Source organism: Pteronotus mesoamericanus, unplaced genomic scaffold (genome assembly GCF_021234165.1).
Source record: "Pteronotus mesoamericanus isolate MK-2021 breed Mesoamerican mustached bat unplaced genomic scaffold, CSHL_Meso_final contig_27, whole genome shotgun sequence".
In the NCBI taxonomy this organism is placed as follows: Eukaryota; Metazoa; Chordata; class Mammalia; order Chiroptera; family Mormoopidae; genus Pteronotus; species Pteronotus mesoamericanus.
This window is the reverse complement of record NW_026555115.1, coordinates 19,398,264-19,542,442: the sequence shown is the minus strand read 5'-3', so window position 1 is coordinate 19,542,442 and position 144,179 is coordinate 19,398,264. Positions and strand designations below refer to the sequence as shown.

The 144,179-nt window shown below is 45.0% G+C and overlaps 1 protein-coding gene and 2 pseudogenes across 1 annotated transcript; 2 read left to right on the top strand and 1 right to left on the bottom strand.

Moving 5' to 3' along the window:
• Positions 1–23,552: 23,552 nt before the first annotated feature.
• On the bottom strand, positions 23,553–25,142 carry LOC129071688 (importin subunit alpha-1-like; annotated as a pseudogene).
• Positions 25,143–45,126: 19,984 nt separating this feature from the next.
• LOC129071687 (importin subunit alpha-1-like) lies at positions 45,127–46,731 on the top strand (annotated as a pseudogene).
• An 11,998-nt stretch (positions 46,732–58,729) lies between these two features.
• Positions 58,730–120,023, top strand: WNT7A (Wnt family member 7A). Its single transcript, XM_054574951.1, has 4 exons — positions 58,730–58,800; positions 64,219–64,445; positions 84,576–84,847; positions 119,544–120,023. The coding sequence occupies exons 1-4, from the start codon at positions 58,730–58,732 to the stop codon at positions 120,021–120,023; spliced, it is 1,050 nt and encodes a 349-aa protein (XP_054430926.1).
• The last annotated feature ends 24,156 nt before the right edge of the window (positions 120,024–144,179 follow it).

The following is a 144,179-nucleotide window of genomic DNA, read 5'->3' as shown; positions in this document are numbered from 1 at the left end:
GTCAGATGCTAGACATATCGGGGCTCCCTTATATGTTACTACCTCTTTCTGCCTTGCTTCCTTTAGGATTCTGTTTGTCTTTGATATTTGCCATTTTAATTATGATGTGTCTTACAGTGGGCCTCACTGAGTTCCTCTTGAATGGGACCCCCTGTGCTTCCTAGACTTATGTGACTTTTTCTCTCCTCAAATTAGGGAAGTTATTTCTGCTCTGATCTTTATTATTTCCTTCATTCTACTCATGTTGGGCTTTGTTTGTTGTTCTCTTCCAAGTTTCTTTGAGAGTAATATTAGATTGTTTGAGATTCTTCTTGTTTTTTTTGTTTGTTTCTTTTGAGATAGGCCTTTCCTTTTAGCATTGCTTTCCTTGTGTCCCACAGATTTTTGCATTGTGGTATCCTCATTTTCATTTGTTTTAAGGTATTTTTTGATTTCTTCCTTGATCTCATTGTTGAACCACTCATTTTTAAATAACATGTTACTTAGCTTTTATGTCTTTGTTTGTTTTTCAGTGTTCTTCTTGTGATTGATTTCCAGTTTCATAGCATTGTGGTCTGAGAAGATGCTTGATATGATTTCAGTCCTCTTAAATTTATTGAGGCTTGTTTTGTGTCCTAACATGTGGTCATTCCAAGAAAACCTTCCATGTGCCCTTGAAAACGGTGTGTATTCTGCTGCATTAGGCTATAAGGCTCTGAAGATATCAATAAAATCCATTTGATCTAGTGTGTCATTAAGGCAGCTGTCTCCTTGTTGATTTTCTGTCTGGGAGATTTTTCCATTGAAGTCAAAAAGGTGTTAAAATCCCTGACTATTACTGTATTTCTGTTGGTCACTCTCTTTATGTCCATCAATGTTTGCTTTACATAGTTAGGTGATCCTATGTTGGGTGTGTAAATGTTTACTAAGGTTATATCCTCTTGTTCGGTTGTTCCCTTTATCATTATGCAGTGTGCTTCCTTTTCTCTTGCTATAGCTTCGGTTTTAAAGTCCATTTTGTCTAGTATAAATACTGCTATCCCAACTTTTTTTTTCCCCCCTTTCCATCTGTATGAGACATCTTTTTCCAACACTTTACTAAGTCTGTGTGTATGTTTAGTTTAGAGGTGGGTCTCTTGGAGACAACATATAAATGGGTCTTGTTTTCTTATCCATTTAGCTACCCTATGTCTTTTGATTGGAGCATTTATGCCATTTTCATGTAAAGTGATTATCGACATATGTATTTCTTAACATGTTAAATTCATTAGTTTTCTCTGTTTTTTTCTTTTTCTTTTTCTTCCTCTTAAAGCAAGTCCTTTAATATTTCTTGCAATACTGATTTGGTGGTAACAAATTCCTTTTGTTGTTGTTGTTGTTCTGGAAAGCTTTTTATTTCTCCTTCAATTTTAAATGACAGTTTTGCTCAGTCAAGTGCCTTGGTTGTAGGTCCTTTCTTTTAAACACCTTGAATATTTCATGCTAGCCCCTTCTAATGTTTCTGTTAAAAAATCAGGCCTAAAATGTTTCTGTTGAAAAATCAGATGATAGTCTAATATGAGACACCTTGTAGGTAACTAACTGCTTTTCTCCTGTGGTTTTTAAGGTTCTCTCCTTGTCTTTAAGCTTTGCCATTTTAATTTTGCTGTGTCTTCGTGTGGGCCTCTTTGGGTTTATTTTGTTTGGGACTCTCTGCACTTCCTGGATTTTTGCGTCTTTTCCTTTCACCAGGTTAGGGAAGTTTTCAGTCATTATTTCTTCAAATAAGTTCTTGATCACATGCTCACTCTCTTTTCCTTCTGGTATTCCCGTGATGAGTATGTTGTTATGCTTCATGTTGTCCCAAATATTTTTTAAAGTCTCCTTATTTTTTAAAATTCTTTTTCTCTTTTAGCTGCTTTGCTTGTGTGTTTTTTTCTACTTTGTCTTCCAAATCACTGATTTGATCTTCTGCTTCATCTAAGCTACTGTCTCCTCCCCTCTCAGTGTATTAATTATTTCAGATATTGCATTCTCTATTTCTGACTGGTCTTTTTTTTATGGTTTCTATGTCTTTTTTTCATGCTGTTGCATATCCTTATAATCATTACTCTAAACACTATATCTGATAAATTGCTTGCCTCATTTCATTTAGTTATACTTCTGGAGAATTCTCTTATTCTTTTATTTGGGACTATTTCTTTGTCTTCTCATCTTAGCTGCCTCTTTGTGTTTGTTTCTATGTAATAGGTAGATGTGCAAAGATTCTGGTGCAGACCCACACCAGATGCTGACTGTGACTGGCCCTGGACAACCTGTTTGGACCTATCAGCAATCCATAGGTTGTGTTTTCCTCTGCTGAGCCTGGGTTTGTGCAGAAAGAGCCAAGTTGTGCACCAAAACTAGCTTTTACCAGCATTGGTCCCAGGTCCAGGTCAGCTAAAATCTCAGAGCTCCCTGAGCTCCACCTTCACCTTCAGGCTTTCAGTGATTAAGCTTAATCACTGAAATAGCCTCCTCCATCTGTATTATTCAGCAGCCCCACTTAAACTCCCCAGGGTGGGGTGACAGGGGGTACTCTGTGTGGGGCTATTGCCTCCCCTCAGGAAGATGCCACATGGAGGGAATGTTCTGCCCCAGAAAAATGGCTTCTGCAATACAGGGGATGACTGAGCATAGGGATTCTGGTGGCTGATAATTCATCCCTTTCTCCAGAGTCACCAACTCCAAACTCTCATGTGGCTCTAGTCCACTCTGCCCTCCTTCTGCCAGAGCCCAGGGTAAGTAGCTGCAAATACAATTTTGTTTTTGGCCCTTTAACAGTCTCTCTGCATCTCTAGCCATCTCTCCCTGGCAGACAGAAGCTCCTCTGCTTTTCACAGCTGGATGTTATGTGGGTACCTTTTTATGTTCTGGTGCTATAGGCTCAGGAGCCTGGTTTGATGTTCAGACCACATGCTTCTCAGGGGAAACACACCTGGCTGCTGAAAGATCCTTCTGGAACTTCAGCTGCTGCCCATGGGAACCCAGCTAGCTCTCTTGTGCCTCTGTGCTTCCTACTAGTCTCATTGTTCTGGTGTGGTTTCTTCTGTAAGTCCTTGGTGATAAGACTTCTCTACAGGCAGTTTTCAGTTGGTTATTCAGGATGATTTTTCTATATTTTAGTTGTGATTCCAATTTAGTCCTGGGAGAAGATAAGCGTAGCTTCTACATACTCTGTCACCGTCTTGGACCCTTAACCCGTTAAGCCTTTACCATTAATACATTTGGAATTCATTTTGGTGGTTGGTATATGGTGAAGATCACTTTTTTCCCCTAAAAAAAATAGTTAACCAGTTGTTTTGGTGTCATTTTTTTTGATGATCCTTCCTTTCCCTACCATTTTAGCAACCACCTGGGCCTGGGGTCCTCCAGAGACTGGCTACTGCTTTCAGACTGCCCACAAAACTGAGCCACTGAAAGAGCATTGGACAAGTGCAAGTTGGATGACTCATGTTCTCAGTGTGTCACCGGGAAGGGGCAAGAGATGTTCATCATATTAATACAGATTCAAACTCAACACCAGTGCTGGGTCTTAGGCCACTCAGTAAAAGTGCCAGGATACACCAAAGCTAGCTGCTACCCACCTGGGGTTTGCATACCTTTTTGGTGTGGAAGGGTGTCAGGGAGGCATCTGGGCAGAGCCAGTAGAGTTCATCAGACAAAATAGATTAAGATTTTGCTGTGCAGAGGTTGGGCTCTGTACAGGAATGGTGGTACCTATTAGGAATTTGGGTAATATTGGCTCTTGTCCTAAAGGCACACAAGTCAATCTCTCCTTGTGTGTCTTGGCACCCTCTGAGTTTCCCTGGATTTCCTCACAAGCTTTTCCAAGAAAGACTGCAAGGCAGCTCCAGGATGGCCGCTGCCAGATCTCTTTTCAGGTTGCAAGCTTTGCAGGGAAGGGCCTCAGGGAGTTGGCCCAGTGGAGCTAGTGCATCTCCCCAGGCCTTATGGATGGGAGTACTTGATCCAAGATGGATGGCAGCTGGGGCAATGTTGGAGAAGAACTTAACACAGGGATAGTAGTGGCTGTCCCTCTGGCCCTTTCCCCAGATATCACAATCCAGTCTCTCCCTGTATGATTCCAGTCCCCTCCAAGCTACTGGAGCCCAGGGTGAGTGTCTACAAATGATATTTTGTTTGCTGGCCCTTTAAGAAGGTGCCTAATTTCCAACAGATGGAATCTCCACTGATTTTCACAGCCAGATGTTTTGTGGGCTTCTCTTCCCAGCACTGGTGTTCAGGACTGAGAAGCCCAGTGTGAGGTTGAGACCCCTCACTCTTTAAGGGGGACCTTTGAATCTGAGATATCTCTCCAGATTCTTAACCACTGCACGTGGGTGTGGGGCCAGCCTTTTTATTGGGTCCGCTCTTTCCTACCAGTCTCAGTGTAGCTTCTTCTGTAAATCCTTGGTTATAAGACTTCTGTTCTGCTAGTCTTCACTTGATTACTCAGGTTCATTGCTCTATAATTTAGGTGTAGTTTTTATGTGGTCCTGGGAGGAGGTTAGTATACCTTCCACCTACTCTGCCACCATATTATAAACTAAGACTAATTTTTTTCCTCTTCAATTTCTAAAGAAACTGGGTTGTTGAATGTTCTATAATTTTAGATTTTTCACTCAGATAAAGCTGATCTTAATTCAGAGATTTTTTTTTTTTTTGAGAATGGATTTTCATTTGCTTCTTCTCACAGAAAAGAATATTTTATCTAATCCACACATCCTTCTTAAAGTTGCCCCTCAATGCCAACCTCCCACCAGCTGTTTCTGACCTGGAAAATATTAATGATCTGTGTTGTTATTAAATGCCTCAAGGGTAGCAGAGACTTTATAATTTGCTCAATATTCTGGTCCTAGATCATTCTTCATATTTGGACCCTTGGATTACATTTACCTTAACATACCACTAGGTATTTAAAAGAACGTTTATCTTCATTTATCCTGAAATTAGAGCACGGGCCCTTTGGATAGACTATCACATCACCTAGAGCAGCAATACCTACATCATACAAGCTAGAAAGGAGAGACTCTCATTACCATAATGGAGGAAGTGCATTGCAAGAAGAAGGTACTTTATGAGAAATCTGACTTTGTTATGTTAGTATTCTGTGTTATTTCTAGTACTGTGATATGACAACAATAATATTTTAATTATTTGATTATGTTTTTAAAAACCAAATAACACCAGAATTTGTACTGTCATTATATCACAAAAGAGGTACTTCAATGGTTAGAATTTTTAACTTTCTGGTTTCCAAGGCTAAATGTAAATGGAAGATTTCAATTCATGTCCTATTCTGCCATCTATCTAACTTTATTTTAAAATTTATATATAATTTATATTTATCCATAAGGGCTTTTAAATTTTGTAATTGTATAGATATTTTATACTTGTTAGCCTTTTGTTGTTTGCTTATGTTATTAAAATATATTTGGATTTTAAAAAGAGTGTAAGACTTTTATGGGATATGTAGAGATTTTCTCTGGCTTGTACATGGCCAAGCTGTAAACATTCCATTGTACAAAGTTACACATATTCTGTGCACACATATAGACACGCTCATATATACTCATATATAACTTTAATGAGTAAAGTGTTCTAATTGTGGTCCTAGGTTATACATCTCTATTTATTTTAAAAAATGTTTCTTCAAGTAAAACTGACACAAAAATATACAACTTAAGCATGGAAATTCATACATTTGACACATTAACACACATGACACTGTAACAACATTCAATCTAAAGGTTACCTGTGCCTCTTACATCTTTTGACCAATTATTATAAGCTTCCTGCCACTTCAAAATTTGATATTGAGTAAGAACTCCAGTTTTTAAAAGTCTGATTCAGAAATTTAACCATTTTGTTATCTCAGAATTATCCTTTATGTACTCACCAGCTGCATGTATGAAAGTAAATAGGTTTAACAGTAAAAAGCGTAACTCCATATATTTCAAATAATGCAGAATATTTTGTACTCCATGATTAAGCATTTTGAAGCCAGGGCATTTGTTCATTTTAAGAGAAGTTATCTATTACTGAATAACTAAATATTACTGCCCCTCCCCTACATGGATTTTAAAATCTTGATTATTTTTGTTTTGGTATTGATAGCACTGAAAGACTGAAGAGGCATAGCCATTGACAACAAGCATCTGGGCTCAGAAAATGGGTCATTGTTTTCACATTTCTAAAGAGAAGGAGGTGATACAGTCTAAAAAATAAATGTTCACAAAGGAGCTTGCGAGGAACAAAATTGTCTTGGTGGCCCTTTCATATGAGGATGATTTTGGGGAAAAGTTAATGCTATGAAGATGCTGGAGCTGCCTTTTATGCCTGTATGAGAAAATCACTACTTGAGAAAGCCATGAGACCTATATGGGAGAAATCCTAGAAGGTCATAAGTGTAGAAAACACACTGATGAAGTAACTCAGAGGTGAAAGTAAGCAGGATTCTGTGACAATCAGAAGATGGGTCTAGGTCACATTGGTAACACTGGAGACTATTAAGTGGCCACTAATGAACGTATTGAAGACCCATAGGGGAAAAAAAGGAATACAGGTTTTGAGGTGATCGTTTGTGTTTAAACTTTGCCAAACAAGTTTCTGAAGCTGAAGGTAATAGAGTGGAAGGCACTTAGTAGGCACATGATACAAATGGAGAGACCTCTTATCAACCTGCACACAGAGAGAATTGATTTACATCCAATATTATTCCAAAAAATCGTAAGACTCAAAAATGTTTGTAGTTATAAATCCATGGTTAGTAGCATCACCGTGTGGATTAGGGCCAAGTGGCTGAAGGTTAAGTCAGTGGAGTTTAGTCTGCCCTTGAGAAGGAATGTGAAAACATGGAAGACAAGAAGGATGATATTAGCTGCTATCCCAATGCCAGCTTCTAAGAAAAAGGCATCTCTTATGGTAATAAAATGATACAGTTTACTCTTTGTGTTCCTCTTTAACAGAGAAAGAAGGATGTAGTAAATGTCTGAGGAGACAAACAAGAAAAATTGTCTTTATCATCAACACCACCATCTTCATCAATCTCAACCAACACTACATATACTGTGTTTTCCACAGTATATATAATAATGTTTTAAAAACATTAAAAAATAATGATAATTTAAAATAAAAGTTCTAAAATTGACTTTCATATTATTTCTATAACATACAGACTTTGTTTTAATTCAGGTAATCTATTTTTTAAAAACTGAGCCTTACAAATGCGTAGTATTATCAACTGTTCTAGTTGCATGTTTTAATCATCTGTAAATCAAAGGCAGAAAACTACATTATTTTCTGTGTTGTATAGGAACTGCATTCCTGCAAACATAAATATTAAAGACAGAAGTGTACACATGTCATGAATTTATTACAAATTCAGGATATCATGGCTTATGTGGATTATTGCTTCAAAACTAGTAGGAAAAAAATCTTTGTTTAGGAGGAAACTTCCACATTATAAGCAGAGAAGTGGATCTCCTTTCTCAAAGTATTAACCAAGAAATGACAGAACTTGATGCATTCACAAGCACCTACTTATATTGCTCCCACAGAGTGCCAGGAAAGACAACAAAAATTATGACCTAATCATTCGGCTGTGGATCACACACTACTGTATCAGTGAAACACACAACTCACATACATGTTTCAAATTTGTATGGAAGTGTTATAAAGAAAGGCACATAGCTATTTCTGTACTAACACATATTTTTATTAGAAAACATTCTTGAGATATGAACATTTTATAAAGACAAGGTAAAAATAATTATCTTAGTGTCCATTTACACATATCTACCACAGCACACCACTGGATATCTGGGTGATAGAACATAAACTCTTTCCCATCAGCAGGATGATCTAAGTGGAGAGTCTTCAAATGAGGCTCTTAGGAGTGGTGGATGCTGAGATGATACCTAGTTCATCCAATATACCAAACCCCAAAATCTCATTTTACACATTGCAGAAAACAAGATGCTGACAGATTGACTTGAAGTTCTAAATATGGCATAAATCAAAGGGAAAATAACAGGGAAGATAATTCTGAAATAGGTCACAATTGTAGAGGCCACATTGTGAAAGAGGAAGGTTAGGGAAAAATAAACATACAAGTACCCTACAGAAATGAAGACAGGATCTTGAAGAGAGATGTGCACTCCCAGGTTCATTGCAGCATTATTTACAACAGGCAAGATATAAAAACAAGCTAAGTTTCCATTAGACATGAATGGATAAAGAAGATGTGTTGTGTATATGTATGTGTGTGTGTATATATATGTATATTCCATGAACAGTGGAATGTTATTCAGCTATAAAAAAGAAGAAAACCCTGCCATTTGCAACAACATAGATTAATCTGAAGGGCATGATGTTGAAAAAGTGAGAGAAGCCAGACAAAGAAAGAGAAATGCTGAATGGTATGTAGGTGGAACCTAAAACAGCCAAACTTGTAGAAACAGAGAATAGAAAGGTGGTCACCAGGGGTTAGAGGGTGAGAGAAACAGGCAATATTTGGTAAAAGTATATAAATTTTCAGCTGCAGATGAATAAGGTCTAAGAAACTAATGTATAACATGGTGACTATCATTCATAATATACTGTACCTTGGGTACCCTCAGGAGAAAGAGGCAGTTAACTTGACAGTTAACTTGACAGTTAAGATTCCCTTTAACATCTTGGTCATGGAAAGATTCACTTTAGACATTGTGTCATTCTGAAATAGCCACACATGAACAATCATATGATACACACTGTCATCAAATGGCCCATGAACTCGTAAAGACTGTTAAGGTCAATGCATTCACTCCAGTGATTAGGAGAGAAGTGAAGAATGTCATGGAAGAAGAAAACATCTTAATATACCCCAAAGTATGTTTGGGAGTTATGACCTTGTGCGGGTGGGTAGATTTCAAGGCAAAGGTAAGATAAGAAGAGTACATCTGTTTTCTCATCTGCAACACGAGCATAATCATATATATCTCTTAGAATGGAGATGATATATAAATAATGATTTTTGTTCAGCAAATAGCAATGTGCTTAGGTACATAAAAGGTCATATTATGGTATGTTCTTTGTCATCATCATCCTCTTCTATAAATTAAAATAAACAGGATAAAAAGAAGTCATGGAGGTGAGATTGACCATCACCATGTGAGTTAGTTATTTGGGGCTGTGAGTACACTGAGCAAAATGCTCCATCCTCTGGCATGATTCTATGTGGAGAACTAGGAAAAGAACTATGGAGAGACAGCTGCGACAGTCATCATGAAGTGATAGCAGTGCTGTAAACAGAGCATCTGTGAAATGTACAAACTACAGGAAAATTAAGAAAAACTTGAGGAATATTTGGTTAATGGATCACATCTATTCCCGCCCCACCTGACCCCCGTACTCACACATACAAATGTGTGTGAGTTCTGATAAGGGGTTAATATCCAAAAATTTTAAAGAACTTATAAAACTCAACACTAAAGAGACATAAACTCTAATTAAAAAATGGGCAAAGGACCTGAATAGGCACTTCCCCAAAGAAAACATAAAGATGGTCAATAGACATATGAAAATATGCTCAATGTCACTAATCATCAGAGAAATGAAAATGAAAACCACAATGGGATATTACCTCACATCTGTCAGAATGGCTATTTGTCATCAATAAGTCAGCAAACAACAAGTGTTGGTGAGGATGTGGAGAAAAGGGAATCCTTGTGTTCTGTTGGTGGGAATGCAGACTGGTGTAGCCACTGTGAAAAGCAGCATGGAGTTACCTTAAAAAATTAAAAATGGAACTGCCTTTTGACCCAGTGATCCCACTTCTGGTAATATATCTGTAGGAACACAAAACACTGATTTGAAAGAACATAAGCACCCCTATGCTCATTGCAGCATTATTTACAATCACCAAGATATGGAAGCAGCCCAAGCGTCCACCAGTAGATAAGTGGATAAAACAACTATGGGACATTTACACAATGGAATACTACTCAGCCATAAAAAAGAAGAAAATTTTACCCTTTGTGACAGCATGGATGGACTTGGAGAACATTATGCTAAGTGAAATAAGCCATTCAGAGAAAGATAAATATCATAATTTCACTCATATATGGAATCTAATGAACAGACTGAACTAATAAGCAAAAATAGAGATAGACTCATAGATAGAGAGCAGGCTGAGGGTTCTGGACTAGGGGGGAGTTGGTAGGGGATTGAGGAAAAAGGAAAAAGGACTCATGGACATAGACAACAGTGTGGTGACTGCAGGGGAAGGGGCTATAAGGGAGATAAATAGTAGTGGAAAGATACAATTTTAAAAAAGTGTATGAGAATTCTCCATTGTTTTTGAAAATTGAAAGGAATATAAAGTATATCTCAGGGTTCCCCTTTTCCCCTTGATTATTTATACGATCAAAACATTGAGATATCTTTAAAAAAACCAGAAGAATAAGAATAAATTCTAAAATAAAGAAACAGGAAAATCCGTAAGTTTCTTCATCACAAACATTGAGCTGTCATTACTGGGAAACCTATATAGTCATGTATGAAAATTTGTTTCCTGGGTCAGCGTAATAATGCAACAAGAGTAGTTCAGTCTTCTTGTTAAACAGCTTTCTCTTTTGTCATCATACTCTTTGTGTCTTAGTAATAATAAACGATGAGCTCACATTTATTTATCTTTTCATATTAAGTGCATGAAAAGATACAGTTTGTTAAAAATCTAAAACCCAAGTATAGCGAGCAGGGTCAGATAGGATTCAACTTGTCCTAAACTTTCCTCCTAACTAACTGGATTTGGTATATCCATTATCAGTGAAGAGGGGAGGAACACTTTTACAATAAATAATTTATGGGGAAAAGATAAATGTATTCATATAGTCTTTCTCCTCGCCAAGTTCTGAAAGATTATATTCTTATGTTTTCTGGAGCTTGGCAATGGAAGTAATCATTGTTATCATTTTGTTTTCTTGTCTTTAATGTAATTGCAGCTTTATTTCATTGTTCTCTAGTTAGAAATTTCCTAACAGCACTGCCTGAAGTGTTAATACTAGTAATTTTAAAATTTTGAATTAATATTAGTACAAGAAAAGTCTTCCTGAGAAAGGACTGGTAGATACTTTAAAAGAAGGTGAGTTTTAACTTTAACATTGTTTTGAACAAATAACTTCATTTCCTTCTAAAAATCTTAAATTGTTTTTAATGACCCAAATTACTAAATATCACTTACTATATAATATTTCTGATTGATTTATGAAGATGATAGAAGTAAAAATATTATATTTAATGAAAATCTAGGGTTAAAACTTATCCCTTCCTTATGACTATGAAGGCAAACTAGTAGTTTTACTGTGAAATGCCTAGGTAATATGTCAAGGTAATACCTTGACAACTGATATATCAAGTAAACGAAAGTTGTTTTATTCAAAGAATTTAATAGGAATCTAAAATTAATTATTCACACAAAAAGTACTAATTTTTATGAATCACCAACTTAAATAATAAGTGTACTAACAAATCTGAGTCCCCACTGCATTCTAGAGAAAACAATCTTCTGAGCTGTGGAGGATTGTCGAAGCCAGACAACTACTCTAAGGCTACTAAAAACCTCACCATTAGACCCATTTTTTGGACTTCTTACAAGTTCTGCTTAGGAGTCCATTCTCACTCACCGATCTGATTCTAAGTCTAGGGAATAAAGAGGCACTCACCCAGATGGATATATGGGGTGATTTGGGCATGTGAGAAGAATGTGCACAAATTAAAGGCAAGGATGCCATTGGCTCATCTCTCTGCAGGCCCATACTTTTAGTGTATGTAGAGAAGTGACAAGATCTTTTCATTAAAAATTAATCCATAAATTAATTTTCCCTCTCTTGGAAAATAAACTAGGAAGAGCTATGCTCAAAACTTTTCTATAAATTCCCTTGGCACATCTGCCTGGAAGAACAGGAGGATCACAGTCATGGTTGAAAACACCAGTTCTCTCATTTTAATTCTAATATCAAATAAGCAAAATCTCATTTCATACTATGTCATGCCACTATTCTGGGGTGAGAGAGTTTTGGCCCCTCTTGTGAGTTCACAATGGCTCTGAGCACCCTATGTCCACAATGTGTGATGGACTCCCTCATCCCTAGGTCACTTCTCAGCTGGAACATGTGGCTTCCAGGTATTCCTGGTTTCGTATTCCAAGATTTCCAAGCTCACAGGTTCAAGCTCTCTTTCAGGTTAAATAAGATATTAAAATATTCCCTTATAGCTATGGGTGAAGGCAGCAAAATTCCCTTTGGGATCATTTTTTAAACATTTCTCAGAAATTCCTAAAGTGACTCCAAATGTGATATAGATATGCATGTTGATGATCCCAAGATGGAATACAAATATCCACAAAGAGCTGGAAACCTTTTGCGTTCTCTGACTGAGGTACTGTTAAATCTAACCTTTAAAACTTCTAGGGCAACAAATAAAAACCACATCATGATGGACCAGTGTGGTGCTGGCCAACAGAATTTCTGGCAGCAGAGGAGCCTCAGGAGTCAAATGAGAATATTCCATCAAAGCAAAAATCTTTCACAATTTGACCTTCTGTAATTTTAATTTCTTTCAATTAAGTTTATTTTGAAGGAAACCAGAAGACAATAGTGTCTGCATGGTTAATAGGTTGAAAGAGAGGGTATAAGATGATCAGCAAAAGAAATAAAAATAAAATAAATAAAATAAAATAAACTATTGCATTTCTAACCTGGCTAAAGGCAGACCAAGGATACTATTGCCTTAATGAAAAGTGCCATAAACCATCTCATGTCTATTAGAAGTGTAGGATAACTCAGGACATGACAAGAGGGAGCCCCTGCCCAGGCCTGCTCCTGCTGCTCCTATCAAATATATGGAGACTTTATCTGCAGTTGCTAATAGACATACTGAACAACAAGTTGAAAGCTCTGTGGGTATGGTAACCACACATGCCTACAGCAAAGTTCTGTCTTCCAACAGAAACAGGTGGGCACAATCTCAGCAGCCAGCTACATCTGGCTTTTTCTCAATCAGAAATGTCTGAACGTGTAATTAAGCCTTTAATTCATCTAGTTATGCCTATATTTTCAAGTTTGAACAACTGTTTATTTCAGTCTCTGTTTTTGGTCAAAACGAGTAGGGAGGTATGTCTTGATCGTGTAAAAGATCTTACTTATTTTAAGATGACTAATTAAGGTTGTTGCCTAATCAAGCATCCTTGCAACTACCATCAAGGCAGAATATACACAAGAGCTAAGTGTATTCTACATAAGCAGAATTGTGATAATCAGTAATAATGAGTTATGAATACTGCCAACCTGTGGTCACTGGTGTATATTCAAAGCCAACAGAAATCCCTAATTGGTGGTGTGGTGAGGAAGAAAAATTTGTTCAGTGCAAATAGCTCAATTGTAGTGTAGTGTAGCAGTGAAAACAGCACAGCTGTGTATCAGCTCAGTAGTGTTACAGATCAGTTATTAAGCAGCACGTTTGTGGATGAGGATGCCCTGAGGTGAGGCCCTTCTCTGGCCATAGAGCTCTGCTCTGCAATACTTGCTCTGGTCCGGTCCATTCCCCTCTGCACTGTGCCAGTGTATTTTACTCTGCTCTGGCAAGACATTTTGATGTTTCACCTCCAGCTGGGAAATGCAGTCTACAACGGAAAGGAAAATTGTGCTCCCCAAGGCAAGGGGAGCTGGCGTATGTAGAGACTAGTCCCTGACCCTGGCCTCTGCAAATGAGGACTCCAAATCTACACAGTTGGATTGGTCCAAAGACACTTTCCTGATTGGTCAGAATGGAGCTACTCTGATTGGTCAGTGAAGATGATGATGGTGACATAGCTGCAACTCTGATTAGACAGGGAAAGTTTCAGTTCTATTGGTTGAAATACAATTCCAGGAACTTCTTTATAAGGGCAGGATCAAATGGCAGAAACACAGTACAGGCAGGAAGCAGAAATTTTAGTGCAGTCTTCTCAATGGCCCATAGATGCTCTCAATGCGTCAAGTGCTAAACTTCTATCTCCCTTTCCACTTTGCAGCCATCTCCTTGTGTGTGCTCTTGAGTACAGGGTCAAAAGCAAGCTCTTGAAGATCCTCAGAAAACAAATTATGGTCTCTGAGCAAGTGAGAGAGCCCATACTTGAGCTGTGTTGTCACCTTCTAAAAAGGAGAGAGGTTCTAAGAAGGCTGCAGGGTAGCTGGAAGCTCTGTTCACTTGCTCCAGCTCCAGATATAGTCTTGCAGCTAAACCACAGAGCAATCAATTTAAAAATCGAGCTGAGTGTGAGTGACAGCGTGTGTGCATGTGCATAGATGAGTGTTCAGGTGTGCGTGCGAGTGTGCGAGTGCTGTCTGTCTGCAAAGACACTCAGGGGCAGGTGGCCCAGGCTCTCCTGGTGGACCCACTGCTGCCACCACTGCCCAAGCCAGTGCTTCTGGCTACACAGATTTGGAGCAGGAGCCATTTGTGGAATTTGCAATATCATCAGGAAGAAGCCACCAGAGTGGACACACCTCAGTGCCTGGACTTGCCTCTGCACCTTCTATGCCAGGCTGGGCCATGCACCCCACTGCCACAGGGAGCCAGGTTCTGGGGACTGTGGTACTTGCAATGGAGGGGGCTGTTGTGTCCCTGGCCCTGGGTGCCACTGGAACCAAGAACAGGACAGAACCTGACTGAGGAGGCTGTGGATCAGCTGATGACCTGGGAGTGCCAGGGCAGAGAGAGGCAACTCGGGCAGTGCTGGCTGCAGGGAGTGTGGCAGTGGGAGCCTGAGGCTGAGATTCACTGTATGGTGCAGAGTGAGCACCCTGCCATTGTCCCATGTTATAGTTTTGCTGCTGGATTCCTCCCTTCCTTCGCCCACCCCATTAGGATGATATGAGACTTGAAAGAGGACAAAGAATAGAGGATATATTCTATTGATTTGGGAGAGAGGCGTCCGTGTGAGAGAGAAGTGTTGATAGGTGGCCTCCTGTACGTGCTCCACTGGGGATCCAACCCACACATAGAAGCCCTCTCAAGGCAGAGGTGGTTGTGGTAGGGGTTGAGCCCCTTAGTCAGACCGATGGGGGAAGTCCCCACCAATGAATGGGCCAATAAGAATCAGGACCCAAATTCAACAGGAGAGTCCGCATAACCCACACAAAGGACATCCCTAAAGCATCCAGGTCAGGAGATCAAGGAGTCTACACCACCGGGGCTCTCTGCTCTGGGGAAAGATGAAAACTGCTGGAGATAAACCCACCATCTTTTTGTTTTCTTTAAAGGGTCAAAACACAGATTTTGTGTTTGTGGCTACCACCTTGGACCTCAGTGAAGGGATGGTGACATGGAAGGGAGTCGTGCAAAGAGAGTCTGGAGGGGGAGGTACTAGATAGAGACACGGGGGACAGCTGTAGGATTTTCAGGGCCCTCATATAGCTGGGCTCCACAGCAGTCATCTTTCTTGAGAAGAGCTAGCCCCTCCAAGGGGAAAATCAATGACCTTACCCTGTGGGATACTTCTCCTCCCACCCTCTGAAAATCCCCATGCCACAACTGAAAACCTGTTTGTTCCACTCAACAACTTTTTTTGTTCTTTTTTTTGCTCCGTCTTGATGTTCTGTTTTCTTTGTTTATTTTCTTTTTCTTTTTTCCCATCCTGAATCATAACCCTTGCTGAAGAGACAGCAACATAAACAGACTCAGGGGTTATCAGAGAGTGGCTGTAGGGCACAGCCAAGCCATCAACTATCCTGGGAAATGGACTGGTGTTCCCCCTCATGGGAGAAATACAGAAACATCCTCCCAGCATCTGGCAGAATTAAAATCTGGGCTCTGGAAGCCTACTAGGGGGCCTGCCCTGCAAGGAAATAATCCTGGACAGATCTTGGATGTAGGTCCTGGTTTTCATTCCAATCCCTTCTGACCTGCAAAGTTTCTTTTGAGAAATCAGCTGAGAGTCTTATGGGAACTCCCCTTCAGGTAACTAACTGCTTTTTCTCTTGCTGCTTTTAATATTCCCTCTTTATCTTTAAACTTTGGCATTTTAATTATGATGTGTCTTGGAGTGGACCTCTTTGCATCCATCTTGTTTGGAACTCTCTGTGCTTCCTGGACTTGATGTTCATTTCCTTTACCAAATTAGGGAAGTTTTCTTTCATTATTTTTTCAAATAGATTCCTAATTTCTTGTTCTTTCTCTTCTTCTTCTGGCACACCTATGATGCAAATATTGGAATACTTGAAGTTGTCCCAGCAGCTGCCCACACTATCCTCATTTTTTTAGGTTCTCTTTTCTTGTTGTTCCGATTTGTTTGTTCCTTCCTTATGTTCCAAATCATTGATTTGATTCTCGACTTCATTCACTCTACTGTTGCTTCCCTATTAATTGTTCTTTATTTCAATTAGTGTATCCTTTGTTTCTGACTGGCTCTTTTTTTATGCTGTTGAGGTCCTCACTAAGTTCCTTAAGCATCCTTATAACTGGTGTTGAGCTCTGTATCTGATAGATTGCCTATCTCCATTTTGTTTAGTTCTTTTTCTGGAGTTTTGATTTGTTCTTTCATTTGGGCCATGTTTCTTTGTCTCCTAATTTGTTTTTCTCTATGTATTGGGTAGAGCTACTATGACACCCCATCTTGGTAGCATGGCCTAATGTAGTAGGTGTCCAGTAGGGTCCAGTGTTATAGCCTCCTCCACCACCCAAGTGGGGTACTCAAGGTGCACCCTTCATGTGGGCTGAGTACACCCTCTTCTTGTAGTTGAGACTTTGTTGCTGTTGGCAAGTTAATGGGAGGGACTTACTGAGGTCAATCAGCTGCAAAGATTGGCTGTGACCATTGTCCATAATCTTCTGTCCTCCATGGAGGATCAGGCATGCAGGAGCAGGATGGTGGTGCTCTGATGTGGTCAGTAGCTGTCCACTGGGTGCATGGGCCCTGGGGTTTCCTGAGTGGTGCAGGCAAAGGTCAGCTCCCACCTGTGTTCTGCCTGGGGCCACTAGGCATGAGCTATAAAGCAATCTGAGATGCCACTACTTACGCTAAGCTTGGAGATTCCCAGGTGAAGCCAAGAATTGAATCTAGGCCACTTAACAAGAGGTACTGGGGCTGGGGGCTAGCTGAGGCTGGCTGTTGCCTGTTTGATAGGATTTAGGAAGTTGTGAAGCATGAATAAAGACCAGCCATTCATATGGAAAAGCCAGTGTCAGCAGCTGTAAGTTGGGTTGGACAGAGCCTCAGGGGATCTCCAGGATAAAGCAAACAGTATTAGCCAGGTTGATGGAATCTCAGATATGGCACTGGTCTGGCAGCTCTGTGGCTCTGTGGGAGGAGGGTTCAGTAGAGGGAAAATGGCCTCTTCCTGCCTTTCTCTCTGGGAGGAAGCTATCCCCTAGTTCTTTCCTTGATGTCAGAAACTTCAGTTCCTCCCTGTATGTCACTGGTACCTTTCATGCTGCTACCCCAGGGCTAGAGCTCAGAGGGAGTGAGTCTGAGTAAATCCGTGTGCAGGTTTTTTAAGAGGAACTGTTTGGGACTTCAGAAGTTTCTTCCACGAACTCAATCAATACTGGATTTTGCAGCCAGAAGTTATGGGGACTTGTCTTCCTGGTACTAGTAGCCTGGGCTGGAGAGCCTGGTATGAGCCTGGGACTCCTCACTCCTGAGATATCGCTCCTGAATTTTTACCCACCAAACACAAATATCGGACAAACTGCTTCTGTGTCTCCACCCCTCCTACCAATCTGGATGGATGTTGTTTCTTTAATTCCATAGTGGTCAGACTTCCATTCAACTTGATTTATGATGGTTCTGAGTGATCGTTGTTCTATAATTTAGTTTTTATTTTTATAATTTTATTTTTTATTGTTCAGATACATTTGTCTCCACCCTCCCACCACCACGTTCCCCTGCCCCCCTCCCTTACCTCCTTCCATCAATCTTTCCCCACATTGGCTTAGTCCATGGGTCCTTTACACATGGTCCTTGACTTGACCCTTCCCTTCCCTTTCCTGCTCCCCTCCTTCCCTCTTGATTCTGTTGGTTTCTTTTTCCTTTCAATGTTATTGATTATATTTTTCTTTCTTGTTTGTTTTGTTGATTAGGTTCCACTTATAGGTGAAATCATATGGTATTTGTCTTTCAATCCCTGGCTTATTTTGCTTAGCATAATGCTCTCCAGTTCCATACATGCTGTCACAAAGGGTAGTAGCTCTTTCTTTCTTTCTGCTGTGTATTATTCCATTGTGTAAACGTACCATGGTTTTTTGATCCACTCATCTACTGATGGGCATTTAGGTTTCTTCCAGCACTTGGCTATTGTAAATTGTGCTGCTATGAACATTGGTGTGCCTAGGTTCTTTTGAATTGGCTTTTCAGAATTCTTCGGGTATGATACCAGCAGTGGAGCTGCTGGCCAAAGGCAATTCCAATTTTACCTTTTGAGGAAATTCCACACTGCTTTCCACAGTAACTGCACCAGTCTGCATTCCTACCAACAGGGTACCAGGGTTCCCTTTTCTCCATAACCTCACCAGCACTTGTTGTTTGTTTATTTCTTGATGATAGCCATTCTGAAAGATGTGAGGTGATATCACATTGTGGTTTTAATTTACATCACTCTGATATTTACATCAATTTCATATGTCTCTGGGCCCTATGTAGATTTCCTACATAGGGAATCTCCTATGTATATCCTCCTTGGAGAAGTTTAGGTCCTCTGCACATTTTTTAATTGGATTTGTTGTCTTCCTGGAGTGGAGTCGAGTGAGTTCTTTATATATTTTGGAGATCAAACCTTTGTCTGAGGTATCATTGGCAAATATATTTTCCCATACAGTTGGTTCCCTTTTCATTTTGCTCATGTTTTCTTTAGCTGTGCAGAAGCTTCTTATTTTGATGAGGTCCCACTTGTTTATTCTTTCCCTTATGCCCCTTGCTCTAGGGGACATATCATTGAAAATATTGCTGTGTGGAATATCTGAGAGTTTCCTGCCTATGTTTTCCTCTAAGACTTCCATGGTGTCACAACTTATATTTAAGTCTTTTATCAACCCTGAGTTTATTTTTGTGTATGGTATAAGTTGGTGGTTAAATTTCATTTTTTTTTTTTTGCATGCAGCTGTCCAGCTCTTCCAATACCATTTGTTCAAGAGGCTATTTTTACTCAATTTTATGCTTCTTCCCCACTTTGTTGAATATTAATTGACCATAGAGACATGGGTTTATTTCTGAGCTCTCTTTTCTGTTGCATTGATCTATATGTCTGTTCTTATGCCAGTACCAGACTGTTTTGATTACAGTAACCTTGTAATATAGTTTTATGTCCGGTATTGTGATCCCTCCTACTTTGTTCTCCTTTCTCAAAACTGCTGCAGCTATTTGGGGTTGTTTATGATTCCATATAAAGTTTTGAAATGTTTGTTCTATTTCTGTGAAATATGTCATTGGTATCTTAATAGGGATTGCATTGAATCTATAGATTGCTTTGAGTAGTATGGGCTTTTTGATGATGTTAATTCTTCCAATCCATGAACACGGTATATGCTTCCATTAATTGGTGTCTTCCTTAATTTCTTTCTTCAGTGTTGTGTAGTTTTCTGAGTACAGGTCTTTTACCTCCTTGGTTAAGTTCATTCTTAGGTAGTTATTTTTCTTGTTGCTAATGCAAATGGGATTTTTTTCATGATTTCTGTTTTTGATATTTCATTGCTGCTTTACAAAAATGCCTTCAATTTCTGAATATTAACATCATATCCTGCTGTTTCACATAATTCACTTACACGTTTGAGTAGTCTTTTTGTGGAGTCTATGGGGTTTTCTATGTGCGCTATCATATCATCTGCAAACAATGACAGTTTTACTTCCTCCTTTCCAATTTGGATGCCTTTTATTTATTTTTCTTGTCTGATCGCTGTGGCTGGGACTTCCAATACTATGTTGAATAGAAGTGGTGAAAGCGGACAACCTTGTCTTGTTCTTGATCTTAGTGGGAAAGCTTTTAGGGTTTGCCCATTGAGTATGAGGTTGGTTGTAGGTTTATCCTATATGGCCTTTATCATGTTGAGTCATAACCCCTTTACTCCCACTTTGCTGAATGTTTTTATCATATGTGGGTGTTGTACCTTATCAAATGCTTTTTCTGCATCTATTGATATGATCATGTGATAGTTGTCTTTCCTTTTGTTTATGTGATGTGTTACATTTATTGATTTGTGAATATTGAACCATCCTTGCATCCCTGGGATGAACCCCACTTCATGATGGTGGATGTTCTTTTTAATGTATTGCTGGAGGCGGTCTGCCAATATTTTGTTGAGAATGTTGGTGTCTATGTTCATCAGTGATATTGGTCTGTAGTTTTATTTCTGTGTTGCTTCTTTACCTGGTTTTGTGATTAGGATGATGATGGGCCATAAAAAAAGTTTGGGAGTCTTCCCTCTTCTTCGATTTTTTGGAATAGTCTGAGAAGTTCAGGGCTCAGTTCTTCCATATATGTTTTGTAAAATTCCCCTGTAAAACCATCCAGTCCAATGCTGTGAGTATTTTGGTTACTGTTTCAATTTCACCAGCTGTAATCAGTTTGTTCATGCTTTTGGCTGCTTCTTCATTCAGTGTTGGAAGGTTATGTTTTTCTAGAAATTTGTTCATTTCTGCCAGGTTTTCAGATTTCTTGGTATATAATTGTTCATAGTAATTGTTACAAAGCTTAGTATTTCTGAGGTATTAGCTGTAATTTCTCCTCTTTTGTTTCTGATATTATTTATTTGGGTCCTCTGTTTTTTTCTTGATGAGTCCTCTTAAAGACTTGTCTATTTTAGGAAAGGAGGAAGTAAAACTATCAATGTTTGCAGATGACAGGATAGTGTACATAGAAAACCCTGTAGACTCGACTAAAAAACCACTCAACTTAATAAGTGAATTTGGCAAAACAGCAGGATACAAAGTCAACATTCAGAAATCAAAGGCATTTTTGTACACCAGCAATGAAATAGAAGAAGAAATCAGAAAAAAAATGCCATTCGATATAGCAACAAGAAAAATAAAGTACCTAGGAATAAATTTAACCAAGGAGGTAAAAGACCTGTACACAGAAAACTACATAACATTGAGGAAAGAAATTAAGGAAGAAACAAATATGGAAACATATAGTGTGCTCATGGATTGGAAGAATTGATATCAAAATGTCCATACTACCCAAAGCAATTTATAGATTCAACACAATCCTTATTAAGATACCAATGACATATTTCACAGAAATAGAACAGACATTTCAAAAATTTATATGGAACCATAAATGACCGCGAATAGCTGCAGCAATTTTGAGAAAGGAGAACAAAGTAGGAGGGATCACAATACCGGACATCAAACTATACTACAACGCCACTGTGCTCAAAACAGTCTGGTACTGGCACAAGAACAGACCCATAGACCAGTGGAACAGAATAGAAAGCCCAGAAATAAGACCAGGTATATATGGGCAACTAATAGTTGACAAAGGGGGCAGAAGCATAAAATGGAGCAATAATAGCCTCTTCAACAACTGGTGTTGGGAGCACTGGATGGCTACATGCAAAAAATTGAATCTGGATCATCAGCTGACACCATACACCAAAATAAACTCAAGATGGATAAAAGACTTAAGTATAAGTCACAACACCATAAAAGTCCTAGAGAAGATTGGCAGGAAACTCTCAGATATCCCACATGGCAATTTTTTCACTGATATATCTCCTAAAACAAGGGACATAAAGGAAAGAATAAACAAGTGGGACCTCGTCAAAATAAGAAGCTTCTGCACGGCTAAAGGAAACATCACCAAAATGAAAAGGGAGCCAACCGTATGGGAAAACATATTCCCTAATGATACATCAGATAGAGGTTTGATCTCCAAGATATATAAAGAACTCACTCAACTCCACTCCAAGAAGACAAATGATCCTATTGAAAAAAATGGGCAAAGGACCTGGGCAGATGCTTTTCTAAGGAGGAGATACAGAGGGCCCAGAGACATTTGAAAGGATGCTCGGCATCACTAACCCTCAGAGAAATGCAGATCAAAAGCACAGTGAGGTACCACCTCACACTGGTCAGAATGGCCATCATAAACAGATCAACAAACAACAGGTGCTGGCAAAGCTGCCGACAAAAGGGAATACTAGCACACTGTTGGTGGGAATGTAGACTGGTGCAGCCACTGTGGAAAGCAGTATGGAATTTCCTCAAAAAGCTGAAAATGGAACTGCCTTTTGATCCAGTGATTCCCCTGCTGGGACTATACCCTAAGAATCCCCAAACGCCAATTCAAAAGAACCTATGCACCCCAATGTTCATAGCAGCACAATTTACCATAGTCAAGTGTTGGAAGAAACCTAAATGCCCATCAGTAGATGAGTGGATCAAAAAAATAATGGTACATATACACAATGGAATACTACGCAGCAGAAAGAAAAAAAGAACTACTAAACTTCGCAACAGCATGGATGGAACTGGAGAGCATTATGCTAAGCGAAATAAGCCAGGGGGCGAAAGACAAATACCATATGATCTCACCTATAAGTGGAACCTAACCAACAATACAAAGATGCAAGGAAAATAGACCAGCAACACTGAAAGGAAAAGAAACCAACAGAGACAAGAGGGAAGGAGGGAGGCAGGGCAGGGGAGGACGTGAAGGGGAAAGTCAAGGAACATAGAGCAAGGACTCATGGACAAAACCAAACGGGAAGAGTTGAGGGAGGGAGGATGGAGGGGGCAAGGGAAGTGGTGGGGGGAAGGCAGAGACAAATGTATTTGGGGGAAAAAAAAAAAGACTTGTCTATTTTGTTTATCTTTTCAAAGAACCAGCCTGTGGATTTATTGATCCTTTGAATGTTCTTTAAGTCTCTAGGTCATTTAATTCTGCTCTCATCTTGATAATTTCCTTTTTTCCCTACTTGCTCTGGGCTTTGTTTGCTGTTTCTTCTCATGTTCTTGAAGATGTAGGCTTAGGTGGTTTATTTGAAATGTTTCTACCTTTTTTAGGTAGGCCTGTATTGCTATGAACTTCCCACTCAGAACTGCCTTCATTGTGTCCCATAGGTTTTGGTCTGTTTTGTGTTCCTTTTCATGTGTTTACAGAAAAATTTTTATTTATTCTTTGAACTCATTATTTACCCACTCATTGTGTAATAGCATGCTGTTCGATCTCCATGAGTTTGAATGTTTTTGAGCTTTTTCCTTAAGGTTGGTTTCCAGTTTCAAGCCCTTGTGGTCCGAGAAAATGCTTGTTATGATTTCAATTTTCTTTTTCTTTTTTAACGTAAATGGTGGAACTTAATCTTCATTTACAGGACACTGTAAGATAAGAAATTTCACATAGAAATAAGAAACCCATTGAGAGGAGAAGTTTCATACAGTATGTACAGTTTGGAACTGTTCAGGTATAGTTTCATTGTAAAAAGTGCTACAATAACAAACCACATTTAAAAAGAGTTCTTGGTAGAGAAATGGTTAAGACAAACTTATACCAAACATAGTACACAACAAACAACACTTTATGCCTCAGCTGTACAATCTAGAAGTTAAAGGTCCCAGGAGTGCCATCCTGAACTTGGAACCTATAGCCATCAGAGGTAGTTTCTGGCACAACATTCTGATCTTCCTCTTCCTCTACAGAGAAATACTTCTCAATCAAGTTCAATGAAGCTTTGTATACAGATTCATTTTCATGGTTTTGTAGAGCTTCAATTTTGTCCAAACCTCCACATTCTTCGATCATTATACTAAGTTTCTCAGTTTCACCTAGTTTCTCAGCAGCCTGGAAGATATTTGAAATGGCATCCAGAATAACCAGGATAATTTTGGTATCTTTCACAGTTAAGAGGTTTACCAATGGTTCTATTATGCCACAGTGAACAAGGTATACAAGCTGTTCAACTGTTCCACCGCTTGTATAGTTGGTCACAGCCCATACAGCTTCCTTTTGTGTCTTAAAGTCTGTGTTAGACGGAACAACAATGAGGAATGGGACTAATCCATGATTCACAACTTGCTGTATCTGGTCCTGACGGCCAGCTGTGATGTTTGACATTGTCCATGTAGCTTCCTTCTGAATATTAGTCTTAGAGTTCATTAACAGGCTGGGAAAGACTGCAAGTGCTCCCGCATCTATTACAACCTGAATCTGTTCATCTGTCCCAGTGACAATATTTCCTATGGCTCTTAGCGCAGGAGTCACAATGGGCAATTCAGTAGCTCCCAGGAGCTTCACAAGTTGTGGCACAACTTCTGTTTTCACAACCATTTCAATCCGATCATTTGGACCATCAGTAAGATAGGAGATGGCCCAGCAGCTATCTGCTAATACTTCTGGGTCATCATGATGCAGGAGACGAACTAAAGTAGGAAGAATCTGCTCAACAGCATCTAATGGGGGTGCAGGATTCTTGTTGCGACAAAGGTTTGAAAGTGTCCAGGTAAGATTATGTAAGTAACCACATGCTAAAGATGACATGTCAGGAACTGCAAGAAGAGCTAACAGAGGATCAACTGCACCGTACTTGATAACCAAGTCTCGGAAAACCGAACCATCACCTGCAATGTTTCCTAGAGCCCATACAGCTTGTTCACTGATGTGAGCATGTGGAGATACCAACAAAGAAATGAATGCTGGGATAGCACTTCCATCTACTACAGCCTTGGTCTGTTCCGATGTTCCGGAAGCAATGTTAGTGAGGGCCTACGCAGATTCAAACTGAATGGGACTACAATCAGTTCTGCCCAAGAAGGACACAAATTTTGGAATCAAACCAGCCCGGATTATGTTGTCTCTGGGTGGTTGTTTTTCCCTAGAAAGCAGTTTCCTTGCAGCCTGGGTAGCTTGGAGTTGGCTTTCCAAATTGTTGCTATTTATGCCTTTGACAATGTCCTCCACAGACCAATTTATAGTGCCCTGGTTGTTGCGGTTTTCCTGCAGTGGAGAAGTAGCATCATCAGAAAACGAGCTTACATTTCTCCTTTTCAGCATCTGTTCATCCTTCTTAGATTTTCTCAGCTCCACATTAACTTCTATTCGGCGGCGCCTCATTTCCGTACTGTCTTTCCCCTTGTTCTTAAATCTGTTAAGGTGGGCAGCTGGTGAATTAGCAGTCTCGTTGGTGGGCATGGTTATGAGACAAAGGGACATAGCTCGCTGGCCGGGCTGGGCCTGAGTTCGTACCTACGCAGCCGGTTTACTGATTTCAATTTTCTTGAATTCGTTGAGGCTTGTTTTGTATCCTAACATGTGGTTTATCTTTGAAAATGTTCCATGTGTGTTTGAAAAGAATATGTATTTTCCTTCTTTGGGATGAAAGGTTCTATATATATCAGTTAAGTCCATTTGATCTAAAGCGTCATTCAGTTCCACAGTATCCTTGTTTGGATATATTGTTTGTAAGATCTATCTACTGTTGACAGTGGGGTGTTAAAATCCCCTACTATCAGTGTATTGCTGTCTATATATTTCTTGAAGTCCTCCAAGATTTTCCTTATATATGTGGGTGCTCTTATGTTCAGTGCATATAGGTTTACAAAATTTATGTCTTCTTGATGGATTCTTCCTTTGAGTATTATGAAGTGTCCTTCCGGATCTCTTTTCAGGCCTTTGTTTTAAAGTTTATTTTGTCTGATATAAGTATTGCTGTACCGGCTTTCTTGTCCATTTGCTTGGAATATTTTTTACCATCTCTTTACTTTCAGTCTGTGTAGGTCCTTTGTTGTGAGGTGGGTCTCTTTTAGGCAGCATATGAGCAGGTCATGTTTCTTACCCATTCAGCTTACCCTATGTCTTTTGATTGGACATTTCATCCATTTACATTTAAAGTTACTATTGATAGGCACTTTTTAATTTTTTCCTTTTGTACCTGTGTTCTCCCCTTTCTCCCTCTTTTTCTTCATCTTCTTAAAGCAGTCCCTTTAGCATATCTTGCAATGCTGGTTTGGTGGGGGTGTATTCTTTTAGCTTTCTTTTGTCTGGGAAACTCCTTATTTTGCCTTCCATTTTAATTGAGAGCCTTGCGGGATAAAGCAGTCTTGGTCGCAGGCCTTTGCTTTTCATGACTTGGAACATTTCTTGCCATTCCCTACTGGCTTGTAGTGTTTCTGTTGAGAAATCAGCTGCTAGCTGTATCGAGGCTCCCTTGTATGTCCCTTACTCCTTTCTCCCTTGCTGCCTTTAGGATTCTTTCTTTGTCTTTGCTATTTACCATTTTAATGATGATGTGTCTTGGAGTGGGCCTCATTGGGTTTCTCTAGAATGGGGCCCTCTGTGCTTCCTGGACTTGTGAGACTTCCTCTCTTCTCCAGTTAGAGAAGTTCTCCATCATTACTTTTTCAAACAGGTTCTCTATCCCTTGCTCCTCATCTTCTTCTCCTTCTGGCATCCTTTTATACGGACATTATTACGTTTCTGGTTGTCCTGCGTTTCCCTCAATGTCTCTTCATTCTTTTTGAGTCATTTTTCATTTTCTTGTTCTTTCTGGGAGCTCTTTTCTACCTTGTCCTTCAGTTTGCTGATTCAGTTCTCTGCTTCATCTAGCCTGCTTTTGATTCTTTCTACTGTGTTCTTCAATTCAGAAGTTGTATTCTTCATTTCCTCTTGCCTCTTGTTATAGTTTCTATGTCATTTCTCATGCTGATATAGTTTGCAGCGAATTCCTCATAGTTTCCCTGTAGATTTTTGTAACTGTCTCTGAGCTCACTGAGTTCATTGAGCTTTCTTAGAACCATTTTTTTTGAACTCAATATCTGATAGCTTACTTGCCTCTATCGCATTTTGTTCTCTTTATGGGTATTCCTCCTTTCCCTTTGATTGGGGGTTCTTTCTTTGTCTTCCCATTATTTGTGAGACTCTTCTTTTTTGCTTCTGCTTATTAAATTGATCTGTGTTGACTTCATGACTTTGTGGTATGAACCTCTATAATAGGAGGCCTGTGAGATTCAGTGGTGCAGTCTCCTTGATCTCCTGAACTTGCTGCTCTTTGGACCCCTGTTATGCCATTTATGTTGACTCTCTGAAGTAATTGGGTTTTGATTGTTGTTTGGTCATAGTTTGGTGGGTCATACCTGATAGCTGGTTGACTGAGGGTCACTCTGCCCACCACGTCTTGTGTGTTTTTGTGCGGATGCTGCCAGAACAAAATCGCAAAGCCCAGAAAACAAACCCACATCTGCAAACATAACTCTCCCCTTGCAATCCCACTAGCAACAGCAAATGAACCAGTATTAATAAGGCTTTGAAGAGATTAAGGCTATTATAAGAAAGGAGAGAAATAACCTATTAGCATAAGATCTAATGACTTAATATCCACAAACTTGATGGACCCAAAATGGACATTTAAAAGCTAAGTAGTTAAGAAAAATATTGCAAATCATGGAGAAGACCACAGTGGATTTCGTCTCGGTAGCCGCTGGAATTTACCAGTGTTTTTTCTTTCTGTATCTCCTCTGATGATATCAGATGTTGTCCCCGTCTTACCTTAGGCAGTCTGTGTGAGACCTCCAGGAATCTACTGTCTGTGGCTGTCTCCTTCAGTTGTTAATCTAGTCACTCTGCACTCAGCAGTCAGGCTTAGGCACCACAAGGCAGGGTAGAGTCCCTCCTGTGGACAGGGCTGTTTCCTCTCATGGTGTTGCCACTCAGGGGAGTGGTCTTCCTGAGTAAGATGGCTGCTGCTGTATGGGGATGAGTCAGCACCCGGACCCTACTGGCTATTCCCTCAGTGCTCTCCCCAAAGCTTCTGTCCCCAGTCTCTCCTCAGGCATCTCTAGTCTATTCTTCTCCTGCCTTTGTCAGAGTCCAGGGTAAATGGCTTCAAATAAAAATTCATGCGTTGGCCCTTTAAATGATCTTTGCACCTCCAGCTGTCTGTCTCTGGCAGAGAGCAACCCTGCCATTTTTCACAGGTGGGTGTTATCTCTGTACTTTTTGGCCTCTGGTGCTGTAGGCTGTATACCCCTGCTTATGGTTTAGACCTCACTCTTTTCAGGGGGATCCAACCGGCTGCTTAAATATTCCTGTTGCACTGCTGCCCATGGGTGTTCAGACAGCTTTCTTGAGTCTCCACTGCACTCCTTACCAGTCAGAGTGTACTAAAGCTGATTCTTCTGTCTGTCTGAGGTTATAAGGCATCTCTCTCACTATTGTTCAGTTGTTTGTTCTGGGTGTCTTTTACACAATTTAGTTGTAATTCCAGATTGTTCCTTGGAGAAGGTCAATGTGAGTTCCATTCACTCCTCTGCCATCTTGCCTCCCAATGAAATATACTTTAAAAAATAGAAAAAGAAGAAACTCAAAGACTCCAGTACATGTTATTAAATAATGAGTAGGCTAACAATGAGATTGACAATGAGATTTTTCCAGAAAAATTTTATGGAAACAAATGAAAATGAACATACAACCTGCTTGGATACCTGTTTGAGCTACAAAACAATACACAGTTTGTGGTTGCCCCTGCTATGCCTGGGGGTGGTGGGGAGAAGCCAAGTTGCACATCAAGTCTGGTTTCCATCAGCACTTAGCTTGAAGTCAGGTCAGCAAAAGGCTCAAGGCTCCTCAAGTTATACCTCCACCTGCTGGCTGCTTGCTAGGCTCATTCATTGAAAGAGCCTCTGGTGCAGTACATGAGTTGCATGAAATATGTTCTCAGTATGTTGCCAGGGAGAGGTGAGTTGTGTTCACCAGACTGATACAGATTCAAACTTAGTGCCAGTGGTGGATCTGAGGACACCGAACAATAGTCTCACGATACACCAAGGTGAGCCAGCATCTGCCAGGTGCCCGTGGACCCTTGTGGTGAGGCAGGGTCTCAAGGAGTCATCAGAATGAGGACAGCAGAATTCATCAGGCCCCAACAGACCAATATTTAGTCTTGTCAAAGGAGGGCTCTGCGCAGGAATGGTGGTGCTTGCTGGTCAGATATGTGAGGGAAAAATGCCCATCACCCAAGAACCGCACTGCTGTGTTTTCTCTACAGTCTGCCTGGACCTCCTGGAGAGTCTTCTGCACTGTGAGACCATGCTGGCTATAGCCTACAAACAGTATGGCAGAGCATAAGCTCAGCAGGTCTAGGCCATTGGGAGTCAGGAGGTTGGAGCTTGTGGTTCACCTGTGGTGGGGCTGATGGTTCTTCCATGGGTAGGACAGGACACAGCTGCTATGGTGCATGGTTAGAGGGAGGGGAAACAACCCCTGTCCCAGAGACACACAACTCAGCCTCTTACTCCCTCTGAGTTCTCCCTCAAGATCCCTTCAAGAAAGTCCACGGCATAGGCTCAGGCAGCAGATTCCTCTACCAAGTGTGAGCTCAGCAGCACAGAAAGACAGAGTCAGAAGGGTGGAGCTAGAGTATCCTTATAGGCGAATGCTCTATGGAGGGGAGTGCTCAACCCAGGAAGGACAATATCTGTGGGCTGTGTGGGAGAGGGACTCAGCACAAGGACCCTGGTGGCTGTCCCTTCAGCACTTTCTCTGAAGCAACACAATCCAATCTGTCCTCACACAACTCCAGTCTACTCTGATCAGCCCTCCCTTGCCAAAGCCCAGGGTGAGTGGCAGTGAACAAGATTTTGGTGCTTGCCCTTTTAGAGGGTGCCTGGATTTCTAACGGACTTCCATATCTCCATGTCAGACAGAATACCCACTGATTTTCACAGTCAAATATAATGTGAACACCTCTTCCCAGTTCTGGTGCTCTGGGATGGGGTGCTTGGTGTGGGGTTGAGACCCCACATCCTCAGGGTGAGACCATTGCTGCTGAAATATCCCTCCAGATTTTCAGCTGTTGGCACATGGGAGTGAGGCCAGCCCTTTTCATATCTCCTCTTTTCCCACCAATCTTCATTTGGTTTCTCCTGTAAATTTTTGGTTATAGGACCTCTGTTCAGTAAGTCTTCAGTTAGTTATTCAGGTTGATTGTTCTATAATTTAGTCATAATTCCAGTTTGGACCTGGAATTACAGGTGAGTGTAACATCCACCTAATCATTCACCATCTTCTCATCCTTTAGCTATTGTTGTTGTTGTTTTTAAATAAAATTTCTACCCCCTTATCCTTATTCTTCTGAAATCCCAATAACTCTGATATTTGTTCTTTGGATGTTGTACCATAGATCACATAGGTTTTCTCTGCTTTTTAAAATTCTTTTTTCTTTTTTTGGTCCCCTCTGTGTTATTTTCCAGTTCTTATCCTCTATACCACTGATTCTATCTTCTATTTAGTCTATTATGCTATTTATGCTCTCAATTGCATTTTCTTTTTCATTTCATTCATTGACTTCTTCAACTCCAGGATTTCTGTTTGGTTCTTTTTTGTGATTTCTACCTATGTGCTAAATTCCTCATTTTTTCATGTAATACTTTCATGATTTTATTGAACTGTCTTTCTGTGTTTTTTAGTAGCTCATCAAGTTTCCTCAGAATAGGTATTTTTGAATCCTTATCAGGTGAACTGGAAAATTTGGGGCTTTGATTTTGGTTACTGGGGGATTATGGGGGACCCCAGCCCACAAAGTCCCCCAATTTGCTGCAGATGGAAGAATGAGTCGTTCCTGACACTGTTTGCCTGTCAAGGAAAAGGGAAGATGATTCTCTCTCAAGGAGAATGCCCCGAGCTCCTGTGCTCAATGGCTTTTATTGAGAGGGTTACAAGCAGGAGATAGGTAGCAGGAATGTATAGGTAATCTAATTACATCAGTAATTTAAGTTTACAGAGAATAGGTGATGTTTAAAGATGACAGTGGCAGGAACACACCAAACTGCTCCTGGTCCGAGATGAGCAAACATTACGGCTCCAGGTGGGATTTGGGTCAGGGTCCAGGAATTTTGTAAATTTCTTTCCCAACCTTGCACTGGTTATCTGGTATAGGATTAACAGAGCCTGAGGGAGAAACAAGGCATACTTCAAGGAGTGTAATTTACTGCTAGGCCTGATTTCCCCTGGGGGCCATCATAGTCATTATCAGGCCCTGCCTATCAACCCCATTACCAGTGTCCCGGCCAAGTCTTATGGGTCCTCTCCCAGGCCCCAGCTTGCACGGGACTATTGTCCCTGATACCACTAAAAGCAGCCCCCTACAGGGAATGATTGGGGTTTTTTTATAATGACATATTATTTGATTATTCTTGTTCCTTGAAATTTTGCTTAGTTGTTTTTGCATTTGAAGTGGCAATCAGCCCCTCCTTTCTTTATTAGTTGTCAGAGATATTTTTGTTGTTCCTGCTCATATCTAGGAATTTCTATTGTATGCATACACCTACACCACACACTTCTTGCTACCTCTGTGACTATTTTAAGCTTGGTTGTCTTTTTCGTTGTTGTTGTTGTTCTTTCAACTTTCCAGGCTAGCTGCTGGAAAGCTCTCCTGCTCTTTATTTTTTATTTTTTTATTCTTGTTTATTCTATTACAGTTGTCCCAATATTCCCCCCTTTGCCCTCCTCCATCCAGCTCACCCCCTGCTCCCACAGTCCATCCACACAACCATTACCCATGTCCATGGCTCATTCATACATGCTCTTTGACTAATCCCTTCCCTTTCTTTTCACCATTCCCCCCACCCATTTCCTCTGGCAGACATCAGTCTGTTCCCTGTTTCCATGGCTCTGGTTGTTTGCTCATTAGTTTATTTTGTCCATTAGATTCCTCTTATAAGTGAAATCATATGACATTTTTCTATCACTAACTGACTACTTTCACTTAACATTATAGTCTCCGGTTCCATCCATGCTTTTTTGAAGGGTAGGAATCCCTTCTTCTTTCTTTCTGCTGCATAGTATTCCATTGTGTAAATGGAATTATGTAATCCATTCACATACTGATGGGCATTCAGGCTGTTTCCAACACTTGGCTATTCTATATAGCACAGCTATGAACATAGGAGGGCATAAATTCTTTTAAATTGGTGTTTTGGGATTCTTAGCGTATAGTCTCAGCAGTGGAATCACTGGATTAAAAGGCAGTTCCATAGTGGTTTCACCAGTCTGCATTCCCACCAACAATGCACTAGGGTTCCCTTTTCTCCACACCTTCTCCAGCAGTTATTCGTTGATTTATTAATGATAGCCATTCTGACAGGTGTGAGGTGATATTTCATTGTGGTTTTAATTTGCACCTCTCTGAAGACTAGTGATTTTGAGCATCTTTTTCATATGTCTATGGGCCATCTGTATGTCCTCCTTGGAGAGTTGTCTGTTCAAGTCCTTTGCCCACTTTGTAATTGGATTGTCTCTCTTCTTGGTGTTGAGCCATATGAATTCTTTGTGTATTTTGGAGATTAAACCCCTGTCTGATGTATCATTGGCAAATACGCTCTTCCATACAGTTGGTTCCTTTTTCATTTTGATAATGGTTTCTTTTAGCGGTGCAGAAGCTTTTTAATTTGACGTAGTCTCATTTGTTTATTTTTTTATTTATTTCCCTTCCCCTGGAGATATATCAGCAAAAATATTTCTAATATTTTATTTATTTATTTTTAGAGAGATGGGAATGGAGGGAGAAAAAGAGGGAGAGAAACACCAACGTGTAGTTGCCTCTTGTGTGCCCCTACTGGGGACCTGGCCTGCAACCCAGGCATGTGCCCTGACTGGGAATCAAACCAACAACACTTTGGTTCAAAGGCCAGCACTCAATCCCCTGAGCCACACCAGCCAGGGCATATCAGCAAAAATATTGTTATGTGGGATATCTGAAATTTTACTGCCTGTGTTTTTCTCTAGGCATTTTATGGCATTATGATGTATATTTAAGCATTTTATCAATTTTCAGTTTAATCTGTGTATAGTATAAGATGGACAGGTTTCATTTTTTTGCATGTGCCAGTCCAATTATCCCCACACCATTTATTAAATGTTATTTTTACACCAGTGTATGCTCATGCTCCCTTTGTCAAATATTAATTGACCATAGAGATATGAGTTTATTTCTGGCTCTCTATTCTTTTCCATTAGTCTATGTGTCTGCTCTTATGACAATGCTGAAGATTTTTGATTATGGTGACCTTGTAGTGTAGTTTGATATCAAGTATTGTGATTCTTCCAACTTTGTTCTTCTTTCTCAAGGTTTCTGAAGCTCTTTGGTGTCTTTTTGGTTCCCTATAAACTTTTGGAATATTTGTTCTAGATCTGTGAAGTATGCCATTGGTATTTTAATCGAATTGCATTGAATCTATAGATTGCTTTGAGTAGTTTGGGCATTTTAATGATGTTAATACTTCCAATCCATGAACAAGATGTATGCTTCCATTTATTTGTATCTTCCTCAATTTCTTTCTTCAGTGTTCAATAGTTTTCTGAATATAGGTCTTTTACCTCCTTGCTTAAATTTATTCCTAGGTACTTTTCTTTTTGTTTAGTACACGAGATTTTTTTCTTAGTTTCTCTTTCTGTTAGTTCGTGGTTGGTGTACAAAAGTGCCATCAATTTCTGAATATTGACTTTGTATTCTGCTACTTTGCTGAATTTACTATTAGGGTGAATAGTTTTTTGGTGGAGACTATAGAGTTTTCTATGTACACTGTCATGTCATCTGCAAATAATTACAGTTCATATCCTTCTTTCCAGTTAAGATTTATTTTATTTCTTCTTTGTGTATGATTGCTGTGGCTTGGACCTCCAGTACTATGTTCAATCAGAGTGGTGAAGGCAGACACCCTTTCCTGTTCCCTATCTTTTTTTTTTTAAATACATTTGTCTCTGCCTCCCCTCCACCTCTTTCCCTTGCCCCCTCCCACCTTCCCTCCCTCAGCTCTTCCCCTTTGGTTTTGTCCATGAGTCCTTACTATATGTTCCTTGACTTTCCCCTTCCCTTCCCTTTCCATGCCCCCACCCTTCCTCTTGTCTCTGTTGATTTCTTTTCCTTTCAATGTTGCTGGTCATATTTTCCTTGCATCTTTGCATTGTTGGTTAGGTTCCGCTTATGGTGACATCATATAGTATTTGTCTTTCGCCCCCTGGCTTATTTCGCTTAGCATGATGCTCTCCAGTTCCATCCATGCTGTCGCAAAGTTTAGTACTTCTTTTTTTCTTTCTGCTGCGTAGTATTCCATTGTGTATATGTACCATAATTTTTTGATCCAGTCATTTACTGATGGGCATTTAGGTTGCTTCCAACACTTGGCTTTTGTAAATTGTGCTGCTATGAACATTGGGGTGCATAGGTTCTTTTGTATTGGCGTTTTGGTGTTCTCAGGGTATAGTCCCAGCAGGGGAATCGCTGGATCAAAAGGCAGTTCCATTTTCAGCTTTCTGAGGAAATTCCACACTGCTTTCCATAGTGGCTGCACCAGTCCGCATTCCCACCAACAGTGAACTAGGGTTCCCTTTTGTCCACAGCCTCGCCAGCACCTGTTGTTTGTGGATCTGTTTATGATGGCCATTCTGACCGGTGTGAGGTGGTACCTCATGGTGGTTTTGACCTGCATTTCTCTGATGGCTAGTGATGCTGAGCATCCTTTCAAATGCCTCTGGGCCCTCTGTATCTCCTCCTTAGAAAAGCATCTGCCCAGGTCCTTTGCCCATTTTTTGATTGGATCGTTTGTCTTCTTGGAGTAGAGTCGAGTGAGTTCTTTATATATCTTGGAGATCAAACCTCTATCTGATGTATCATTAGCAAATATATTTTCCCAAATGGTTGGCTCCCTTTTCATTTTGCTGATGTTTTCTTTCACCGTGCAGAAGCTTCTTATTTTTATGAGGTCCCATTTGTTTATTCTTTCCTTTATGTCCCTTGCTTTAGGAGATATATCAGTGAAAAAATTGCTGTGTGGGATATCTGAGTTTCCTGCCAATGTTCTCCTCTAGGACTTTTATGGTGTTGCGACTTATATTTAAGTCTTTTATCCATCTTGAGTTTATTTTTGTGTATGGTGTCAGCTGATGATCCAATTTCCATTTTTTGTTTTGTTTTTTTTTAAATATGTAAATATCAATTTTTTTTATTTTTAATTAATTTATTTACTTTTTAAATACATTTGTCTCTGCCTTCCCCCCACCTCTTTCCCTTGCCCCCTCCCACCTTCCCTCCCTCAGCTCTTCCCCTTTGGTTTTGTCCATGAGTCCTTGCTATATGTTCCTTGACTTTCCCCTTCCCTTCCCTTTCCCTGCCCCCCCCTTCCCTCTTGTCTCTGTTGATTTCTTTTCCTTTCAGTGTTGCTGGTCATATTTTCCTTGCTTCTTTGCATTGTTGGTTAGGTTCCGCTTATAGGTGAGATCATATGGTATTTGTCTTTCGCCCCCTGGCTTATTTCGCTTAGCATGATGCTCTCCAGTTCCATCCATGCTGTCGCAAAGTTTAGTACTTCTTTTTTCTTTCTGCTGCGTAGTATTCCATTGTGTATATGTACCATAATTTTTTGATCCAGTCATCTACTGATGGGCATTTAGGTTGCTTCCAACACTTGGCTTTTGTAAATTGTGCTGCTATGAACATTGGGGTGCATAGGTTCTTTTGTATTGGCGTTTTGGTGTTCTCAGGGTATAGTCCCAGCAGGGGAATCGCTGGATCAAAAGGCAGTTCCATTTTCAGCTTTCTGAGGAAATTCCACACTGCTTTCCATAGTGGCTGCACCAGTCCGCATTCCCACCAACAGTGAACTAGGGTTCCCTTTTGTCCACAGCCTCGCCAGCACCTGTTGTTTGTGGATCTGTTTATGATGGCCATTCTGACCGGTGTGAGGTGGTACCTCATGGTGGTTTTGATCTGCATTTCTCTGATGGCTAGTGATGCTGAGCATCCTTTCAAATGCCTCTGGGCCCTCTGTATCTCCTCCTTAGAAAAGCATCTGCCCAGGTCCTTTGCCCATTTTTTGATTGGATCGTTTGTCTTCTTGGAGTAGAGTCGAGTGAGTTCTTTGTATATCTTGGACATCTAATATTCGACAAAGGGGGCAGAAGCATAAAATGGGGCAATAACAGCCTCTTCAACAAATGGTGTTGGGAGAGCTGGATGGCTACATGCAAAAAATTGAAATTGGATCATCAGCTGACACCATACACCAAAATAAACTCAAGATGGATAAAAGACTTAAATATAAGTCGCAACACCATCAAAGTCCTAGAGGAGAACATTGGCAGGAAACTCTCAGATATCCCACGCAGCAATTTTTTCACTGATATGTCTCCTAAAGCAAGGGACATAAAGGAAAGAATAAACAAGTGGGACCTCATCAAAATAAGAAGCTTCTGCATGGCTAAAGAAAACATCAGCAAAATGAAAAGGGAGCCAACCATTTGGGAAAATATATTTGCTAATGATACATCAGATAGAGGTTTGATCTCCAAGATATACAATTTCCATTTTTTGCATGTAGCCGTCCTGCTCTCCCAACACCATTTGTTGAAGAGGCTGTTATTGCTCCATTTTATGCTTCTGCCCCCTTTGTCGAATATTAGATGTCCATAGAGACCTGGGCTTATGTCTGGGCTTTCTATTCTGTTCCACTGGTCTATGGATCTGTTCTTGTGCCAGTACCAGATTGTTTTGAGTATGGTGGCTTTGTAGTATAGTTTGATGTTCGGTATTGTGATCCCTCCTACTTTGTGTTTCTTTCTCAAAATTGCTGAGGCTATTCGGGGTCGTTTATGGTTCCATATAAATTTTTGAAATGTCTGTTCTATTTCTGTGAAATACGTCATTGGTATTTTAATAGGGATTGCGTTGAATCTAGAAATTGCTTTGGGTAGTATGGACATTTTGAGGATATTAATTCTTCCAATCCATGAGCACTGTATATCCTTCCATTTATTTGTGTCTTCCTTAATTTCTTTTTTCAATGTTGTATAGTTTTCTGCTTACAGGTCTTTTGTGTCTTTGGTTAAATTTATGCCTAGGTACTTTATATTTTTTCTTGCTATATCGAATGGTATTTTTTTTCTGATTTCTTCTTCTTCTATTGCATTGCTAGTGTACAAAAACGCCTTTGATTTCTGAATGTTGACTTTGTATCCTGCTGTTTTGCCAAATTCACTTATTAGGTTGAGGAGTTTTTTGGTAGAGTCTACAGGGTTCTCTATGTACACTATCATGTCATCTGCAAACAATGATAGTTTTACTTCCTCCTTTTCTGTTTGGATGCCTTTTATCTCTTTCTCTTGTCTGACCGCTGTGGCTAGGACTTCCAATACGATGTTGAAAAGAAGTGGTGAGAATGGGCATCCTTGTCGTGTTCCCGATCTTAGTGGGAAAGCTTTCAGTTTTTGCCCGTTGAGTATGATATTAGCTGTAGGTTTTTCATATTTGGCCTTTATTACGTTGAGGAATGCCCCATTTATTCCCATTTTGCCGAGTGTTTTGATCATAAATGGGTGCTGTACCTTGTCAAATGCTTTTTCTGCATCTATCGAGATGATCATGTGGTTTTTGTCTTTTCTTTTATTTATGTGATGTATCACGTTTACTGATTTGCGTATATTGAACCATTGCTGCATCCCTGGGATGAATCCCACTGGATTGTGGTGGATAATCTTTTGAATGTATTGCTGGATGCGGTTTGCCAGTATTTTGTTGAGGATTTTAGCATCTATGTTCATCAGGGAAATTGGCCTGTAGTTTTCTTTCTTTGTAATGTCTTTATCTGGTTTTGGGATCAGGGTGATGCTGGCCTCATAGAAGGAGTCTGGGAGTCTTCCCTCCTCTTGGATTTTTTGGAATAGTCTGAGAAGGACAGGGGTTAGCTCTTCCTTAAATGTTTTGTAAAATTCTCCTGGGAAACCGTCTTTCCCTGGGCTTTTGTGTGCTGGGAGTTTCTTGATTACAGCTTCAATTTCCCCAGCTGTTATCGGTCTGGTCACACTTTCTGTTTCTTCCTCCTTCAGTGTTGGAAGATTATACTATTCTAAAAATTTGTTCATTTCATCAAGATTTTCAAATTTCTTGGCATATAATTGTTCATAATAGTTTCTGATGATCATTTGTATTTCTGTGGTATCTGTTGTTATTTCTCCTCTTTCATTTCTGATATTATTAATTTGGGTCCTCTCCCTTTTTTTCTTGATGAGTCTCCTTAAAGGCTTGTCAATTTTATTTATCTTTTCAAAGAACCAGCTTCTGGATTGGTTGATCCTTTGAATTGTTCTTTTTGTCTCTATGTCATTCAGTTCTGCTCTAATCTTGACTATTTCCTTCCTCCTACTTCCTCTGGGATTTATTTGTTGTTGTTTCTCCAGTTCTTGAAGTTGTAGTGTTAGGTCTTTTATTTGAAATGTTTCTCTTTTTTAGGTAAGCCTGTATTGCTATGAACTTCCCTCTCAGGACTGCCTTTGTTGTGTCCCATAGGTTTTGAACAGTTGTCTGTTCATTTTCATTTGTTTCCAGAAATTTTTTGATTTCTTCTCTTATCTCATTATTGACCCATTCATTGTTTAATAGTGTACTGTTCAGTCTCCATGAGTTCGCAAGTTTTTGAAGTTTCTCTTTGAGGTTGATTTCGAGTTTCAAGGCCTTGTGGTCTGAGAAAAAGTTTGGTATTATTTCAATTTTCCTGAATTTCCTGAGGCTTGCTTTGTGTCCTATCATGTGGTCTATCTTTGAAAAACTGCCATGAGCATGAAAAGAATGTGTATTTTTCTTATTTGGGGTGTAAGGTTCTATATATGTCAGTTAAGTCTCTTTGATTCAGTGTGTCATTCAGCGCCACGATATGTTTATTAATGTTTTGTTTGGAAGATCTGTCCATTTTTGACAGTGGGGTGTTGAAATCCCCTACTATCAGTGTATTGCTATCTATATATTTTTTGAAGTCATCCAACAATTTCCTTATAAACTTGGTGGCTCCTATATTGGGAGCATATAAGTTTACAATGTTGATGTCTTCTTGAGAAATTCTTCCTTTAAGTATGATAAAGTGCCCCTCTGGGTCTCTCTTTATGGCCTTTGCTTTGAAATCTACTTTGTCTGATAGAAGTATGGCAACGCCAGCCTTTTTCTCATGTCCATTTGCTTGGAATATTATTTTCCATCCCTTTACTTTCAATCTGTGTAGGTCTTCTGCTCTGAGGTGGGTCTCTTGTAGGCAGCATATGTGTGGGTCATGTTTTCTTATCCAGTCAGCTACCCTGTGTCTTTTGATTGGGGCATTTAGTCCATTCACATTGAGCGATATTACTGATAGAAACTTACTCATCTTTTCTCTTTGTACCTGTGTTCCTCTCTGTCTCATTATTTTCCTTCATCTGCTTAAACCAGTCCACTTAGCATATCTTGGAGAGCTGGTTTGGTAGAGATGTATTCTTTTAGCTTTCTTTTGTCTGGGAAACTCCGTATTTCCCCTTCTATTTTAATGGAGAGATTAGCTGGGTAGAGCAGCCTTGGCTGTAGGCCCTTGCTTTTCATGGCTTGGAATATTTGTTGCCATTCCCTTCTGGCTTGTAGTGTTTCTGTTGAGAAGTCAGCTCCTAGGCATATCGGGGCCCCTTTGTATGTTACTTTCTCCTTCTCCCTTGCTGCCTTGAGGATTCTCTCTTTGTCTTTGACATTTGCCATTTTAATGATGATGTGTTTCGGAGTGGACCTCCTTGAGTCCCTCTTGAGTGGGGTCTTCTGTGCCTCCTGGATCCATGAGAGCCTTTCTCTCCTCAAATTAGGGTAATTTTCTATCATTTCTTTTTCTAGGAGGTTCTCTATTCCTTGCTCCTCTTCTTCTCCTTCTGGTATCCCTATTATACGGATATTATTGCATTTCAGGTTGTCCTGCATTTCCATAAATGCTTCTTCATTCTTTTTGAGCCGTTTTTCCATTTCTTGTTCTTTCTGGGAGCTTTTTTCTACCTTGTCCTCCATCTCAATGATTCGATCCTCGCCTTCTTCCAGCCTGCTTTGGATTCCTTCTACTGTGTTCTTCAATTCAGAAATGGTATTCTTCATATCCTCTTGTGGCTTCTTGATAGTTTCTATGTCCTTTTCCAGGCTGATATAGTTTGCTGTAAGATCCTGATAGTTTCTCTGCAGTTTCTCATAGTTATCTTTGAGCTGGCTGAGCTCAGTGAGCTTCCTTAGAGCCCTTGTTTTGAATTCAATATCTGATAGTTCCCTTGCCTCTATTTCATTTAGCTCTCTCTGAGGGGAGTCCCCTTTTCCACTCATTTGAGGGGACCTTCTTTTTCTTCCCATTTTTGTGAGAGTCTGTTAAGTATTTTTGTCCTTTACTTTTCTTTCTGGGCTTGCCTCTGATGCTGTCAGTTGTTGACCCTATAGGGCCTTGGGTTGTTTGTTTGAGCCTTTCAGGAGTCTAATGCCTGTGTCTGACTCCTGCTTGGAGCAGCTCTGTGACCCCTTCGGTCAGGGCTGGGCTATTTTTTGCTATCTCTCTGCGCTCTCACGCGGGTTCCTTGAGCGCGTTCCCAGTGCGGCAGGGTCCCCCACCTGCTTGGGCTCGCATGTGCTTGCCCCAGACCAGGGGGCTTATTCGTGACCTCGCGTACTCATCTGGTCCCTGGCACGCGAGCTTCGCGGCACTGGTCAGTTTAGGGTCTTCTATTGTGTGTTTTCCCCGCTTTTGGCTCTTTGGGTGCGTTTCTTGCCCTCGCCAAATGGGGACTACAGAAATGGGAGGAAATCAGCTCTAGGACTCTCCGGTTAATCCTGTTTCTGGTCTCTCCTCCAGGGACTCTGGGCAGCTCTACTTATTTTGTGGGCTGCTCCGCAATCGCGGCGGGTAGGTCAATTTACTCCTGCCCTTGCCCCTCTGTGCAATCCCTCGCAGGCCGTATGGGTGCCAGTCTGTGTCCTGTTCCCTATCTTAAGGGAAATGTTTTAGTGTTCACCCATTGAGCATGATGTTGGCAGTAAGTTTTTCGTATATAACCTTTATTGTGTTGAGGTGTGCTCCAGTACTCCCACATTGCTGGGTAGTTATTTTCTTATCGTAAATTGGTGCTGGATTTTATCAAATGCTTTTTTGCATCTATTGATATGATAATTTGTTTTTTGTCTTTCATTTTGATTATGTGATATATCACATTTACTGATTTGTGAATATTGCACCATTGTTGCATTCCTGGAATAAATCCCACTTGATCATGGTGGATGATCTTTTTAATCTATTGTTGGATCCCATTTGCTAGTATTTTGTTGAGGATTTCTGCATCTTTGTCCATCAGCAATATTGGCCTGTAGTTTTCTTTCTTTGTTGTGTCTTTACCAGGCTTTGGGATTAGGATGATGCTGGCCTCATAAAAAGAGTTTGGGAACTTTCCCTTTTATTGAATTTTTTGAAATATTTTGGGTATGACAGGTGTTAGTTCTCTTTGAATGTTTGGTAAAATTCACCTATGAAGCCATCTGGTCCAGGGCCTTTGAATGACAGTAATGTTTTGATTACAGCTTCAATTTCATTAGCTGTTATTAGTCCATTCAGGTTTTCTGCTTCTTTCTGATTCCATTTTAGAAGGTTCTATGTATTTAGAAATTTATACATTTCAACCAGGTTGTCCAATTTCTTGGCATATAGTTGTTCATAGTAATTTCTTATGATCCTTTGTATTTCTGTGGGATCCGATTTTAAATCTCCTCTTTTATTTCTGAATTTATTTATTTGTGTCCTCTTTCTTTTTCTCTTGATAAGTCTGGTTATCAGATTGTCAGTTAGTTTATCTTTTCAAAGAACCATCTACTGGATTCTTTGATCCTTTGAACTGTTTCTAAAGTCTCTGTCATTTAATCTTCTCTGATTTTAATTATTTCCTTCCTTCTGCTTGTTGTGGCTTTGTTGTTGTTCCTCTAGTTCTTTTAGATGTTTGGTTAGGTTGTTTACTTGAGATTTTTCTATCTTCTTTAGGTTGGCCTGTAATGTTGTGAACTTCCCCCTCTCAGGGCTGCTTTTACTGTGTACCATAGGTTGTGGGTGGTTGTATGTTCATTTTCATTTGTTTCCATAAAATTTTTCTGGAAAAATCTCATTGTCAATCTCATTGTTAGCCTACTCATTATTTAATAACATGTACTGGAGTCTTTGAGTTTCTTCTTTTTCTATTTTTTAAAGTATATTTCATTGGGAGGCAAGATGGCAGAGGAGTGAATGGAACTCACATTGACCTTCTCCAAGGAACAATCTGGAATTACAACTAAATTGTGTAAAAGACACCCAGAACAAACAACTGAACAATAGTGAGAGAGATGCCTTATAACCTCAGACAGACAGAAGAATCAGCTTTAGTACACTCTGACTGGTAAGGAGTGCAGTGGAGACTCAAGAAAGCTGTCTGAACACCCATGGGCAGCAGTGCAACAGGAATATTTAAGCAGCCGGTTGGATCCCCCTGAAAAGAGTGAGGTCTAAACCATAAGCAGGGGTATACAGCCTACAGCACCAGAGGCCAAAAAGTACAGAGATAACACCCACCTGTGAAAAATGGCAGGGTTGCTCTCTGCCAGAGACAGACAGCTGGAGGTGCAAAGATCATTTAAAGGGCCAACGCATGAATTTTTATTTGAAGCCATTTACCCTGGACTCTGACAAAGGCAGGAGAAGAATAGACTAGAGATGCCTGAGGAGAGACTGGGGACAGAAGCTTTGGGGAGAGCACTGAGGGAATAGCCAGTAGGGTCCGGGTGCTGACTCATCCCCATACAGCAGCAGCCATCTTACTCAGGAAGACCACTCCCCTGAGTGGCAACACCATGAGAGGAAACAGCCCTGTCCACAGGAGGGACTCTACCCTGCCTTGTGGTGCCTAAGCCTGACTGCTGAGTGCAGAGTGACTAGATTAACAACTGAAGGAGACAGCCACAGACAGTAGATTCCTGGAGGTCTCACACAGACTGCCTAAGGTAAGACGGGGACAACATCTGATATCATCAGAGGAGATACAGAAAGAAAAAACACTGGTAAATTCCAGCGGCTACCGAGACGAAATCCACTGTGGTCTTCTCCATGATTTGCAATATTTTTCTTAACTACTTAGCTTTTAAATGTCCATTTTGGGTCCATCAAGTTTGTGGATATTAAGTCATTAGATCTTATGCTAATAGGTTATTTCTCTCCTTTCTTATAATAGCCTTAATCTCTTCAAAGCCTTATTAATACTGGTTCATTTGCTGTTGCTAGTGGGATTGCAAGGGGAGAGTTATGTTTGCAGATGTGGGTTTGTTTTCTGGGCTTTGCGATTTTGTTCTGGCAGCATCCGCACAAAAACACACAAGACGTGGTGGGCAGAGTGACCCTCAGTCAACCAGCTATCAGGTATGACCCACCAAACTATGACCAAACAACAATCAAAACCCAATTACTTCAGAGAGTCAACATAAATGGCATAACAGGGGTCCAAAGAGCAGCAAGTTCAGGAGATCAAGGAGACTGCACCACTGAATCTCACAGGCCTCCTATTATAGAGGTTCATACCACAAAGTCATGAAGTCAACACAGATCAATTTAATAAGCAGAAGCAAAAAAGAAGAGTCTCACAAATAATGGGAAGACAAAGAAAGAACCCCCAATCAAAGGGAAAGGAGGAATACCCATAAAGAGAACAAAATGCGATAGAGGCAAGTAAGCTATCAGATATTGAGTTCAAAAAAAATGGTTCTAAGAAAGCTCAATGAACTCAGTGAGCTCAGAGACAGTTACAAAAATCTACAGGGAAACTATGAGGAATTCGCTGCAAACTATATCAGCATGAGAAATGACATAGAAACTATAACAAGAGGCAAGAGGAAATGAAGAATACAACTTCTGAATTGAAGAACACAGTAGAAAGAATCAAAAGCAGGCTAGATGAAGCAGAGAACTGAATCAGCAAACTGAAGGACAAGGTAGAAAAGAGCTCCCAGAAAGAACAAGAAAATGAAAAATGACTCAAAAAGAATGAAGAGACATTGAGGGAAACGCAGGACAACCAGAAACGTAATAATGTCCGTATAAAAGGATGCCAGAAGGAGAAGAAGATGAGGAGCAAGGGATAGAGAACCTGTTTGAAAAAGTAATGATGGAGAACTTCTCTAACTGGAGAAGAGAGGAAGTCTCACAAGTCCAGGAAGCACAGAGGGCCCCATTCTAGAGAAACCCAATGAGGCCCACTCCAAGACACATCATCATTAAAATGGTAAATAGCAAAGACAAAGAAAGAATCCTAAAGGCAGCAAGGGAGAAAGGAGTAAGGGACATGCAAGGGAGCCTCGATACAGCTAGCAGCTGATTTCTCAACAGAAACACTACAAGCCAGTAGGGAATGGCAAGAAATGTTCCAAGTCATGAAAAGCAAAGGCCTGCGACCAAGACTGCTTTATCCCGCAAGGCTCTCAATTAAAATGGAAGGCAAAATAAGGAGTTTCCCAGACAAAAGAAAGCTAAAAGAATACACCCCCACCAAACCAGCATTGCAAGATATGCTAAAGGGACTGCTTTAAGAAGATGAAGAAAAAGAGGGAGAAAGGGGAGAACACAGGTACAAAAGGAAAAAATTAAAAAGTGCCTATCAATAGTAACTTTAAATGTAAATGGATGAAATGTCCAATCAAAAGACATAGGGTAAGCTGAATGGGTAAGAAACATGACCTGCTCATATGCTGCCTAAAAGAGACCCACCTCACAACAAAGGACCTACACAGACTGAAAGTAAAGAGATGGTAAAAAATATTCCAAGCAAATGGACAAGAAAGCCGGTACAGCAATACTTATATCAGACAAAATAAACTTTAAAACAAAGGCCTGAAAAGAGATCCGGAAGGACACTTCATAATACTCAAAGGAAGAATCCATCAAGAAGACATAAATTTTGTAAACCTATATGCACTGAACATAAGAGCACCCACATATATAAGGAAAATCTTGGAGGACTTCAAGAAATATATAGACAGCAATACACTGATAGTAGGGGATTTTAACACCCCACTGTCAACAGTAGATAGATCTTACAAACAATATATCCAAACAAGGATACTGTGGAACTGAATGACGCTTTAGATCAAATGGACTTAACTGATATATATAGAACCTTTCATCCCAAAGAAGGAAAATACATATTCTTTTCAAACACACATGGAACATTTTCAAAGATAAACCACATGTTAGGATACAAAACAAGCCTCAACGAATTCAAGAAAATTGAAATCAGTAAACCGGCTGCGTAGGTACGAACTCAGGCCCAGCCCGGCCAGCGAGCTATGTCCCTTTGTCTCATAACCATGCCCACCAACGAGACTGCTAATTCACCAGCTGCCCACCTTAACAGATTTAAGAACAAGGGGAAAGACAGTACGGAAATGAGGCGCCGCCGAATAGAAGTTAATGTGGAGCTGAGAAAATCTAAGAAGGATGAACAGATGCTGAAAAGGAGAAATGTAAGCTCGTTTTCTGATGATGCTACTTCTCCACTGCAGGAAAACCGCAACAACCAGGGCACTATAAATTGGTCTGTGGAGGACATTGTCAAAGGCATAAATAGCAACAATTTGGAAAGCCAACTCCAAGCTACCCAGGCTGCAAGGAAACTGCTTTCTAGGGAAAAACAACCACCCAGAGACAACATAATCCGGGCTGGTTTGATTCCAAAATTTGTGTCCTTCTTGGGCAGAACTGATTGTAGTCCCATTCAGTTTGAATCTGCGTAGGCCCTCACTAACATTGCTTCCGGAACATCGGAACAGACCAAGGCTGTAGTAGATGGAAGTGCTATCCCAGCATTCATTTCTTTGTTGGTATCTCCCCATGCTCACATCAGTGAACAAGCTGTATGGGCTCTAGGAAACATTGCAGGTGATGGTTCGGTTTTCCGAGACTTGGTTATCAAGTACGGTGCAGTTGATCCTCTGTTAGCTCTTCTTGCAGTTCCTGACATGTCATCTTTAGCATGTGGTTACTTACATAATCTTACCTGGACACTTTCAAACCTTTGTCGCAACAAGAATCCTGCACCCCCATTAGATGCTGTTGAGCAGATTCTTCCTACTTTAGTTCGTCTCCTGCATCATGATGACCCAGAAGTATTAGCAGATAGCTGCTGGGCCATCTCCTATCTTACTGATGGTCCAAATGATCGGATTGAAATGGTTGTGAAAACAGAAGTTGTGCCACAACTTGTGAAGCTCCTGGGAGCTACTGAATTGCCCATTGTGACTCCTGCGCTAAGAGCCATAGGAAATATTGTCACTGGGACAGATGAACAGATTCAGGTTGTAATAGATGCGGGAGCACTTGCAGTCTTTCCCAGCCTGTTAATGAACTCTAAGACTAATATTCAGAAGGAAGCTACATGGACAATGTCAAACATCACAGCTGGCCGTCAGGACCAGATACAGCAAGTTGTGAATCATGGATTAGTCCCATTCCTCATTGTTGTTCCGTCTAACACAGACTTTAAGACACAAAAGGAAGCTGTATGGGCTGTGACCAACTATACAAGTGGTGGAACAGTTGAACAGCTTGTATACCTTGTTCACTGTGGCATAATAGAACCATTGGTAAACCTCTTAACTGTGAAAGATACCAAAATTATCCTGGTTATTCTGGATGCCATTTCAAATATCTTCCAGGCTGCTGAGAAACTAGGTGAAACTGAGAAACTTAGTATAATGATCGAAGAATGTGGAGGTTTGGACAAAATTGAAGCTCTACAAAACCATGAAAATGAATCTGTATACAAAGCTTCATTGAACTTGATTGAGAAGTATTTCTCTGTAGAGGAAGAGGAAGATCAGAATGTTGTGCCAGAAACTACCTCTGATGGCTATAGGTTCCAAGTTCAGGATGGCACTCCTGGGACCTTTAACTTCTAGATTGTACAGCTGAGGCATAAAGTGTTGTTTGTTGTGTACTATGTTTGGTATAAGTTTGTCTTAACCATTTCTCTACCAAGAACTCTTTTTAAATGTGGTTTGTTATTGTAGCACTTTTTACAATGAAACTATACCTGAACAGTTCCAAACTGTACATACTGTATGAAACTTCTCCTCTCAATGGGTTTCTTATTTCTATGTGAAATTTCTTATCTTACAGTGTCCTGTAAATGAAGATTAAGTTCCACCATTTACGTTAAAAAAGAAAAAGAAAATTGAAATCATAACAAGCATTTTCTCGGACCACAAGGGCTTGAAACTGGAAACCAACCTTAAGGAAAAAGCTCAAAAACATTCAAACTCATGGAGATCGAACAGCATGCTATTAAACAATGAAGGGTCAGTAATGAGATCAAGGAGAAATCAAAAAGTTTCTGGAAATAAATTTAAGTGAACATGCAACAGTTCAAAACCTATGGGACACAGCAAAGGCAGTCCTGACAGGGAAGTTCATCAAAATACAGGCCTACCTAAAAAAGATAGAAATATGTCAAATGAATGGCCTAAGCCTACTCTTCAAGAACTGGAGAAACAATAGCAAACAAAGCCAGAGGAGTAAAAGGAAGGAAATAATCAAGATCAGAGCAGAACTGAATGACATAGAGACTAGAAGAACATTTCAAAGGATCAATAAGTCCAGGAGCTGGTCCTTTGAAAAGGTAAACAAAAGCGACAAACCTTAAAGCAGACTCATTAAAAAAATAAATAAATAAGAAGGGAGCAGACCCAAATAAATAATATCAGAAATGAAAGAGGAGAAATTACAACTGATACCACAGCAATACCACATATTGTAAGAAATTACTATGAACAAGTATATGCCATGAAATCTGAAAACCTGGCAGAAATGGACAAATTTATAGAAAAATATAACCTTCCAACAATTAACGAAGAAGCAGAAAGCCTGAACAGATTGATAACAGCAGGTGAAATTGAAGCAGTAATCAAAAAACTACTGGCACACAAAAGCCCTGTGCTGGATGGTTTTACAGGGGAATTTTACAGAACATTTAAGGAAGAGCTAACCCCTGTTCTTCTCAGACTATTCCAAAAAATCCAAGATGAGGGAAGACTCCCAAACTCTTTTTATGAGGTCAGCATCACCCTAATCCCAAAACCAGATAAAGACACCAGAAACAAATAAAACTACAGGCCAATATCCCTGATGAACATAGACACTAAAATACTCAACAGAATATTGGCAAACTGCATCCAGCAATACATTAAAAAGATCATTCACCATGATCAATTGGGATTCATCCCAGGGATGCGAGGATGGTTCAATATTCACAAATCAACAAATGTAATACATCACATAAGCAGAAGAAAAAAAGACAAAAATCACATGATTATACTAATAGATGTGGAAGAAGCATTTGATAAGGTACAGGACCCATTTATGATAAAAGCATTCAGTAAAGTGGGAGTAAAGGGGACATACCTCACATAGTAGAGGCCATGTATGAAAAACCTACAGCCAACATTATACTCAATGGGAAAACACTGGAAGCTTTCCCGCTAAGATCAGGAACAAGACAAGATTGTTCACTTTGACTACTTCTATTCAACATAGTATTGGAAGTCCTAGCCCCAGCGATCAGGCAAGAAGAAGAAATAAAAAGTATCCAAATTAAAAAGGAGGAAGTAAAACTATCATTGTTTGCAGATGACATGATAGTGTACATAGAAAACTCCGCCAAAAGACTCCTCGACCTAATAAGTGAATTTGGCAGAACAGCGGATACAAAGTCAATATTCAGAAATTGAAGGCATTTTTGTACACAGCAATGAAATATCAAAAACAGAAATCAAGGGAAAAAATCCTATTTGCTATAACAAAAAGAAAAACAAAGTACCTAGAAATAAACTTAAGCAAGGAGGTAAAAGACCTGTACTCAGAAAACTGCACAACACTTAAGAAAGAAATTAGGGTAGACACAAATAAATGGCAATATATATCATGTTCATGGAATGAGAGAATTTACATGTCCATACTCCCCAAAGCAATTTATAGGTTCAATGCAATCTATTAAAATACCAATGACGTATTTCACAGACATAGAACAAACATTTCAAAACTTTATATGGAACCATAAATGACCCCAAATAGCTGCAGCAGTTTTGAGAAAGAAGAACAAAATAGGAGGGATCACAATACCTGACATCAAACTACATTACAAGGCCCCTGTAATCAAAACAGTCTGGTACTGGCATAAGAACAGACACATAGATCAATGGAACAGAACAGAGAGCCCAGAAATAAACCCATGTCTCTATGGTCAATTAATATTTGACAAAGTGAAGAAGTATAAAATGGAGTAAAAATAGCCTCTTGAACAAATGGTGTTCAGAGAGCTGGACAGCTACATGCAAAAAATTGAAATTCAACCACCAACTGACACCATACACAAAAATAAACTCAAGATGGATAAACAACTTAAATATGAGTTGCAATGCCATGAAAATCTAAGAGGACAATGTAGGCAGGAAACATAGATATTCCATGCAGCAACATTTTCACCGATTTGTCCCCTAGAGCAAGGGGCAGAAGGGAAAGAATAAACAAATGGGACTTCATCAAAATAAGAAGCTTCTGCATGGCTAAAGGAAACACCAGCAAAATGAAAATTACTCTATGGGAAAATATATTTGCCAATGATACCTCAGACAAGGGTTTGATCTCCAAAATATACAAAGAACTCACTCGACTCCACTCCAGGAAGACAAACAATCCAATTAAAAAATGGGCAAAGGACCTGAACAGACACTTCTCCAAGGAGAACATACACAAGGCCCAGAGACATGTGAAAGGATGCTCAGCATCACTAGCTATCAGAGAAATGCAAATTAAAATCACAGTGAGGTACCGCTTCACACCAGTCAGAATGGCCATCATAAACAAATCAACTAACAACAAGTACTGGTGCGGTTGTGGAGAAAAGGGAAGCCTAGTACACTGTTGGTGGGAATGCGGACTAGTGCAGGCAAATTTAAGGAAATTTGGAATTTCCTTAAAAAACTAAAAATGGAACTGCTTTTTGACCTAGCAATTCCACTACTGGGATTATACACTAAGACTCCTGAAATACCAATTCAAAAGAACCTATGCACCCCAATTTTCATAGCAGCACAATTTACAATAGCCAAGTGCTGGAAGTAACCTAAGTGCCCATCAGTAAATGAGTGGATCAAAAAACTACAGTACATTTACACAATGGAATACCATGCAGCAGAAAGAAAGAGCTACTACCCTTTGCAACAGCGTGGATGGAACTGGAGAGCATTATGCTAAGTGAAATAAGCCAGGGGGTGAAAGACAAATATCATATGGTCTCACCTATAAGTGGAACCTCATTAACAAAAGAAACAAGCAAGAAAAATGTAACCAGCAACAAACTGACAGTAACAAGAGGGGAGGAGAGAGGAGGGTAACAGGAAAAAGAAGAGGAAGGGTGAAGTGAAGGAACATGTATAAAGGAGCCATGGACAAAGCCAAAATGGGGAAGGATTGAGGGTGGGAGGTAGGGGTGGGCAGGGTAGGAGAAAGTGGTGGCAGGAAAATGGAGACAAACGTATTTGAACAATAAAAAAAATTAAACAAATTAAGAAATAAAAAGGAAAGCTGTTTCTATGCTGTTCCCTGTGTAGAAAGGTGTGGTTTGACTAATTTTTATTCTACCACTGTTTAAATACATACTATCACAGAACTAAGTTAAGACCCTTATACAGTTCTATAATCAGTAAGTTCCAGATTAATATAGACAACTAAAATCAACATTAGAAAACCTACCTTTTACATTAATAGTATCAATAGTCTGACATAGATTGCTGATTTGCTGAGGCTGAACGGCAGCTCGCAGCATGGTTGAGGTGCCGTCCTCTACCACTGGGCAGCCTTTCAATTCAACACCACACCATTACCTGTGTCATGAGTGAATCCACTCTCCTAACCCTTTCCTGTATCCCAACTTCTCCCAACTCTTCCTTTACACAGAACAGGGGCTTCAATATCTTTTATACATGTTACCAATTTCTGCTTTCTTCTCATTAGCTCTAAATCATGAAAGTTTCAGGTGACAACCTCCTGACTGTAAACACAAAGACAAAGAAGCAGGGAGCTCATCTGGAGAGCAGCTCTCAGTTATAAAGTTAGCATCTATTTATGTTGAAATGAAATGAGATAATTTTAAAATTTTCACTTTTGGAGCCTAGAAAATGAAGGGTCTGTAGAAGTTTCTTTTCAGAGAGATGCTGACTGAGAGCTGCCATGCCTGACCCCATTTCTGAGCAGGAGAACTCAGGGCCCAGAGAAAAATGGGGACCTGCTCTTCCCTTCTCTGACCCCTCTAGTGTCCCTCTAACATCCATCAGCTGACTTCACATGGGTTTGAAGAACTGTGTCCAAACCACAGTTGTCTCCAAATGCAAAGGGGTCCCCTACAATGAAGTGAGTTGCCCTTCCTGAGAGAGGTTTGCACACGGTTGGCCACCACTCAATGCACACAGAGCAGGTGTGGACATTGGGTCAGGAATCCCCAACGACCTCTGTTCTAGTGAAGCCAGACTTGGCACCTGGGAAGGTGCATATGAGTAGAGAAGCTATGTCCACCTCTGCCAGAAAATCCTTTCAGATTTCTTCTGGTATTAAAGGAGTAGGTTCCAATATACACCATTATCATCATGATCATGATCATTTTCATTATCATCATCATCATCGTTACCAAATAGTTATCATATGCTGAGGGCATGATATAATCCCAGTCTGCTAAACACTTTACATATATGATTGCATGTAACCCAGGTAGTAGCATTATTGTTACCATTTCTGTTTTACAGATGAAGAAACTGAGGCTGAGGGAGATTAATCATTTTCCTAACAGCACACAGCAAGTAGCTGAGCCAGGACTCAAAGCTAAGTGTGCTGCCCTAATGCCGTCAGCAACATTTCCTATCTGACTCTACCCCTAGCTGGTCATGTGTCTTGGGAGCCTCTCATCCTTGCTTTGGGATTCTGTCTCCCCATCTATGGAACAGAGTCTCTTTGTGCCCTTTGTACTCCACTATCTCTACCCAAATCTGCAAACAGGCCTTTTGGGGTTGCCGCTTAGCCTGGCAATCAACAGGACTTTGGCAGGAGAAGGAGAAAGAAGCTGCTTTGGTGGCCTGAGTGCTCCTGTTCCAACTGCTCCCCACAGGGATGCCGTAGCCCTGCCTGTTCTGGCCCTCCTGTGCCAGAGGCCTGCACTGACTGAGTCAGAAGCACTGACTCAGAGGCCTGCAGCAAGCAGACCTTGTACACATCCATGGGAGGGCTGGAAGGTGGACAAAACCGTGGAGATGAAATCAGAGTGCAGGGCCATTCTCAGCAGGGGTGGACAGACGTCGGGGAGACAGAAAGAGGGCTGAATGCTGGGCAGCCACAAAGTAATGGAGGCTCACCTTCCCTGGGAAAACCCACATGCGACTGTGTCATAGCCGTTCTCAGACATGGGTGACACGAGCAGCTTCCCACATCGATGGAATGATGTCTTCAGGCTTAGCTATCAATTCCTGAAAGGCTTCTGCAAACTTCTTTCTACTCTTTCTCTTCCTAACTCTTTGCTGTCCGTGGGCAGGTTATCCCGGGATCCTGTGAGCATTGCCTCAGTGTCTCACGTGTGGGCCCTCCTCCGGAGGTAATCATGTTAGGGGAAGGGGGCACACCAATACTCAGGGTGATGCTGCTGCGACAAGGGTCAGCACTGGGGCTTATGGAGACAAACATGGCAGGTTGAGGAGTCTGCCAGGGATGGCTCCTAGAGGAGAAGGAATCTTAAAGGGTGTTTTTGTTATTCAGTCCTCAGCACAAGCCTCCCCTTCAGAGTGGCCTTCTCTGGCCATGCTAACAGAGGTTCCCCAGCAAGCTACATTCTTTCACAACTCCTGGTATGATATGAACTGAGCTGCGATGGTGAGCAGGACACTGTGCTAGCCCTGACCTCACGGCACTCCTTTCCAGTGTTGGGCACAGACAAGGCAGAGATAGGGGGCACGGAAATGAAGGCAGGCTTCCCTGCAGTGGCCAGTGCTGAAGAGGGGGTGAGGTGGATGATGTGAGGGACGATAGCTGGAGATGAGGCTACTTTAGACTGAGTGGCCTGCGAAGATGCATCTGTGAAGTTACATTTTAGGGACTTTCTCAAAACCACACAGTAATGACAAAGCTGAGAGGAAACACTCATTGTCTTGGCTTCCACACAAGAGTTTCTGCCCCATGCTCCATGTCCCCAGTGTTCTCTGATGCTGAAAAGGCCCATACTTTTTCAATAGCCTTCCCCAGATGCAGATCACTAGAAACCTGGTTCCTGGTAATCTCCACTTCTCCCAGCTGCTCCCAGCAGCTCCAAATACTTTAGTAATACAGGCTTTTCCTCTGGTTTGTGTTACTGAAGTTTTCTTAAAAGCACAAATGAAGAAAAACCAAAGAAACAATTACAAATACTCTACAACCCCAGCCACAGAATCCAACAGTGGAAACTGTCTTAAACAGGGACATCCTTTCCTGATAGATGGTGACACCAAGTGGTAGCTGCGGTGTCCCCATGAATTTAATATTACCAACGTGTACACAGCACTCATCCTTTCCAGGCAGCGTTCTAAGCCCTTTACATGGAGCATCTCAAACCTCATAACCCTAAGAGGTAGAAACTGTTATCACCCCCAGTTTACATATGAGGAAACTGAGGTAAGGTGAGAGATTTCAGTAACTTTCTCAAGGTCACAGAACTAACAAAGGGTGGGGACAGAATTTTAACTCATTTGGAGCCCTCGTTTACAGCAGTGTCTGGTAATGAGCAGAGCTCAACGCATGTTATGAATAATTACTAATGCACTCTTTGGGGACCAGGCCATCTCTCTTTCTGTATTCAGTAGAAGGAGCCAAAGCCCCTGGCTTATTGTGTCTGTGTCCCAGGCATGCTTGTGTGTCTGAAAGTGGAACAACACCTACTAAAGAGACATGCCCAGTTACTTACACCTGGTCTGGGGTCTTGGAATGAGTCATATACAGTTCCCCCATGGAGGAGCTCCCAACTGAGTGAAAGATGAAATGATCTGAAAATTATTAACCCTAGAGAAAGCCCAAACACTTAAAAAAAATAAAACTGTCCTAGATCATGCAGCTGTTAAGTGGCAGAGCTGGGACTCAGACACAGGCTAATTTGACCCCAAAGCCTATAATCTTTTTATCAAGTCATGGTCCCCAGTTGATGCTAGGTGCTGGGATACAGAGATGCAAAGTCCTATTGGCAGGGAGCCCATGTGGTAAAGGAGAGGGGTGGGTTGTGAAACCAGACATCATGTGGATGGGAAGGACTCTGCCATGATCAGCTCAGGTGCCATGGAGCACAAAGGAAGAAATGTATTGGAACATATTCTCCTTGAAGGAAGAGGTACTGTCTTTTGTGTTTGTTGCTGAACCCAGTACCCAGCACAGGGCCTGGCACACCTTCATTTTCAGTGAGGGTTTGATGAATGTGTGAAGGAGGAAGAGACCAGAGTGCCTAGGCCAGAAAGAAGGTTAATCAAGAAAGACTTGTCAGAAGAGTTCCTATTTGGGTGGGTCTTGAAGGATGAGTTAGGAGTTTGCTAGGTGGAAAAGAGGGGAAAGGCATTCTAGGCATGTGCAAAGGAATAACAGGGTGGAATAAAAGCCTCTCAACTTTTTAAAATGACAACCCACAACACGCACATATATAATATATACATGTACCCACATCATGCACACAACACACACACACACAAACACACACACACACACTTAGAACTTTGTTATGTACAATGCTCTCTCATTTTTTGGTTTATTTCCATTTTGTAAATGTTAGCGGCAACCCACTAATTTGTTGTGATATGATCACGAGGGATTTGGGAAAAATGGAGGCTGAGAGGGAAATGTAGAGCCAGACTGTAAAGACCTTTGGAAGCTAGGGTAATGATTTGGACCTTTTTTAGTCCTTGCTTCCCCTGCATGGTCAGACCCTGCAAACTCCTTGCTCCTTCTCTAGCAGTTTGAATACTTCCTGTCTCTCTGGCGAGCCTTCTTCAGTTGCTTCTAGTTTCTCCTCTTCCCCAACTGGCTCTATAAATCACACTGAGTTCCTGGGGCTCTCCTCACTGGGCCTTCTTGGCATCCCGCAGTACCCCATCCATATCTTGATTTGAAGGACACCCTACTTCTATCTGTGGAGATCCATCACCCTTGAAAGCCCATACCCTCCCTTTTGAGTGCCAGCACACACAATCAGCTGCCCTTCCAGTGACCTCCAGATACCTCAAACTCCAAAACCAAGTTCCTCACCTTCCGACTGGTCCCTCCTATGACCCAGCTTCATGTTGTCATCACCAGTCTTGTATACTCTCTCACAGGACAGAATCCTATCCTTGGGACCTCCTTATCCTATCTATTCTGCTCTCAATTCCATCTGCTTCTGTCCATGCCATCTGCTCTTGACCAGGCTGGGACTTTTCTTTCCAGATAACTGTTCAACCACCTGCCGCCATCTCCTGCCCCTTTCTATTGATTCTGCATAAGAGCTGCTGCCCTGAGCCTTCTGAGAAAGAGATTGGATCATGCGACACACTGCTTCTCTTTATATTATATAAAGTCCAAACTTGTTACTATTTCCTAAATGTTGGGCCCCTTCTCTGCAATGCCCCCCAACCCCATTGCCTCTAATGCTCTGTTCTCCAGACTCATCGGATCTCCACAGGCCCTGTTCCCTTTGGCTTCAAAACCTCTATCTAGTTAACACCAACTCATTCCTTCTGGATCCCAGCATAGAAACATCTCCAGGAAGCCTTCCCTGATTCACCCAGGCTGGACTTGGAGCCCCTGTCTCTGTGTGTCCACAGTCCACTGAAAATACCCCAGCTTCATACCTAACACCTTCTTTTTTTTATTTCAGTGGCCCAAGTCTGTCTTCTCCATTAGAGGGCAACATAATTGAGGGGCTAAGGATGGAGGTCAAGGCCAAAACTCTCTAGGCTAAAATCCCAACTCGATCATGCACTGGCTGAGGGAGTTTTGGAACTTGACTTAGTCCCTCCATGTTTTGCTTTCCCCATGCTGTAAAATGATGGTGATTGTGATGATAATGATAATGATAATATTAATAAGAAGAACAGTTGTTAGAGGATTCGGTGAGTGAATGTGCTGAAGTTCTCAATGACAGTGGCTGGCACAGAGTAAGTGCTGTCTCTGTGCTTGATGATTCAGTCAGTACTCAGACTAGTTATTCCAAGACTGCAGACCCTGGATTAATTTGATCTACTGCTGTGTCCCCAACCCCTGTCCCAACATCCTGGTCATAATAAGTGTGACATAAATGAACCTTTGGTCTAAGAGAATGTTGATGCATATAGAAGAGAAAGTATACGTTTGAGCCATGCTTTGGAGGTGGACTGCTGTGGGCTCCATGCTGACTGAGTCTGTGGGTGAGACAGGAGGAGGAAAAGGAGGAAGAACGTGGCCAAGGCAAACTTTGTGACTTTTCCTTCCCAACCTTCTGCTGTTTCAATTCACCATCCACCTCCTACCCCCATCATTCATTGACACCTCCACCCATGCAAGGACTCCAACTAGCGTAAGAGTCATTGCACATTCCTCTCTTCTCTCTGCTCCTCCCCTTCTCCATGGAGTCCTTCCAAATGCTGTCTGTACTGTTTCTGCCCTAGGCCCAGCATCCTCCTTCCTTCCTGCATCTACTTCCACCCTAGTTGTTACAATCATGATTGCTGTGTAACAAGTGTCCCCAAGACATAGTGGCATAAAAAAACAATTTCATTATGCTCACAAATTATGGGGCTCAGGAATTTGGACAGGGCACTCTGGGGATAAGTACAGAAGCCACTGTCTACATCTGGGAAGAGTTGAAGACAGGGATGATTTGACGGGGGCCTCTTCACCCACTGTCTGGCACCAGGGCTGGGCTAACTCCAATGTTGAGCTCAACTGGGACTGTTGACTGAAACACATAAGTCCACAATATGTTTCAGTCCACATGTTCCTGTCCAAATATGCCTGGGCTTTCTCACAGCATGGCAGCCTCCAGATCCTTCCGTGGTGGCTGAGGGCTCAAACAGGAGTGTTCCAGCTGAGGCAGAGGCTGCATTTCTTCTCATGATATAACTGTACAGGTCTAGTCTTGCAGCATCACTTTGGTCACACCTTATTGGCTGAAGCCCTCAGAAACCTGTCCAGGTTCAAGGAGGGAGAGCACAGACGACCCACCTCTCAATGGGAGGCATGTCAAATACTTCTGTGGCCATGTTTTAAAATCACCACCTGAACCCAAACCACCAATGTCTCATACCTGGACTGGTAGGTTGTCTGCTCTCCAATCTGCCTGGCTCCACTTTGTCCAGCTCTACCTATCCTCTCAGTGGATTCTCCTTCCTGAAATGTCAGGCCCCCCAAATCTGTTGTCCTTCAGGTCTCAGCTGGAATGCCACCTCTTTGGATCTAAAATAAACCCTTCAGCACCCAATGTTGCTTCTCCCATAACTTGTTTTATTACCTCCACTTGTCCCTGGGAAAGCTGAAGTTACTTATTTGTTTACTTTTGGCCTGTCTCCCTCACAAGCTCCAAGAAAAGAATGACCTTTGTCTTTCTTGTTCCTTCTTATACCCACGATTTCCCACCGTGGTGCCTGGCACAGGCATTTGTGGATTGTGAATGAAGGCATGAAAAGTCGTTTTCAAGGAACGGGTGTGTGGTTTGAAAAAGCAATTCTAGAGGATAGGAGGTGGCTTACTAGAGTGGGGCACTGCCACTCGCTAGCTGGAGACTTTGGGAAAACACCTTCGCGCCCCTGAGCCTCAACTTCTTTAGCTGAAACTTGAGCCCAACAGCCCGTAACTCATTGGACTGGGGTGCATGTCACAGGTCGGGTTCAGCACCTTGGCGGGAGTGAGGCCAAGCTGCACCACCTGTTATGCCCGCCAGGTGTCGCCATGTGCGTGAGCCGAGTGGCCCTCTGGACCCTGCGCTCCCGGGTGGTACCGCTGCCACACTTCTTGATTTCCTGCGGGCCATCCAGGCCTCAACCTGACTCCGACTGTCCACTAGGAGCGGGATTCCGGAGGAGGCTGCCCAACCCGGGCATCCACCTGCTGTCCCCCATCGAATAGACAAGGGTGGAGGAGGAATATGCTGAGCCAGTTATCCCCGCTCCGCCAACAGCCCTAAGGAACGGATGCCCTCCCCCGAAGCCGGTCTCGGAAGCCTGGGGGAAGGCGGAACCCGGGTGCGACCTAAAACCGCACAGCTCGTTCCAAGCTCTTGACTAGGCAAGGAGGTCAGGGAGATAGGCTAGGGCCAACGGTTCCCAGTGGAGCCCTGATTCCCCTCCCCCGCATACACCCCTTCCAGAGCGCAGTCCCTGGGCGCCCACTCGCCCTGCGACTTGGGAGTTAGGGACCTCTGGGGATCAAGTGGACTCCCACCTCCACCCACCCAGCTCAGCGTCCGGGAGCCGGGAGAGGGCGCCGCGGGAGCGTGAGGGGCAAGCCGCGAGTGCGCGCTGGGAGCAAGCTGCAGGGTCCCGCGGGCGCGGAGGCGCAGGGCGGGCGCTCCAGGGAGGCGGGCCGGGGAGGGACAGGAGAAAGGAGGGAGGGAGAGGCAGGGGCGTGAGGGTGCTGAATCCCCGCACTCCCTGAGCCTCGCACATTTGCACCGGCAGCTTGCGCACAGTCCACCGTCGCCCGCGGCGTTTGCTCCGCCCACTCTGCTCTGGCTCCGTGGATCCCGCGCTCCGGCGAGGCTCAGGCGCCGAGCCTGAGGACGGGTGCACGGACAGGCGGCCCCGGGGACGCCTCGGCCCGCGCCTCCCGGGCGGGCTATGTTGATTGCCCTACCGGGGTCATCTGGCGGGATAAGCATAGCTCGGCCCGCCGCCCCGGCAGCCAGCGGGGACTATGAACCGGAAAGCACGGCGCTGCCTGGGCCACCTCTTTCTCAGCCTGGGTATGGTCTACCTCCGGATCGGGTAAGGGCCACTCGCAGCCCCTGCACGCGTGTCCCGGCAAAGTTGGCGTGGCCCGGGGAAAGATTGTGCCGCCGGAGAGCCACCTTGGCCACTAACTTCCGTGGCCCCTCAGAGAGGCCGGGTGGGCGCGATGCGGGAGAGACGGGCGCACAAAGGTCCCTCGCAGGCGGGCGCCCCAGGGGTACGCATAGCCCGAGAGGTAAGAGCAGGGAGGCTGTCCGTCCTGAGGACATCTCAGTCTGGAAGGTCCCAGAAGCAAAGGCAGCCAGTAGGGACGCTTCTGCTTGGGAAACTCAGAAGAGGGCTAGCCGCTGCAAAGGGCTAGCCAGTTCCAGGGTCCAGCAGGTCCAGCAGGATCAGCAAGAACACTGAGCCCCGATCCGGGACCACAACCGCCCTAGGGAGCTCAGCCTCTAGAGCCCGAAAGGCTCGAGCACAACTACTCCTAGAGACGAGGCAGTCCCTGGGGGCAGGCGGGGCCTGCCTGTGCCACAGAGAACAGGTACCTACAGGGAGGGACGTTCGCTGGCAAAAAAACACAAACCCTGCTCAGAACCCTGGCACTGCACGATTTCCAAGGACCCTCAGACTCCTAAAACCCCTTCCTAGGCCAAGGGGACAACGCCTACCAGCCGAAACAAACATACACAAGGTAGGATGAGAGCTGGCTTGACACCGAGGGAGACAAGGTCGCAGAGCCAGCGCCCCAGAGAGGCGAGACACTCCGCCCCCTAAAACTGGGTGCGGGAGTCTGTCTGCACGAGGACAGAGCAGCCCTTGCTGTTTCACCACTGCATTCTACAGAAGTGGGGGCTGGAGCAGTGCTCTGGTTGGAAGGTTGTGGGGGGGTGCGCCTTGGGACGAATCTTGGAGCCGCATTTGCACGGCTGGTCAGCCTTTGTACTTAGAAGACAATGCTTGTGAAAGCACTATTGGGGTGAGGGTGGGGGCCTTTAGGAATTGATAGGCCACCTTGGCAGGTTGCACCTACCCTGTTCCCCCACCCCCAGGAAGGAACCTCCCTACCGCTCCGCCAGAAGAGGGGGCAGGCTCCCGGGGCTGCGGCGAGGGGGTGGTGTACGGCAGATCCTTTGTGTTTTTTCACTATCACTCCTCCCCTGTTCCCACCCCGCGTCTCTGGAGCGGGGATTTCTCAAGTTGAGCCGCAGTGGAAACAAGCAGGTGCGCACAGAGCTATCGAGGCGGCCGGCCAGCCGCTACCGTGCCGAGAGGTGGCTGCGGGGCCTGCGCGCTGCCTGCTGGCCTGCCTGTGTGTTTTAAGTGTTATTGATTCGCCCGCGGCTGAGCAGCTTTTCTTTTCGCCCCTACTTTAATCTTCACCTTGGCCGCCGCACCCGCCGCCACGCGCGCATTCAGCATCCAGGAAGCCGGTTCGGCTGATTGGCGCTGGCCGCTCGAGGCTTTATCTCCTTTTTAATTAGAAACGGGGTGGAGGGATCCGGGAGGGGAGAGAGAAAGGGAAAAACAACAGAAAATAACCTCCCTTGGCTGCACCGCCTGCCCGACCTCCCTCTGGCGCCAAGACCTCATTGACTCCTCCCGCGGCCCAGCTGTCCTGGAGGAAGGGACCCAGGGAAGAAGCCGACCTGCAGCCCAGCCTCCACCCTTTGGGGCGGAGAGAGGTCCAGGCTGGGAGCAGGAGTTGCAGGTTGATTTGGGGCCAGGCTCTGCTGCTCCGTGGGCTTCGGTTTTCCATCTATAAAATGGGCACGAGAGGTAAAGTCTCTAACAGGCCTTCCAGTTCCCCAGATGTGACTAGTTCCTTCCTGCTCAGGATTGATGGCAGGGCGTGTGTGTGTGTGTGTGTGTGTGTGTGTGTGTGTGTGTGTGTGTGTGTGTTTTAAATTTTATTTGGTTTTTGCGACTGAAGTACTAGTCTCTTGTGACAGTCAGAACCAATAATAATAACAATAACTTTATCAACATGATCTTCTAAGCACTTTCCATGTTTTAACATGTTTAATTTTTTACAACAATCCTGTGAAGTGAGGACTAATTATCAATATTCTCATTTTAGCCATGGAAGTACAGAGAGGGGACATAACTTGTCTAAAGTCATACACCTAGTAGGTGAAGGAAAGTTATATGACCCTAGCTTTGACCTCTTAGCTGCTAGATTATTGTTCCTATGAATTTTTGACCCTGATATATCGTTACACTTCTCTGCTGGTATAGGAATTTCATTGTGGTCAGCTAGGTGTTCAAAGATTCCTTCTGACAGAAGCTCCACTTAATCTTTCTATGCCACCTCTTCCTCAAACATTTCAAACATTCCAACTCTGTGTTAGGCTCTGTTTTAATGGCTGAGATGAATGGCCAGTAGCTCTCACTGGGCTCCTGTTTTAAATCCATCGCCTACTAGCCTTTATGTCTCAGTCTCTGTGAGCCTCAGTTTTCAGATATATGAAATGGGTAGGGTGAGTCCTGCCCAACAGGGCTGTTTAGAAAGGCCACATGGACTGATGTGTGTGACAGCACTCACCATATTGCCTTGGCACATAGTAGGGATGCTGCAAAAGTTTGTTGATGTGTTCAATGCATATTTGGGGAGCAGGTGCTCTCCCTCAGTGACATTTTTTGAAGCTCCACAATCCATTCATACAGTAGCCGTTTAGTGAACTGGCAGACAGCCTTCCTACCCTCAGAAAGCTCATAGTCTAATGAGAAAGGCAATAAACAAGTGAGCAGGAAAGTTAAAAACAAGTATGTTAAGACATTTCAGAAGACTGGACTGTGAGTAGCAAGAGTATTAAGTAAACAAAACAGAGACTGTGATGGAAAATTAGGAGGGGTGGGGTTCCCTTAGCTGGGTTGGTAAGGGAGGTGACTCTTGAGGTCCCATGAATGATGACTAGAAGCTAAGCATGTGAAGCTCAGGAGGTGAGAGCTTCTAGGGAGAGGTACAAGCAAGGACAAAGAGCCTGAGACAGGTAGAAGGCTGGCATGAGGCAGGAGGGGAGGGAAAGAGAACAGGAGTGGTTGGTTATATACATGGAAAGGAGTGGGACAAGCTCATCACAGGTGCTTTTGCTACAGGGTAACTGTGTTTTAAGAAATCTCAATTCCAGAACAGCTTTCTACTGTTTCTGAGCTCCATTTCATGAGCTCCAGGATGGAGAGCATGAGGCACTTAGCCCAGTGGCTGGTCATGGCCCTCATTAAGTGGAAGCTCTTATTATTTTTGTAAAGGAAAGGCTACCTGCATCATCAGGGTTACCACTGGAGTCTGATTGGGGTTATCTTGATATTAGGAAATGGCCCCACCCTCAGGCCCGTACCCACGAGTCACACTAAAGTCTGTCTTTCCCTTGTACCTTCACCATCTCTCCCCTTAGCTCTACCCTAGCCATCAGTCCATCAGTCCATAGCAAGTTTGGTCAGCTCTATCTGTAGCCACCCCCATCACTGCCACCAATGCCAAGCCACTACCACTACCTCTTGCCTGGCATCCCACAGTCCTCTTCTATGGGGCTGGACAGATGGGGTCCTGTCAGTATCATGCCTGCGGCCCTTCAGTGCTTCCTGATGCATCTGAGAAAATTCCAGCTCTGGGCCATCTCTTGTCCCTAGAGTGTCCTCCTTCCCAAGCTGTGGTTTGCATCAGCATCTAGGGGTTCTTCCTGTTCCTTGGCAATCCCAAGCTTGTTCCATTCCCATGAATTCGCATTTTCTGTTCCCTTTGCCCAGAATGCTCTTCCCCAGACCTTCCCCACTACTGGCCAGACAGATTTCTACTTCACTGTCACGTCCTCAGGGAGGTCTGTCTCCTTGACCACCCCAGCTAAAGTGGCCCCTGACCCTTCCCTCTCAAATCCACTCCTGATTGTTATCACAGTGTCTTTACTTACTGTTTTCATAGTGTCCAGCACTGTCTGAAAAGCCTGTTGTGTACACTGCCTCCCTCTACAGCTCCTTGAGGACAGGGCCTTTGCCTATCTCCCAGCATAGAGCCTGGTACCTGATAGATGTTCAGTATGTATCTATTCAGTGAATGGCTCTCACCAGAACAGCCATAAGCTTCTTTTAGGCCAGTCACGTCCAAAGGGGAATACATGCACTCCATTGGCTTGTGGGGAGAAAATACTTAGTATTCTATTGACAATTTCTCTTTAAATATATTTTGGTAATAAAAATATACATACATATATACCAGAGAGTATAGAAGCCATGTATGAACAGTTGTTTTTTTAATGAACATCTGTGTACCCACCACCCTTTCAGAGGCAACTGCTACATGAAACTTTGTATTGGTTTGGCCAAAAAGTTCATTTTGTTTTTCTGTAAAATGGCTCTAGTAGTGCTTAGTTGTCTTTAACTTCATTCAGAATAATTTTGTTGGATTGTATTATGGCAGCTGTCATATCAGGTGCATTTTTAAAACTATATCAAAATTGATGAATTTTTGCATAGCCATTTTAACTATGAAGACAAGAAAATATGCAAAATTTTTGGCATATTATGCTTTATTATTTCAAGAAAGGTAAAAATGGAACTAAATCACAAAAAAGGATTTGTGCAGTGTATGGAGAAGGTGCCGTGGCTGATCGAATGTGTCAAAAGTGGTTTGCAAAGTCTCGTCCTGAAGATTTCTTGGACGATGCTCCATCGTTGGGTAGACCAGTTGAAGTTGATAGTAATCAAATTGAGACATTAATTTGAGAACAATCAACATTATACCACATGAGAAGTAGCCAACATACTCAAAATATCCAAATCAATAAAGTTATTGGTGAAAATGAAAATTGTGTCTTATGTGGAAAAAACCGTATGGACTTTTTGGCTGACCCAGTAGTTTCCCTTTATAGTTTTTCCACATAGAGATGATTCCGAAACAATATTGGGATTCATTTTGCATGATTTTAAACTTGATGTCAACTGAATCTTACCATAACTACAAAGGCAACTTGCTTAGTTCACTCAACATTTATGTTTGACATATGTCACCTTGGTTTTTGGTATCGAAAAGGAAATCAAGCCTCACTAATATTATATATACACACTGCACAAATACCAGTGTGAAATTACAAATGAATAAAATTGGCCCTGGCTGGTGTGGCTCAGTGGATTGAGCGCTGGCCTGTGAACCAAAGGGACTCTGTTCGATTCCCAATCAGGGCACATGCCTGGGTTGTGGGGCCAGGTCTCCTGTAGTCAGCAGTGAAAGGCAACTAACTACACATTGATGCTTCTCTCCCTTTCTCCCTCCCTTCCCCTCTGTCTAAAAATAAATAAATAAAATCCTTAAAAAAATAAACATGGGGTCGGGGTGCGGTATTAAGAAATTTGGGAGACTCCTGCTGGGAGCTGCAGGGTGAGGTGACCAGGGTTACTACCCGGGAAGGACCTGTAGGCCACGCCCCCACCCTGAGGGCCTAATGCTCCCTGTTTCTGTTCCAGTGGCTTCTCCTCCGTGGTAGCTCTGGGTGCGAGCATCATCTGTAACAAGATCCCAGGCCTGGCTCCCAGACAGCGGGCGATCTGCCAGAGCAGGCCGGACGCCATCATCGTCATAGGAGAAGGCTCACAAATGGGCCTCGACGAGTGTCAATTTCAGTTTCGCAATGGGCGCTGGAACTGCTCCGCGCTAGGGGAGCGCACCGTCTTCGGAAAGGAGCTCAAAGTGGGTATGTGCTCTCCAGACACTGCAAACAGGGTCTTACAGGCTAAGCAGAGACCAGAATACTCTCTCAAGAGCTCTCTGGGACCCCCTCGCATTCCCCATGCTGGGATGACCCTAATATGGGATCCTGAAGGTGCCATGACTGGAATTCAGATCTGATGATGGTCAGTCCCTGGTTTGAATTTAGACCATGCCAGCTGTGTATGGCTCAAATGCTAACTGGCTGAGGTAGCACTTACGCTGTTTTTTTAAATTGAAGCCCAAAATTTAAATTAGCTGTTTTACCTACAAATACAAATTTCTAGCTTTTTTTGAAAAATAAGTTTACACATGTATCCACATAGTTATAATGGGCTAGAGTTGAGAACACAGTTTCCTTTCAGCACATTCTGTGCCACAGTCTCCACTACTCTCTATTGTTCATCTTATTGCCAGCCTCGTAAGACTTGCCTGGCCTCTGTGGGCATTTCTATTTGCAACCCCTGTTTTATGGGAATTGTGTGTTGCCTGGACATGCATGCGTGTGTGCACACACGCACACACACAGGCATGCACAAAGTGCTGGGGCACACATTTGGTTTTCAAAACAATTGTGAGAAAAGCCTAGTGGACACGCGCTGGCCACCAGGAAGCTCTGATCAGTGAGGGGAAGGCCGTGTTGTGGGTCTTGCTTATGTGTATCTGGACTGGCGGGCCAGGATCTCTGCATGTTTGTTTTGAACTGGGGACTCCCTTGAAAGTTAGCTTAGCCTCTGGTTTCTCTGGGCTGGAGTGGTTCACCTGGCTTGCTCAGCTGTTCACAAGGCACTCCTGTGTCCTCTCTCACCCTCAGCCCCAACAGCAACAAATCCAACAGTTACCGAAAAAATTCACACACATTCCAGCCTCTGCTCTGAGTCCTCATTTCCTCTATCTTGGATCACACAGCTGGTGTATGTATCTGGGCTGCCAGGACCCCATCCCTCACCCTTTTTATCCTGCTGTTCCCTGATCCTCCTGCAGATCTTTCTGCGGGCAGGGTCATCCTTTATAATGGAAATCAGATCATGTCATATCTCTGCTTAAAACCCTGGAATCAGAATGAAACCCCAACTGCTGACCTCTGCCCCCATCTGCCCCTCTCTGCCCCCATCTTCTCCCTCCCTGTTACATACCCCATTTCCCAAACATATCACACTGGCTTCTGCTTTGGGAATACAGCCGCAGGAGTTCCTTCTGCCTTAGATCTTTTCCTACAGCCCCATACTCCAGAGCTTCATTCTCTGTGCACAGGGCTCCATCTCAGCATCCTGATAGCACAGAACTTCCCCTTGTCCTCCAGTCTAAAGTTCCCTATAGCCATGAAGCCCCATTCCATCAACCAAGTACTTGGCACTGCCTTCACCAGTTGGGAATGCTGGCTCAGTGGGTATCGGGACCCCCTGTCACCAGTGAATGTTTTCTTTCCACTTCTTCTTGTGAGGGAGAACAGCATTATCTTGGTCCTGCAAAAGGTCTGACTTCGTCACCGCCTTCTGAAGCTACCTTCTTACTCACACCTGATGGGACTGCAAAACAGGATCCTGGATTCAGAATGAGGTTGGCAGGGGCATGGTGGCCTCTTGCTGCAGGCCCTCTCCAAATGCACATCCTTTTCAACATCTTTGTGGGATAGGATTTTTCCTGGCACCACCTGCCCTTGTTCCCCTTCTCTCCTGTGTCAGGGCTCACTTTTCAGGGGGAGAACCAAGGCTCAGAGAAAAGAGGGGACTGTCCCATCTCATGCCCAGAAATGGCATCAGTACTGAGAGTCCAGTTTAGGTTGCTGAAATCACCATCTTGTGCATCTTCCCTTGTTGTCATCTGTGATTTTTCCACTTTCTCTTGCCCATACCCCCGGCTCCCATTTCTGGGACCCAGCTCTGGGCTCTGGCATTAATCCAATTATAGGGAAACTGAGACTCAGAAGAGACCTGTCCAAGGTCAACAACAGTGAGTGGCAGGGTCTCCCAGGACTGGATTGATCCCAGCACATTTTATAATTTTGGAATAACTAGCCCATTGTAATAGTGCCTGCTGGGGTGCAGTGGAAGGCCGCGGTGCTGGAGGCCCCTGCCATCCAAAAGCACACCCTCCACCCTACACCTCAGCTGACCAGAGGTATAGAATTGAGGGGTCCATTTCAGGCTGAGGTGGAGGATGGCTCCTGCTGGTACCTGTGCCAGGGTACCCAGAGTGGAGCTGAGGCCTGAGGCAGGGAGCCTTTTTCAAGAGGAGAGTTTGAACAGGCAGATGTGGCCTTAGGGAATTCAAGCAAGGAAGAGTCCAAGAGACCCATGGGATAGCCCATCCTGGACTAGGAAGAGAATGGGAGCCAGAGCCAGGAGGCATGTGGTCAATCTGAGCAGTTTGAATTTCTAGGTGGTCGGAGCAATTGGAGAATTTTGAGCATGGATGTGACTGCCAAAGTAAGTCATGTTGTATAAAATAGCCACTATACAAAGATTTTTGGCCCATAAAATGGCAACATCATATGATTCAATCCAATAGGAATTCTGAATTAAAGAGTGGCACAGAATTCATTTGTTCATTGTGATTCATTGATTCACTCATGCATTCACCCACTGTGGCTAGGGGCTGTTGTTCTACCTGTGTGGTCAGGGAATGCCTCTGAAATCATGAGGGAGGCGAACCTCAGGCATGTTGGAGGGATGAGCCTGCCAGGCAAAGGGAATGGCACATGCAAAGGCCCTGAGGCAGGAGCATGTTTGAGGAGCAGCAAGGGGGCTGATGTAGCTGGAGTACAGCAAAAGAGGGGAGAAAAGAAGGGCCAGAGGTCAGAGAAGGAGCTGGGACCTGGACAACGCTATGTTGTCAGGCAGAGTCAGGGTTTTGGATTTTCCTCCAGTGAATGGAGAGTAAGAGCTGACTTCAGATTTAGCAGCATTGCTCTGGGAACTGGGAATGAAATGAACTGTGGAGGGACAAAGGTGAGAGTTAGGAGTCTGGTCCAGTTTTCTATGCAGGAGGTGACCAGTGGCTGTGGAGTGAGTGAGTCATAGCAGTGGAGATCTGCTTTGGAAGTGAGCTGCTAGGATGGAGGGCTACTGACAACCTAAAGGCCAGTTAGAAAGAAGTTGCCCTTCTAAGGTGGTGGTAGTGGGAGCAGAGGAGAAGAGATCAGGATTGAACACCTTCCTACAAGCCTGAGCAGTCAGTTCCCTTCTGAGCCTTGGTTTCCCCATTGTATAAACAGCTATCCTGCTTGAGGACACCATAAGCAAGTCTTAAATTTAGGCTTTCTGGTCTTTTCATCAGCGTTCTTGCCCCCATGGGGTTGGTTGCCTCTTTCTGGGAATGATCAGTCAACAAGGGCTGCCTTGTGGGGTGAGGGATTGGGAGTGCTGTGTTTGACTTTAGGGGCTTTGGCCATGAAATTCACACCCTAAGCAGCAGGACACATCTCCTGCCATCAAAGAGAATTCCCATAAGCTCCAGCCCCTGTCTCTGTTTACATATCATTGGCTACAACTTAGTCACATGGCCATAACGCACTGCAAGGGAAGGTGGGAAATACAGTCTTTTATTCAGAACAGCTGAGATGAGCTAAGAATCTATGACTGGGGATGAAGGGGAACATTGACATTGAGGTGGGAAGCTGGTCCCCAATAGGTTTTCCATCCCATGCTGAGACCTAAAGTCTCTCCTTCCACCACCTCCTCAACTTCCACTCCAGTCCTCAACTCTGCCTGTGTTTAGTGACTCGGTTTTCCTTTCTGAGTGTTCCAGATTTTACTGCATAGATTTGAGGATGGCCATGGGCAAGGCCCTCTTGGATGCTAGAAACCCAGTGTAGGCCACTTCAGAAGAAAAGGGGAATTCGTGTTTTCATAAGTAACTGGAAAGTCAGGGATGGTGCTAACTTTCAGAATGGCTTGGACCAAGGGCAGTGTTGGCTTCTACCAACCCCAGAGCCACCTCTTGGAACAGCAAGGTAGCTGTTGCTTTGCCAGCACCACAACTTTCAAGTTCAAGTCCTGCAGAAAGGCCTTATCCCTTTTCTGGCAGCACCTGTAGAAGTCCTATTGTTTACTCATATTGCATCAACTAACAGGGCTTAACTTTTAGTTGTGTGTCCATCAACAACAATCACAATGGCCAAGGGCAACAAAGCTTTTGTTGGCCAGGCCTGGGAGCCCCACCCAGAACATTTCTCATGGGAGTGGGGCTGCTCATGAGTCTATTAGTCAGCTAGGGCTGCTGTAACAAAGCACCATGGGCTGGACAGCTTAAACACAAAGACTTATTTTCTTCCAGTTTTGGAGGCTGGAAGTCCAAGATCAAGGTGCTGGCAGTTTTGGCCTCTTTCCTTGGCTTGCTGATGGCCACCTTCTTACTGTGTCCTCACAAAGTCTGTTTTACATGTGCATGCCCTTGATGTCTCTGTGTGTCCTAATCTCTTCTTCTTATAAGGATACCAGTCAGACTGGATTAGGGTAACCCTAATGGTCTCACTTTAACTTAATCACCTCTTTAAAGGTCATGCTTCCAGATACAGTCACATCCAGAATGACTGGGAGTTATGAGTTTGGGGGAGGCAGGCACAACCTGGTCCATAACAATGAGCAACCACAGCACAGCATGGTCTGTGCTTTAGGGGAGGGCATATGGGGTGTCGTGGTGCTCAGAGGTGAGACTCCAAGGTGGGAGGAGTGGACTGGACAGTGGAGATGAGCTTTGACCTGGATCTCTAAGGGTGCGAAGAATTTCATCTTTCAGTGAACAGGATCCCTCAGTGGATTGCTAAGGGGATGGTAAACAGGGGTCTGTAGCCTCAGGAGGCAGGGTGTCATTAGCCTCAGGAGAGATGACAGTCTGGCTATTCAAGGGTTTTAAAATGACAGGCATTATTTGGGCATTTGTGTGGCCCACATCAACTTTATCAACTGCTACCCAGTGTGGCCCTTTGGGGCTTAAGAAGACATTCACCCATGTCCAGGCTTTTTTTCTTAAATAATACAATGAACCCCACTCCCAGCCCCGAATCTGTACCACCCAACACAGCAGCTAGAACAAGGACAGGTAATTTACATCCACTTCTGTGAGCATCTCTCGTGCACCCTCTGCCTCTCCCTTGCAAGCCATACTTTGTCCTGAATCTTGGGTTTTCCATTCCTTGCTTGCTTGTGTATAATTGATCATATTGCTGTATTCCCCAGAAGTCAGTTATTTGGTTTTATTTGTATAGGGTTTGCCAAAAGGGGTTGGCCAAAAAGTTTGTTTGGTTTACTCTCCGTAAGATGGCTCTAGTAGTGCTTAGTTGTCTTTAACTTCATTTGAAACAATTTTGTTAGATTCTATTGTGACAGCTGTCATATCAGCGTGCATTGAAAAAAAGCTTAACAAAATCGGTGAATTTTTGTGTAGTCATTTTAATTATGAAGACAGAAGAACATACACAAAATTTTTGGCATATTAAGCTTTATTATTTCAAGAAAGGTAAAAACATAACTGAAATGCCAAAAAAAAGAGAAAGATTTGTATAGCATATGGAGAAGGTGCTGTAGCTGATAGAATGTGTCAAAAGTGGTTTGCAAATTTTCATGCTGGAGATTTCTCAGTGGACAACGCTCTACAGTTTGTCAGATAGACCAGTTGAAGTTGATAGCAATCAAATTGTGACATTAATTGAGAACAATCAACATTATACCACATGAGAAATAGCCAACATACTAAAAAAAAATAAAGTTATTTGTGAAAATGAAAAATGGGTCTCTTATTTTGCAGAAAAAACATATGGATTTTTTTGCCAACCCAATGTTTAATTTTATAAAGAAAAGTATCACACTATATGCAATCTTTTGGAATTTACTTTTTCACTCATTTATCTTCTTTTTAGCTGTTGTTAATTCTTTTTTTAAAAAAACCCTCACCCAAAGCCATGCTTATTGATTTCAGAGAGAGGGGAAGGGCAGGGGAGAGGGAGAGAAACATTGGTGTGAGAGAGAAACATCGATCAGTTGCCTCTTGCACATACCCCAGCCGCAGCCAAACCTAGGTATGAGCCCTGACTGGGAATTGAGCCCAGTTTACAGGATGATGCTCTAACTTACTGAGCCATACCACTCAGGGCTGTAGATTCATTTTTAGCTGTGGTAAATAGACTCCAATGTACACCCATGCTTTGGGTTGTGGGGCATCTGGGCTGCTTTTAAACCTTTGCTGTCACTAACAGTGCCACCACAGGTCTCCTGGCATTCATGTGCATGCATTTCTCTTGGGTGTATACAAAGGAACGGAATTGCTGGTCATAGGGTGAGAACATCAACCTGATTTACACAGTGACTGTGCCAAGTGCTACTCCCGTGAGCAAATAGTGTTGATCTACGGCCTCTCCAACACTCGGGATCATCCAGACTTCTTCATTTTTAAGGAATGGGTGTGAAATGCTTTCTCACTATCATCTTGATTTGCATTTCCCTGAGAAGTGATGCTGTTGATATCTATTCCTACGTTTACTGGCTGTGTATGTTTACTCTTCTGGGAGTTGCCTATTCATGCTTTTTGCCCATTTTTCCTTGGAGTTGTGTGTTCTCCCTTCAGCTTGGGCCATCACTGTTGTATCATGGTGCAGGGAGCAGAGTGAGGGCTGGCTCAGCAGCACCTCATGGAGGCTGGATCAGAAGGGGCTTCACTCTCTTGTCTTTTACATTTTCATTGAGGGCAAGTAGGGGCCAGGAGCTGAGACAGCCCTTCCCCTACAGGTAATTATCATGTCATCTCATGTGGTCTCATTCACTTCAGAAAGAATGCCTTCATCTCAGGCTCAGAGCAAAGTGGAGACTGACTAAAGGCATGTGACTATTTTGTGGCAGGACTGAGATCGGGAGCACTCACTCTTCCTGAGAGATTCTTCTGTTTGTGTGCAACTGCCAGATTTGAGATTGTTGAGGCTGCCATGACCTTGTGAACCTTGTCTTGTTGCTGGGTTGTGGGGCAACCAAACGAGTACAAGCATCCAAGTCATGCGGCCAGCCTTCCATCCCAGCCCCACCACTCCCTTGCTGGTGCCTCTGAGCACGTACCTCACCTTTCTGATCTCAGCCTCGCCATCTGCAGAATGGGGGAGTCACATGGCCCACCTTGCCAGGTGGCAGCAGCATTATAGAGGACGTAAGACCCTGGCACCGGCTGGGTTAGAGCCATCAGAGGTCCTCCCTTTGCCCCTCCCAGGAGGCCTGCATGCCTGTCTCAGATGAAGATGAGCTTGAGGAACTGGGGATGCCTTTCTAGGTTTGATTTTTTTGCAACAGATGGGAGGATGTGGAGTGGAATGGGGAGAAGCTCTTGGTTTGATTGCTAATCTAAGCTCATTATTTTAACTCTACCAGTCTGTCCACTTCTCATCACCTCCACAACCACCTCGTGGTTCAGACCTTCATCTTTAGGAATTTGTTGCCCAGACAACTCCATTAGCCTCCTAATACACCCTTGCCTCCCTAGTCCACATGGCCATTCAGCATGGCATCTTTCCTTTGTTGCTCTGATCATGGCATCCCTGTGTAAAACCCTACTGTGGCTTCCCATTGCTCTAGGAATAAAATACTGACAAGCCCCCTGGTTCCTTCCCCTTACAGACCTCTGTGACTTGCATGCCATCCCTAACTCTACCCTAACCCTGCTGGCCTTCTTCTGATTGTTAAGCATGTGAAAGTCCTTCCGTCATCAGCGCCTTTGCCCTGGCTGTTCCCACTGCCTGGGTGTCCTTCTGTTCTTCCATTCTGGGATCACATGTCACCCATCCCAGGAGAAGCTTCATGGCTCTCCTGTGGGGTGGAGATGCCCCTCCCTAACCATCCTATATCTCCCCACCCTTTCTTCCTATCACTTCACTACTTTAGGGTGTAGTCTTGATCTATTTGCCCATTCTGCAGTGCTTTGTAGTGGAGTCACCTGCTCAGTTCTTTCCCAGCCAAGCACTTTGACCAAACAGCCATGATAACAGTGCCTATCTCACAGACGTGAGAGGAGGAGATTTTGTATTCCCTGTGAGGCATTCAGAACTGTGCCTGACACATTGCATGTGCACCATAAACAATAGTTGAGCTGTTATCATCTGCCTCTTGGGCAGAAGGTAGGTCTTTGAGGGAGCAAAGTCCTCTGATGCAGTGTCTGGCACCTGATGGCATGTTCACCATGGGCCCAGTGGATGTGGGGACAGACCCTTGCCCTAATTCCTTCTGGAGCAGGAGGAGCAGAAGAGTGACAGGGAGAAGCTGCTGAGTGATGACAGATAACCTGCCCACCCAGAATTATGCAGGTCTCCACTCAAATGCCTCTTCCTCCAGAAGGCCTTCCTTGATGATCTGGCCTGAGACTGCCCCACCCCTCACACCAGCAGTTCACCCAGTGCTGCTGCTTTTATAGTACTTACCTCTTTCAGAAGTGACTTTGCTTACTTTGTAATAATGTGTCCAGCATCAGTCTTCATACCAGACATGGGGAAGTTTGTGGAGCCAGGGGCTGTTGGTCATGTTCTCCTGGACCACAGTAGGTGCTCAGGAAACACATGCAGAAATTCTTGGCTCCTAGGCAGTTCAGCTTCTCTATGCTCAATGTGCCAACAGTTGTTCTGAGCCCTTGAGGACTCCCAGGTCTGGTGGCACGTCACACGCAGGAAACACTCTGTTCACTCTGTCCTCTCTGTTGTGTGAGTAAAGACTTTTCATTTCTGACCCAAAATACAAGATGAACATTCATTCCTGCATAGTTTCACGTTTAGCCATTTTAGCCTAGCGTTCTGTTAGCTCTCCCTTTCACTCTAGATTGCCTTCTGATGGGATAAAAGTGTTGACTAAATCGAGCCCTAGGGAAGACCCCTCTGCAATGGCATGACTCAGAGGATCTGTTCCCAGGGTCTGTTCAGCAGAACACTAGTCTCCACTCTCTCCACCCCCACCAGCTTCCCTGGGGAAGGAAGGGGGGTTCCTGGGATGATAAATTTGTGAACTCAGAGCACTATACTCCCCGCCCAAGAGAGCCAGAGTTTCCACCAGCAAATTAAAGGTTCTGAAAAGTCTTGCAGACAAGAGAGCAGCTTGAGCAGCTCCCCCTGGATGGTCTACTCCGCTCTGGTGGAGCTAAGAGGCAACCACATCAGGAAACATTGCTCTGGAGACCTTCACAGGGTGACCAACTGTGCTTGTCGTGTGGGTTTTGCACTAACTGGAATCAACCAAAATATATTCATTCACTCCCAAGTCCAACGTCTTTCCCCAAGGCCACAGCATAGGTACATGCTAGCTTCTGACATTGCTGTGGATGGTGAAATGTAATTCTAGTCAATATTACCCTTTAAAGTACCTTAAGCCACAAAACTCAGAATACCTGGTTTTATATACAAGTACAGTAAAACATTCATGTGAATGTATAACATGTATGTGTACAGTGGTATAGAGAATGAAGAACACGCATCCAAAAAAATGTATATATAGTATTTTTTGAGTTTTTTTAAGATTCCACATATAAGTGAGATCTTATGGTATTTGTCTTTCTCTGTATGACTTATCTCACTTAACATAATGTCCTCAAGGTCCATCTGTGTTGCTTCAAATGTCAAGATTTCATTCTTTTTTTTTTTATGGCTGAGTAATATACCGTTGCTCATATGTACCACCTCTTTTTTATCTGTTCATTCTTCAGTAGACACTTAGGTTGTTTCAGTGTCTTGGTTATTATCAATAATGCTGCACAACATAGGAGTGCAGATATCTCTTCAAGATAGTGATTTCATTTTCTTCAGATATATACCCAGAGTAGGATTTTTTGGACATAGGGTAATTCTAGCGTTGATTTTTTGAGAAACTTCCATACTCTTTTCTATAGTGGTTGCACCAATTTATATTCCCACACAGACAGTATTTGAATTCATTTTTTCCCTATGTGCACTTCCTTGAATTTGTATAAATTAATGTTCATGGGATCACACACCATGCCCCCCCCACCCTACGTGTCCACCCATTTATTTATTAATCTGTCCCATAGATATTAATGAGAATCTTCTGAGTGGTAAACAGCTAATGAATCCCTCAGGGCCCACTGACTGGCACGGAGAGACCACAAGGTCAGGGCTGCAATGTGCTCTGGGATCTGGTAGAAAAGAAGAGGGCCCCGGGTGGATGAGCAGGTGGACTGGAGCATGGAAGGCTGCCTTCAGGGCTCACCTGGAATGGGGGGCGCTGGCACACAACCCAGGAGAGTAAGAGAATGGCAGGGGAGGAGCAGCCAAGGAAAGTTCCCAGGTGTGATCTAGCTGGGGGCCAGGGGGCCAGTGTCATCAGGCACCTGCACTGCAGGATGTGGGGTAGGGAAAGCAGAAGGAGGCTGGAGAGAGAGGTAGGGACAGTCAAGCTGCAGGGTTTTATGTTCAAGACTCGGGGGGTTGCTTGGGAGGAGAACTGTTGGAGGAGTTTCTCTCCCCTGTCTCAGGCGAGGACAGGAAGTGGGAAGATAATCAAATTCTTAGCACATATAGAGATTTGCTCTGTCTCTAGCATTATTGTCAACAAAGAAATGGTGATTTCCTGATGTGTGCTCCTGGGGACAGCTGCGTTCTTTCCCAAATACTCATGACCTCCTGTTTGGTGCTGCCCTGCCAGAATTTTTCCAGGGATGGGCACAGATGACCTAGGATTCAGCTCTGGGGGCCACCCTCCTCTACAGACCGGGTAACTCTGGTACATTGCTGGGCTTCTTCTCCTGTCACATTTGTCACCACTTCTCTTGAGCAGTCACTTCAGCAGCTCCCCTCTCTCTGCCTGGGGTGAGTGGTGGGCCTAGGATGCCTCGTCTGGGTATCTGCATGCCATGCACAAATCCATCTTTTTACCCCCCTGGGGCTGTGAGAGTGGATGGAGTACATACCCGGTGAGCTAAGGACTGCTCAGAGGGATGGATGGGAAGACCGTTCCAGCAAGAGAGAAGGAAGTGAGGGGCGGGGCCAGCTCCGTATTCTCTCTGCCATTTCTTAACAATGAGCCATCCTGCCTAAGCAAAGACCTTTTCTTTCCCTATTCTTGTTTAGAGCACAGCTAACAAAGGACATGTTCTCTCATTTGTATTTTTGCAAACCTTTTATCATCCTGGGTTTTATTTCTCCTGACACTATTTTTGAGATAAGTCCAGTTTTCATATAGTGTACACACACACACACACACACTCTCTCTCTCTCTCTCTCTCTCTCTCTCTCTCTCTTACATCCACAGTCATTCATTCATTCAACTGTTGAGGCTTTGCAGATATATAATCCAGGTTACCACAACCTAGTGGGAAGAGATTGAACATTTAATTCAATGCAAAATACAAATGGCTAAGGTGCTGGGCCACGAGCAGAGGGAGAGAACATTAGGAAGGTCTCTCAGAAAAGGGACATTGGAGCTGTGTCCTGATGGGCATGGTTAACCAATAATGTACCTAATAAGAGCTACTGCTTATTAATCCCTTACCAGGTATTGTAAGGGCATGTCATGTGCTTTGGTTTATTTATTCCACAAAGCTTTAGGAGGCAGGCATTTTATTATTCCCATTTTACAAATAAGGAAACTGAGGCCTTGAGAGGTCAGTTAATTCACTCAAGATCCAGCCACTGGGAAGCAGAACCAGGATGTTAACCCAGGTTTATCAGTCTCCAGGGCCCTGCTCTGAAACCACTGGGCTACATTTTCTGTTATCAGGCAGATGGGAGAGGAAGGGCATTTCTAGGCTGAAGGAACAAAATGTGTGAAGGCATGGAGGCAGGAAGGAGCAGATGTTGACCCTTGATGGGAGGTCAGCAGTGCTCTCTGCCTTGCTTGGTGGAAAGAGAGACCCTTGGACAGAACCCAGGTAGGAGGGAAGGGTGAAGGCTGTGGGCCCTCATGTGGCCCTCCCCCAGGTCCCATCTCTGGTGGCTCATTGCCTGAACCAGGTTGAGCCCAGACACATATTCCCTGCTTCTCCACTTTCCCTGTTTGTTCATTGAGAGGTTCTCTAGTTCCTTTGGATGGAGACAGCCAGATGTGGCATTCTGAGGCCAGTAGGGCTGTGAACTGCCGTGCCACAGGGCTGGCAAAAGCAACCTTTTTCCATCTGTATATTTTCCAAATCATCATATATTTTAGCTTGTGTCATTGCAGATTGCTCACTCTCTGACCCATTGGCTTTAAATAGAAAAAGAAAAAAATACAATGCACTTTGTGGTTTCCAGTAAGATACCGTAAATACACCCTGATAATATTCCGGTGCAAACCATTTACAGTGGCTGCACAGGGCGGTGCAATGGAATCTTTCGGGCAGGCCTGGACATCAGTTTATTTCCTCTGTACCCGCCAGGATTGTAATAGAGCTGGAATGTGTGGAGGGCGTCAGTTGGGCTCCTCATTTTCATCTCAGTGATAATACAGATCTTTACCGGGCAACTTCTGGAGGCCTAGGCTTTTTACACAAGAGTTTCATTGAATCTCCAGGGCAACCTGGAAGTGTCCTCCTGGTCGTTCCCATTTCACAAACGGGGAAGCTGAGACTCAGGGGAGGCAGAGGCCTTGCTCAGGGTCACCCAGCTGAATAAGGTGCAGAGGGGAGGGACTAACAAGTTCCATTTTATTCGAGCTCTGAGCTGAAGCCACCAGAGCTTTTACTTGGAAATAGGGGTGGATTGAGAATTATGGAGGATGTGATGGAGACGAGGGTGGGGATTCCATACTGGGAACCAGGAGACCCTGGTTCCAATTCTCCTCATCTTACCGAGTCACTGGAGACTTTGGGAGAGTCTCCTGACTGCCTTGGACCTGTCGTTCCAGGAGGAACCATGGGCTTCATGTCTGTGGCTCTGGGAGTCTGATCTCTGATTCCAGGGACATCAGGACCTCTGCCCAGGGCAGGATGGTGGGGGCCAGCAGGACCTGCCACTGCCCTCTTTATAGCTTCAGCTACGCCCACACTCCCTAGCTCTCCTGCTCCCACCACAGGCTACACCATGCCAGGGCCAACATCAAACAGTCTGCCCTGGGCCTGGAGCCCTCTCTCCCTGCACAGATAGCCTCATAGCTGGCTCCTCCATGGTCAAAAGTTACCACACCTGATGCCTCCTACTCAGATGCTGTCCTGTTTTGCATTCTTCAGAGCCCTCAGCTGCTGTTGAGTGATTTGATCTCCCTGTCTGTCCTCCACAAAGTCAAGGTATGTCTAAATCCCTCCAAGGGGAGGGCTGACTTTGCTGCAGGTTCTTTCTCTGTTCATGGGCTAGAGGTAAAGGTGGATGGTCAGGGCGGTGGGGGGGGGTCTGTTCCTAGAGGGCATGTGGTCAGTGATGGCCAAGCCCTGTGTCAACAGCCCCCTGGGGTAGATCCAGGAAAGAGCCTAGACTGGGGTCAGTAAGACTGGAGTGGATATCATACCCTTGAGGTAGAAAGTAGCTCAAATGCTGGAGCTGGGCTGACAAAGTTAAAATCATTGTCAGGTTACATCATCTCTCTGGGCCTCAATTTCTACACCTGTAAAATGTAGATAATAATGGCTCACATCTCATAGCACTGTTGCAGGATTAAGTGAGTTGATCTATACTGAGTGCTTAGAACAGAGCCTGGCAAATAGTAAGCGATTTCATGACTTCGCTATGCTTATTATGAAGTATGGGCCATTGGGTACTTTGTCTCACTCCATTTCTGCATAATAGAACAAATGTCTTTGAACCATCCTCAACAGATATCTTGCAAGAGACAAATGAGATGGGCATTCAGGAAATCACCCAACTTGGCAGCGGGGGTCGGGGGGGTCATTCCCAGGCTAAGGGAGTGATCCTTCTTCAAACACTGAGCATGGTCAGGGTCTGGGAGAGTCCCCTGGGGTTGTTAGAGACTGCATGTGGCCTCTGGGTTTGCATCATGAATCTGCCTGGGCAAGTTACTTCTCTGAGCCTCAGTCTCCCTACACATGAAATAAGGAGTTGTTAGTCATCTTGGGGGAGCAGTGAAGAAGGTATAGATGGCTGGAGATCTCAATGTAGTTTCACACCCTGAGAGTGTGGGATTTTAAGATTCTGGGGTCAATTTCTACCTTTTCCCTGCCATCAAACCCTGTTCTTGGCTTAGCAAGCTCATCTGCTTTAATGGGGTCCTAAAAATTATTTATTGTTAAGTCTTAACTAGTAACAACTGAGTGGCATCTCTTGACAGAAATAAAGGCATTTTGATAAGAGTCAATACCTTAAGCCAAAGGAAGGGCAAGCAGTCAGATGCAGCAAGCAGCCAGGAAGGGAGGTAGCTAGGACTGAGGAAGGACATTGGCAACTTGGGCCTAGAATCCCAGTTCTGGCCGGTTTCTAGGTGTGTGGCCTTAGTGAATCACATTTTTTCTCAGAGCCTCAGTTTCCTCACCTATAAAACTGTGGAGAAATGGTGTCTCTCCAATGGGGCTGTTGTGTAATACAACACACAGAGCCAAATGTGGGTCTGTCTGGTGTTCAACAAATGTTACTTCCTTTCCACCCTTCTCCCACACCCCGAAACAAAACCAAAACCCCAAGCCTCTGGCTACACCCTGAGGTCAGTCATGATGAATGGGCTGGAGTTCATCATGACCCTGCACCCTGGCGGAGCCTCTCTGAACCTCAGCTGGGTTGCTCTCCTTAGGAACGTGTGAACGTACTTTCCAAAGCACCCACATGGAAGCACTAAATAAAGGTCATATGATTTTGGCCACTGTTTGGAGCTTTCATTCATTCATTCATTCATTCATTTGACAAGTATTTACTGAGTGCAAAACAGGGAACACGACAAAGTGCTCGCCTTTAAGGAAATTATATTCTAGAGGAGCAGCAGAAGTGGTAGGTATGGTGGGAGAAACAGACAGCAGACAAATAAGTCTAAAATAGAAGGCAGGTTATGGAGAAGACTAAAGCAGGGGAAGTCTCTCTCTGTACCTTCTAACAGTGTCTGTAACTGCATCCATTATAATCATAATAATACTACTGTTTTTTTAGTCAATATCTATTTTCTACAGGATAGTGGATACTAACACATAAGGCAATGGATGCTCAGAGAGGCCTCCCTTTACATGCAAGGGAATAAATTTAAGCCTTAAATCTGTGCAGAAGCAAGAATGAGGTTACATATCCCAGGAGATTCTGGTTGTCTACCATTCACTCTCCCACCTCCTGTTCTGGCCAAGTCAGACCCACCTTCCTGTTGCCCAGCTTTGTTGGCGGCGGGGGGGGGGGGGGGGGGGCAGATTCTTTCAGTCTGCCTTTCACTCTCCCTGGAAGCCTGTCCATTAAGTGCTCTTTTCCAATGTTCTATTCGGTGAGAATTGAGGCCTAGTCTCTTGCCCTCATGACTTTAAATTTCAAAGCTCCCTCCTTTGCAGAGCCCAGCAGCAGGGTGTGGCCACTGTGTTTCTACCTGGTCAGTTCTGTCTTCATCACATGGCCCCAGCAGTTTCCCTTGCCTTCCTGGGGGCCCAGACAAGCATTGGTAGGTCTTGTGCCCCATTTCTTAATTTAGTTTAAAAATATTGTCAGATGCCCAGCCTGCTGAATTGTCAGACCCGTGTGCATGTCCAACCGGTGGATGTCCCCGTAAATGTGGCTCTGTCCCAGTCCACTTTCAGGCATATGTCACATACATGTGGTTTGTAATACCAATATGAGAATGTGTACAACTTCAGGGCCCTGGCAGCTGTGTGGCAGAGCTGGAATTTGAGCCTTTGTTTTAACAGTGGTGCTGTGGCCGGACTGGCATAGAAGGTCAGAACAAACTGGTCCCTGGCACAGGGAAGCCGTCCAGTCCACAGGTGAACAGGCTTACATGTGTGCAGGGTGGGGAGTGGGGGTTGGGGTGAGGGGAGGGGCATACGGGTTGTTTGTGTCTTAGCAACCCAGGTGAGGGAGGCCATGAAGTAGATGATGGGTGGGTCAGGAGAAGGATGTGTCTGACTGTGGGTCAGAGTAACCTGGGCCTCAAAGCAACTTGGAGGTTGCCTTATCCCCCTCCTCTCCAACTGCTTAAGACATCTTTATCCCAACATCTTTAAACACTTCTCCCCACCTGTCATGCTTGGTCAGTGCTGCTTCATCGGCTTGCTCTGAGCTCAGGGGCCTTTTCCAATAGGCTGCCTGCCCTGAGCCCCACCTGCCCTGGCTCTGGGAGTGAACTTGCTAACTGCTCACCGGGGTTCACACTGCACATAGGGCTTCCTGCAGACTGCCTTGGTTCATCTCCATTCTGTACAGTAGATACTGCTGTGAACCATTTTGCAGGTGTAGAGACAGAGGCCCAGGGAGGATAAGAGTGTGGGTGGCAGCAGTCCTGCACCCTGACTAGCTCAGGACACTTCCACTCCCACTAAAAGCCCCAGCACCCTCCGGCAGGGCCAAGTTCAAATAGCTGGGAAGACCTCCTCAGACTCCCTACTAAACTTTCCTGTTGATGTACCTGTCTTTTTCCACCCTGATTGTGAGCAGTCCGCTCCTCCCTCACCCCGTTCCCTAGCCCCTGACTTCTGTGTTTGACCGAGGCCTGAAGATGCAGATGTGAAAGCGCCATGTCCTAGCCTTCTTCAGAGATGCTCGCAGTCTAGCAAGGAGGAAAGGATGAACCTGTACATGGCAGGTGGCACACAGCAGTAGTAATAGGGCCAACAGAGAACAAGAGCTCCTGTGCCAGGCACAGAACTGAGACTGGTAAAAAAAGTTTAACTTCTATTTTTTATTTTTTGAACATTTAATGAGAAAAGCATTCAATGAAATTTTAAAAGTTAAGATGGAATAATTTATAATAAAATCATCAACTTAAAATATCAGCCCTTTCATTTTGGGTCAAGGAGACCAACAGTTTCCATTTATTTTTATTTTTTAGGTATTTTATTGTTTATGCTATCTCAATTGTCCCACTTTTCCCCCTTTGTCCCCCTCCACCCATAGTCCATCCCCACCCCATTGTCCATGTCCATGGGTTCTTTTATGTTCTTTGACTAATCCCTTCATCTTCTTTTATTCAGTCTTTATTCCCTCCTTCCCCTCTTACTGCTGTCAGACAGTTCCTGATTCTATGCCTCTGGCTCTGTTTTTCTCATTAGTTTATTTTGCTCATTACATTCCACTTATAAGTGAGATCACATGGTATTTGTCGTTCACCAACTGGCTTATTTCACTTAGTATAATAGTCTCCAAGCCCATCCATGCTGTTGCAAATGGTAGGAAATCCTTCTTTTTACTGCTGTATAATATTCTATTGTGTAAATATACCACAGCTTTTTTATCCACTACCCTACTGATGGGCACTTAGGCTGTTCCTAAATCTTGGCTATTGTAAATAGCCCTGCTATAAATAGTGGGGTGCATAAATTCTTTTGAATTGGTGTTTTGGGATTCTTAGGGTATATTCCTGGCAGTGCAATTGCTGGGTCAAGAGGCAGATCCATTTTTAGTTTTTTGAGGAAATTCCATACTGTTTTCCACAGTGGCTGCATCAGCCTGCATTCCTGCAAACAGTGCACTAGAGTTCCCTTTTCTCCAAAACTTCTCCAACACTTGTTTATTAATTTATTAATGATAGCCATTTTGACAGGTGTGAGGTGATATCTCATAGTGGTTTTAATTTGCATCTCTCTGATGACTAGTGATTTTGAGCATCATTTCTTATGCCCTCTGTATGTCCTTGGAGAAGTGTCTGTTCAGGTCCTTTGCCCATTCTTTAATTGGATTGATTGTCTTCCTGGTGTTGAGTTGTTATATGTTTTTTATATATTTTGGAATATATTTTGGAGAATAAACCCTTGTTCAATGTGTCATTGGCAAACATGTTCTCCCATACATTTGGTTCCCTTTACATTTTGACGATGGTTCCTTTAGCTGTGCAGAAGCTTTTTATTTTGATACAGTCCTGTTTGTTTATTTTCCCCTTTATTTCCCCATCCCAGAGGATGTATCAGTGAAAATGTTGCTACACGAGATACCTGAAATGTTGCTGCCTATGTTTTCCTCTAGGATTTTTATGGTATCATGACTTGTATTTAAGCCTTTTGTCCATTTTGAGTTTATTCTGGTGTATGGTGTAAGTTAGTGGTCTAGTTTCATTTTTTGGCATGTACCAGTCCAGTTCTCCCAATCCTATTTATTGAAAAGACTGTCTTTACTCCATTGTATGCTCTTGTCTCCTTTGTTAAATAATTGCCCATAAAGATATGGATTTGTTTCTGGGCTCTTTATTCTGTTTCATTGATCTATGTGTCTGTTCTTATGCCAGTACCAGATCATTTTGATTACAGTGGCCTTGTAGTATAGTTTGATATCAGGTATTATTATCCTTCTCAAGGTTGCTGAAGCTATTTGGTGTCTTTTTGGTTTCATATAAACTTTTGAAATATTTGTTCTAGATCTGTGAAATATGCCATTGGTATTTTCATAGATTTCATTGACTCTATAGATTGCTTTGAGTAGTATGGACATTTTAATGATGTTAATTCTTCCAATCTATGAACATGGGATATGCTTCCACTTATTTGTACCTTCCTCAATTTTTTTCTTCACTGCCTTATAGTTGTCTGAGTATAGGTCTTCTATCTCCCTGGTTAAATTTATTCCTAGGTACTTTATTATTTTGTTGTTATTGTTGAAATAGTAAATGGGGCTGTTTTCTTAGTTTCTCTTACTGATAGTTCATATTGATGTACAAAAATGCCATCAATTTCTGAATATTGACTTTGTACCCCACTACTTTGCTGAATTTATTAGGTTGAGTAGTTTTTAGTGGAGCCTATAGGGTTTTCTATGTACAATGTCTTGTCATCTGAATATAATGACGATTTTACTTCTTCCTTCCCACTTTGAATGCCTTTTATTTCTTCTTGTCCAAGCACTGTGGCTAGGACTTCCAGCACTGTATTGAATAAGAGTAGTGAAAATGGACACCACTGTCTTGTCCCTGATCTCAGGGGAAACGGTTTTAGTTTTTGCCCATTGAGTATGATGTTGGCAGGAGGTTTTTTGTATATGGCCTGTATTATGTTGAGGTATGCCCCCTCTACTCCCATTTTGCTGTTTTTTATTTTTTAATCATAAATGAATGCTGGATTTTATCAAATGCTTTTTCTGCATCTATTGATAAGATACTGTGATTTTTGTCTTTCATTTTTTGTGATATATCACATTTATTGATTTGTGAATATTGTACCATCCTTGCATCCCTGGAATAAATCCAACTTGATCATGGTGTATGGTCTTTTTAATGTATTGCTGCATCTGGTTTGCTAATATTTTGTTGAGGATTTTAGCATCTATGTTCATCAGAGATATTGGCCTGTAGTTCTCTTTCTTTGTTGTATCTTTACCTGGTTTCAACTGTTTCCATTTAAACAGAGAATTAATATAGATATTTTAGCCTATATTTGATGGCACAGAAATGGAAAAGTCATACAAGTTTCACTGAGACCTTCCCTTTCCTCCAGAGTATAATTTGTACAGTTGCTCCTTCGTTCAGTACTCAGACTTTATAAAAATCACCAGTTCTTCTTTGAAATATATCTACAACTCTTCTGATGACAACACTCTTAAAACCATTCTTATAGAACAAACTGTTATTGTTCTCTGTCCTCTCCATGAAAAAAGTACTGTTGCAGAGTTCCCATTATGCATCTGAGCACTGAGACACAGTGAGGGCTTATCACTGGCTGAAAGTCACAGACGAGAGACTGAGGCCCCTGAGATTTAAGCCTCGGCTTCTGGCTTAAAGACTGTGCAGGCTGCAGGTGGGGAAGAAATATTGCTTTGCGGCCTGTGGCCAGGTTCTGTGAGCGTTGTGACGTGCATTTTATACCACTAATCTGAGTGTGATGGAGATGGGTGACAATCCACAGAGGGGCCCTCCTCCGGCCTGCCAGAGCCTGGCAGCGAACCCGCTGTCTTCTTCCTCTCCTGCCCTGTCAGCTCCCTAAGGACATGCAGTGAGTGTGTGCATGACATGGGTGCTCAAGCATAATCTGAGATGGAGGTTTCTTGAAGGTGAGGAAGGGGTGCTCCCTTTGTGGAGTTGTTGCAGTGAGCTCAGCCACCCTCTTATGGAGGCCCTGTCTTCTCCCAGGATGACCTGGACCTGACCCCAGTCTTTCCACTCTTCTCCTGCAGGGAGCCGGGAGGCTGCCTTCACGTACGCCATCATAGCTGCCGGTGTGGCCCATGCCATCACAGCTGCCTGCACCCAGGGCAACCTGAGTGACTGTGGCTGCGACAAGGAGAAGCAAGGCCAGTACCACCGGGACGAGGGCTGGAAGTGGGGTGGCTGCTCTGCCGACATCCGTTACGGCATCGGCTTCGCCAAGGTCTTTGTGGATGCCCGGGAGATCAAGCAGAATGCCAGGACTCTCATGAACTTACACAATAACGAGGCAGGCCGCAAGGTAGGCAGCCAGGGAGGGGCGCTGGCAGCTCTGGCAGAGATGCTTCAAAACAGCTTATTCTTAAGGATTGGTGTTGGGTCTCCGGTAATGAGCCTCAGAGCTCTACCCTTAGCTTGGTTCTGTCTTCGATTTGCTGCCAGTCAGGACCAGTGTATGTCAGGAAGCTTGTCAGTTAGTAGAGAGGTTGAATAACCGAATCTCTGTTAAAACAAATTGGATGTGATTCAGCAAGATGGAAATGGGGATGTATGTGAACTCTTATCCTTGGGTCCACGGATCAGCTGTACAAAACCCTGATTGTGGGGAGGGGTTGAGATCAGTTCAGTAGGAGTCATCCCTATGGAGCAGGACCGCTAACATGTCATTGATCACCTCAGCCAAAACCTGTAGCTCAGAATAAAGGAGGTGACCATTCTCTTCTTATTGCCTCCAAAGATCCTCCTGGATTCTGAGTTCAGGTTGGAAGAGAGCTGGCGATGTTCTAGGATATATCTAGTGGAGATGGCTGAGATAGAGAGAGGGCTGGACACATACCAATGAGAATCTGGCTGTCCTAAGGCAAGGCAGCAGATGGGTCTGCAGGTGCCCAGTGAGTGTGGGTCCACACGGCAAGGGGTATCCCAGAGAGGCAGCTCCAGCCAGTGTGAGGACAAGCTACAGCCATGAGAAACAGAGTGAGTTACCAAGAAAGAAGTGAGCTCTTTATCCCAGGATGTATTTGGGCAGAGGCAGCTTGACCAGTCATCTTGGGGTACCTAAGTCCATGTTGCCTGGCTCAGGCAGTGCCTTGGGCTATGGCCTGAGGTTGGGTATGGGCTCTTAGGTGCATTTGAAGGCTGAGGCACTCAGAATCGATTCTGGAGCCCCCAGACCCAGGAGGTACGTTTTGGAGAGGAAAAGCTCAGATGTTGGGTTGGAGCTCTGTAGCAAAGTGTCTGTGAGACAGGGCAGATGGAGAGAGAGGGCTTATTGCTGCCTGGATGCGAGACATATCACTGCAGCAACAGGACTTGTGCTACTTGTGCTGACATCACTGGGGGCCACAGATGCAGGTGCCCAGGGGAGCTGAGCAGGAGAAAGAGTGACAAAGATCTAAGAAAGCATGCACAAGGCCATGGTGAACCAAGGCATGCAGACCACCTACTTGGCTCCAGCCATTGTGGCTGTGCAGGAACACCAGCCCACTATAGGCAGACATTCTCCTTTTAGACTCAGGTTTTTATGTACAATCACTTCATTTTTTAAAAAGTGTTGGCATTTCAAACTGATAGTTACTGGTAGAAAAGGTTAAAAAAACACAACGATTTCCAGAGGCTCAAATATATAAATCTACTGGCTACGTATGGGCTGTGAGCTGTGCCACTTGGGTGACAGATGTATTGAGTGGCACAGATCTTGTTCTGCTAGAGCATGTCTGTGGGCCATGTAGCCTTCTAGCTCTGGATATATCAATTCACTTAATTCTCAAGGCATCTCTAAGAACAATAGCATCATTATCCCCATTTTACAGGCAAAGCAACTGAGGCACAGAGTAGTTAAATAATGTGCCGAGGGTCCCACAGCTAATAAGCAATGCTAGAATAAGAGCCAAGCATGTCTGGCTCTCACGCTGGCATTCTTTGTTCACCACATGCTGCTGTGGCATGGTGGTCAGAAGGCTGCCTGTGGACTGACACTGGCTGCCTGGGTTCAGATCTCAGCTTTGTCAGTCATTCCTTCCCAGGAAGGAAGTAGAGCTGGCAGGAGTGTCCTCAGGGCTGAGGTGAGGACAGAGGAGACAAGGCAGGAGAGAGCTTACCTCAGGGCTGGCACACAATTAGTCCTCAGCACAGGGTGGCTGTAATTCCAAGCATTGGAAACCTGTCGTGCAGGAAGGAGCCTGTCTGGTAAGTGGTGTTGGGGAGTAGCCTGCACACCTTGGAGGGGAGCAAGGTCCCCTGATGGCAGACATATGGGAAGGAACAAGCTGGCGCTTCTTCCAGCCCTCAGGTGGCCCGCCCTCCCTCCTCCTCTCCAGCCTCTGGCCACATCCTGTGTGTGAGAGCCTCCAGGGAGTCCATGGAGGAGTCATACCAGCAGAGCCACTCACCTGGCTTGCCCCAGGATGAAGACCTGGGGCAAATTGCTAGGCCCTCCCTGACACTCCCTGTTGAGTCCTGTGGCTGGGAGCTCCTGCCCAGGACCAGCTGTCCCTCCAGATTGTTCAGCTATTCATTCTTCCTGGTCTTTGTAGTCCGATCACTCCTTAGGGCCTAGGGCACAGGTCACAGACTCTCTCCTGCTCTTGAAGTGCTCAGTCCCTGGGGGCAGGAATAAACCAGACAAGTGGACCCTCTTCCAGCCTCAGTTTCCTCATCTGTGGCTACCTGGTAGGACCACTGTGAGAATTAAAGAAGAGAATTCCTAGCTTCTGGTAAGAGAGGTTCAGTGTATATGAGGTAGGAGAGGGTTTCATAAGCCACACAGCTCCAGGGCCATGAGGGCTGTGGTTGCTGTTCAAGGGATATCTAGGGTGGTGCAGATGCTGGATGCTGTCAGATGTCATAAGACCAACCTAAGGAGCTTCCTGGAAGAGGTGTACCCTCAAAGACGAGTGAGGTTTAGTTAGGCAGGGAAGAGAAGTGAAGGCAACCCAGGTGTGGTGTGGGGAGGTAGGGGCAAAGGCCCAGAGATGGGGGCTTGGGGACACGTTCAGGGGCCCAGACTGGCTGGTCTGTGAGTCCCTGATAGGGTAACAGTAGCCATAGAGCCTGCGAGGTTGCCTACCAGTCCAGTGAGTGAGATCCTCATTTCCCCCCACCCCCTCCTCCAAGATCTTTCTGTGGCTGCTCTTCTGGTTTCAGCTCAGATGTGGCCTCCTCAGACAAGCTTCCTTTTCAATTCATTCCTAGCCTTTTCTCAGATGTCATCTTGTTCCTGGGCTTGCTGCCCCCCTGCCTTGCTCCACGTCAGATTGTAAGCTTGAAGGGCACAGGGACCGCATGTGTCTCATTCAGAGCTGTACCTCAAAGACTGGCGTACAGTGTTGCTCTGTATGTGTAGAAAGTGAATGGTTGAGTACCTTATGGTCACTGAGGAACCACTGATGGTTCAGGAACAGGGAAGGGCAGAAGTCATAGACACTGACTCCAGGAAGGCAGAGTGAGGCCCTGGGGACAGAGATGAAGACTAAGCACAGGCTGGGCCCTCCCAGCTCAGGGAAACCCTCTGGGGGGATCATCTCCACCTGTCCAACTCCCCTCTAGTTTGTGAGGGGATCCTGGATGCTTGTGAGTGGCAACTTTGGCAGCAGTTCAACTAGAGCCAAGAACTGGAATTTGGGACTCCCTACCGTACAGAGGAAAAGGCCTGACCAACCACAGGCCTTTTTGTGGTGTGCGGTCCCCGCTGGCCCTCAGACATCTAGGACAGTGGCCTTACTGCTCAGCCAGATCACAGCAGGAAGGTGGTCTCCCAGTCTGGCCCTCTCTGCTACAGGGCACCCTGAAGGCCCAGACATATATCTAAGTGGCCAGGGACAGGGACCGCCAACTAGCCCGGGGTATATAAGGCTTAGTGTATATCAGTTCTGAGTCTCATCCCTACTTGGGCCCTCAGTTTCCCTATCTGTCAAATGGGCACTATGACACTCAATTTGCTCTGGAACCCAGGTACTGGTCAGGGCCAGGTGAGGGCATACACAGGAGGTGCCCTGGGATCCTGCTGCGTGCCATTTATCTGAAGCCATGGACACCTACCCCATAACCTCCTCCACCGTAGGCTTCTGTGGGCCCCACACACATGCACAGCAGAGGTGGGGAACCGAAAGGAGAAAAGAGGCCAGCCTGCAGCCGCTCCTGGCTGAGCGTCTTGGAAAGGATCACAGATGTGTTTATCACTGGCTCCTTTACTCTGGCTGTGAGGAGACAAGACTCAACCTGACCACAGGCTCTGGGGCTTGTTGGCAGCTGGTGTGAGAAAAGGAGGAAGCAGGGGAAGTCAGGGAGGGGATGCAGTGTGTGCACAGAGGGGCAGAGGTGGTGGCAGGCCCAGTGAGGGGAAACCCGGAGGAGCCCACTGACTCACCTCCAGATGGGGGAGAGTAAATGCTGTGGGAGCATCCTGCCATCACAGGTCTCCAGTTTCCACTGGCAGAACCAAGTGCTGGCCTGTGGCGGTGGGCCACGGGGCTGGGGAGGCGGGATACCGCAGTGGGCCCACCAGCCTTTCCTCCCCTCATGGTCTCATGCAATTGTGTGGTCTGCAGGGTCGACTCAGAATGACTACGTGAGAAGATAGAAATTACAGTTTCTCCCTATTGAAGTTTAAGGGCCATAATATTTTTGGATTGAAATCACAGACTGTTCATGTTGGCAACGTAGAGTATTAGGTTCACATTCTCACATATGGGGTTTGGAATCATAGGATCTTCGGTTGGGAGGGAGAGAGACATCAGAAGTGCTGGGTTGAAACCGTTGGATGGTAGAATCGTTGTGGCTTTGAGTGATTTCTTTCCAGTCTTTTGGGCAGTGAGGAGATGAGCAAACCATGATTCTTGCCCTCAAGGTAAGTCGGTCTAGTGAAAGAGTCAGATAAGAGGAGCAAAAATTATGGTTCAGGGCTCACGCCACAGGGGAAATCCCACACGGAAGGCTCAGAAGAACCCAGAGGAGGGAGTGCTTTCCTTGGGGAGAAGTCTGGAGACCTCTAGGGGAAGTAGGAAGGACCATTAGAAGGGCTTTGAAGGATGAGTAGGAGTCCTCCAGGTGGGCAAGACAGGTGGAAAAGAAAAGGGCAGTTCAGGCAGAGGTAACAGGATGTATAAAATCATTAAGTTCTAAAAAAAACATGGTTGGGTGGCGGGTTGGGGGTGCTCCATGTGCCATAGTTCCCATTTGACAATGAGGAAACTGAGGCCCCAAGTAAGGATGGAATTCAGAACTGATATACACTAAGCCTTAGTTACCCCGGACTAGCTGGCTGTCCTTGCTCCTGACCACTTGGATATGTGCCTGGGCCCTCAGGGTGCTCTGTAGCAAAAATTGAGGGTCTGGCCTCCCCAGAGCTAGGCTGGGAGACCACCTTTCTGCTGTGATCTGGCTGAGCAGTATGGCCACTGCCCTGGGTGCCTGGGTGCCCCGTGGGGACTGGTGAGCTACTGAGGCCTTGCTGTGCACTGAGAGTAAAGCATGTGGGGAGCTCAGGGGGCCTCAGGGGGAGGGAAGGGCCCTTAGCAATCCCTTCCTGGGAGTGTGGTAACTGAGCTCAAGAGAGGCCACCCTGGGGATTGGGGCCCAGCTGGGATAGGGCTGGCCCCTGCTGGAATGTGCTGCTTGCTCCCAGGGAGGTGAGCTCAGGGGGATGGAATTCCACCTGAGTGAGAAGTCACCTCCCAGTCCCTGCCCAGCCTCTTGCTCATAGAAGGTGCCGGTCTTGTCCCTTCCTGCCCTGCCCTGTCTGGTCTGGGTGCTCCTAGGAGCTGGATTCCCACCTTGCCTTGGCCGCAGGCAGGCCTGTGAGTCAGGGGACACCAGGGACCCGGCCAGGCTGCTGGGGTGGGGCCTTGATAAGGCTTGCTCAGCTATGCTTCTCTCCACTGTCCTGAGGGCCACTTGCATATTTGACCAGATAGAGTGGTCAGTGGTGGTACGTTGAGGGCCTGGGGAGCCAGGCTCTGCCTGGCCTGAAGCTGGCTGACCAGGCCAGGCTGTGAGGTGGACTCCTTAGGTCGCCATAACCTCTGTTTCTGCCCCAGATACAGGAGCAGATGTGTGTTCTCACCTTCCCGATTGGAAAGGCCTCTAGCGAGAACTTAAGGGACTGGGACCAGGGGCAGCTTTGGGTAAACCTCATCCTTCCATGGACTTGATTTCTTCCATGGTGGGACCTTATGGTGTCAGAAGGGCCCTCCAGGGCTGACATGTGTGTTGGGGGAAGACACAGGGTACTTAGGACAAATAGATGCCAACCCTGTTTGCAGCCTCCACACTCATGGAGTCCACCAAACTTTTTCCTGCCTCAGGGCCCTTGCACATGCTGTTTTCTCTGTCAGGTGTGCTCTTCCCACAAATCTTTGCATAACAAAGGCCCTTCCTGACTCTCTTCCCCTATGTCCATGTCATCTCTCTCTGTATATCACCCTGCCTTGTTTTCTATATAACCCTTATCATCATATGAAATTATCTTACTTAACATAGCTTTTTATGTTTTCATTGCCTGTGTTTTCCCACCACAATGGCAGTAACATGAGGGATGGTATACATTTCCCTATACTTAGAACAGTGTCTTGCACATAGTAAGTCCTCAAGAAATATTTGGTGAGCGCATGAATGAAATGACAAATATCTGCTCTTACCCTGGGGAATTTCCCAGGAATACAGTTGCCAGATTACACAAACAAACAAACAAAAACAGTAGTCTCAGTTAAATTAAAGTGCTAAACTATTTTCTGGAGTGGCCGTGACATTTTACATTCCCATCAGCAATGTATGACTGATCCAGTTTCTTGACATCCTCACCAGTATTTGGTGTTGTCACTGTTTTTTATTTCTGCCATTTTGATAGGTGTGTGTGATATCTTACTGTGGTTTTAAGTAGCATTTCCCTAAGTGCTTACGATGTTGAACATCTTCTTATATGCTTATTTGCCATCTATGTATGTCTGCTAACATCTTATGCCCATTTTCTAATTAGATGGTTTATGTTGTTACTGTTGAATTTTGAGATTTCTTTATATGTTCTAGTTGGTAGTCTTTTGTCAGACGTATGGTTTGCAATTTTTCCCCCCAGTCTAGAGCTTGTCTTTTAGTCCTCTTCAAGGAGGTCTTTTACAGAGCAAATCCTTAGCTTTGATAAGGTCCAGTTTATCCACTTTTCCTTTTATGGATAGTGTTTTTGGTGTTGTCTAAGAACTCTTTGCTCAGCCCTAGGTCCCAAAGATTTTCTCCTATACTTTTTTCTGAAAGGTTTGTAGTTTTACATTTTATATTTAAGCCTGTTATCTGTTTTTTTAACTATAAAACCAACAAAGGTTTATATCTTTTAAATTTTTATTTATTAAAATATACAGAACATAAATCTTAACATCCTAGCCCTGGCCAGGTGGTTCAGTTGGTTGGAACATCGTTCTGTCCACCAGAAGCTTGCGGGTTCAGTTCCTGGTCAGGGCACATACCTGGGTTCTGGGTTCGACCCCCAGTTTGGGGCACATATGGGAGACAACCAATTGATGTTTCTCTCTCACATCGATGTTTCTCTCTCTCTTTAAAATCAATAAACATATGCTCTGGTGAGGATCGAAAAAAAGAAAACTTAGCATTCTAACGTTTCAGTGGCATCAGATGTACTCACTTCGCGTAGCCACCACCACCATCCGTTTCCGGAACTCTTTTCATCTTCCCCAAACTGAAACTCTGTCCCCATCAAATCCAACTCCCTGTTCCTCATCCCTGCCCCTGGAAGCCACCATTCCAGTTTTTGTCTCTGAATTAGACTACTGTAGGGACCTCATGTGAGTGGAATCCTACAATATTTGTCTTTCTGTGACTGCCTTATTTTAGTTAACATGGTGTGCTCAGGGTTCCATTTTGAGATAACTTTTGTAAAAGGTGTACATTTGAGGGTGTTTTGTTTTGTTTTGTTTTGTTTTGTGTGTGTGTCTATTTATGTGCTCAGTCTGGCAACTCTCAACAGCCCTGCAGCCCTGCAGAGGAGAGCGGCTCCTGGACAGTGCCAAGGGGAACTGTAGAATCATTTTAGAACAAGAGACTCTTCCTTCCTTGGGTCCACTGAATTGATGAGAGGCTGACATCAGACATGGAGGGCCCTTGGCAAGGCCACATGCACCCAGAGAGCAGAGCAGCAGGATTCACACCTAGGGCCCAGCTCCCAGCTCGGCTCCCTTCCTGCTCCCTGTGGCTGGATGAGGTGCAGATGTGGGGCCTGAGAAGTCCATCAGGGACCACCCACTGGGATGAGTAGGCCAGGGTGTGTGTGATTGGAGGAAAAAGCCAGGACATGTCCGGAGCAGAAGCTGCTGAGGAGGGATCAGGGGAAGCAGCCCAGGTCCAGATGGAAGACACCCATGGCCCTTTCTGGCGTGACTCCATTGGCTGGAATGTCATTCCATAACCTAAAGGTCACCGGTTTGATTCCCAGTCGGGGCACATTCCTGGATTGCAGGCTTGATTCCCCATTGGGGTGTATGCAGGAGGCAGCCTATCAGTGTTTCTCTCACATTGATTTTTTTTTTCCTCTCTCTCTCCCTTCCCCTCTCTCTCGAATGAGAATAAAATAAACCTTAAAAAAAAAAAAAAAAGACACCCATGAGTCCTAAGGTTTTTGCAGTTTTCTCTGATGAAACAGCAAGGGAAGGGCCCAGCACGGCCAATCATTGTTGGCACAGTAATACCAGTGGACCGTGCCTGGGAAGGAAGGTAGCAAGTAGGGAGGCCATGGTGGTGGGGAGCAGAGATAGGGAAGCGGCATCTCCCATGAAGAAGAGGGCAAGAGAAACATCTTGCAGCATTATGCAGCCCAGTCCTCAGTATCCCACTCTGCTTTGGATGGGCTGCCGAGACCATTTCCCCACTGCCGTACAGGATGGACACGGGCAGCCTAGGGCAGGCCCAGAGGACGCTCAGCCTGGAGTGGGGCAGCCTCAGTCACTGAAGGGCTAGAGGGTGGAAGTAGATAGGACCAGGACTCAAGAAATAGAGGTAGGTTGGGAAGATGCAAGTTTTAGGTCTGGTGAAAAAGAACTTGCTACCAGAAAGTGAAATCAGCTGGAAGGCAGGCATGCATTTGCTTGGAGAATAAAGACATGATTCTAATGCTAGCACTTGAAACACATGTACTGATTTAATCCCCACAGCAGTCCTAAATGATTAGCATTCTCTGTTCTCTCCATTTTATAAATGGAAAAATGGAGAAACAGAGAGGTTAAGTAACTCACCCAAAAGCCACACAGCTGGCAGGTGCCGCCCTGAGATCTGAACCTAAGCAGTCTAGCTCCAGACTCCATTCTTAACCACGGAACTGGTTTACCAGCTCCAGTAATTCTTGGACTCAGATGTGTTTATCCCCACACGTAGTTCTGCCATACTGTGATTCTAAGGTGTTATCCTAAGATGCTGAGATTCCAGGTTTTGGAAAACTTGGACATTTCAATTCTCCAAAAGGCCCTGATACCCAGCAATTTGGGGCTTGTGGATTACTCAGGTGCTGTGAGTTCTCTCCTGCTCTGGTCACTGTGGCCGTAGGAGAGTCCTCAGGCACTGTCCTCTGACTGGGAGGGGACACTTCTGGGCCAGAAGGGACCTTGGCTGTGTGAAGAGGAGGGTTCTCCCAGCAGGGAGGGGCCTGGGCCATTATGGCGGGTCCAGGGTGGGACTGGATGAGGAATTGCCCAGACTGGGGCATGCCCAGGAGTGTCCACACCTGTGCAGAGCCCTTGGGCACCTCCTCTTTTAATGGAGTTTCTGGGCCTGCTTAGCGTGGTGAAGGCAGCCTGGGAAGCTACATCCTCTCCCCTTGCAAAGTCCTCCTTGTCCTATCAGGCAGCTGTGAATTACCTCGGTGTCTCCCAGAGCTCAGCCTGGAGCCTGGCATATGGTAGGTGCTCTCAGTGAGGTGGGGTGCTTATAGCTGTCCAGTGTAGTCACAAAAGGCCACATGTGGCTACTGAAATTTAAATTAATCACAGATAAATAAAATTAAACAGTCAGGTGCTCAGTCCATGATTTGAGTGACTCTCGGCTACCATATTAGACAGTTCCATTGTCACAGGTGGGTTTGGTTGGACAGCATCTGCCAGCTTAGAGTGCAGTGGGTGCAGACATTGGCATTATTATTGTATTAAGGGGAGCTGGGGAGGTCTCTGTAGTGGTGGGAGCAAATCTTTACACCTCCCTGACCCCCTGGCCTGCCCGAGATGGGGGTCTCAAATAGTGACCATCTGATCTCTCTTGGAAGGAGTTCCCAGCGTGGCTGCTGCTCCTGTGGCCAGAGGCTCATTTGAAACCAACCTGAGTGGGGAGGGGCAGTCTGGGGAGCCCTGAGAGGCCAAGTCAAAAGGCAGCCATGGGGACAATTGCTGCCTTTGTCCTCAGGAGGGGTATTGGGACTCCTGGGTGTTATCAAATCTGCTGGGATGAGGTGGGGTTGGGGTGCGACCCAAGTGGTGATGAGGAAGGCAGGGGAGGGGACCAGCAGGAATGGCCCTGGAGACAGGGGCATGGCCTGGTGTGTGGGCAGGAACTGGGCAGGAGTCAGCTGCTGTCACTTCCCCTAATCCTGCACACTTGCTAGTCCTGTGGGGAGAAATCCAGGTGCTGTTATGTCCTGAAAAAGGAGTCCTTACGTGACAAAGGGTAAGAGCTTCTTTAAATTGTCACCTTGCAGTGTGCATTTGAGATGGCAAATAGTCATTACTCAGAACTGGTGAGCACCTGCTCTGTGCCCACACTCTTTCTACCCGCGTTAACCCACTCCATCAGCCCAAAAAGCTTTGGGGGTCCATGTTAACTCCATTTTGCAGCTGAGCAGCTGAGGTCCAGACAGTGACTGAAGCAGTGTCCCAGACTCCTGAGCAGTCCCAGCTGCATCAGGATAAGGGCACACCTGATTTCAGGGCCTCCCAGGACACTGGGGGAGGGGGGCGAGCCCTGGCCAGTGGGGCGTGGGCAATATGAAAGCAGCGCTCAGCTGCTCTGTGTGCCCCTCTCCAGGCCCAACACAACATGTGCTCTCCATAAATGATCTCACAGGCGAGGCACTATTGTCATCTCTCCCATTTTACAGGTGAGAAAAATAGAGGCACAAGTAGTTAAGAAGTGGACTGAGCTTGCCCAGGTAGAAAGCATCTGAGCCAGGATGCCCTTCCAGCCACCCTGCCTCTGCAGCCTACGCTCTATGCAACCTCTTCTTAGCCCTCAGTAGCATGTGGGTCTGTCTGTGTGTGTCTCTGAGTACACATATAGTGGGGGCATGTGCCTGGAAGGATTGGTAGTGTTTTGAAAGAATAATAATTCTGACAACAACATTTGTAAAACACTTTGTCATTTGCAAAACCTTTTACACTTTCATAGCCAAGCTTCACACTCTCCTCCAAGTGAATGGAATAATTGTGCCATTTTGCAGGCGAGGCACCTGATGCTCTGGGTGGGTGCCGCTCAGTCTGCTTGGAGTGTGACTCTGCAGGGAGTTGTTCTGCCCTGGGCTTGAGAGCTCTGGGTGGAGGCAGGTTGGAGAACTCCTAGCCACATTGTACTCTTGACTCATGAAAGGATGTCCGGCTTTGGTTCTGCACTGGGAGATGTGAATGCTATGGCTGTGGCAAGAGTACCAGTAAAAACCCAAACTTTGCAACTTGTTTGCTGCGTCGTGTTGGTTAGACTTCTTACTTCAAGCCTTAGTTTCCTCCTTGGGAAAAAGGCAGTGATAATTTGTACTTCTCAGAGGCCTTGTGCCAATTGAATGAAATAATACCCATAAAGTGCTGAGTCCCATGCTTTTTTGTGTGATGCATGCTCAGAAAATATTAGGTACTATTATAAATATTGTTATTGGAAGTAATAGTAATTTTAAAGCCACCTTAGATTCTCAGCCCTATATTCCATTCCTAAGAGATTTTTTAGATCTTAGATTCCATTTTTGTCATGTGACAGCCACATCACATGCTAGGGGGACTTGGGCAAAAGGAGATGTCCAAGAGATCATTGAAATGTTCACCTTCCTGAACAGAGAGGGTCACAAGGAGACTAAGCCATTGTGATCCCACACTGGTGAGGTCAATATGGGAGCCTCAGTCATGTCTGAGCAGCCACCTCTGGAAAGGGTCTTGCCTTGTCCTTCCCAGCCCCTTGCCACCAGTGCCCAAGTATATGCCCCATTCTTGGACCTGCAAAGTTTTCCGTGAAGTCCAGTCTTCAGACCAGAACTTCCATCCAAACTTAAATCTGGTGTATCCAGCTGCCACCCTCCCCCTTCTTGCTGTCTTAAACATCACTCCTGACCTTTTTCCCATGCATATGCTCCTGCCTTTATCTCATCCCCCCTCAACTGTTCAGTTCAGGAAATAGTGGGGCTGTCTACGTCAAAATCTTTGGCTTTGTTCTTGACTCCTTCTATCACACCCCACATCCAACATGTTGGTTCTCCCTATAGCATCTATCCAGAATCTCCCCCTTCTACAGCCTGCATTTCTGACCCCATGGTCCAAGCCATGATCATCTCCTACCTGGAATAGTACAGCCTCCTAACTTGTCTCCCTGCTTCCACATTGGCAAATATAAGTTAAATCATCTCCCCTCCATCCATAACCTCACAATGGCTCCCAACTCACTCAGAGCAGAAGCTGAAATCTTCACAATGTACAACAATGCCCTTCATGACTTATGACCTTCTGACCTTATTTTCTTCTACTTTCCTTTTGCTTGCTCTGTTCCACTGACACTGTTCCTCAAACACAGTGGATACTTCCTTACCGCAGGGCTTTTGTACTTGCAGTTCCCTTTGCATGGAGCACTCCCCCTCCAGACATTCGCCTTTCCACCACCCAAAGACTCAAGTCTTTGTTCAAATATCACCTTCTCAAGGGGAACTTTCCTTACCACCCTATTTGAAATTGCCCTCCTATCTGCTCCATCGCTTCCCATCTCCTTCCATGTTTTCTTTTTCCACGCAGCCCTAATGACCACCTGATATAATATTGCTAGTTGGCCAAGTGATCCCAATGTGGCTGGGAGAATTAAAGTGTTGGTTGTCGAAGGCCCCCTGGGGGGACACTTTATGCTCAGTCGGAAGTTTTCTTAGACAGTTCCATTGTCTAAGAGACTCGAATTGCCTTCAAGACTCAAGAGTCTGTGCTTTCAATGTTTGTTCCTATGGGCCAGCCTTAAATGGGGGTTTTGTTTTTAAACACCTATGTAGGCCTTGTCTTACTCCATACACTGTTCTAAGTACTTCATGTATATTAACTCATTAAAAACCTAGTTAGTTAAGTACTTCTATTATTTCCCTTTTACAAATAAGGACACTGAAGCATAGAAAGGTTCACTGACTCACCCAATGTTATACAGTTGATAAGTGGAGAGCAAGGATCTGAAGCCAGGCAGCCTGGCTCCAGAGTCTATATTCTTGCCATATGTAGTTCCTCTGTTTAGGCATTTATTAACACACTCATTCATTAAATATTTATAGCATGTCTTCTTTGTGTCAGGTGTGAGACTCTAGAGACCAAAAAATGACTAAAATTTTGTCCCTGCCATCAGGGACACAATCTCACAGTCTAGTAGGAAATGCAGAAAATATAACTAAGGGGAAAGAAAATAGTATATATCCATTCAGAAAACATTCACTGACACCTACTGAGTGTCAGCCCTGTTTTTTAGGCACTGGAAATCAGACATAAATAAGACAATTTCTGCTTTTGAGGTGTTTACATTGTAATAACAGGGAAAGGGTGAATTACTGCATGTATTCATGATGGCATGAACTGGATCTGGTAAAGGGAAGTGTGGGGGACTATGGGACCCCAGCATAGAAGGTCTAACCACTTGGGGGTTGGTTTAGATGGGTAGATGGTCAATAGATGGACTGATAGGAGGAGGGATGTATGGACGGATATTTGGAGGGAAGGCTTAATGGATGGGTGGATAGATAGATGATAGGCAGATAGATAGTAAAGATTTGGAAGGATGGTTAGAGAATGACTGTATGGATGGAGAAATGGATGAATGGAGGGGTGGAGAAAGGGATGGAGGGATGGATGAATAGATAGTTATTTAGAAGGATGACTGGTTGAATGGATGGGTGAAAAGCTGAGCTCATTACTGGATGGTTTCCCAGTAAGATCACCAGATCAGCTGAGAAAGAAAGGGATGGAAATAGATGCATTCATTCATTCAACAATATTTATTAAGCACCTATTTATGTGTCTGGGATTGTTTGAGGCTCTGAGGATTAGATATTACTTGCATTTAGGGAGCTGACATTCCAGAGAGAAAGCAGAGGACAAACAAATAATCAGTTATATCTATGGTCAGAGAGTAATGAATGCTGTGATGAAAAAAGAAAATAGGATGAGAGGGCAGAGATGACAGGAGCAGGGGAATTTATATTAGGTAGATAGGAGAAGCCTCTCAGAGAAGGTGAGCTCAGAACAGGAAGTGAGGAAGTAAGCCACCTGGGGAATAGCACTTGAGACAGAGGGAATAGCAAATACAAGAGTCTGGGGCAAAGTGACTCAATGAACAGAGGGAAAGGGGAGATGAGGTAACAGATAGATGTATTTGGGAATGGGGGGTTGGGAGCAGAGGAGATAGGCAGTTCACCCCTGGCACCCTGTGAAGACTATGGGTCTGGTTGCATCCTGGGAAGCCAAAGGTGGACATTGAATGTGGCCTGATTTAGGTTGGAAAAGGCACCTCTCTCCTTGTTCCCCAGTTATGGTTTCCCAGCCCTGCTCCCTCCTGGCATGTTCACAGTTGGGAGGCTGTCAGCATTTTAATTACAGCTCCCAGTGATCAGTGGTTTACAACTCAACCATAAAACAGGCCTTGGGCAACATGTGGCACCTCTGAGTGATTTACTTCTCACCATTTCCATATTTAGTGCCATCTAATGCCTGTGGGCCAAGTTTTCAGAGAGAAAAACGAAGGAGGAATTCAGAGGGAGTTGGTTAAATTAAGCCTTTTTTTTTTAAAACACATAGATCTATATTTCACTTGTTTCCTGTGATGATTTCCCAGCCTTTAAAAAGTTACAAGATGCCAACCAATGATATATTCCATATTGTTCATTTCTAAGAGAGCCTAGTCCCTTGCTATGCTGCCCTTTTCTCTTGAAAGTATGCATTTGCTTCCTCTCAAGAGAAAGCTGGGTTTAAAAACCCTGTGGACTGAGTGTGTGACTAGGGGGCAAAGGCATTGATTGCCTAATTTTTACATACTCCAGGCTGGACTTCACATTATTTGCTCCCATTCCCTCCTGAAGAGCGGATCCTCCTGACTGCCAGCCAAGTCATCTGCAGGGTGTCTCAAATTTTAATGTGTGCACAAATTGCCTGGGACCATGTGGAAATTCAGCTTCTGATTCTGTAGGTCTAGGCAGGGCCTGAGAATCTGCATTTATGACAAGTTCTCAGATGATGCCCTGGCACCACGCTTTGAGCACCAAGGATTTTGACTAGCATGTCTGATAGAAATTAATATGAGCCACATGTGTAAATTTAAATTTTTTCTAGTAGTTGTATCAAAAATATAAAAAGGATGACATTAAGTTTAGTAATATATTTTAATTAATCTGATATGCTCAAAATATTGTCATTTCAATATGTGATCAATATGAAAAAGGTGACATATATTTTGTTCTTTTTTTTTTCCATAATAAGTCTTTGAAATCTGGCATTTGCTTTATGCTTATAGCACTTCTCAGTTCAGATGAACCACAGTTTCAAGCTACCCTGTGGCTGGTGGCTCCTGTTTTAGACAGCACGTATCTCATTCTGGCTTGAGTACCTCTGGAGATAGGGACCTCACTCTCTTCTGGGAAGTCCTTTCTGTCCCTTCAGGCTCTCAGTTGGGAGTTGTCAGGACCAGTTTCACTCCCTGCATCTCCAAGGTGGTGGGCATCCTCTGCAGAGAATAGTTCAGCAGAAATTTGGAAGCTCCAACCCCTTGAAGTTCTCTCCTCCAGCCTCCCCCTGTGAGGTGAGCACCTCACATACTCTGCCTCAGTTAGCAAACCTGAGACAATTCCTGTTGTTGCTGTTCTTAAGCCCCAGTTTTTCTTGTTGGAGAATCAGGCTCAAAGAGGTTGAGTGGTGTTCCTGCAATCCCCCAGAGCTGGTACACCAAGTCTGGGAGTTAAACCTCTTCTCCCTCTGTTGGGAGAGGCTCTGATTCCTTCAGCATAACCTGGTTTCAGAGGACCACCCCCCCAGACTCATTCACGCTTATCCAGACACACAGCACTAGCCCACATGGTACAGATACAGCTTCAGAGATGGCCAGGAGGGTGAGCATCAGAAGCCACACAGCTCTTGGCGGTCAGGCTGGGACAAAAACCCAACTCCTTCTTAGTCCTGGGTAAGACCCCTCCTACAGCAGCTCCTTGTAGCTTCAGAGCAGTAAGGAATGGGTTGGTTATTCCTCAGCCATGCCCACCCCCTCCACCCTGACCCCCGGGAGAGGCCCCACCCCATCCCAGCTGGAAACTGCCCTGGGTAGTGATAACCCAGGGTGTTTTTCCCAGTCACCTAGGTGGAAAAATCCCAACTCCACCATGGTCAGAAAGGTTATCTCAGGGGAGGGGTCCCTGCATCCATGTCCTCTGAGCTGGCTGTGGGATAGCATGGAACCTCGGGCCAGGCCAGCCCACCCTCCCAGACACCAGCTCCTGCACCAGACACCCACATGAAGGGAGTTCCTGTTCTGGGATGGGGACTTCAAAGGGCTTCATTGGTCCCTGATTGCCAAGGCAGGGCCCCACTGGGGTCTGGGCATTTCATCTGGGGGTGGCCGGGGGCATAGAGGGTGTTCAGGCAACAGGACCTGGCTCTTGGGTCCTTCTCCATGCTCTAGAACATTTGCCCCTTCTGCCCCTGTCCCTTTCAGAGCCCCTCCTTGGGGGCTTCTGCTTTTATCATCTGTGAACTAAGTCAGGGCCTCTTTAAGGCCTCACTGTGAAGGAAATGGCCATCTAGGCTCCTGCGCTAAGGTGAATTCATTCATGCATTCATTCATTCATTCATTCATTCAACAAATACTTGTTAAACATCTTCGAGGAGGCAAGATGCCTCTTGAACAAAACAAAGGAGAGCAATGTATTTCTGCAGCTGACATATAGGCAGGGAGGGGAGAGGCAAGCGAAGTGATCTTCAAGTGCCCTCAGTGCTCAGGAATGTGAACCCGGGTTATATGAGAGGGGTGACTTAGGGGAGAGTGGGTGGGGCACCACGGAGAGTTTGGCTGGGGAGGATTGCTTTAAGGAGCAGAGCTGGAGCTGAGGATCTGGAGGAAAAAGCAGCCAACTGTAGAAGCCCTGAGGCAGACAGGGTCTTGATGTGGTTCACAAAGACCTGACATTAGGTGTTCACAGAGGGGATTCCGAGTTGTGCAACCATCACCACAACCAATTTTAGAACTTTTTCATCACCCCCAAAAGAAACTACATACCCATTAGCAGTCACTCCCCACTCCCCAGCCCCAGGGAACCATTAACCTGCTTTCTGTTTCTGTGGATTTGCCAGGTATGGACATTTATATAAATGGATCTTTTGTGATAACATGTGGTCCTTTGTGACCAGCTTCTGTCACTCCGCATAATGTTTTCAAGGTTCATCCATGTTGTAGCATGTATCAGAACTTCATCCTTTTTATGGCTGAGTAATATTCCATTGTACAAATATGCCACAGTTTGTTTATCCATTATCAGTTGATGGACATTTGGGTTCTTTCATCTTTTAGCTATTGTGAATAGCGCTGTTGCGAACAGTCATGCACAAGTTTTGTGTGGATGCATGTTTCTGGTCTGACTGTTCCACCATCCCTGTGGGTAGATACCACATGTCCTTAAAGTCCACTATTTTCAGGGTTGTCGCTGTAAAAGCCCAGGCCTCTGAGTCAAGAGAGAAGGAGGATCAGGCCAGATGTAGGCACTGGCCTGCGGGCAGCACGGACCCAGTCCTGCCTGGGGTTCTCTGGTTCTGCATTCCCATGGGGCTGGCCAGGGCTCTGCACGTCAGCAGATGCTATGGACACTGGCTTGGTCTTTATCAGCTTGGGCTGATTCACCACCAAAGTGGGTTCACAGGGGCCTGCCCTTGGAAAAAGGCTAAGTGATTGCCTGGCTTCTGTGTGCTTCCTTGTTCTTAATCTGCAGTTTTTCTGGCTGAGCCCCCCTCGTAATGCCTCTTGCACCAGCTCAAGCCTCTGGTCTGTCCTCCATGTAGCTGTCTGAAGGGACTTCTCAATGCCAAACAGCCCTTTGTCCCATCAAGAGGCCTGGGCAGCCCTCCAGCCTGAATCACTGTCCTCCTTAAATTTCTTGACTTTTCCTTGCTTTCTGCTCCCTTCATACTGGCCTTTGTTCATGACATTCACTCTGTCCAGCCCTCTCCTTCTTTTTGCACAGCCACTGTTCTCAGCTCAGGTGGTCATTTTCTCACTTCCTCATTTCAGTGGTTCCATTGTTACTGTTCTCAGTCATTCATTCCGCAAGTGCTTACTGAGCACCAGCTATGTTCCAGATACCAGTATGGGTGCTGGGGACACAGCAGGGAGCAGATAGACCAAGTCCCTGCCCTTTGGCAGTTTACATTTTAGTGGGAGACAAGAGAAACCAAACAAGGAAAATGTGTACTATGTCAGATACTTATACCTATGAGGGAGCAAAAGAAACTAGGGTGGGAGTCAAAAGAGTGTCCGTGGAAAGGTGAGATTTGAGCAAAAGCCCAAGGAATTGAGGGAAAGAGCCATGTGGAGAGTGGGGAAGAGTGCTCCATGCAGAGGGACAGCCAGGGCTAGGGCCCTGAGGCAAGGACATGCCCGGTGTTTTGGAGGAACAGAAAGGGATGCCTTGTGACTGGAGTGGAGGGAACAGACATAAGAGGTGAGGTCAAAGAGGTAGCAGGGGTTGGATAGGGGTAGACGGAGGAGGACCATATTGTGAGCCCTACGCACCCAATTCCCAGCTTCAACGACTCCAGCATTTGGCCTACAAACATCAACATCATCTTAGTTGCCACTCTGGAACAGTTTAGGGCAAATTCCAGTCATCATATTTATTTCACCCATGAATTCTTGTGTGCATATCTAATTGATAAGGATTTAAAAAACCAGTAATAACAACGAAGGACTGCGTGAGCCTGTGTCATGCAGGAGTGAATGGTGTGCAGTGGTGTGTATGAGGGTGTGTGTGAGAATCCATGTGTGTGTGAGCATGGAGGGCACAGGGGACGTGTATGGGGGTTTGTGTGTGAGCATGTGAGTTGTGTGACTATGAGGGAGGGAGCAGGTGAATGTGAGCACACATGTGACAGTATGCGGTGATGAGTGGGAGGGTATGAGAACCTGTGTGGGGTCACTGGGCGCCATGCATAGGGGAGGACACGTGTGTGTGTATAGCACATGGGATGTGTTTGGGGATGTTTGTGACTATGTGCAGGGGCAGACAGGTGTATCGGGGGGCAAGTGGGAACCTAGAAAAGCAAGTCTGGAGATGAGGAGTTGTTTGTCCACAAGACCCCACTTCACAGAGGCCTTGAGAGCCAGGCAACAAATTCTGGGCTTTCCCACCAGTACAACAGGGTGCCACAGATGGTGTTTGAACAGTCATAACCTGGCCAACACTGAATTACAGAAGGTCTCTATCAAGACCAGGAAAATTTCCTGACTGGTTTGGTTGACACTGCTCTTCCTGAGACCCGGATGGGACTCTGCCTCCCTTGCAGTCAGGGCTAACCCAGCTGCACTCCAGTGGCCCTGTTCTATGGAATGCAGGTTTCCCCCACCATCACACCCGAGGCAGACAGCAATATGTTCTTGAAGTCAGTGCATCCAACATTACTTAAAGAATGTGACTAAGAAGAAAATATTCCAAGTGTTTACCAAGAAAAAGCTGTCTTTTCTCCTCTTTCATCTGAGTTGCCCAAAGGAATACAGCTGCAGCCGAATGAAATGCAGCTTTCTGCTCATGATGGATTGACGCACAGGAGGAGCAGCAGGAGGAGGAGGAACAGGAGTAGCAGGAAAAGAAGGAGGAGCAGGAGGAGAAGCAGAGGGAGGATCAGGAGGAGGAGGAGGTGTGGGAGAGGCAGTGCAGTCTCTGGGCTTGCAGTCTACAGCCTCCCTCGCAGGGTGCCGACACCTATAGTCTCCAGGGGGCGAGACCCAAGAAGGGCTCTGGGGAGATGCACCTGTAGGGAAGTGAGGGAGAGAAGTTGGGATGTGATGCAGCAGCAGCAGCAGAGGTTTTAGCTGGTTCCCATCAGAAGCTCAAGGGCTGGAATTACCCTTTAGAGTTGTCCCAGTTGAGGCAGAGAGACCAGGCCTTTGTAGCCAGCATCAACCAGTCATTGGCTGGGGCTGCCCTGAAGAGGCAGAATCCCATGATGAGAGCATCTTTTAGGAGAAACTTGGCTGCAAGCATCAGTAACCAACACTCCAGGCAGCCAGATGGTGAGTGCTCAGGTCCTGGACCTGAGTAGGTACCACAGTGTCCACTGCACGAATCTGCTTTATGAACCATGGCCTGAGGGAGCAGCCTTCTCCCAGCCCTCCACTTTCCATGTGTATAGCTGTATCACAACTCTAGAGCTAGACTACCTAGTTTTGAATACCAGTTCCAACACGTCCTAGTTGTGACTTCTTGGTGCCTCAGTTTCCTCATCTGTAAAATGGGAATGATAATAACACATGTCTCATAGGTTTCTGTGAAAATTCAGTGAGCACTTAAAACTGCAGCTGACTCCAAGTCAGTGGCTTTTATTGGAGCTTGGCCTGGTTCCTGCCCTCATGGGGCTCACCGTCTGGTGGGAGGGACAGGTGTGCAAATAGGAAGTTATGACACAGAGCAGCTTGGGAATGAAGTCAGCATGTGGATTTATTCTGAGAAGTTGTCCCGACTCTTATTCAAGACCAACACAAAAATTTCACATTGTGCCATAAATAATTTAATAACCATAAGAAGCCTGTCACGTTTCCCAAGTGCCTCCTTTGGTCCAGCACTCTATGCCTTTGGTCTTTCAGTCCTGTCACCGCCACCACTGGGTGTGTTTCGTTGAATGAGGAGACACCACTGAGGCTCATGAAGTGGTCTAACTGGTGGTCTAATTGACCCAGGGTCCCAGCCAGGGTCTGGTAGATTGCACAGTCGCAGTAACAGAACAGAGTTTAATAAAGGGATTACTTACAGGAGTGCGGGCTGTGTTGAGGGAATCCTCTGAGGGATTTTGCAGCACCAGGGCTGGCAACAGTGTGGGGCTCTTCCTACCTGGGGGCCTGAGGGGCAATGAAGGGAACAGTGTAGCTGAAGAGAGGAGCTACTTGGTTCCTTGGTTACAGTTACAGGAAACCAGTAACAGCCACCACATGGCCCTACAGAGGGCAACAGGAATAAATGTCCTAGTCTCTCTCCCTTCCTGCCCTGTCTTCTGCAGGATTTTCAGCTAGCTAGACCTGACCGGAGGCTGGAGGCCAGGGAGCCTACGGATGTAGTGTGTAACGGTGGCCTTTGGGGGCAGAGAAGGGGGCTCAAAGGGACTTCTCGGCACACCCAGGCTCTCACAGGGCCCTGCCTTGACTCCAGCAGGGCTCTTTAGGATGATGCCCATGAGCTACCCAGCACAGGGCATGGCCCATGTGTGGCACAGGTGCACTAAGGGGGATGAGGTGCAGATGGTTTGGGTCAGGTGCTGCTTGGAGATGAGAAATATGGATAACTGAGGCATGGAGACCTGGGAGAAGAAACCAGCCAGACTTGGTGACAGTCCTCCTGCCTCAAGTACCCCCGAATCTGACTCAGGCAGGCCCTTCTGCAGAAACATCAGCTTAGGAAGAGGAAGACTCCATGCACAGCAGACCCATTACTGCTTTCTGTGCCTCTCTGTGGCTGTTGTCCAACTTTCCCAGGTGATTCATCTGACTCAGGGTTTGTTCAGTGAAGGTTCATGGACCAGGTGTCCTGTTGGGGAAAGGATGGCTGTGATCTGATAGTGAGGGAAAGCACCAATGGTAACACGCATGGGAGTAGATGTTGCAGGGACCCAGAACAGATGGTGTATGAGGAGAAGGTGGTGGCGATCTTGGGAGCTTCTGAAAGACGCCCTGGGCTCCCATGCCAGGAGGCAGCAGCATAGACAAGCTTCAGGACCTCGGCTGGGGTATTTAGAACAGGATGGGTTTCTGGGGTGAGTCTGCCTGGATGTGGGAGAACGTGGTAGTAAGGGTGAAAGGTCAGAGCTTCTCTAGCAGGGTTCATTTGGCACTTGCAATGACCTCTGGGAGAAAAGGACATTTCTCCAAGTCTGCAGCTACTGTACCACCCTGAAATTGATTCTTACCTGGGGGACATCTGGGAGAATGTAGTAGACTTCAACCTGCTCCTCTCCTCACCCTTCCCTTCCTTATCCCTCTGTGTCCCTATTTTCTCTTGAAGATCCCCTCTAGCCCCTTCACTATACCTGTGGGGGAAACTGAGGCTCAGAGAAGGAAAGTGACTCGCCTGCAGCCACGCAGCCATGTAGAGGCAGAGCCAGGACCTCCAGGCGATTGCCCTTCCACTGCATAACCCTGCTGCCCTTTCAGACTGTATTAACTCATCCCCACTTTCACCGAAGGAAATGAGGGAAATTCGCACAGGTTGGGGGCCCGTAAGGTGACACACTGCACCAAGCCTTGATAGCTCTTCTCATTTAATCCCACTGTTCCCTCAGAGGAAAAGACTTTCATTTTACAACAATGAAAGGGTCATCACAGATACATTTGTTTCCAAGTAACAGAATACCTTACAAATGTGGCTTCAATGATAGGAGTTTGCTTTTTCTTGCAAATTGAAAGTCTGGGTATATTTTCTTTCAGACACTTAACAATCACTTCGAGGACCCAGGCTGTTTCCATTCTCCCAGTCTGCCATTGTCACCTTTTCTGCTTCTGATTCTCTTGCCTTTTGTTCAGAAGATGGCTGCCTGAGCTCCAAGAATCATGGTCTGACACCACAGTGTTCAAAGATAAGAAATGAGAAGTCTCTCTCTCTCAGGTCTCTCTTTTTATCAGGTGGTGTATAATGTTTTCAGCCTCCGTGGTCAGAGGCAGGTAGGTCGTGATGAGAAAATAGAGGTCCAGGCAAGCGTGAGCCCTGCTCCTTCTGGCCATTTCTGCCATCACCTGCATGTGGCAGCCAGAGGTAGGATTTGAACTAGGTTCTCGGGTTACCTGGCTCTAACACTGGTGTTTTCTCCTCTGCTTCCAGCTGTTTTTTGTCACAATGTCCTGCCATGTAAGCAATGAGACTGATTGCCTAGGTCACTGCTCATTACCTGGGGTGAGAATGGTCCAGAACTGACCCCTCCCTGCAGAGGAGCCTCACTCTCCAGCCCTTGAGGATCTCCCAAGGCCCTTTCAAGTAAACCAGTCCTCAGCCCACCAGATCGGCTCCATGCTTTGACAAAACCCATAAACTAAGGACTGGCTATTGGCTTTACAGAAGGCATCTCCTCTATATAGATGGAAGGAGCTCTGTACTAGTTAGGGTATTTTAAGCTGTGAAGAACAGAAGCCCAACTTAAACTGGCTTAAAAACAAGGGGAACTCATTAGTTTATGGAATTGAATGATCTTAGGGTAATGAATTGAGGTCCAGTTTGATCCATGATGCAAATGATCATCCTAGGAAACAATTGTGCGCGCGCGCGTGCTCTCTCTCTCTCTCTCTCTCTTTCAGCTCTGCTTTCTTAGTTAACTGCATTCTCAGACCCACATATTTGCAAGATGGCTGTGTACAGCTCTGGCCCCTAAATTCTCTCCTGTTCATATTTGGAGGGAAATAATCAACAGTTCTTGTCTCCTGTTTCACATGAATCCCCAGGGTTCACTCTAATTGGCCTTTTCTGGCCTGAATCACCAGCCTATCCTTAGCAATGTCTAGTGGGATCTTGGAGCAATGACTGATGGGACCTGGGAGTGAGGACTGATAGGAGGAGTGATGACCAGTGGGAACTTGAGTGATGACTGGTGGGAGCTGGGCACAATGACTGGTAGGAACTGGAGTGGTGACTGGGAGGGAGCTGACAGAGATAAGTGGGATCTTGGACTGATAACCAGTGGGAACTGGGAGTGATGATGGGTGGGGCTGCTTCCCTTGTACTGGCTGGAGAAAGCCTCACTGAAGAGTTGGTGTTTGCAGAGGCTGAAGGCCACGGCTGGGTTGTTATAAAACAAGGAACAAAAAGAAGGATGCCCCAAGCAGGAGAGATCATGCTGGAGAAGTCCTGCTGGGGTTGGGTGGGGCAGGAATGGGATGACTCTGATGGAGAGGTGGCCTTTGTGGAGGCCCTTGAAGGGTTGGACTGAGCCAGGCTATGTGGGGATGAGTGGAACCACATTCCAAGAGGAGGGCATGGCAGGAGTGACAGGACCCCACAAGGTGGGGACGTTCTCCTGGACTGTGTCGGGACTTCATGTTCTTCCCAGGGGAGGTGAACGGGAACAGTAGAATTCAATGCTAAGAAACAGCTTCTGGTTTTTAAAAATTCAATACCCTTCAGACTACCCAGGGGTGGCGGTGGGGGGTGGTGAGTGACAGAAGTTCCTGGTCACAAGAGCACATCCTTATGGGGCACAGACCATGTGAGAGGCCACTGTCTCACCTCTCTCCCTTCAGAACTCCTTCCTCCTCTAGGACGTTCACTCCCTGGATCCTCTGTGCAGCCCCAAGGGTCTGGGACAGGCAGGAAGCCACTTTTGATAATATCTATTTGGTATTATGGATCAAGGAATTTTCTGGAGGCAAGTTTCTCCCAAGGCCCCACGTAGGCCCAAGAACCCCACCCTGGTAATTCCAGGCTCTGGGCAGCACCTGGTACATTGTTGGCACTTCATGGGGGACCTGTGAGAAAGAGATTGATTTTCACTCCCAGTGGAGTGAAAAATCTTTCTTGTTGCTCCAGACAGATTTGGGGCTGAGCTGGGGAACAGAGAAGCAGATTGAGAACAGCCACTCCCACTCATTACAGGAATCCTCATTGTGGACCCCAGCTGCTGCTCCCACACACTCCCAGGGCAGGGAGTTCATCATCCCTGCAGCTCCCTCCACCTTTGGTCAGCTTGGTGGGGACGTCTGGCCTCCTCCTGATCAGGTATCTGCTGCTCTGTGACACCCCTCCCACCCCACCCACCAGCCAGGGCCCTAGTTTTGCCCTCTGGGTGCACAATCCCTTCCACTCACCCTGCCCTGGATAGGCCTGAAGAGAGTGAGGGGCAGTAACCAGGGCAGAAACTGCCTTCTCTGGACTAAGCAGCTCTAGCTTCTTCATATGGGTCTTCAGCCCCCTTCTTTATGCATGCTCTATCTGTTTCTGCCCATCTGCTTGGGGAGTAGCCCATTTCTGAAAAATCACACAAGACCATCTCCTCCCTTATTTTGGGCAATAGACTTCAGTTAATATGGCCTCAGATGGTTGGCTTTTTAGCATCCTCTTAATTCATATTGAACTTGTAGTCATCTAAAGCTTTAAATTGGTCTCAGTGTCTCCCATATTATGTTTTTCCAATCAATTTTTAATACAAAAAAATCATGGGTGTTTGCCCCACTTCTGGCTCATCTCAGCCACATGTTTTAATCTGTGGAAGTGACTGAGTTCTGACTGAATACCTGAGCTGCCAGGAGCCAGATTTCAGTGGCTCTCAAATGCCCTTCTGCCCTCCAGATGTCCTTCTTCCTGACCACTCACTCTGAAATTTCCTCATTATGTCCTCAACACACACTTTCCCATGCCTAGTTCCCCTTCCCATTCCTTGTCTTAATGTACCACCTCTGCATCCATCAGAAGCCTGTGAGTCAACCCTGGGCCCCCACAACCCTCTGCCCACCATTCACCACCAAGTCTTACCAATTTTGCTCCTTTTCTCCCCTCCACTGCCACAATCTTTGTGGGAACCACCACTGTGTCTCTGGCTTGAGTGATGTGGATACCTTCCTGCCAGATTTCCATCCTACCACTCTGACCTTTTCTAACCTAATGACCTCTTCATTTGGAATGATCTTTAAAGTTGCCAGTCAGATACCATCATGCCCCTGTGCAAAAGCCCCTCCTTGACACCGTTGGCACCAAGGATGATCCTGATGATTCCTGCTCTCTGAGTGCCTCCCAGCTCCATCTCCCTCTGACTTCGCCAGTCATGCCTGCCTCATCTTGCTATCTGGCTGACTCTAACTTATCCTTCTGTTATCTGGCTGTCAGCTTGCCTTCCTCAGGGAGGCTTTGTGGAGCTGCACATGACAGCAGCCCCTCTGTTCTGCTCCTTCACAGCATTCACCAATCTATAATCAAGTTTGGGGGTGATCAATTTCTGGGCTGCTCTGGCTTGGGTCTGCAGGCTCCAAGAAGGCAGACATAGTATCTGCTTGCATCGTGTTCCTCCCAGGGCCTCCAGAGCAGGGATGATGCCAGATATCACACAGCAGGTGCTCAGTGCAAAATGAGAGAGCAAGTGAATGAATGTTTCGCATACAAAAAAACACACTAGGTGCTTCTTTCAACTTGCACCCAGTCAGCACCTTTTCCATGCCAGGCAAGTCTCTGCCAGAGGCTGAGGTGATGGAGGTGCATGTCCTGGCCCTGGTCTCTTGGGAGTGTCATAGGTGGGGTTCTCCAAAAGCAGAGGCTGAGATGGAGTGCCAGGTTCAAGTTGCTTCTTAGGGATCGGTGAAGGGAAAGGGGAAGAAAAGGATTGGGCAGAAGTAGAGTTGTGGTGCTGGCTAGGCAATGCTTCAGTGGGACCTGGGGGGCAAGTACTACCCATCAGAGGGGCCAGACCTTGAGACCTGTGCCTCTCCCCTTCCCCGGCTACAAGCCACAGGGAAAGGCTGCAGTTCACTGCAGCAGGGGCAGACCTTCAGAGATCTCACAACTAGACAATGTGTGCTGATTCCACTCCTGGTCCCATGGTTTGCTGGAGCTGGCTCCCATGGGCTTGCAAGGCCCAGGGTTACATATTCAGGGATTTGTGAGCATATTGTTAAACCTTTAGTTGCTTAAAATCAGGGCTTCCCCTCCTGCCCTGCCTCCGAGAGTCAGATTACAAGCACAACACTACCTGCAGCTATGAAACAAAATCTCCCTTGAAGGGGGATCTGGGTTGTATATCTCTATGCCTACCACCAAGAGCTGTTGGCCTGATGTGGAGAGGCTGACAGGTAGACAGTCATCACAAGGCCAAGATGACAAGTACTCAACAGCCCGGGACAGCTATGGAAACCATGAGGGAGTCACTGACTGCTCTGGCAATCAGGAAAACCTTTGTGGAGGAGGTGACTTTTTTTTCCCTGACATGGTAGAGTAGTCAAAAGGTGCAAAAGGCATCCCATGAAAAGACTCCCATCCATTTGGCCATCCTATCTACTCCAGGTGCCCATCCCAGAGGCAGCCACTCTTGCCAATTTCTCATGAATTCTTCCAGGGATAGTATTCTGCGCTCTTATGAACAAACATGCACAAGTCTTTTCTTTCTTGCACAAATGAGCTCATGCTCTGCATACTTTTCTGTACATTGCTTTTTTCTCTTAATTGTGTATTTTGCAGATCAGACTTCATTAGTAAATACAGAGCTGCCTCGCTCTAACAGCTGCAGGACGTTCCAGCTTATAGATAGACCATTATTTACAGAACTAGTCCCCATTGGTGGATCTTTAGATTCTTTTGGCTTTTTGCTATTTCAGATACTGCCTCCCTGAGGCTCTTTGTCATTTTGCACAGGCATGAGCCTCCCCAGAGGGTACATATTCAGTAGTGGAATTGTTGGGTCGAGCATCTGTAATGGCAGTAAATATTGGCCTTCCAGGTAAGGAATAGCAGGTGCAGAGCTGAAAGGTAGACATGGAGGAAAGAGCATGGGACTGGGAATCAAGAGGACAGGGCTCATTACGAGCTCTGCCATGGAGGGGCAGTGTGGTGTTCCTGAGGCTGTGGCCAGTATAATGGTCATATTCAGACTGGGACGTTAAGGGGAGTTTCAAAAGAGAGTGCTGTCCAACCACTTATGAATGGGTGGATAAATTGTGACATAGCCATACAATGGAATATTATTCAGCCATGGAAAGGGATGAAGTATGGACACGTGCTACACCACGGATGAACCTTGAAAACATTACGCTGAGTTAAGGAAACTAGGCACACCAAAGGCTGCATATTATATGATTCCATTTATATGAAATGTCTGGAGTAGGCAAATAAATAAAAACAGGAGGTAGATTAGTGCTTACCTGGGACTGAGAGGAAGGGAGAAATGGGGGAGTGACTGTTATTGGCTATAGAGTTTTTTTAAGGGGGATAAAAATGTTCTAAAATTAGTGATGATGGTTACACAACTCTGAATGGAAAACCATGGAATTGTATACTTGAAGTGAGTGAATTGTATGGTGTGTTAACAACTATATTGCAAGAAAACGGTTTTTTTTTTGTTTGTTTTTTGTTTTTTAAAAAGAGAGATTGCTAATAAAACAAAGGACAAAGTTAAAGGAACCAAAAAGGATGGCGCAGCACCCTGGGGCCATCCACATTAAGGAACCATGACTTCTTAGGCCTAAAGTGCTAGGAGGCTGGACCGCTTCACTCCTGCGGGACTGTACTAAGAAGACTTCCAAGCAGGAGCTTTGCTCTCTGAGAGGGAACACAGCCATCCTGTGGGGCCAGCGGAGATAAGCAAAAGGAGCAACTACCAGGACTTTCCTCCGGCCCTCTCAGCTCCCTCACAGCTATATTCAAACCATCCCACAACCCAAATGTCCTGGGCTCAGTCAATCACCTGGAGTGATCTGGGCCCTGCAGCAAGGAGGCTCACTGGTGCAGCCCTACAGTCTAGCCTCCTGGGGCACTGAGCTGGAGGGAGAAGTGAGGGGAGGAGTCTGGAGAGACATAAGGAGGAGATCCCGCATACTCTGCGAACTGAGGTCTGTTCCTTTTTTCTGAGTCTCCACTTCCTCACTTGTGAAATGGGATGAAAATGCCCATCCCTCAGGAGGCATAGGAAAATCTCATTCTATTAGGACTCTGAACACACGTTGTGTAGATGAAAGAGCAGCATGAATTCACGGCTAAGATTCTCAGAGAGAGTCAGAAGCGGCCTTGGAAATCACCTAGTTCAAACCTTTGAGTTCAAATGTGGAAACAAGGCCTAAGGAAGGTACCCGGCCAGTCAGCGTCAGTGACAACCAAGTCTCAACTCCAGAGACATTCCCTACGTACAGCTCCTCTGCTGAGACCTTATTTCTAATAGACTTTATTTTTCAGAGCAGTTTTAGGTTCTCAGCAAAAATGAACAGAAGGTTTCCATATACCCCTGCCCCTACATACGTACAATCTCCCTGCATAAGAGCGGTACATTTGCTACAACCAATGTGAGATCTTAAAATCATAAGTCCTGCTCCACTGGCTTCCCTGTCCACTCACAATAAAATCTCATCTTTTAGCGTAAGGAGGCAAGACAACTAATGTCTTGCGGTGGCTTAGATGGGATCCTGGAACAGAAAAAGGACATTAGGTATAAACTAGGGAAATCTGAATAAAGTATGGACTTCAGTTAACAGTACATATTAATATTAACTTATTAACTGTAACATTTTCTATACGAAGGTAAGATGTTATTATTAGGGGAACTGGATGCAGGGTGTATGGAAACTCTTTTCACAGATTTTCTGTAAACATAATACTGTTTTTAAAAAATAAAGTTCATTTTTAAAAAAACTGAATAAGAAAAAAAGTCCCATGTCTTTAGCGTAGTCTGTGGAGCCTGTAGGATGGAACCTCCACCTGTGCCACTTCAGCATCTTACGTGTCGCTGCAGTCTCCATGCTGCAGCCACATGGCCTTGGTCCTGCTCTGTGCAAGCCTCTGGCCCTTCGCCCTGCAGTTCCTCAAGTGGAAATGAAACGAGAGAATGAGTCTGTGTTGCCATGTGCTGGCCTCCCCTCTGCTTGAATGTCATCTCAGAGAGGTTGTCCTCATCACCAAGGTCGCGTAGCCTCCCCTACCTCCTTTTTCACTCTCCAGCCCTTATTCTCATTCCATTTTCTTCTTCTCACTTATTTTATTACTTGAACTAGTTACATGTTCCCCTCTACCCCCTGGAATGTGCTTTTTTTAAGGGTGGCAGTCCATCCCTCTTTACTTAGTCCCCAATACTCACATGATGCCAGCACATGGTAGGTGCTCAGTTTGTTCCCTCATTTCCTATGAAGGTCAGTCACCAGGCCTGCACTAACTGACCAGCAGTGACAGGCAGATAAGAGCAGGGCCCGTGGCTGGAGCTGGAGGTGAGATGAGAACGCAGTCCGCTCGTAATGTCATGTGAGGCCCAGTGGTTTTCAGACCCCAGGCCACCATCAAGGTGAGAGGCGAAAGAAGAACTGTATGTGCTCAGAGCCTGCTGAGACCAGACCTCTGCACCTCATGGATCTATATTCTCATTTCTTTGCCTTTTGCACTGAGGCTTCTCTGCATTCCAGTGTGGTGAATCGGTAGACCCTGAGCAGTCTTATGTCCACTGATCTTTAAGCTGGAGCTCAGCAGTGCAGCCACAGACATAGAATATTGACAACGATCCATACCAGCAGTTCCAAGCCCCCTCTTCCTGCACCTGGTTACTCCCTAAGGTCCTCTTGATTTCCCCTCCATCCAGCAAAGCAGAGTTTCTGCTCAGGATGGTTGCTTGGGGCTGAGCATACCAGTGGTGGAATAGTTTCAGTGCTTCTGTCGGTGAATTTACCTTTGGGCATTTCCTAAGAGAACCTGCTATAGGCCAGAACTGGGAAGGTGCGTGGGGTCATGTCTTTTACAGCCTGCAAACCCTTCCACTGCCCAATCACTGATTCACAATCCAGACCCTTTAAGCGTAAAGGGATCCTGGAAGTCCCCCTGGGCAGCTTAGAAGCTGGTAGCCGGCTTGGCCTCAGGGGGTGGGAACAGAGTGTGCAAAGAATGTAGCTTTGTCCCGGACATACTTCCTCCGCTGTTGTCTCTGCCTCAGGGAGAGGGCTTGCTGCCTTTCTGTAATTTCCATCTGGGTCACCAGTCCTGACCAGGAGGGCTGTGATTATACCCAGCTTAATTTGGACATTATGCAATCACTGGGGCTCTCAAAATGCAGAGTTTGCAGGGTTAACAGGCTGCTGTCATTTGATTGGGGCCCTACACAAATACCCCATGGCCTCAGGCAGCCACAAGGGAAGAGGGAGACAATGTGCAGAGGCAGCATGCAGAGTGGCAAATGCACCCAGGCCGACCAGGAACCTGGTCTTCGGCACTGGTATTCAAAGTCTGGGGTCCACCTCAGCAAAAGCATTTGGTGTCACACACTTGCAAATACAGCCCACTAGGTTCTTAGTAAAACATTCCAGTGACTTTTTTAAAGACAACTTTATATTGAGAAATAATTCATATCTCATACAGTATACTCATTTAAAGTGTGTAATTCAAAACACTTTTAAAAATATTCTCAAATATGTGCAGCCATCACCACAATTAACTTAAGAATGTTTTAATTATTTCAAAAAGAAACCTGCACCCTTTAGTAGTCACTCCCCACTTCCCCAACCTCCCAGTCCATTAATCTATCTTATGCCTCTATAGATTTGCCTATTCTGGACATCCCCTATAAATGCAATTATATAATTTGTAACGTGTTCTGACTGGCTTCTGTCACTTAGCATAATGTTTTCAAGGTCCGTTTATGAGTAGCATGTGTCAGTACTTCATTCCTTTTTATGGCTGAATAAGATTGCATTTATGGATAGACAACATTGTGACTTTGATTGGCATTTCTCTGATGATTAGAGATGTTGACCATCTTTCCACATGCTTATTGGGCATTGTACCCATTGCATTTTTGTAAATTGCAAGATATAGCTTACATGCAAAGAACCCCACAAAGACCATCTATGTTTATTTAAAAGAATAATTATGAAGCAACTATATTAAGGAACAGAACATTGCCAGAACCCCAGAAGCCATCTTGGTGACTCTCACCAACCAGCGTCTTGGTATGTGTGTTCCTCATCTCTTTACTCTCTATAAGTCCCCTCTGTATGTGCTCTGAACAACCCAATTTTGCCCACTTTTGAACTCGGTACAGATGAAACAGTTCTGTGGAAATCTTTAGATGGCTTCTTTTCCTCCGCACTGTGTTTCTGTGGCCGTTTGCTGACACTGCCCTACAGTGTGCTATTGAGTACACATGCCTCAGTTCATTCATTCTACCATGATGGATGGACACCCAGATGATACCCAATTTGGCAATGTCATGAACACCGCTGCTGTGAGCACCCAGGAACCTCCTTCCTGCACACACAAGCATATGTTGCTCTGGGCTACACAACTTGCACTGAGGCATAGTTTCTGTGTATTTTCATCTTTGAAGACGCTGCTGTGTCTGCTCTCCAGCCAGCAGTGTGTGCGGGTTCCAGGAGCTCCTTGTCTTGGCCAGCACTGAGCAGAATCAGAATTTGTCTGACATCCCCAGCATTTCTGTGCTGAAGTCCCTGACTGCACCAAGATCACAGTCAGCCAGGCTGTCATGCCTCAGAAATACTGCCTAACCCTGCCGCCAGCATGTATCACACATCTCAGCCTTACTCCTTCCATGTGATTTTTAGGTCAAGGCAGAAAGGTGGGCTGGACATTTGGGAAATCTCTCTTCACTGACGACCAAAGGGATGTCTGTGTTATTTGGGTTGTTACTCATCAGCATAAGCTCTAGGTGTGGGGAGGTCACATGAGGGTATTGGCACCTCGTATGTGCTGTGTCACACTTGGTGTCCTGCTACTAAAGAACCTACCAGTCAGGATCTCAACATTCGGGATGTTTGCCTTGTTGCTGGCTTGTTTTGTTGCAGGTACTATGGTTAAAACACAGGTGACCCTTCCTTCCCGTTGAGTATATTGACCAAGCACTTGTCATTTCCTCCTGGAAGCAGAACAACTAGGACTGGTCAGACCATAAATAAAGGCCCATTCTTGGTGACAAACCTCTGTGTCCCCAGCACCTGCATAGGCCCAGCATAGAGAGTAGCACTAATGACTACTTTTTGAATGTCTGATTCTGTTCTAGCACCCTGACTTTGGTAAGAAAAGATAAAATTGCCTTCACTCCATATTTCAGTGAAGACAGCTGAGCCCCAGAATGGGGTGTGACAACCCCAAGGCACGTAGCAAGTAAGCAGGCCCAACCCCTTGATTTGCCTCTCAGCAACAACACTCTGAATGCCTCAACCACCAGTGTGCCCACTCCAGGAGTTAGCTGAGCCTCAGCTTTTCTCTGTAAGTGGGATCATGCTTACCTGAAGGAGTTAAATAAGATGGCATATATAAAAGAATGGGTCCAGTCTGTGTATAGGCAGTTAATAACTGTTCAGTTACTTCCTCATTTATTCACTTATTTTTTTTACTGTGTAACAGGCAAAAGTAATTTGACAGTCTAGAAGAAAGCTATAAAAATGCTCATATACTGTGACCCAGAAACTATGCTCATTCACACATCCCCATCCCAATGCCTGGTACACAGTTGGAGCTTAATCAATGTCTATTAGGATGAAATAGGCTGAAGATGATGAGAAAGGAAGAGAGGTTTCAGTTCTAAATACAATTGCTTCCACATTATGTATAGTTAAGAAGAAAGAAAGAAGGAAAGAAAAAGAAAAGAGGGAGGGAAGGAAAGGAAAGAAAATTTTTTTAAAAATGTAAATATCCCTGTACTATGGGAGCGTCTAGTAAATGCTGCCTTCTTCCATTGCTGGGATATTCCAAAGCTGAGGTTAGCAAAACACAGCCCAAAGGCCATGTCTGGCCCACTGCCTATATATGTAAATAAAAATTAAATGAAAACCAGCCACTTAGTTTTACCTTTAACTTCACAGTGTGTTATCTTTAGTGTCCAACTTTTCTCACTTAACATTATGTTTTAGAGATCTGTTCTTTCCTGTATTAGTAGTTCATTCTTTTTCACTGCTACCTAGTATTTGATTGTATGATTATAATTAACCACTATTTATTATTATTCCCATTCTACATATGGAGGAACTGCAGCACAGAGGGATAAAGGAAGTTGCCCAAGGATACATAGCAGGTTCATGTTAAAACTGGAATTTGAATCCAGGGTCCAGAATCTGTGCTGCCATCTCCCCACCCCACCTCAGCCCCCGCATACAATGCTGCCTCTTGTGTAATGACAATGGAAGCCCAAGGGTCTCAGGAACTCAGAAGAAGGGGCACTGCATCCAGCCTGGTATCCAGGGAAATATGCCAGGGAAGTTTAAATCAGAGCCATGGTTTCCATACTTATGTGTCCACAGGGCCTCGCAGGTATCCTAAGTGATCAAAGCAGTTGACCTCTGAAAAACCATAGCTTAGAGTCAGGGAGGCAATAGGGAGCATGAGGACTATGGCAAATTGAAGGATACCAACCAAGAAGACAGCTGCTGGTATAGCTCTAAGTATTGTTGCCATATGACAATGCCAGCAGATATTGTGGTGAGCCAGGACACAGCAGGACAACCAGGCTGGCATTTGTGCCCAGATTCTATTGCCAGGAAGTCAGCGCCCAACTGCACCAGTTATTAAATAATTTAATTATCACTCCAGAGTTGCCAGATGCACTTTCTGTTTGCAAAAAACAAAACAAACAAAATATGGAAGTCTACCTTTGAAACTCTCCTGGTTCAGAAATTATTTTAAACCTGTGCAGACCAAAGAGAACTTATGTGTGGTCTAGACTGGCCTGAACAATCTAAGGACCACACAGGAGTTGGGAGGCAAAGAAGGCAAGTTAGTTCCAGGTGGAAGGCACAGCACAAAGGCAGGAGATGAGAGGAATTTGAATCCAGGCCTGAGTTTCCTGCACGAAAAAGAAAAATAAAAACCAAACGCAGCTAGTTGGGGGATGGGGTGGGCCAGCCTGGATCGTGCATGCAATGATGTGCACTGTGTTCTTCCCCGCCCACCTCTGCAGATCCTAGAGGAGAACATGAAGCTGGAGTGTAAGTGCCACGGCGTGTCAGGCTCCTGCACCACCAAGACGTGCTGGACCACACTGCCACAGTTCCGCGAGCTGGGCTATGTGCTCAAGGACAAGTACAACGAGGCTGTACACGTGGAGCCTGTACGTGCCAGCCGCAACAAGCGGCCCACCTTCTTGAAGATCAAGAAGCCACTGTCATACCGCAAGCCCATGGACACGGACCTGGTATACATCGAGAAGTCACCCAACTACTGTGAGGAGGACCCTGTGACAGGCAGCATGGGCACGCAGGGCCGTGCCTGCAACAAGACAGCTCCCCAGGCCAGCGGCTGTGACCTCATGTGCTGTGGCCGTGGCTACAACACCCACCAGTATGCCCGTGTGTGGCAGTGTAACTGCAAATTCCACTGGTGCTGCTATGTCAAGTGCAACACCTGCAGTGAGCGCACTGAAGTGTACACGTGCAAGTGAGCTCAAGACCACACTGCACCTGCCTTCGAGTCAGGTCCCTTGTGGGGCAGACCGGTCTCCAAGCTGCCTTTACCCTGGCAGGTCACTTCCCAGGCCTCCATAGGGATGCTGAGCTTGTCTTTTCTGCTGTGGAGGCACCTCTGGGGTTTCCTGCAGGCACCTGTGGGAAAGGGCTCTCCAGAGCACTTAGGGTTCTAGTCCACACCCAGTGCCGCTCCACCCTACTCCAGGCACTGCCTGGGGCCCTCCTTAGCTGCAGCAGAACCTTTCACAGCAGAAACCCTAGATCCTTGGGCCTCATCAGAGCAATATTTAACAATTTATTCTGACTTTAAAAATAATATTAATTTATTTAATTAAAAAAAATCCTCCCACTCATCGGGATCCGTTTTCTGCAAAATGGGCTGTTTGCTTTCTTTGCAGGAAAATTTTGTTGCTAGGACAAGAAGCCAAGTAGAACTATACAAAGTTATTCTTTATCCAGACATTTCTACTAGTTGATTCAGCAAATATCCCCTGCACTAGATGTTTAAGAACAGAGATATCCATATCCTTTACGTATATAGATATACATACACTTTTTTCTTTCTTTCTTTCTTTCTTTTTTTTTTTTTTTTTTTTGCTGTTTGCTGCTACTTATCCAGAATTTTAAGTTGGTCCAGATTTGGAGATGTTTTTCAGAAAACATTTCCTATCCTTTAGTTCTCCCCAACCCAAACTTCACCATTAGAAAAATCTGGTTTGGAATATATAGAAAGAGGAAAATAACTCCCAGCAGTTCCCATCTTTTGGAAAGTGAGCCTCTGGATAAGAGAGAATATTTTGTAAGAGACTATTTTTATATGAATATTTTATTTATATTGAGTCTGACTATGTCATTCCAAGGCCTGTGCTTCTTCTTAATTCTGGACTTGCTTTGGTGTAAGGAGGACAAGGCCTGGGTATGGAGTCGGGCCCCACAAGGACCCTCACGCGGCTGGGTTTTCCGGTTCTGTTAGCCAAATGGGCAAAAGCGGCCAGTGGTTGCCAGGTCTGTGGTGCCATCCATGTTACCTGGGAAAGGATCTAGGATCTAGATACTCAGCTTCAGCCTATTAAGCTCAGGCCTTTAGAGCACGGTCAGAGTGGTGACCTCATGATGAGCCATGTGGTAGGTAGGTCTGTGTGCCCTTAGCACTGTGTAAGCATCACAGGGACTTGGTCATTGCCATTCGGCAGAACCCAGCTCAGGGAGCCTACTCCTCACCAGAAAGCCCTTGCCATTGCTCTGTGTCTCAGCAAGGGGGTAAGAGTGAGGTGTAGTCCTCAGTTACAGGGCAGAAAAGGTTGAGTGACGAGTATCATGAGCAGCTGGGTTCCCTGGATGTCACAGTCCCAGGGCAGACTGTCAGAGAGAGGGGTGGACGAGGCCTCTCTGCTCTGGGTCCACCTTCATCCAGTGCCTCTGAACTTGGAAAGCTTTCTTCAAGGAGGCTGTGTGTGTTCTGTGTCCATTTGTGTGTGTGTGTGTGTGTGTGTGTGTGTGTGTGTGTGTGTGTGACTTTGGGGAGTCTTGGGGTAGTCATGTGACCCTGTACTTTCAAGTACCTCTGCGGTGCTGATGTGTGTATTTCTTGTGTGTTCCTGTGTGTACCCAACTATCTCTGTCTCTCTCCACCTGTGTGCCCGAGAAATTTGGGTGGTATGTGCCTGTGGTGTGTGCCTGTGCATCTCTGCTTGTTGAGGAGGGCTTGTGGTGTTGAATCAAACTATAGAGACCCTTGGCAATTGTAGTGAGCCACCAAGAGATGGCACCTCTGAATTCTATGCCCACAGACACTGGATAAACTCAGGTACTTCTGAGACCACAGCCCCATTGCCCCTTGACAGGGAGTCCTCCATGTCTAGGCTGTATTGGACACTCCAATGTCAGCCCTGGGCCTGGATCACAGCATGGACAAATAAAATGGCTGGACAGTTGGTTGATTTCTTCCCTTGGACCATTTTTTTCTTCTTTACTTTGGCGTCAGGATGGATAGGCATGTGAAGGAATGAGTGGATGGATGCATGGATGGATTGATGGATGAATAGATAGAAGGATAATGGATGGATGGGTGGATAGATAGATGGGTGGATAATAGTTGGGTGAATGGATTGAGGATAGATGAATGAGTTTGTGGGCGAGTGGGTGGGTGGGTCAATGGGTAAGTGAAGAGGAAATGCAGAAGTTTCTTGAAGCCCCTCATGTCATAGTTGATCTGCCTTGGAAAACCTACAATGTGTACCATGAGCAAAAAAGCTTCCCAAGCATTCAGTTCCTTTGTTGTTGACTGGCCTCATGGTACCTGAGAATGAGGGAGGTTCTGATCAGCCTCTCCAGATGATCATTTAATGTTAATCACATGAACATGATACCAGAAGTCACACCTATGTGTTATCTTGCTATTCAGATGAGGAGTGGGCCTGGCAGGAGGGCAGCTGGGCTTGGGAGGGGAATGGCTGGGTTGGCTGCCAGCTTACCACTTGGTTCCTTAGCAAACTTTTAGTTTCCAGCCTAGGGGCCTGCCCTCGCTCTGAGGTGCCCAGTTCAGCTGTGCTCTAAGCTTGTTTCTCCATCCTTAAAAAGTGGGCTAAAAATACCTACCTCACAAGGTTGTTGTGATTGTATGGCACTTTGAGTTTCAAAGCAATGGATGAATGCTAAATATTATTACTATTAATTATTACTATTATTACTATTCTCTCCACAATAAGATTCATCATACCCAGCTTATGATAATAAATATTTTGCTCTCTGAGGTACTTTGCTTTATTCCTAAAGTGGCTTTTCAATAACACTGACATTAGAAAAGCAAAAATTTTAAGAGGCTGAAGCAAAAAATTAGAAAGTATAGAACTAGAGTGTCAAAAGCTCTGGGCCCAGGTGCATAACAACTGTGGGAAGTGAGCCGCTCAACACAGGCCCATTATAGCTACAATGGAATGTGGGCCTCGTCAGAGCCAGACCCTCGGATTTTTCAAGAAGGTTTGAACATCCGTTTTTCTTTAAAGTAAGATCTTTCTCTCTTGCTCTCTCTTTTTAAATATGTTAGCAAACACCATAAGGATGGAGCAAATCATGACTGAAAGCTGAACATGATATCTGTACCACCAGGGTGTAGCCTCTGACTTGGACCAAATCTCTTGTTCTAGAGATGGAGAAACTGAGGTGCAGAGGGAGACAGGGCTTTATGCAAGGCCACACAGCAAGCCTAGCAGAGGGACGGCCAAGGACAGGATTTGTGCCTTTTAGGAAGGCCAACACAGTGCACCCCTGAGGCAACAAAATAATGTGTAGGGGTGAGGTGGGAAGGATGAAGTTCTTGTTCGGATGTATGTACAGGGTGCAAGGGCCGGTTTACAGTTGTGGGTATGCAAAGCAGAGTTTATTCCCGCACTATTATTAATTAGTATATCATTTTCCATATGAACAGTTGTAAATCTACTTTTCCCCACCCTATGTGTTTTCACATGTGTGAACACTCGTACTCCCACGTGCTCTTTGGACTTAAATTCAGAGCTAGCTCAAGGCTCCGTGGCGATGGGCCTGTGCCCTGAACTACTCGGTGGGGGTGCCCTGGCAGCCAGCCAGGGGAACCCCGAAACCTTTCATTCCCCGACCCAAACCCTTCAATCAAGAGAATCCCTTAGCAACACTCAGGTTAGGAGAGTGCTGAGTTGGCACAGTTCTCTACCTGAGATGGAGCTGTCCCATGCAATCTTCAAGGCAAGATGTGATGTGTTTCCTGAGACCTTAGGAGGCTTCCATCCCCACTTGCATATGAGGACGAGTCTCAGGGAAGAAAAGTGAGTTCTTCAATATCCTGCCACCAGGAAGTGAGGAAACAAGGGCTGTAGTCTTGGCTGCCCTATATCAACCCATGGCACTTCTGTATGAGAGTCTTCTGCCTTCTAACAGAAGCTTAAGGAAGATAGAGAGAAAGAACTGTGGACCGCATAGGGTACACAAGTCTTGCAGATTGTTATTGTCAACTTTTCCCCACCTTACTGAAGGTATCCAACAGGTCACCAAGATCTGGCACTTCTTCCCCGGGGGCGTTGCATAGCCCACCCACCTTCCTCACTGACTCTGGCCACCATTTTCACTCACCTAGGAGAATGCCACCACCTCCTCCCAGGTCTCCCTACTTCCACCCATGCCCCATCAAGCCAGCCTTCTGAACTCTGGCTAGACCGATCCACTCTCTGCCTACACCCAGATGTGGCTCCCCATTTTTCTGCAGATACAGAGCAAGTTCATGAGTCCCTCATGACCTGGTCCTTGCTATGCTGGCAGCCTTGCCTATGCCTCTTCTGCACAGCAGTAACAATGCTGTCATTTGTTAAGTTTTTGCTCTGTGTCAAGCAAGGTCCTAGCAATTTTCATGGCTCCTCTCTTATTTTCACACCAGCCTCTACATATTGTGCCTTTGCTGTGTTCTCTGCCATAGCACCCACCTTCTTTTCCTCCACCTGACAGACTCCTGTTGCTCTGAGGAGCCCTTCTGTGCTACTGCAGGAAAGATGTGATCTGGAGCCACCATGTGCAGGTGCAGCTCTGTTGTCATTCCCATCCTGAGCTCTTGAAATCGGAGCCACACTTATTCACAGTGCTCCAGAGCCACCTTCCAGCCGAAGGCAGGGAGATGAAGGGACTCACCCACACAAATCACTGACTGGACTCTATGACTAGGGCTCTTTGCCTGCTTGGGGAAGTGTATCAGTTAGCTATTGCTGAGTGACAAACCACCCCCAGACTCAATGGTTTCAAACAACTATATTATTGCTCCTAAGTCTATGGATGAGTTGGACAGTTGTTCTGATCTCAGCTGGGTCCCCTCATGGTCTGCTGTGGGTCAGGTAGGTGATCCTGCTGATCTTGGCAAAATTCTGTCATGTGTTTTGAGTTCAGCTGCTATAGGCTGGTCTAGAACGGCTTTAACTAGGACAAATGGGTCATCTGTCACATGATCTCATCCTCCAACAGGCTAGTCGAAGCTTGTTCATGTCAGACAGAAAGAATTCCAAAAGTAGAAGAAGCTGCCAGGCTTTTTGATGCCCAGGCTCAGCACTGGCACAAGGTTAGTTCTGCTACAATCTACTGGCCAAAGCAAGCCACAGGGCCAGCCCAGATTCAAGATGTTAGGAAGGAGACTGTTTCTCAGTGGGAGGTGCTGCATAATCACATAGCAATGAGCATGGGACAGGGAAGGGACTTAACCACAAGACCAGTGTGAAGACATTCACATCTGCTGTCCTGAGCAGGGCGGAGTGTCAGCAGTGATCACATGGCAGGGATACAGTGACTCTGAGCCTCAGCTTTTCTACCTCTGTCAGTCACCTTATTCTGGAGTCAATCTTGGGTCTTGTCTTCCTCTACCCAGAAAATCCATTTGAGTGTACTTCAAAATATACCCAAATCTTACCATTCTGTGTGCATAGCCACTAGTCATCTGTGTGTCTGAGTTGGGCCAAATTCTTGCCACACCCAGGTCCCCTATGTAGATCCCACTGCTAGACCACATTACCGTCTCCCTTGTGGTTGGGAGTGGCCATGTGCATGGGCTCTGGAATGTGGAGTAGGGATGATGTTCTCCACTTCCAAGCCCATCTATACCTCCTATGCTCTTTCCCTTCCCCTGGGGCTATGAGGTGCAGGCAGTAGAACTACAGAGAAAAGGTCCCTGGATCCCTGAATAGCTACCTGAAGGAGAGCCACCTGATGATCAGGAACACCCATTAGTGAGAAACCTGTCTGTTGTGGGAAGCCACTGAAATTTGTAAGTTCATCTGCTATAGCACAGAGCCCCACTCTTACGAGACGCCAGCCACAGTGGCCTTCCTTCTCCTCTTCCAACATGCTGTTTCATCCTGCCTCCAGGTCTTTGCATATGCTGTTCTCTCTGACTTTTTTGCATGGCTGGATTTTCCTGGTTAAAAAGACTTGATTCAAATGCCAGCACTTCAGTTTACACCTCCAACCACCCGGGCTTTCAGCACCTTTCATCCACTATATTTTTTTTTTTTGTGGCATTTACTACTATATGAACTGATATTACTCATTTATTAGAGGTTGTACAGTATACTGGTTAAGAACATCAACCCTGGAGCCAGATGTCCTGTGTTCAAAGCTGGCTCTGTTATTTTCTGGAAAAGTAGCTTAATCTTTCTGTATCTGTGTTTTACCATTTGTAAAATGGGGCAGCAAAAAAAAAAAAAAAAAAAAATCACCACAGTGATTAAATGAGCTAACCCATGTAAACTGTAAAATACAGTGCTTGGCACACTGTAAGGGCTGTGGACATGTGAGATTCAGATATTACTGCGTTTGTTAAGTTTTATGAATACAGGACTTCGGCTGTCGTTGTTGCCACTGGGTTCCCCATGTGCAGCACACAGTTATGGTTAGCAGAAGTTTGTTGAATAAGAATGAATAAAGATCTGGAGCTTATTTCCAGACTCACCAGGCCCCTCCTGGGGTGGGGGGCGTGCTGTGGGCTCAAGAGGGGCCTCTGAATCTGAGAGCTGGAAGACAAGAGGAAAAAAGGCTGGGTGGGGGGTGTGAAGACAGATCAAATCCCCTTGACATGGTCACAGGCACATCTGCTCCATTGATAAGGTGGCTGCTGGTTGCCACAACAACACTCCTGGCCCCAGAAGAATGTGCTGGAGACAATGGCCACCCCCACTTATCCCCAGGATGGCAAGCTGCCTCTGACCCAGAGAAAGTGTCACACCATTGCTCATGCATGCACACACAAGCCCATGGTTGCACATGGACACTGAGCAAGAAACCCTGAGGAGCCTGCACACACTCAAAATGTTACTCACAGCTAAGGTGGGGCCCTCACAAAGAAGCTATAGACACACACGTCTGACATGGCCAGAGCCACAGACAAACCCTCACAAGAGACCAGGAGATACAAACGGGCCATTGCAAGAAGTCCAGGGTCACACTCATAAGATGCCACCCACCCAGAGGCTGGCCACAGAATGAGCAACTTGTCTCACATGGGAGGCCATGGCTTGACCTTCACTATTCACCTGTGGTGCCTGGCACTTGCAGGCCCCCAGTGTGTGTGTGTGTTGGGGTGGGGGTGTGGTGCAGGTGGGAGTCATGGGTGTAAGTTGGAAGAAGCTCTCTCTCAGGAGGGAGGCCGCAGTCAGGCTGGGGATAGTTGAGTATGAAGACAGACTACCTCTGAGGCTCAAGAAAGTACCGTCTGAGGCTCTTGTCCTGCCTCACAAAGAAAAATATGCTCCCAGAAAAGCCCCTGCTCTCAGCCCAAAATTCTGGGCTCCAATCAGAGCCATGCCATCTCCTACTGTGGAGAGATGGGACAAAGCCTTCCACCCTCTGAGCCCCAGTTCCCTCACTGCAAAGTGCATGGGTAATTTTGGGTGGGGCTCCCCAGTGCTGTCAAAGCAGACAGCAACTGTGAACACCCACCATCAACTCAACAGCACCCTTTACCACCTCTAAAATGCAAGTCTGGATTCAGTCCCTACTGCCATCAGGTTCTGCATGGGCGCCAGGGGCTATGGGAGACCTCTGCCCAAAACTGACCTAAGATAGGGTTTCTGAAAGCAGTCCTCAGACTTCTCTCAGGGGTTCAAGAGATCAGTAGGTCAAAGCTATTTTTATAGGAACACCAAGATGGTTGCCTTTTTCACACTCATTCTCTCACAAGTGTGCAGGGGAGTTTCCAGAGGCTGTGTGACAAGTGGTACCATAGTGACTGCACACAGTGACAGATGTGAGTCATTACAGAAATTTGAGAAAATGTAAAACAATGCCACTCTTCTTACAGTTTAATTTTGTTGGTTTTAAAACAAGAAGCCATTTTTCATTAAATATGTTATTTATGTAAACATGGTGTGTTCATTATCATTTTAAATAAATTAATACATGAACATTTTCTCAGCTTTCATTTCTATTACCATAAATATTGATAGATGCACACATATGCAACAGCTCTGCGTCTGCAATGATCTGTTAAAATGGTAGGAGCTCCCAGGGCCCCAGTGTCTGAGGCCTGCTGCCTGAGACACACTGGAGCAGTTGATTAGAGTTCCACCACTCGTCCAAAGTCAGTAAATAATAAAAATAGGGAGCATATGCTGAGCCCTTGCTGTGCACTAGGCCCTATTCGTAGGGGTTTTAGAAAGGTCATCTCACGGAATCCCTACACCAGCTGAGTGAAAAAGGTACTATTGAGAGAAAGAAGGAAACCCAGGCTGAGTTTCCAGTAACCTGATGAGACTGTGGGGCCAGTAAGTGGTGGAGTCAAGACTGAAACCCAGGCGGTCTGACCTGAGAGGCAGCCCACCCCAAACCCCACCACCTCTGCTGGATAAAATACAAAATGCACCTCGAAATTTGAATTGCACACAAGCAGCAACAACAAGAAGAAAAATGTGGTACAAACATGTACCAAATATTGCATGGGATATATTTATACTATACTAAGAATAGCTTAATTATCTGAAACTCAGATTTAACTAGTGTCCCCCCGCTACCTCCCCATGCCCAATAGCTAGTCAGGCCTACTTTGAGAGGTTGCTCCAGAGCTGCTGCAATCTACTTACCCAATCCCCCACCTTGCCATCCCCCAAAGTAGCTTTTTTTTCTTCTGTCTCTGCACCCTCCCACTCCCCTAGCCTGGGTCACAGGGAAGGACTCTATTCTCCGTAGCCCCACTCTGACACTCTCTGGCCTACAGCAGGGTATGGCTGGAGAGTTGTCCCTCACCAACAGTATCTTGAACATCTGCAGGTCCCGGGGCTATCCCTAATCACAGTCACACCCATTTTACAGACAAGGAAACTAAGGCTTGGCTCCCAAGGCCTGTCATTTAGCACTTCATTAGGCACCAGGCCACTGCACCTTGAAATGTAAGGCCCTCCTCTCTACAGGAACACCTGTCTTCTGCTCAGAACAGCCTTCAGCCCATCTGCTAGCCAACACACCTGGATTGGGGCAGACAGGTGACTTTTGGCACATACTGGTTCCATCAGGGACGTGGTGGCACTAAATCCATGAGCACATGGTGGACTTTTCCACTTAATATATAATTACTTCCTTGAGTAAGATCCTTTCTCCACCAACCTCGCCCCTTTCTCAGCTTTTTCATTGTTTTTCCTTTCACCTCTGAGAGGATGATTGATTAATATGGTTGAGCACCAGTGACAGGCAAAGGAGCCACCAGGCTGTCAGGAACCCCAGCAAATGGCTGTCAGGAGAGAACTTAAGACTGGAGTTCAGACAGGGCAACAGAGTCTTCAAGACTGTAGTGTTTGGGTTCAGACATTGTGAGCTGTGTGATCCTGGACAAGTTGCTTAACCTCTCTGGGCCTCAGCTTTCTCATTTATTATTGAGTGTTAGTGCGTGCCAGGCTCTTTTCTAAGCACTTTCATATATTCTCACATGTAATCCTTACAATATAATATAGATACTGTTATCAGCATTGGTATATGAATTTGTTAGGGCTGCTGTGATATAGTACCACAACCTGGATTGTTTAAACAACAGAAATTTATTCCCTCACAGTTCTGAAGCCTAGAAGTCCACAATCAAGGCATCAGCGGGATTGGTTCCTTTTGAGAGCTGTGAGGGAGAATCTGTCCCATGTCTCTCTCCTTGGTACATAGATGACCATCTTCTCCCTGAGTTTCCATATTGCTGCCCTCAATGCATGTCTCTGTTCAAATTTCTCCTTTTGTTCCTAAAATGTTCTTAAGGACATCTTAAGAACCATGCAATGGTCTCATTTTAACTTGATTACCTCGTTAAAGATCCTATTTCCAAATAAGGTCATATTCTGAGGTACTGGGGGTTAGGACTCCAACATATGAATTTGGACGGAGCACAATTTAACCTATAATACCTGGGTAGAAGTGAGGAAACTGAAGCAAAGAATTTAAGTGACTGGTCTAAGATCACACATGCTTTAAAAGCTAGAAGCATCATTCCAGGTTCTAGAGCCCCCATCTCTCACAACCCTTCAGCAGTGTTGCCTGTTTAAGACTGAGCCAATGGCTCCAACCTGACAGGGCTATGCCAGGATGAAATGGCCGAGGCCATGGAAAGTGCTTAGAACTGTACTAAACAAATGTTGGCAGGTCATATAATGGTCTGCTAGGCTGGATTCAAATCCTGCCCTGACCTTTTATGCTGTCACCTTGGGAGAGACTTCGCCTCTCTAGGCCTCAGTTTTCTCATCTATGAAAGGTGGGGTCCTTCCCCAGACCTCTACAGTGAGGGTCTTCTGGGCTTCCTCATGTCCTCTGAGCATATCCGCCAGTGCCAGGAGAGGGCTGTGATGCCAACTCCTCCCCGCTTCTCCCGTGCTGGAGCCCCTCCAGGATTGAAGTGCTCTGGACCCCCCTCACCCTACCTCCAGGGTGGCCTCCCTCGGGGTACGGTGAGTGTCTGACTCAGGGCACACATCAGCTTGGATTGACAGAGGGAAGAAGAGAGAAAGGAGAATAGAATAGAGTTTAATTCAGGTGAGGAGGGTACAGAATCGTTGGGGATGTCTGCTTCTGGCCAAGTTGGAGCCACAGGTACCAGTTTACCCTCCTGCCTGAAACAAACCAACACAACAGGCAAAACTGTTGAAACAGTGGTTGTCAAGACACTGGATGTCAGGCCACAAAGGGCAATAATCCCTGTGATGTAGGAAACAAATCAGGTGAGCCCTATGATTGCCCAGCTTGCTGCCTTGAGAGTTTCCAGGCTGGGCCATGGGGAGGGAGAACTACACAGGGCCCGGGAACTCACTGGGGGTCCATGGAGATCAAGGAAGTTATGGTTTGTTGGGAAGATCACCTGCAAAGAGAGAGGGCCCAGAGAGAGAAGCCTGCAGGTGCACAAGGGCCCTCTTGAGTACCCAACAGTAATTGATGCATGCACGTGAGGACAGTATTTGAAGGAAGGGAAGAAGCATCTGAAAAAGTTAGAGAGGTCAGCCAGACTGAAAAGTCTTCCAGTTCCCAGGGCGGTGGGCGGAGAACTCAGGAAGGCCTTGCCTCAGTACTGAGGCATAACTACCTCTGGACTGAGCCCTGCTCCAGATCCACCTGCCAAATTATAAACATGGGACCCAACAGATCCAAACAGTTTCCCACTGATTTTACTGCATTTCTGAAGAAGATTCATGTGAACACAAAAATATCCAACACACAACCAAAAATTCACAATGTCTGGCTCTAATTGAAGATCACCAGGCATGCGAAAAAGCAGGAAAACACACCTATGGTGGAGAAAATAAGCAAAACAATCCAAACCAACCCAACAATGACACAGATGCTAGAGTCAGCAGAGATGGACCTTAAAATAGTTACTATGATTGGATGCCATAGGTGCAAAAGGTTAAGATATGGAAGTTACAAAACAGACCTCTAGAGATGAAAAATACGAGTTTTGAGGTAAAGAATATAATGGACAGGGATAAAATCACATTAGTGCAGAAGAAAATGTTAAAAACTTGAAGACACAGCAAGGGAAGTGATCCAACATGAAACACACAGAGGACAAAAAAAAATTTTTAAGTGAAAAGTGCATTTGGAAGCTGTGAGACAACTTTAAGCAGCCTAATGTACAAATAACTAGACACTTGGAAGGACAAGTGGGAAGAAGGCAGAAAAAAAATTGAAGAAATAACGGCTGAAAATTTTGCAAATGTCATGAAAAATTATAAATCCACAAACTCAAGAACCCAACAAATCCCAAGTACAAGAAACACTATGAAAATCACACGAAGGCACATTTCTCAAAACGAGTGATAAAGAGCCCTGGCTGGTGTGGCTCAGTAGGCTGAGTGCCAGGCTGCAAACCAAAAGGTCGCCAGTTCAATTCCCAGTCAGGGCACATGCCCAGGCTGCAGACCAGGTCCCCAACTGGGGCATGTGAGAGGCAGCCAATTGATGTTTCTCTCATACATCGATGTTTCTCTTCCTCTCTTTATCTCTCCCTTCCCCTCTCTCTCTAAACACCTCCCCCCCAAAAACAAAACAAAACAAAACAAAACAAAACAAAACAAAACAGTGATTAAGAGAAATTCTTAAAGGAAGCCAGAGAGGGAAAAACATGTTACTTTTACAGATACGAAAGTGGGAAGAATTCATCAGCAGCAAACAGTACAAGAAATACTAAAATACACCCTTTGTGAAGAAGGAAAATGGCTCAGATGGAAACCTGGGATTACGTAAAGGAATGAAGACCATTGGAAATGATGATTCCATGAGAAAATGTAAAAGGTGATTGTTCATGTTATTTAAATATCTTTCAAAAATAATCGACTGTTTAAACAAAAAACAGTAATCATCTATTGTGGGGGTTATAATTTCGATGAAGAGAATGTTGCACAGTAATTTAAGTCACCTGCCTAACAAAGACAAAGGCAAAAGCAGGTGTGATTCCAGGTCTGAGGAGCTCTACTTGAAGTTGAAGATTTTGGTTTTATTTTTATTGGAAATAAAAATATAGTTACAAATGTACACACACACACACACACACACACACACACACACACACACACAAACAGACATACAGGTATGGACTTCCCAAGGTACAAGATATTTATTCCCAGGTTACAAGAGACAAACTAAAGCTCAGAGAGGGACAGACTTCTGACTTGTCCCAAACCATGCAGCCGGGCAAGGGCAGACCCAGGCTTGAAGCCCAAGCCCCACTATTAACCAGCACACTGTCCCACCAGATATTTCACTCTCCTGGTGGCCAAGTCCAGACGCACTATTTTCCCCTTCTCAACATCCCCTTCTCAAGCTTCCCACGCAGTCAGGGTGGGACCCCCAAAGTCACCCTTGGTCCTCCCTTTTCTTCCTAGCCCCCAAATTCATTCACCAGGTGCTGCTGACTCTCCCTTTTAAATGTCTCCTCTCCAGCCCACAGTTACTGCCTCCTCAGGTGTTGGTCTCTTCTTTCCCCAGGATGATGCCTGCTCCTAGCTCTCCAAGCTTCAGGCGTCCCTCTGGGCATACCTGGGGTTCTCTCTCTCACAATGGATAGTAGCTGCCTCCCCCACCAGACTGGGAACAACTCAAGGACAGTGGCCACATCTGATCATGCACCACGATCCCAGTTTCCCACATATGGCAGGGCACTCTGTGGGCCCTAAATAAATACTTACTGGATAGATGAATAAATGAATAATTGATTAATTCATTAAGGACCAGGCCCTTCCTTTCTTTTCCATGGGCTATGAAGTCTTCAGAGTTAAAGGTCATTTCTTTCTGCTCTGTGTGCCAAGCTCTCAGTAGGCCCTAATAAATGTTTTTTGATTGAATAATGACTGTTGTTTGCTCCCTCTGTCTGGAATGTTTTTCCCCCCAGACATGCCTGAAAGGGACCACAGTTTGGCCACCCTAAAGCTGTCTTTTGGGGTATTGATTTTAACCTGAGTACCAAGAAACAAAGAACTCAGAAAAAACATTTGACACTCCCTGCTTTCCTGCCTAAGATGGAAAGAACTGTTACAGGAAAGAAATCTTACACTATTTTCCTTAGTCTAATTTAAACTGAGAACCATAGATGGGAGAGTGTCAAACAGCAGCCTGTTTACTAGATCACCCTCTGTATCCCATTGTTTCTGAGTTGCCTCGCAGAAGCCTATCTGTCATATGTGTTCTGCTTTTCCCCAATTACCTGTAAATCATTTATTTCTCACTTTTGAAATCTAAGATCCCATCCCCGCCCTCCCCCACCACTCAGGATTTTCTCCTGTGTTCAAATTGTCATATAGTCCCTGGCTGCGTATCTTGGTTGGTTAGAGCATCGTTTGGGTATTTCGAGGTTGTGGGTTTGATCTCCAGTTGGGAAACACGCAAGAAGCAACCAATGAATGCATAAACAAGTAGAACAACAAATTGATCTCTCTCTCTCTCTCTCTCTCTCTCTCTCTCTCTCTCTCTCTTTCTCTCTTTCTCTGTCTCTGCCTCTGTCTCTCTTTCTCTAAAATAAATCAATAAAAAAATTTTTAAAAGGCCATAGATACCCAATTTTATGTCACTGTCTTTGGAATTTTCATGTTTGTGTCAATTCCCCATGCACATGTATTAAAATTTGATGTTCTCCTGTTACTCTGTCGCTTTTAATTTTATTATTAGCCCAGCTAGAAGAACTTAGAAGGTGGAAGGAAAAGTATTATTTATTTTAGCCCCCACATCCCCTTGTCTCATTTCTTGATCTTCAAATCTTTGCTCAAATGTTATTTTTCAATTCGACCTGAAAATCCTACTTCAAACTGAAAATGCAATTTTCCTTCCAGGACTCAGATCTCCCTTCCTTTGCACTGTTGTTTCCACCTCTTCACTTACTATTCACTTAATTATCATTCACTTAATTATTATGTTGACTGCTTATTGTCTGTGTTGCCACCATCATCATAAAAAAAAGGAAGCTTTTTTATACACAGAGTTTTTTTTTGACTCCCTGTTTTGCATCATTTCCCCAATGCCTAGGACAGTCTGGCACATAGTAGCTGTTCAACAAACACTTATTGAATAAGGAAATTGTTCTTATTCTGCCAATGAATGCTTTGTGACCTGAGGCTGACACTTTGAACTCTCTGAGCTCCAAATTTAAAATAATAGCAACAATAATAATAGTAATAAAGAAGGTTGGGTGGTATGGCATTCATCAGCACAGTTTGCAAATATTCTGTCTTTCCATCCTCCAAGCACATGGTAATAGGAGCATGCTCATTGCCTCTTTGGGGTTGGCCATGTGACTTATATTGGCCAATTTGAATAGAAGAGGAAGGGAGGTGTCTCACTTCCTGGCAGATACTTAAAGGGCCAGTAGCAACTCCTCACTCCCTTCTCCCCTCTGCCACAGTGGTTGACAGTGTTCTTGATGGTGGCTGCTCCATCAGCCTGACTCAGTGACACAGAGCAAAGCCACAGCTGACCCATTTTGGACATGTTGCATGAGTGAGAGATGAACTTTTGTTGTATTAAGCCACTAGGATTTGGAGCTTTTGTTACTGCAGCATAACTTAGCCTCTCCTGACTGATAGTCCTGACAAATCAGATTCTGCAGCTCCTGGGTTACCCTGAGGGCTCACGCCCCTTTGCAGTGGGGGATGGGAGTTGGGGGAGGTGGGCCTGAAACAATAACAATGACAGTGGCTTATCAGTGTTCCATGTTTAATGACCCTAACTTGTCCCATTTCATGGCCATAACAACCCAGACTAGGCACTTCAGTTGTGCAGTCTGGTGTACAAAGACGTGAGGTGGCAGGACCAGGACTTGGCCCCAAGGAGACAGACTCCACTGCCCGGACTCTTCACAGTGAGTGTACATACCATAAGGCATCTCTTGTTCCCACCTCTGTCATTCTTCAGGTTCCAGTTACCAGCTTGAGGAAGGTGTGCAGCTTGTGGCCTTCCCTCTCTGTTATACTTGAGTGCAGACTGAAGGCAGGGGATGTCAGGTCCAAGCGGCTTTGCTAAGACAGTTACAAGGGAGAAGGTCTATTGGTCATAGAACAGCTGGGGTCTAACACACCAGGACACAGACTGGCTGCAGTGAACCCCTCAACATGCTTCACATGTCAGTGTGGGAATTAACCTACACTCTTTTGGGCTCTCCCTCTCTTTCATAGAGAGTGCCAAGAACTCCTAGCCCTGACCAGTAACATTGTTTGGGTCAGAGAGTGATCATCTGGTTTAACAATGGGCAAGGCAGAGGTCCTAAAAGGGCAGGCACTTAGTGAAGACCACACAGCAGAGATGAGACCTCAGTTTGCCTGGATTTAACTTTTGAAAAACCAATTTCCATGCATTAGACACACCCTGTCCAAGAAGCCTTCCCTATTTAAATTTTATCCATGCACCTGAGGAGCGGGGACAAAGGAAACAGATATTTGTTGTACCAGCAGCTTGACATTAAGATAGTTCACTAAAGCCTCTGGAGTGGGTCTTACTGTGCCCATTTCACAGGTGAGAATTCTGAAGACGTTGAGCAAAGGGACCATTTTTCTGAAGTTACAGGGCTGCTGAGTGACCAACCCTAAACCCACACCTGGGTTCCTAATGATAGACAGGGCTTTATCCTGAAAGACCACATACCTCCAACCTTATGGCAGAGGCCTTATCTCTGCCACTTTGTGGATGGGGAACTGCTCAGGGAGCTGAAACCACCCAGCACAAGTGACTTAGTGGGGAGGCTGAGTTACATAGACCTTATTTCCTGATTCTCTGTGACTTGGGCCAGGGCTTCCATCTGCTGAGCCTTCACCTCCTCAGCAGTACAGTGGTGATAACAAAGGGTCCTTTCTGCAGTGAAATAATGAGGTCAAGTGTACTGCACAGTACCTGCAGCTGGTCAGTACCTGTCTACCCTAGCACTCCCCAAGTGACAGGCACCAAGGTACCTGCAAAGCTTGTTGCCCCAAATAGCACTGTAAGGTGTTTCCTTGTGGTCTTGCATTGCATATTGTTTAGGGACCTATACGTATGTCTTGGGATAGATATTCAGGAGCAGAATTGCTGAGCCGCAGGGAGGCGTCACCCTGGGAGGTGGTTCTCTAGATAGGTAGTTGTTGTTCCCACGCAGGGCACCAGGGGCCCTCTATGCTCATGTGCATGCCAGAACTTGGCAATATCCCGCTTTCCAACTTTTGCCGATTTAATTGAGACATAAAGTGATGTGCTGCGCTTCTCTGGTTGCTAAGGATTGCCTGTCTCTTCGTATGCTACTTGGCCTTTTCTGTCTCCTCCTCTGTAAATGGCTTGTTCTCATCTTTTGGCCCACTTTCCCACTGGGGCCACCACCTGAGAAACCTTTTCTGAATTTCTTTTGTGGCTAGTCTCCTTGCTCTCCAGGCTGTCCTCTTAGGAAGCCTGTACTGGCCTTATGCCACAGGGTGCCCTGGATTCCTGCAGTTCCCTGTGCTTTGCCTCTCCCTGCAGAAGTGGACCAGACTGTGCTGCAATCTCACCCTTGCTTACTTTTCTGCCTCATTTAGTCATCTACTGATTTCCCATCACAGTTTGAATAATATTCAAACTCCTCACCATAGCTAGAGGATCCACATGATCTGGCTCCTGCTGGTGTCTCTCTCTCTCTCCTGAAGAGCTTTCTTACTTGCTGAGGCCAGGATTTCCAGGCTGAGTCTGACCTGCCATTCTCATCTCCACCCTGGGGGACTCCACATGGCAGGTGCCTGTTCAGAAGTCACCTCCTCACAGAGGCATCCCTAGACTACCCTGCCTAAAATGTCAGCACATCGCTATGTGCTGCCTCTAATCCTGAACCCAGCTTTATCTTTCTTTCTGGCTTGTACCATTAGCAGTCATTAAGTTGCACATATTTTTGTTTAATGGTGTTTAGAGGTGAGAAAGCTGAGGAATATCAGATCCACAACAACCACAGAGTAGCCCGTAGGTGGGGGCACAGAGAAGACCTTATGCATCTCCCCCAGCACCACCCTGACCGAGTTTCTAGGGCAGTTTTTCACTCAAGTGCACCCAAATAGTTAGGAGAGTCTACCCAATTCTTTTCCTGAGCCCCTCTGACTGTTTGTAAGTCTTGGTGGCTTAATTAACACAAGAAAAGATGCTGGTAGTGGAGGTAGAGAAGCCCATAGTATTGTGCTCACTCTCTCAGAGCAAAGTCACTTCCGGCACGTTGCAGTCCTCCTGCATCTATGAGATGTTTCCTAAGACTACTTCTCCTCTGGGAGTCGGAAGCAGGCCTGGATATGCATCCCACCGTGCAGGGAAGAAGTAAGTGGACCCCACCCACCTCTCCTCCCCTATGGCTACAGCCGCTTTTACAGAGGAGGAGCCACAAGGTGGCAGGAGCCCTGGCCCAGCCTCCCTCATGGGACAGTCTGGCACAGGCCCCTTCCAGACTACTGAAAAGCAAGGAGCTGGCCTCCATTGCATTAAGCCATGGACACGCCTACAGTTTGCTACCAGAGCAACCGGAATTACTAACTAGAACTGTAGAATTGGGGCTATGTTCACCTCATTGGCAAGAAGCAAGTGCCTGACAGTCTTAGTGAAATAACCTATAAACGGGATTAAGTGGGCCAGCCTTCCTTCTTATGAGCTCTCTCCAGGTGAATTGTCTCAGGGTAAGGAAAGACGTTCTCTATATTTCATAAATGTGTATATTTTTTATATATTTTAATAACAAAAGTAATACATGCTCTTTAGTTTAAAAATATACAGAAGATCTAAAACAAAAATGAAAATGTGTGCATCTCCTCCAAAAGCCTCCTCTCCAGAGGAAAGCAGGATTTTGTCTATGTGAATACATACACATACATATATATCTCACTATATGCCTGCTTTGCAAGTTGTTTTCTGAACTTCACAATACACATAAGTAGACCTGCCTCATTCTTTGAACAGTTGTAGAGTATTTCATAGCATGGAGGTACCCAAATTTATTTCATCAGCTTTCTGTTGGTGAACACTGAAAAGGATTCTGTTTGTTCTCTACCACCACACACAACATCATTACAGAGATCCTTGAACTTCTACCTCTCTGCACTGGTGTGAGTCTTGCTGTAAGACAATGTCCTAGAAGTGGGGTTTATGAGTCAATCAGTGGTGGCTTTGACACTGTGATAGATTCCCCCAGAGAAGGCAGTTGATTCTGCCACAGGGTGACTCTGGATAAACCCTCCACAGAGCTTTGCTTTGCTAGAGGAATTCAAAGGACTTTAAAAAACCACCCACCAGGGTGCTGCAGAGTGGGTTCTTCCATCAAGTTCTGGGTTGCCCTGGACAACATTTCATTTGTTCCCACTGGCAGATTTTATTTTTATACAAACCTTTCTGGGGACTGATGCTGGCAGAGATGTGTATGAGTTTCCTTCACAGACATGATATGAAGTTCCTTCTCCTGGGGGCCTGCTGGAGAACCAGAGGAGCCTCCAGCAGAACATTTAGTGTTAGGATGAAAAATCCCCCATACTCCCCTGGGAAGGCCCTGTGAAGTCCACACAAGAAAGGCACAGCCTTGTAGAATCAGTGCTACTGTTTGTATCCAGATGTTGAGAGGCAGGGGTGCTAATTTATGCAAACAAATAGGAAGGGGAAGATGGGATGGAAGCTGCAAGGAGGATGGGCAAGCTGGGCTGGGGAAGTGCATCGTAGGAGAAACTAAGTTGGGGGAGGCACAGAACATTTAGGGTCTTTGGCAATGACAGTCAGTGAACCTGAGAACAAGGATCTCTGATTTTATTACAGGATCCTATAATACTGTTAGAATTTCTATCATCAATTTCCTGAATTCTACACTCAGTTTTAAAATGCTCTGATCTCATGATATTGAGCCTCTGATTCTATGTTAAAATTCCAGGGGGGCCACACAAGGCAGTCGGCTTTGGACTGGGGTTATCCAATCCATAGGAGTGTTGAGAGCTTGGGCACATTGCTTGCCAATTCCATTCCTCAGTTTCCTGGCTGGTAAATAGGTATAGAATGCTGTTGGCCCATAGTGTTCCTGGGAGGATTCAAGCACACATGGACCACCAAGAAGGGAGCCAGGCACCCAGTGGGTGCACAGCAAAGGCAAGATATGTTTGTTCTTCAATTAGTTTTAACAGCCAGGGTTTCAAGATTTAATTCTGGGAGCTGAGGCTGGAGCTGGAGCTGTTGTTCTAAGCTGCCTCTCTGGGTCTGGAAGCCTCCACCCCGGGCTCAGGCTGGGCTTGGGTCCATCAGGTGTCTAGCCCTGCGCAGCAGGCAGCTGCTGGGAAGCAAAGCAAACATGCAGAGAGAAGGAAGCTCCCTGGGGCTGCAGAAAAGCAAACAAGGGTCACTTCCTTCAACCACAAGCTGTGCGGACACCAACCTTTCCCAGGGTTGTTCCTTGTGAGTCCTCCTCAGGCACCCAGCCCGTGTTTGGACAGCTTGAGTGGTGCGGGGACAGAGAAAGCAGAGGCACAGAAAGCCAGGCCTGGCCAGGCCAGCCTCAGCCCTATCCTGCCTGCCCTCTCTGCAGGCCATGCTGTGCAGCCTTCCTGGCCATATGCCCAGCTCTGGCCAGGATGGAGTGCCAGGGCTTGGAATACAATGACATCAATAATAACCATTAGTATTGACTTAATGCTTACCAGGGGGCAGGCACTATTCTTGGTGCTATAGGCAGAATATTTTATTTAACCCTCATAACAATGATGACAACAGGGGACTATTTTACTGTAATTTTGCAAATAAAGAAACTTGGGCAGGATTGAGTAATTTTACAGGCCAGACAGAATGGCTCTGGGCACTACACTCTCAATAAACCACATATTGCCTTTCAGGAGAAATGATAATGCTTCCAACAGGGAACTTTTTCTAAATAATCTGCTTGCATGATCGCTCTCAAGTCCTCTAATGATGCTGTTAGGTGGGTATCACTACAGGTCCCAATTTTCAGCTATGGTAAACTGAGGTACAGAGAAATTGAGCCACTTGCCCAAGATTATCCAGTCAGAAAAGGTAATAGCTACAATTCAAACCTATTTTGGTCCAGTGCCAAAACTGGTGTTAACTGCCGTGCAGGTGTATTAGTTTCCTCTTGCTGCTGTAATAGATTATCACAAACTCAGTGGCTTACAACAGCACATTTATTCTCTTATAGTTCTGGAGGTCAGAAATCCCTTTCCCAAAGCTAAAGTCAAGGCGTTGGCAGGGATGCTTTCTTCTGGAGCCTCTAAAAGGAGAATCTGTTTCCCAGCCTTTTTCACTTTCTAGGGGCCACACTATTTCTTAGCTGCTGAACTCTTTCTCCATCTTCAGAGCACACCACTCCACGCTCTTCTTCCATTATCACATCACCCTCCTGCCTTCTTTTTCCAAGACCTTTATGATTACATCATGCCCACCTACATAATCCAGGATGCTCTCCCCATCTCAACATCCCTAATTTATTCACACATCCAAATTCCTTTTTTTCCACATAAGGTAACATATGGTCAGGTTCCAGGGATTAGGACATGGACATATGGGGGCAAGGAGGCATTATCTTGTCTACCACAGTGAGGTTAAGCTGTGTCTTGCTGAAGTGGAGGTGATGAGCTCCTTATTCCTGGATGCATGAAAGTGCATTTTAGGCCCAATTAGAGCTCTGGCAGTGGGAGTCATGGGTGCTTAACTCAGAGCTTGAAGGCCTCAAAACTCATTGTCAACCCATCTTGCATATTTCTGAATGGAGAAACGGGAGCACCCTTTACTCCATTAAAGGTGACTTCTCCCCCAGGACTCAGCATGTGGCCTGCACATTTCTCCAGGGGCTCATCTTACCCAGTTTTATGTTCCTGTGATATGTAACCCAGCCTTCACTCCACTGCGTGGTGCAAGCTTGCTGAGTGCTGAGCTCAGATGCCCTCCCTCTAGTTCCAGCAAGAGTATGCACCTAATAAATGTGCATGGAGAGAGCAGGCAATGGATGTGGAGCTTGGTGTGCTGTAGGTGCTTCAAAAGTGTGTATTGAATTAAGTAACCCAACTCTTTACAGCAGCATTGTCCAAGGGAACTTTCTGTGATGACAGAATGTCACCGTATGGGAGTGCTCATGTGGCTAGTGAAACCACAGAGATATTACATTTTTAGTTTTCTTTTTATATGTAAGTATCCATATGTGGCTAGCCGCTACTGTGTTGGAAAGGGCTGCCCAGGACCTGGGCTCTCCTACAAACTCAGACCCTGCCTCAGGTCCAGGCCTTCACCTGGGCTGAATTCTCTCTTAAGGACCAGGATCCTGGCCCAAAGTTGCAGCTCTGCAGTCTGCTCCCCGTGATCCCTGCTCATAGGTGCAGGCAGACTTCGGAGAGTTTGCATGTTCAGGTCCAGACACTCACAGTAGAGAGAAGGTCGTAAGAAAGCGAGTCAGATGAATTTTTTTGGTTTCCCAGTGCATATAAAAGTTATGTTTACACTATGCTGTAATCTGTTGTATGGATAGCATTATGTTTTTTAAAAGTACATACCTTAATTACAAAATATTTTATTGCTAAAAAATGCTAACCATCATCTGAGCCTGTTGGAAAAATGGCACCAATAAACTTGCTGGATGCAGGGTTGCCACAAACCTTCAATTAGTAAAATATATCTGTGAGTACAGTAAAGCTAAGCTCAGTAAAATAAGGTGCTTTTGTGTTGTTATAAATGTCTTGATCCCAATTTTTGGATCTCAGCCTGGTTCTTCTCACTGTCCTTAGGTAAAAACCCTCACACCTGAAAGCCCCACTCTTGTTCCAGCTGTGACAGATGTGCCTCCACCCAGGCCAGCATTAACGGAGGGCCTACTGTGTGCTGAATGCCATCATTCAACTGTGGCCATAATGCAGGGGGCAGGCACCAGTCTCTATCTTTTACACAAAGAGGAGAAGGTTTCAAGGTCCAGCAACTTCCCCAGTTCATCCAGAAAGAAAGGCAACTCTAGAGCATACACTCAGCTCTCCTCTGTCGGCTACAGAGAAACTTCTAGAGCAAAGGAGCCCAGCCTCTTGGGACAGAAAAGAGGTGGAATCAGGGCTACCTGGGGCCATAGCAGCACCTTTCACCCCACCTACCACTCTCAATCTCCTTTCTGGCCTTGGAGCTGGTGATGCACTGAGGACAGGTCAGAGGCCCGAGGGGCTGCCCACAGGCTGATGGCTACATTGGCAAAAGCAGGGCAGACCCATGTCGTGCCAGGCCCTCTTTCAACCAAGGCTGAGGAACAAAGGGCTTTTACGGGGTGTAATCCAGGCCGAAGAGAGAAGAATGGTCAGGTGTATGAGAAGGCAGGTTCACATGGAGGGAAAGAGCGAGCCCGACAGGTCTGGCTGGCATGGGAGCCTGGGTTCCAGCCCGCACTCCCATGGCGGCAGACGGTCGCTGGCAGCAAGTGAAGGCCCCATTTGTGCTATATGTCAGTAAGGAGGGCAGGCCTTTTAAGGGGTGAGATTGTGTGGCCTGATAGCATGCCCTGGGCCTCTCCCTGGGGGGGCCCGGGCCCCCTGTGAGGACTGTCGACCATTGTTAACTGTACCTCATGTGAAGGAAAACGGGACACAGGCAGTCAGCTGATACCTGTGCGATCTGGTCGCTGGGACCAGCTCCACGGGCTGCGGCTCCAGTTACACAGCATGCTGGACAGGCGAGGGGGGCATGCCAGCCCTGGGAAGGGCCCATGCAGCTGCTAGCTCAGCTGAAGGCCCTCTGCATGTCCCCAGCAGAAGGGATGGGGTGACCCAGCCTAAAGTAAAAGGGTGAGAAGCATGAGGCCACAGGAGTGGCTGTGCTGGGGGCAAGGAGGTCATGCCACCTGTGCAGCCACAAAGCCCCCACAAAGGAGAAAGGAGAGAACACGAACACACTCTCCAGGACCGCATCTATCCAATTCTCAACAAGGAAGAGGAGACTGAGGAACACATGAGGAAATTACATGTAAACTGTATTGGAGAATGAAGGTGACTCCAATTTGTAGTGTTTGCAAATTTTTATGGTGATAATGCCAGCTGGTGCCTGCTGCAGCATCACCGCTGATATTTAACTTCTAACCAGCAACTAGGTAATGGCAGTCACTGCTGTTGCTATTACTTTTTTTACATATATATTTATTGGTTATGCTATTGCAGTTGTCCCATTTTTTCTCCTCTTTATTCTCCTCCACCCTCCACTGTCCCACCCCCCTGCATCCCCCCGACACCCACCCTTGGTTCATGCCCATGGGTCGTACTTTTAAGTTCTTTGGCTTCTCCATTTCCTGTACTGTTCTTAACATCCCCGTGTCTATTTTGTATCTACTATTTATGCTGCTTATTTCCTGCACACTTCCCCCCATTCTTCCCCCTCCCCTCTGGTCTCCATTTCTATGATTCTGTTCCTGTTCTAGTTGTTTGCTGAGTTAGTTTTTGTGTTTGTTTTTGTTTTTTTAGGTTCAGTTGTTGATAGTTGTGAGTTTATTGTCATTTTACTGTTTATAGTTTTAGATCTTCTTTTTCTTAGATAAGCCCCTGTAACATTTCATATAAGAAAGGCTTGGTGATGATGAACTCTTAATTTTACCTTATCTGGGAAGCACTTTATCTGCCTTTCCATTCTAAATGATAGCTTAGCTGGATAGAGTAATCTTGGATGTAGGTCCATGCTTTTCATGACTTTGAATACTTCTTGCCAGC

What these genes read in the sequence shown, in the direction of transcription:
- WNT7A (XM_054574951.1), top strand. Translation starts at nt 58,730, where the DNA reads ATGAACCGGAAAGCACGGCGCTGCCTGGGCCACCTCTTTCTCAGCCTG. An exon ending in ATGGTCTACCTCCGGATCGG is followed by an intron (nt 58,801 to 64,218) that starts GTAAGGGCCACT and finishes TTTCTGTTCCAG; the next exon opens with TGGCTTCTCCTCCGTGGTAG. An exon ending in CGGAAAGGAGCTCAAAGTGG is followed by an intron (nt 64,446 to 84,575) that starts GTATGTGCTCTC and finishes CTTCTCCTGCAG; the next exon opens with GGAGCCGGGAGGCTGCCTTC.